The sequence below is a fragment of the Dama dama genome, unplaced genomic scaffold (genome assembly GCF_033118175.1).
Source record: "Dama dama isolate Ldn47 unplaced genomic scaffold, ASM3311817v1 ptg000123l, whole genome shotgun sequence".
NCBI lineage: Eukaryota > Metazoa > Chordata > Mammalia > Artiodactyla > Cervidae > Dama > Dama dama.
Genome location: NW_026870932.1, coordinates 1367703 through 1511881, shown reverse-complemented (window position 1 = coordinate 1511881; position 144179 = coordinate 1367703).

The following is a 144179-nucleotide window of genomic DNA, read 5'->3' as shown; positions in this document are numbered from 1 at the left end:
AACACCGCTTCATGCTCCTCCTATTTTTCAGACCGTTTAGTGCTCCTCATATTTTTGACACCTTTTGAAGCTTTCATATATTTCACACCTTTTCAGGCTCTTAATGTTTTTCAACACCACTTCATGCTTCTCCTATTTTTCAGACCGTTTCATGCTCATCTCATATTTGACAACTTTGTAAGCTTTTCATATTTTTCACACCTTTTGAATCTCTTCATATTTTTCACACCTTTTCATGCTCTTCATATTTTTCAACGCCGCTTCATGCTCCTCATACTTTTGACAGCTTTTGAAGTCTTCATGCTTTTCACACTTTTTCAGGCTCTTCAAGTTTTTCAACACCGCTTCATGCTCCTCCTATTTTTCAAACCGTTTCATGCTCATCTCATATTTGACAACTTTGGAAGCTTTTCATATTTTTCACACCTTTTGAAGCTCTTCATATTTTTCACACCTTTTCAGGCTCTTCATGTTTTTGAACACCGCTTCATGCTCCTCTTATTTTTCAGACCGTTTCATGCTCATCTCATTTTTGACAACTTTTGAAGCTCTTCATATTTTTCACACCTTTCAGGCTCATCATGTTTTTCAACACCGTTTTATGATCCTCCTATTTTTAAGACCTTTTCATGCTCATCTCATTTTTGACACCTTTTGAAGCTTTTCATGTTTTTAACAAATTTTCAGGCTCTTCATATTTTTGAACCACGCTTCATGCTCCTCTTATTTTTCAGAGAGTTTCATGCTCCTCATGTATTTCACACATTTTGAAGCTCTTCATATTTTTCACACCTTTTCAGGCTCTTCATGTTTTTGAACACTGGTTCATGCTCCTCCTATTTTTCAGAACGTTTCTTGATCCTCATATTTGTGACACTTTTTGAAGCTCTTCATATTTTTCACACCTTTTCAGGCTCTTCATGTTTTTCAACACCGCTTCATGATCCTCCTATTTTTCAGACCGTTTCATGCTCCTCATATTTTTGACACCTTTTGAAGCTCTTCATATTTTTCACACCTTTTCAGGTTTTTCATGTTTTTGAACACCGCTTCATGATCCTCCTATTTTTCAGACCGTTTCATGCTCCTCATATTTTTGACACCTTTTGAAGCTCTTCATATTTTTCACACCTTCAGGCTCTTCATGTTTTTCAACACCACTTCATGCTCCTCCTATTTTTCAGATCGATTCATGCTCCTCATATTTTTCACACCTTTAGAAGCTCTTCATATTTTTCACACCTTTTCAGGCTCTTCATGTTTTTCAACACTACTTCTTGCTCCTCCAATTTTTCAGACCATTTCATGCTCATCTAATTTTTGACACCTGTTGAAGCTCTTCATATTTTTCACACCTTCTGAAGCTCTTCATATTTTTCACACTTTTTCAGGCTCTTCATGTTTTTCAACACCACTTCATGCTTCTCCTATTTTTCAGCCCCTTTCATGCTCCTCATGTTTCTCACACCTGTTTAAGCTCGTCATATTTTTCACACCTTTTCTGGCTGTTCATGTTTTTGATCACCGTTTCTTGCTCCTCCTATGTTTCAGACCGTTTCATGCTCCTCCTCTTTTTCAACCGTTTCATGCCCCTTATATTTCTGACACCTATTGAAGCTCTTCATATTTTTCACACATTTTCAGGCTCTTCATGTTTTTCAACACCGCTTCAGGCTCCTCCTATTTTTCAGGCCATTACATGCTCCTCATATTTTTGACACCTTTTGAAGCTCTTCATATATTTCACACATTTTCAGGCTTTTCATGTTTTTCAATACCGCTATATGCTCCTCCTATTTTTCAGAACGTTTCATGCTCCTCATATTTTTCACTCCTTTTGAAGCTCTTCATATTTTCCACACCTATTCAGGCTCTTCATATTTTTGAACCCCATTTCATGGTCCTCCTATTTCTCAGACCGTTTCATGCTCCTCATATTTTTGACACCTTTTGAAGCTCTTCATATTTTTCACACCTTGTCATGCTCTTCATCTTTTTCAAAACAGTTTCATTCTCATTCTAATTATCAGACTGTTTCATGCTCCTCATATTTTTGATAAATTTTGAAGCCCTTCATATTTTTCACACCTTTTCAGGCTCTTAATATATTTGACGACCGCTTCATTCTGCTCCTATTTTTCAGACCGTTTCATGCTCCTCATATTTTTGACACCTTTTGAAGTTCTTCATATTTTTCACGCCTTTTCATTCTCTTAATATATTTGACGGCCGCTTCATGCTGCTCCTATTTTTCAGACAGTTTCATGCTCCTCATATTTTTGACAATTTTTGAAGCTCTTCATATCTTTCACACCTTTTCAGGCTCTTCATGTTTTTCAACACCACTTCATGTTCCTCCTATTTTTCAGACCGTATCATGCTCCTCATATTTTTGACACCTTTTGAAGCTCCTCATATTTTCACACCTTTTGAAGTTCTTCATATTTTTCACACCTTTTCAGGCTCTTCATGCTTTTCAACACCACTTCATGCTCCTCCTATTTTCAAGACCTCTTCATGATGATCTCATTTTTGACACCTTTGAAGCTCTTCATAATTTTCACACCTTTTGAAGCCCTTCATATTTTTCACACCTTTTGAAGCTCTTCATATTTTTCACACCTTTTCAGGCTTTTCTTGTGTTTGAACACCGTTTCATGCTCCTCCTATTTTTCAGACCGTTTCATGCTCCTCATATTGTTGACACTTTATGAAGCTCTTCATATTTTTCACACCTTTTCAGGCTCTTCATGTTTTTCAACACCGCTTCATGATCCTCTTATTTTTCAGACCGTTTCATGCTCCTCATATTTTTGACACCTTTTGAAGTCTTTATATTTTTCACACGTTTTCAGGCTCTTCATGTTTTTAAACACCACTTCATGCTCCTCCTATATTTCAGACCGTTTCATGCTCCCCTTATTTTTGACACATTTTGAAGCTCTTCATATATTTCACAGCTTCTCAGGCTCTTCATGTTTTTCAACACCGCTTCATGCTCCTCCTATTTTTCAGACCGTTTAGTGCTCCTCATATTTTTGACACCTTTTGAAGCTCTTCATATATTTCACACCTTTTCAGGCTCTTAATGTTTTTCAACACCACTTCATGCTCCTCCTATTTTTCAGACCGTTTCATGCTCATCTCATATTTGACAACTTTGTAAGCTTTTCATATTTTTCACACCTTTTGAATTTCTTCATATTTTTCACACCTTTTCATGCTCTTCATATTTTTCAACGCCGCTTCATGCTCCTCATACTTTTGACAGCTTTTGAAGTCTTCATGCTTTTCACACGTTTTCAGGCTCTTCAAGTTTTTCAACACCGCTTCATGCTCCTCCTATTTTTCAAACCGTTTCATGCTCATCTCATATTTGACAACTTTGGAAGCTTTTCATATTTTTCACACCTTTTGAAGCTCTTCATATATTTCACACCTTTTCAGGCACTTCATGTTTTTCAACACCACTTCATGCTCCTCCTTTTTTTCAGACCGTTTCATGGTCATCTCATTTTTGACTCCTTTGGAACCTCTTCATATTTTTCACACCTTTTGAAGCTCTTCATATTATTCACACCTTTTCAGGCTCTTCATGTTTTTGAACACCGTTTCATGCTCCTCCTATTTTTTCGAACTTTTCATGCTCCTCATATTTTTGACACCTTTTGAAGCTCTTCCTACTTTTGACGCCATTTCAGGCTCTTCATGTTTTTCAACACCGCTTCATGCTCCTCCTATTTTTCAGACCGTTTCATGCTCCTCATATTTTTCACACCTCTTGAAGCTCTTCATATTTTTCACACATTTTCAGGCTCTTCATGTTTTTGAGAACCGCTTCATGTTCCTCGTATTTTTCAGACGTTACATGCTCCTCATGTATTTCAGACCTTTTGAAGCTCTTCATATTTTTTACATATCTTCAGGCTCTATATGTTTTTTAACACCGTTTCATGCTCCTCCTATTTTTCAGACCGTTTCAGGCTCCTCATATTTTTGACACCTTTTGATGCTCCTCTTATTTTTCACACCTTTTGAAACTCTTCATATATTTCACACCTTTTCAGGCACTTTATGTTTTTCAACGCCACTTCATGCTCCTCCTATTTTTCAGACCGCTTCATGCTCATCTCATTTTTGACACCTTTTGAAGCTCTTCATATTTTTCACACCTTTTGAATCTCTTCATATTTTTCACACCTTTTCAGGCTCTTCATATTTTTCAACACCGCTTCATGCTCCTCCAATTTTTCAGACCCTTTCATGTTCCTCATATTTTTGACACGTTTTGATGCTCTTCATATTTTTCACACATTTTCAGGCTCTTCATGTTTTTCAACACCGTTTCATGTTCCTCCTATTTTTCAGACCGTTTCATGCTTCTCATATTTTGAAACCTTTTGAAGCTCTTCAAATTTTTCACACCTTTTCAGGCTCTTCATGTTTTGAACACCGCTTCATGCTCCTCCTATTTTTCACACCTTTTGAAGCTCCTCATATTTTTCACACCTTTTCAGGCTCTTCATGTTTTTGAACACCGTTTCATGCTCCTCCCATTTTTCAGACCTTTTCATGCTCCTCATATTTTTGACACCTTTTCAACCTCTTCATATTTTTCACAACTTTTCAGGCTCTTCAGGTTTTTGAACACCGGTTCATGCTCCACCTATTTTTCAGACTGTTTCATGCTGCTCATATTTTTGACACCTTTGAAGCTCTTCATATATTTCACACCGTTTCAGGCTCTTCATTTGTTTAAACACCGCTTCATGCTCCTCCTATTTTTCAGACTGTTTCATGCTCCTCATATTTTTGACACCTTTTGTAGCTCTTCATATTATTCACACCTTTTCATGCACTTCATTTTTTTGAACACCACTTCATGCTCCTCCTATTTTTCAGACCGTTTCATGGTCGTCATATTTTTGACACCTTTTCAAGTTCTTCATATTTTTCACACATTTTTGGGCTCTTCATGTTTTTGAACAACGTTTCATGCTCCTCCTATTTTTCAGATCGTTTCATGCTCCTCATATCTATGACACCTTTTGAAGATCTTGGTATTTTTCACACCTTTTCAGGCTCTTCATGTTTTTGAACACCCCTTCATGCTCCTCCTATTTTTCAGACCGTTTTATGCTCATGTCATATTTGACAACTTTGGAAGCTCTTCATATTATTCACATTTTTTGAAGCTCCTCATATTTTTCACACCTTTTCAGGCTCTTCATGTTTTTCAACACCGCTTCATGATCCTCTTATTTTTCAGACCGTTTCATGCTCCTCATATTTTTGACACCTTTTGAAGTCTTTATATTTTTCACACGTTTTCAGGCTCTTCATGTTTTTCAACACCACTTCATGCTCCTCCTATATTTCAGACCGTTTCATGCTCCCCTTATTTTTGACACATTTTAAGCTCTTCATATATTTCACAGCTTTACTGGCTCTTCACGTTTTTCAACACCGCTTCATGCTCCTCCTATTTTTCAGACCGTTTAGTGCTCCTCATATTTTTGACACCTTTTGAAGCTTTCATATATTTCACACCTTTTCAGGCTCTTAATGTTTTTGAACACCACTTCATGCTCCTCCTATTTTTCAGACCGTTTCATGCTCATCTCATATTTGACAACTTTGTAAGCTTTTCATATTTTTCACACCTTTTGAATCTCTTCATATTTTTCACACCTTTTCATGCTCTTCATATTTTTCAACGCCGCTTCATGCTCCTCATACTTTTGACAGCTTTTGAAGTCTTCATGCTTTTCACACTTTTTCAGGCTCTTCATGTTTTTCAACACCGCTTCATGCTCCTCCTATTTTTCAGACCGTTTCATGCTCATCTCATATTTGACAACTTTGGAAGCTTTTCATATTTTTCACACCTTTTGAAGCTCTTCATATTTTCACACCTTTTCATGCTCTTCATGTTTTTGAACACCGTTTCCATCTCCTCCTATTTTTCAGAACTTTTCATGCTCCTCATAGTTTTGACACCTTTTGAAGCTCTTCATATTTATCACACCTTTTCAGGCTCTTCATGTTTTCAACACCGCTTCATGCTCCTCCTATTTTTCAGACCGTTTCATGCTCCTCATATTTTTGACACCTTTTGAAGATCTTCATATTTTCCACACCTTTTCAGGCTCTTCATGTTTTTAATCACCGCTTCATTCTCCTCCTATATTACAAACTGTTTCATGCTCCTCATATTTTTGACACCTTTTGAAGCTCTTCATATTTTTCACACCTTTTCAGGCTCTTCATGTTTTTGAACACCACATCATGCTCCTCCTATTTTTCAGACCATTTCAAGCTCCTCATATTTTTGACACCTTTTGAAGCTCTTCATATTTTTCACACCTTTTCATTCGCTTCATTTGTTTCAGAACCGTTTCATGCTCTTCCAATCTCAAAGCTGTTTCATGCTCCTCATATTTTTGACACCTTTTGAAGCTCTTCATATTTTTCACACGTTTTAAGGCTCTTCATGTTTTCAACACCACTTCATGCTCCTCCTATTTTTCAGACTGTTTAATGCGCCTCATGTATTTCACATCTTTTGAAGCTCTTCATATTTTTCACACCTTTTGAAGCTCGTCATATTTTTAACTCTTTTTCAGGCTCTTCATGTTTCTGAACACTGTTTCAGGCTTCTCCTATTTTTCAGACCGTTTCATGCTCCTCATATTTTTGACACCTTTTGAAGCTCTTCATACTTTTGACAACTTTTCAGGCTCTTCATGTTTTTGAACACCACTTCATGTTCCTCCTATTTTTCAGACCGTTTATGCTCCTCATGCATTTCACACCTTTTGAAGCTCTTTATATTTTTCACAACTTTTCAGGCTCTTCAGGTTTTTGAACACCGTTTCATGCTCCTCCTATTTTTCAGACCGTTTCATGCTCCTCATATTTTTGACACATTTTGAAGCTCTTCATATATTTACACCTTTTCAGGCTCTTCATGTTTGTCAACACCACTTCATGCTTCTCCTAATTTTCAGACCGTTTCATGCTCCTCATGTATTTCACACCTTTTGAAGCTCTTCATATTTTTCACACCTTTTCAGCTCTTCATGTTTTTGAACACCATTTCATGCCATATCTATTTTTCAGACCGTTTCATGCTCCTCATATTTTTCACACCTTTTGGAGCTCTTCATATTTTTCACATCTTTTCAGGCTCTTCAAATTTTTGAACACCGCTTCTCGCTCCTCCTATTTTTCAGACCGTTTCATTCTCATCTCATTTTTGACACCTTTTGTAGCTCTTCATATTTTTCACACTTTTTCAGGCTCTTCATGTTTTTCAACACCGTTTCTTGATCCTCCTATTTTTCAGACCGCTTCATTCTCATCTCATTTTTGACACCTTTTGTAGCTCTTCATATTTTTCACACTTTTTCAGGCTCTTCATGTTTTTCAACACCGTTTCTTGATCCTCCTATTTTTCAGACCGTTTCATTCTCATCTCATTTTTAACACCTTTTGAAGCTTTTCATATTTTTCACAACTTTTCAGGCTCTTCATGTTTTTGAACACCGCTTCATGCTCCTCCTATTTTTCAGAGAGTTTCATGCTCCTCACGTATTTCACACATGTTGAAGGTCTTCATATTTTTCACACCTTTTCAGGCTCTTCATCTTTTTCCACACCACTTCATGCTTCTCCTATTTTTCAGCCCGTTTCATGCTCCTCATGTATTTCACACCTTTTGAAGCTCTTCATATTTTTCACACCTTTTCAGGCTCTTCATGTTTTTCAACACCGCTTCATGCTCCGCCTATTTTTCAGACCGTTTCATGCTTCTCATATTTTTGACACCTTTTGAAGCTCTTCATATTTTTCACACCTTTTCAGGCTCTTCATGTTTTTGAACACCGCTTCATGCTCCTCTTATTTTTCAGACCGTTTCATGCTCATCTCATTTTTGACACCTTTTGAAGCTCTTCATATTTTTCACACCTTTCAGGCTCATCATGTTTTTCAACACCGTTTTATGATCCTCCTATTTTTAAGACCTTTTCATGCTCATCTCATTTTTGACACCTTTTGAAGCTTTTCATGTTTTTAACAAATTTTCAGGCTCTTCATATTTTTGAACCACGCTTCATGCTCCTCTTATTTTTCAGAGAGTTTCATGCTCCTCATGTATTTCACACCTTTTGAAGCTCTTCATATTTTTCACACCTTTTCAGGCTCTTCATGTTTTTGAACACTGGTTCATGCTCCTCCTATTTTTCAGAACGTTTCTTGATCCTCATATTTTTGACACTTTTTGAAGCTCTTCATATTTTTCACACCTTTTCAGGCTCTTCATGTTTTTCAACACCGCTTCATGATCCTCCTATTTTTCAGACCGTTTCATGCTCCTCATATTTTTGACACCTTTTGAAGCTCTTCATATTTTTCACACCTTTTCACGTTTTTCATGTTTTTGAACACCGCTTCATGATCCTCCTATTTTTCAGACCGTTTCATGCTCCTCATATTTTTGACACCTTTTGAAGCTCTTCATATTTTTCACACCTTCAGGCTCTTCATGTTTTTCAACACCACTTCATGCTCCTCCTATTTTTCAGATCGATTCATGCTCCTCATATTTTTCACACCTTTAGAAGCTCTTCATATTTTTCACACCTTTTCAGGCTCTTCATGTTTTTCAACACTACTTCTTGCTCCTCCAATTTTTCAGACCGTTTCATGCTCATCTAATTTTTGACACCTGTTGAAGCTCTTCATATTTTTCACACCTTCTGAAGCTCTTCATATTTTTCACACTTTTTCAGGCTCTTCATGTTTTTCAACACCACTTCATGCTTCTCCTATTTTTCAGCCCCTTTCATGCTCCTCATGTTTCTCACACCTTTTTAAGCTCGTCATATTTTTCACACCTTTTCTGGCTGTTCATGTTTTTGATCACCGTTTCTTGCTCCTCCTATGTTTCAGACCGTTTCATGCTCCTCCTCTTTTTCAACCGTTTCATGCCCCTTATATTTCTGACACCTATTGAAGCTCTTCATATTTTTCACACATTTTCAGGCTCTTCATGTTTTTCAACACCGCTTCAGGCTCCTCCTATTTTTCAGGCCATTACATGCTCCTCATATTTTTGACACCTTTTGAAGCTCTTCATATTTTTCACACATTTTCAGGCTTTTCATGTTTTTCAATACCGCTATATGCGCCTCCTATTTTTCAGAACGTTTCATGCTCCTCATATTTTTCACTCCTTTTGAAGCTCTTCATATTTTCCACACCTATTCAGGCTCTTCATATTTTTGAACCCCATTTCATGGTCCTCCTATTTCTCAGACCGTTTCATGCTCCTCATATTTTTGACACCTTTTGAAGCTCTTCATATTTTTCACACCTTGTCATGCTCTTCATCTTTTTCAAAACAGTTTCATTCTCATTCTAATTATCAGACTGTTTCATGCTCCTCATATTTTTGATAAATTTTGAAGCCCTTCATATTTTTCACACCTTTTCAGGCTCTTAATATATTTGACGACCGCTTCATTCTGCTCCTATTTTTCAGACCGTTTCATGCTCCTCATATTTTTGACACCTTTTGAAGTTCTTCATATTTTTCACGCCTTTTCAGGCTCTTAATATATTTGACGGCCGCTTCATGCTGCTCCTATTTTTCAGACAGTTTCATGCTCCTCATATTTTTGACACCTTTTGAAACTCTTCATATATTTCACACCTTTCAGGCTCATCATGTTTTTCAACACCGTTTTATGATCCTCCTATTTTTAAGACCTTTTCATGCTCATCTCATTTTTGACACCTTTTGAAGCTTTTCATGTTTTTAACAAATTTTCAGGCTCTTCATATTTTTGAACCACGCTTCATGCTCCTCTTATTTTTCAGAGAGTTTCATGCTCCTCATGTATTTCACACCTTTTGAAGCTCTTCATATTTTTCACACCTTTTCAGGCTCTTCATGTTTTTGAACACTGGTTTATGCTCCTCCTATTTTTCAGAACGTTTCTTGATCCTCATATTTTTGACACTTTTTGAAGCTCTTCATATTTTTCACACCTTTTCAGGCTCTTCATGTTTTTCAACACCGCTTCATGATCCTCCTATTTTTCAGACCGTTTCATGCTCCTCATATTTTTGACACCTTTTGAAGCTCTTCATATTTTTCACACCTTTTCACGTTTTTCATGTTTTTGAACACCGCTTCATGATCCTCCTATTTTTCAGACCGTTTCATGCTCCTCATATTTTTGACACCTTTTGAAGCTCTTCATATTTTTCACACCTTCAGGCTCTTCATGTTTTTCAACACCACTTCATGCTCCTCCTATTTTTCAGATCGATTCATGCTCCTCATATTTTTCACACCTTTAGAAGCTCTTCATATTTTTCACACCTTTTCAGGCTCTTCATGTTTTTCAACACTACTTCTTGCTCCTCCAATTTTTCAGACCGTTTCATGCTCATCTAATTTTTGACACCTGTTGAAGCTCTTCATATTTTTCACACCTTCTGAAGCTCTTCATATTTTTCACACTTTTTCAGGCTCTTCATGTTTTTCAACACCACTTCATGCTTCTCCTATTTTTCAGCCCCTTTCATGCTCCTCATGTTTCTCACACCTTTTTAAGCTCGTCATATTTTTCACACCTTTTCTGGCTGTTCATGTTTTTGATCACCGTTTCTTGCTCCTCCTATGTTTCAGACCGTTTCATGCTCCTCCTCTTTTTCAACCGTTTCATGCCCCTTATATTTCTGACACCTATTGAAGCTCTTCATATTTTTCACACATTTTCAGGCTCTTCATGTTTTTCAACACCGCTTCAGGCTCCTCCTATTTTTCAGGCCATTACATGCTCCTCATATTTTTGACACCTTTTGAAGCTCTTCATATTTTTCACACATTTTCAGGCTTTTCATGTTTTTCAATACCGCTATATGCGCCTCCTATTTTTCAGAACGTTTCATGCTCCTCATATTTTTCACTCCTTTTGAAGCTCTTCATATTTTCCACACCTATTCAGGCTCTTCATATTTTTGAACCCCATTTCATGGTCCTCCTATTTCTCAGACCGTTTCATGCTCCTCATATTTTTGACACCTTTTGAAGCTCTTCATATTTTTCACACCTTGTCATGCTCTTCATCTTTTTCAAAACAGTTTCATTCTCATTCTAATTATCAGACTGTTTCATGCTCCTCATATTTTTGATAAATTTTGAAGCCCTTCATATTTTTCACACCTTTTCAGGCTCTTAATATATTTGACGACCGCTTCATTCTGCTCCTATTTTTCAGACCGTTTCATGCTCCTCATATTTTTGACACCTTTTGAAGTTCTTCATATTTTTCACGCCTTTTCAGGCTCTTAATATATTTGACGGCCGCTTCATGCTGCTCCTATTTTTCAGACAGTTTCATGCTCCTCATATTTTTGACACCTTTTGAAACTCTTCATATATTTCACACCTTTTCAGGCTCTTCATATTTTTGAACACCGCTTCATGCTCCTCTTATTTTTCAGACCGTTTCATGCTCATCTCATTTTTGACACCTTTTGAAGCTCTTCATATTTTTCACACCTTTCAGGCTCATCATGTTTTTCAACACCGTTTTATGATCCTCCTATTTTTAAGACCTTTTCATGCTCATCTCATTTTTGACACCTTTTGAAGCTTTTCATGTTTTTAACAAATTTTCAGGCTCTTCATATTTTTGAACCACGCTTCATGCTCCTCTTATTTTTCAGAGAGTTTCATGCTCCTCATGTATTTCACACCTTTTGAAGCTCTTCATATTTTTCACACCTTTTCAGGCTCTTCATGTTTTTGAACACTGGTTCATGCTCCTCCTATTTTTCAGAACGTTTCTTGATCCTCATATTTTTGACACTTTTTGAAGCTCTTCATATTTTTCACACCTTTTCAGGCTCTTCATGTTTTTCAACACCGCTTCATGATCCTCCTATTTTTCAGACCGTTTCATGCTCCTCATATTTTTGACACCTTTTGAAGCTCTTCATATTTTTCACACCTTTTCACGTTTTTCATGTTTTTGAACACCGCTTCATGATCCTCCTATTTTTCAGACCGTTTCATGCTCCTCATATTTTTGACACCTTTTGAAGCTCTTCATATTTTTCACACCTTCAGGCTCTTCATGTTTTTCAACACCACTTCATGCTCCTCCTATTTTTCAGATCGATTCATGCTCCTCATATTTTTCACACCTTTAGAAGCTCTTCATATTTTTCACACCTTTTCAGGCTCTTCATGTTTTTCAACACTACTTCTTGCTCCTCCAATTTTTCAGACCGTTTCATGCTCATCTAATTTTTGACACCTGTTGAAGCTCTTCATATTTTTCACACCTTCTGAAGCTCTTCATATTTTTCACACTTTTTCAGGCTCTTCATGTTTTTCAACACCACTTCATGCTTCTCCTATTTTTCAGCCCCTTTCATGCTCCTCATGTTTCTCACACCTTTTTAAGCTCGTCATATTTTTCACACCTTTTCAGGCTGTTCATGTTTTTGATCACCGTTTCTTGCTCCTCCTATGTTTCAGACCGTTTCATGCTCCTCCTCTTTTTCAACCGTTTCATGCCCCTTATATTTCTGACACCTATTGAAGCTCTTCATATTTTTCACACATTTTCAGGCTCTTCATGTTTTTCAACACCGCTTCAGGCTCCTCCTATTTTTCAGGCCATTACATGCTCCTCATATTTTTGACACCTTTTGAAGCTCTTCATATTTTTCACACATTTTCAGGCTTTTCATGTTTTTCAATACCGCTATATGCGCCTCCTATTTTTCAGAACGTTTCATGCTCCTCATATTTTTCACTCCTTTTGAAGCTCTTCATATTTTCCACACCTATTCAGGCTCTTCATATTTTTGAACCCCATTTCATGGTCCTCCTATTTCTCAGACCGTTTCATGCTCCTCATATTTTTGACACCTTTTGAAGCTCTTCATATTTTTCACACCTTGTCATGCTCTTCATCTTTTTCAAAACAGTTTCATTCTCATTCTAATTTTCAGACTGTTTCATGCTCCTCATATTTTTGATAAATTTTGAAGCCCTTCATATTTTTCACACCTTTTCAGGCTCTTAATATATTTGATGACCGCTTCATGCTGCTCCTATTTTTCAGACCGTTTCATGCTCCTCATATTTTTGACACCTTTTGAAGTTCTTCATATTTTTCACGCCTTTTCAGGCTCTTAATATATTTGACGGCCGCTTCATGCTGCTCCTATTTTTCAGACAGTTTCATGCTCCTCATATTTTTGACACCTTTTGAAACTCTTCATATATTTCACACATTTTCAGGCTCTTCATGTTTTTCATCACCATTTCATGCTCCTCGTATTTTTCAGACCCTTTCATGGTCCTCATATTTCTGACACCTTTTGAAGCTCTTCCTATTTTTCCACCTTTTCGACTCTTCATGTTTTTCAAAACCGTTTCATGCTTCTCCTATATTTCAGACCGTATCATGCTCCTCGTATTTTTCAGACCCTTTCATGCTACTCATATTTTTGACACCTTTTGAAGCTCTTCATATTTTTCACACCTTTTCATGCTCTTCATGTTTTTCAACACCGTTTCATTCTCCTCCTGTTTTTCAGACCGTTTCATGCTTATCATATTTTTGACACCTTTTGAAGCTCTTCATATTATTCACACCTTTCCGACTCTTCATGTTTTTCAACACCGTTTCATGCTCCTACTATTTTTCAGACCCTTTCATGCTCCTCATATTTTTCACACCTTTTTAAGATCTTCATATTTTTCACACCATTTCAGGCTCTTCATATTTTTCAACAGCGTTTCGTGCTCCTCCTAATTTTCAGACCGTTTCATGCTCCTCATATTTTTCAGACCGTTTCATGCTCCTCATATTTCTGACGCTTTTTGAAGCTTTTCATGTTTTACAACACCATTTAATTCTCCTCCTCATTTTCAGACATTTTAATGCTCCTCATATTTTTCAGACTGTCTCATGCTCTTCATGTTTTTGACACATTTTGAAGCTCCTCATATTTTTCACACCTTTTCAGGCTCTTCATGTTTTTCAACACTGCTTCATGCTCCTCCTATTTTTCAGACCGTTTCATGCTCTTCTACTTTATGACACCTTTTGAAGCTCTTCATATTTTTCACACCTTTTGAAGCTCTTCATATTTTTCACACCTTTTCAGTCTCTTCATGTTTTTGAACACCGTTTCATGCTCCTCGTATTTTTCAGGCCGTTTCATGCTCCTCATATTTTTGACAACTTTTGAAGCTCTTCATATTTTTCACACCTTTTCAGGCTCTTCATGTTTTTGAACACCACTTCATGTTCCTCCTATTTTTCCGAGAGTTTCATGCTCCTCATGTATTTCGCACCTTATGAAGCTCTTCATATTTTTCACACATTTTCAGTCTCTTCATGTTTTTCCACACCACTTCATGCTTCTCCTATTTTTCAGACCGTTTCATGCTCCTCATGTATTTCACACCTTTTGAAGATCTTCATATTTTTCACACCTTTTCAGGTATTCATGTTTTTGATCACCGTTTCATGCTCCTCCTATTTTTCAGACCGTTTCATGCTCCTCATATTTTTGACGCCTTTAGAAGCTTTTCATATTTTTCACACATTTTCAGGCTCTACATGGTTTTCAACACCGCTTCATGCTCCTCCTATTTTTCAGACCGTTTCATGCTCCTCATATTTTTCACACCTCTTGAAGCTCTTCATATTTTTCACACATTTTCAGGCACTTCATGTTTTTGAGAACCGCTTCATGTTCCTCGTATTTTTCAGACGTTACATGCTCCTCATGTATTTCAGTCCTTTTGAAGCTCTTCATATTTTTTACATATCTTCAGGCTCTATATGTTTTTTAACACCGTTTCATGCTCCTCCTATTTTTCAGACCGTTTCAGGCTCCTCATATTTTTGACACCTTTTGATGCTCCTCTTATTTTTCACACCTTTTGAAACTCTTCATATATTTCACACCTTTTCAGGCACTTTATGTTTTTCAACGCCACTTCATGCTCCTCCTATTTTTCAGACCGCTTCATGCTCATCTCATTTTTGACACCTTTTGAAGCTCTTCATATTTTTCACACCTTTTGAATCTCTTCATATTTTTCACACCTTTTCAGGCTCTTCATGTTTTTCAACACCGTTTCATGTTCCTCCTATTTTTCAGACCGTTTCATGCTTCTCATATTTTGAAACCTTTTGAAGCTCTTCAAATTTTTCACACCTTTTCAGGCTCTTCATGTTTTGAACACCGCTTCATGCTCCTCCTATTTTTCACACCTTTTGAAGCTCCTCATATTTTTCACACCTTTTCAGGCTCTTCATGTTTTTGAACACCGTTTCATGCTCCTCCCATTTTTCAGACCTTTTCATGCTCCTCATATTTTTGACACCTTTTCAACCTCTTCATATTTTTCACAACTTTTCAGGCTCTTCAGGTTTTTGAACACCGGTTCATGCTCCACCTATTTTTCAGACTGTTTCATGCTGCTCATATTTTTGACACCTTTGAAGCTCTTCATATATTTCACACCGTTTCAGGCTCTTCATTTGTTTAAACACCGCTTCATGCTCCTCCTATTTTTCAGACTGTTTCATGCTCCTCATATTTTTGACACCTTTTGTAGCTCTTCATATTATTCACACCTTTTCATGCACTTCATTTTTTTGAACACCACTTCATGCTCCTCCTATTTTTCAGACCGTTTCATGGTCGTCATATTTTTGACACCTTTTCAAGCTCTTCATATTTTTCACACATTTTTGGGCTCTTCATGTTTTTGAACAACGTTTCATGCTCCTCCTATTTTTCAGATCGTTTCATGCTCCTCATATCTATGACACCTTTTGAAGATCTTGGTATTTTTCACACCTTTTCAGGCTCTTCATGTTTTTGAACACCCCTTCATGCTCCTCCTATTTTTCAGACCGTTTTATGCTCATGTCATATTTGACAACTTTGGAAGCTCTTCATATTATTCACATTTTTTGAAGCTCCTCATATTTTTCACACCTTTTCAGGCTCTTCATGTTTTTCAACACCGCTTCATGATCCTCTTATTTTTCAGACCGTTTCATGCTCCTCATATTTTTGACACCTTTTGAAGTCTTTATATTTTTCACACGTTTTCAGGCTCTTCATGTTTTTCAACACCACTTCATGCTCCTCCTATATTTCAGACCGTTTCATGCTCCCCTTATTTTTGACACATTTTAAGCTCTTCATATATTTCACAGCTTTACTGGCTCTTCACGTTTTTCAACACCGCTTCATGCTCCTCCTATTTTTCAGACCGTTTAGTGCTCCTCATATTTTTGACACCTTTTGAAGCTTTCATATATTTCACACCTTTTCAGGCTCTTAATGTTTTTGAACACCACTTCATGCTCCTCCTATTTTTCAGACCGTTTCATGCTCATCTCATATTTGACAACTTTGTAAGCTTTTCATATTTTTCACACCTTTTGAATCTCTTCATATTTTTCACACCTTTTCATGCTCTTCATATTTTTCAACGCCGCTTCATGCTCCTCATACTTTTGACAGCTTTTGAAGTCTTCATGCTTTTCACACTTTTTCAGGCTCTTCATGTTTTTCAACACCGCTTCATGCTCCTCCTATTTTTCAGACCGTTTCATGCTCATCTCATATTTGACAACTTTGGAAGCTTTTCATATTTTTCACACCTTTTGAAGCTCTTCATATTTTCACACCTTTTCATGCTCTTCATGTTTTTGAACACCGTTTCCATCTCCTCCTATTTTTCAGAACTTTTCATGCTCCTCATAGTTTTGACACCTTTTGAAGCTCTTCATATTTATCACACCTTTTCAGGCTCTTCATGTTTTCAACACCGCTTCATGCTCCTCCTATTTTTCAGACCGTTTCATGCTCCTCATATTTTTGACACCTTTTGAAGATCTTCATATTTTCCACACCTTTTCAGGCTCTTCATGTTTTTAATCACCGCTTCATTCTCCTCCTATATTACAAACTGTTTCATGCTCCTCATATTTTTGACACCTTTTGAAGCTCTTCATATTTTTCACACCTTTTCAGGCTCTTCATGTTTTTGAACACCACATCATGCTCCTCCTATTTTTCAGACCATTTCATGCTCCTCATATTTTTGACACCTTTTGAAGCTCTTCATATTTTTCACACCTTTTCATTCGCTTCATTTGTTTCAGAACCGTTTCATGCTCTTCCAATCTCAAAGCTGTTTCATGCTCCTCATATTTTTGACACCTTTTGAAGCTCTTCATATTTTTCACACGTTTTAAGGCTCTTCATGTTTTCAACACCACTTCATGCTCCTCCTATTTTTCAGACTGTTTAATGCGCCTCATGTATTTCACATCTTTTGAAGCTCTTCATATTTTTCACACCTTTTGAAGCTCGTCATATTTTTAACTCTTTTTCAGGCTCTTCATGTTTCTGAACACTGTTTCAGGCTTCTCCTATTTTTCAGACCGTTTCATGCTCCTCATATTTTTGACACCTTTTGAAGCTCTTCATACTTTTGACAACTTTTCAGGCTCTTCATGTTTTTGAACACCACTTCATGTTCCTCCTATTTTTCAGACCGTTTATGCTCCTCATGCATTTCACACCTTTTGAAGCTCTTTATATTTTTCACAACTTTTCAGGCTCTTCAGGTTTTTGAACACCGTTTCATGCTCCTCCTATTTTTCAGACCGTTTCATGCTCCTCATATTTTTGACACATTTTGAAGCTCTTCATATATTTACACCTTTTCAGGCTCTTCATGTTTGTCAACACCACTTCATGCTTCTCCTAATTTTCAGACCGTTTCATGCTCCTCATGTATTTCACACCTTTTGAAGCTCTTCATATTTTTCACACCTTTTCAGCTCTTCATGTTTTTGAACACCATTTCATGCCATATCTATTTTTCAGACCGTTTCATGCTCCTCATATTTTTCACACCTTTTGAAGCTCTTCATATTTTTCACATCTTTTCAGGCTCTTCAAATTTTTGAACACCGCTTCTCGCTCCTCCTATTTTTCAGACCGTTTCATTCTCATCTCATTTTTGAAACCTTTTGTAGCTCTTCATATTTTTCACACTTTTTCAGGCTCTTCATGTTTTTCAACACCGTTTCTTGATCCTCCTATTTTTCAGACCGTTTCATTCTCATCTCATTTTTGACACCTTTTGTAGCTCTTCATATTTTTCACACTTTTTCAGGCTCTTCATGTTTTTCAACACCGTTTCTTGATCCTCCTATTTTTCAGACCGTTTCATTCTCATCTCATTTTTAACACCTTTTGAAGCTTTTCATATTTTTCACAACTTTTCAGGCTCTTCATGTTTTTGAACACCGCTTCATGCTCCTCCTATTTTTCAGAGAGTTTCATGCTCCTCACGTATTTCACACATTTTGAAGGTCTTCATATTTTTCACACCTTTTCAGGCTCTTCATCTTTTTCCACACCACTTCATGCTTCTCCTATTTTTCAGCCCGTTTCATGCTCCTCATGTATTTCACACCTTTTGAAGCTCTTCATATTTTTCACACCTTTTCAGGCTCTTCATGTTTTTCAACACCGCTTCATGCTCCGCCTATTTTTCAGACCGTTTCATGCTTCTCATATTTTTGACACCTTTTGAAGCTCTTCATATTTTTCACACCTTTTCAGGCTCTTCATGTTTTTGAACACCGCTTCATGCTCCTCTTATTTTTCAGACCGTTTCATGCTCATCTCATTTTTGACACCTTTTGAAGCTCTTCATATTTTTCACACCTTTCAGGCTCATCATGTTTTTCAACACCGTTTTATGATCCTCCTATTTTTAAGACCTTTTCATGCTCATCTCATTTTTGACACCTTTTGAAGCTTTTCATGTTTTTAACAAATTTTCAGGCTCTTCATATTTTTGAACCACGCTTCATGCTCCTCTTATTTTTCAGAGAGTTTCATGCTCCTCATGTATTTCACACCTTTTGAAGCTCTTCATATTTTTCACACCTTTTCAGGCTCTTCATGTTTTTGAACACTGGTTCATGCTCCTCCTATTTTTCAGAGAGTTTCTTGATCCTCATATTTTTGACACTTTTTGAAGCTCTTCATATTTTTCACACCTTTTCAGGCTCTTCATGTTTTTCAACACCGCTTCATGATCCTCCTATTTTTCAGACCGTTTCATGCTCCTCATATTTTTGACACCTTTTGAAGCTCTTCATATTTTTCACACCTTTTCAGGTTTTTCATGTTTTTGAACACCGCTTCATGATCCTCCTATTTTTCAGACCGTTTCATGCTCCTCATATTTTTGACACCTTTTGAAGCTCTTCATATTTTTCACACCTTTTCAGGTTTTTCATGTTTTTGAACACCGCTTCATGATCCTCCTATTTTTCAGACCGTTTCATGCTCCTCATATTTTTGACACCTTTTGAAGCTCTTCATATTTTTCACACCTTCAGGCTCTTCATGTTTTTCAACACCACTTCATGCTCCTCCTATTTTTCAGATCGATTCATGCTCCTCATATTTTTCACACCTTTAGAAGCTCTTCATATTTTTCACACCTTTTCAGGCTCTTCATGTTTTTCAACACTACTTCTTGCTCCTCCAATTTTTCAGACCGTTTCATGCTCATCTACTTTTTGACACCTGTTGAAGCTCTTCATATTTTTCACACCTTCTGAAGCTCTTCATATTTTTCACACTTTTTCAGGCTCTTCATGTTTTTCAACACCACTTCATGCTTCTCCTATTTTTCAGCCCCTTTCATGCTCCTCATGTTTCTCACACCTTTTTAAGCTCGTCATATTTTTCACACCTTTTCAGGCTGTTCATGTTTTTGATCACCGTTTCTTGCTCCTCCTATGTTTCAGACCGTTTCATGCTCCTCCTCTTTTTCAACCGTTTCATGCCCCTTATATTTCTGACACCTATTGAAGCTCTTCATATTTTTCACACATTTTCAGGCTCTTCATGTTTTTCAACACCGCTTCAGGCTCCTCCTATTTTTCAGGCCATTACATGCTCCTCATATTTTTGACACCTTTTGAAGCTCTTCATATTTTTCACACATTTTCAGGCTTTTCATGTTTTTCAATACCGCTATATGCGCCTCCTATTTTTCAGAACGTTTCATGCTCCTCATATTTTTCACTCCTTTTGAAGCTCTTCATATTTTCCACACCTATTCAGGCTCTTCATATTTTTGAACCCCATTTCATGGTCCTCCTATTTCTCAGACCGTTTCATGCTCCTCATATTTTTGACACCTTTTGAAGCTCTTCATATTTTTCACACCTTGTCATGCTCTTCATCTTTTTCAAAACAGTTTCATTCTCATTCTAATTTTCAGACTGTTTCATGCTCCTCATATTTTTGATAAATTTTGAAGCCCTTCATATTTTTCACACCTTTTCAGGCTCTTAATATATTTGACGACCGCTTCATGCTGCTCCTATTTTTCAGACCGTTTCATGCTCCTCATATTTTTGACACCTTTTGAAGTTCTTCATATTTTTCATGCCTTTTCAGGCTCTTAATATATTTGACGGCCGCTTCATGCTGCTCCTATTTTTCAGACAGTTTCATGCTCCTCATATTTTTGACACCTTTTGAAACTCTTCATATATTTCACACATTTTCAGGCTCTTCATGTTTTTCATCACCATTTCATGCTCCTCGTATTTTTCAGACCCTTTCATGGTCCTCATATTTCTGACACCTTTTGAAGCTCTTCCTATTTTTCCACCTTTTCGACTCTTCATGTTTTTCAAAACCGTTTCATGCTTCTCCTATATTTCAGACCGTATCATGCTCCTCGTATTTTTCAGACCCTTTCATGCTACTCATATTTTTGACACCTTTTGAAGCTCTTCATATTTTTCACACCTTTTCATGCTCTTCATGTTTTTCAACACCGTTTCATTCTCCTCCTGTTTTTCAGACCGTTTCATGCTTATCATATTTTTGACACCTTTTGAAGCTCTTCATATTATTCACACCTTTCCGACTCTTCATGTTTTTCAACACCGTTTCATGCTTCTCCTATATTTCAGACCGTATCATGCTCCTACTATTTTTCAGACCCTTTCATGCTCCTCATATTTTTCACACCTTTTTAAGATCTTCATATTTTTCACACCATTTCAGGCTCTTCATATTTTTCAACAGCGTTTCGTGCTCCTCCTAATTTTCAGACCGTTTCATGCTCCTCATATTTTTCAGACCGTTTCATGCTCCTCATATTTCTGACGCTTTTTGAAGCTTTTCATGTGTTACAACACCATTTAATTCTCCTCCTCATTTTCAGACATTTTAATGCTCCTCATATTTTTCAGACTGTCTCATGCTCTTCATGTTTTTGACACATTTTGAAGCTCCTCATATTTTTCACACCTTTTCAAGCTCTTCATGTTTTTCAACACTGCTTCATGCTCCTCCTATTTTTCAGACCGTTTCATGCTCTTCTACTTTATGACACCTTTTGAAGCTCTTCATATTTTTCACACCTTTTGAAGCTCTTCATATTTTTCACACCTTTTCAGTCTCTTCATGTTTTTGAACACCGTTTCATGCTCCTCGTATTTTTCAGGCCGTTTCATGCTCCTCATATTTTTGACAACTTTTGAAGCTCTTCATATTTTTCACACCTTTTCAGGCTCTTCATGTTTTTGAACACCACTTCATGTTCCTCCTATTTTTCCGAGAGTTTCATGCTCCTCATGTATTTCGCACCTTATGAAGCTCTTCATATTTTTCACACATTTTCAGTCTCTTCATGTTTTTCCACACCACTTCATGCTTCTCCTATTTTTCAGACCGTTTCATGCTCCTCATGTATTTCACACCTTTTGAAGCTCTTCATATTTTTCACACCTTTTCAGGTATTCATGTTTTTGATCACCGTTTCATGCTCCTCCTATTTTTCAGACCGTTTCATGCTCCTCATATTTTTGACGCCTTTAGAAGCTTTTCATATTTTTCACACATTTTCAGGCTCTACATGGTTTTCAACACCGCTTCATGCTCCTCCTATTTTTCAGACCTTTTCATGCTCCTCATATTTTTGACACCTTTTGAAGCTCTTCATATATTTCACACCTTTTCAGGCTCTTCTGTTTTTTCAACACCACTTCATGCTCCTCCTATTTTTCAGACCGTTTCATGCTCATCTCATTTTTGACACCTTTTGAAGCTCTTCATATTTTTCACACCTTTTGAAGCTCTTCATAATTTTCACGTGTTTTCATGCTCTTCATGTTTTTAACAACGCTTCATGCTCCTCCTATTTTTCAGACTGTTTCATGCTCATCATATTTTTGACACCTTTGGAAGCTCTTCATATTTTTCACACCTTTTCAGGCTTTTCATGTTTTTAAACACCGCTTCATGCTCCTCCTATTTTTCAGACCATTTCATGCTCCTCATATTTTTGACACCTTTTGAAGCTCTTCATATTTTTCACACCTTTTCAGGCTCTTCATGTTTTTCAACACCGCTTCATGTTCCTCCTATTTTTTAGACCGTTTCTTGAACCTCATATTTTTCACACCTTTTGAAGCTCTTCATATATTACACACCTTTTCGGTCTCCTCATGTTTTTCAATACCGCTTCATGCTCCTCCTATTTTTCAGACCGTTTCATGCTCCTCATATTCTTGACACCTTTTGAATCTCTTCATATTTTTCACACCTTTTGAAGCTCTTCTTATTTTTCACACCATTTCAGGATCTTCATGTTTTTCAACACCACTTCATGCTCCTCCTATTTTTCAGACCGTTTCATTCTCCTCATATTTTTGATACTTTTTGAAGCTCTTTATATATTTCACACCTTTTCAGGCTCTTCATGTTTTTAACACCACTTCATGCTCTCCTATTATTCAGACCATTTTCTGCTCATCGATTTTTGACACGTTTTGAAGCTCTTCATATATTTCACACCATTTCAGGCTCTTCACGTTTTTCAACACCGCTTCATGCTCCTCATATTTTTCAGACCGTTTCATGCTCCTCATATATTTGACACGTTTTGAAGCTTTTCATATTTTTCACAACTTTTCAGGCTCTTCATGTTTCTGAACACCGCTTCATCCTCCTCCTATTGTTCAGACCGTTTCATGCTCCTCATATTTTTGACACCTTATGAAGCTCTTCATATTTTTCACACTTGTCAGGCTCTTCATGTTTTTCAACACCACTTCATGCTCCTCCTATTTTTCAGACCTTTTCATGCTCCTCATATTTTTGACACCTTTAGAAGATCTTCACATTTTCACACCTTTTCAGGCTCTTCATTTTTTTCAACACCTCTTCATGCTCCTCGTATTTTTCAACACCGCTTCATGCTCCTCCTATTTTTCAGACCGTTTCATGCTCCTCATATTTTTGACACCTTATGATGCTCTTCATATTTTTCACACTTTTCAGGCTCTTCATGTTTTTCAACACCACTTCATGCTCCTCCTATTTTTCAGACCTTTTTATGCTCCTCATATTTTTGACACCTTTAGAAGATCTTCATATTTTTCACACCTTTTCAGGCTCTTCATTTTTTTCAACACCTCTTCAGGCTCCTCGTATTTTTCAACACCGCTTCATGCTCCTCCTATTTTTCAGACCGTTTCATGCTCCTCATAATTTTGACACTTTTTGAAGCTCCTCATATTTTTCACACGTTTTGAAGGTCTTCATATATTTCATACCATTTCAGGCTCTTCATGTTTGTCAACACCACTTCATGCACCTCCTATTTTTCAGACCATATCATGCTCATCGAATTTTTGACACCTTTTGAAGCTATGCATATTTTTCACAACTCTTCAGGCTCTTCATGTTTTTCAACACCACTGCATGCTCCTCCTATTTTTCAGACAGTATCATGCTATTCATATTTTTCACACCTTTTGAAGCTCTTCATATTTTTTAAATCTTTTCAGGCTCTTCATGTTTTTGAACACCACTTCATGCTCCTCCTATTTTTCAGAGAGTTTCATGCTCCTCATGTATTTCACACCTTTGGAAGCTCTTCATATTTTTCACACCTTTTCAGGCTCTTCATGTTTTTCACACCACTGAATGCTCCTCCTATTTTCAGAAAGTATCATGCTCTTCATATTTTTGACACCTTTTGAAGCTCTTCATTTTTTTCAAACGTTTTCAGGCTCTTCATGTTTTTCAACATCGCTTCATGCTCCTCTTATTTTTGAGACCGTTTCATGCTCCTCATATTTTTCACACGTTTTGAAGCTCTTTATATTTGTCACACCTTTTCAGGCTCTTCTTGTTTTTGAACACCGCTTCTTGCTCCTCCTATATTTCAGACCGTTTCATGCTTCTCCTATTTTTCCGACAGTTTCATGCACGTCTTATTATTGACACCTTTTGAAGTTTTTCATATTTTTCACACCTTTTCAGGCTCTTCATGTTTTTCAACACCGCTTCATGCTCCTCCTATTTTTCAGACCGTTTCATGCTCCTCATGTATTTCACACCTTTTGAAGCTCTTCATATTTTCCGTAACTTTTCAGGCTCTTCATGTTTTGCAAAACCGCTTCATGCTCCTCCTATTTTTCAGACCGTTTCATGCTCCTCATATTTTTGAAACCTTTTGAAGCTCTTCATATTTTTCACACCATTTCAGGCTCTTCATGTTTTTCAACACAGTTTTATGCCCTCATATTTTTCAGACTGTTCCATGCTCCTCCTATTTTTGAGACCGTATCATGCTCCTCATATTTTTGACACCTTTTGAAGCTCTTCATATTTTTCACACCTTTTCAGGCTCTCCATGTTTTTCATCAGGGATTCATGCTCCTCCTATATTTGAGGCCGTTTCATGCTCCTCATTTTTTGACACCTTTTGAAGCTCTTCATATTTTTCACACCTTTTCAGACTCTTCATGTTTTTGAACACCGTTTCATGCTCCTCCCATTTTTCAGATCGTTTCATGCTCCTAATATTTTTCACACCTTTTGAAGCTCTTCATATTTTTCACACTTTTTCAGTCTCAGCATGTTTTTGCACACCGCTTCATGTTCCTCATATTTTTCACACCGTTTCATGCTCCTCATATTTTTCACACCTTTTGATGCTCTTCATATATTTCACACCTTTTCAGGCTCTTTATGTTTTTGAACACCAATTCATGCTCCTCGTATTTTCAGACAGTTTCAGGCTCCTCATATTTTTGACACGTTTTGGGGCTCTAATAATTTTCACACCATTCCAGGCTCTTCATATTTTTGAACACCGTTTCATGCTCCTCCTATTTTTCAGAACGTTTCATGCTCCTCATATTTTTGACACGTTTTGGGCTCTTCAAATTTTTCACACCATTTCAGGCTCTTCATATTTTTGCACACCGTTTCATACTCCTCCTATTTTTCAGACCGTTTCATGTTCCTCATATTTTTGACACCTTTTGAAGCTCTTCATATTTTTCACACCTTTTCAGGCTCTCCATATTTTTGAACTCCGCTTCATGCTCCTCCTATTTTTGAGACCGTTTCATGCTCCTCATATTTTTGACACCTTTTGAAGCTCTTCATATTTGTCACACCTTTTCAGGCCCTTCATGTTTTTGAACAAAGCTTTATCCGCCTCCTATTGTTCAGACCGTTCCCTGCTCTTGATATTTTTCAAACCTTTTGAAGCTGTTCATATTTTTCACACCTTTTCAGGCTCCTCATGTTTTTGAACACCGCTTTATCCTCCTCCTATTTTTCAGACCGTTCCATGCTCTTCATATTTTTCAAACCTTTTGAAGCTCTTCATATTTTTCACACCTTTTCAGGCTCTTCATGTTTTTAAACACCGCTTCATGCTCTTCCTATTTTTCAGACCGTTTCATGCTCCTCATACTTTTCACACCTTTTGAAGCTCTTCATATTTTTCACACCTTTTCATGCTCTTCATGTTTTTCACACCGTTTCATGCTCCTCCTATTTTTCAGACCGTTTCATGCTCCTCATATTTTTCACACATCTTGAAGCTCTTTATATTTGTCACACCTTTTCAGGCTCTTCATGTTTTTTAACACCGCTTCATGCTCCTCCTATTTTGAGACCGTTTCATGCTCCTCATATTTTTCACACCTTTTGAAGCTCTTCATATTTTTCGCACCTTCTCAGGCGCTTCATGTATTTGAGCACAGATTCATGCTACTCCTATTTTTCAGACCGTTTCATGCTCCTCATGTACTTCACACTTTTTGAAGGTCTTCATATTTTTCACACCTTTTCAGGTTCTTCTTGTTTTTCAACACCGCTTCATGCTCCTCCTATTTTTCAGACCGTTTCATGCTCCTCATATATTTGACACCTTTTCAAGCTCTTCATATTTGTCACACCTTTTCAGGCTCTCCATTTTTTTCATCAGCGATTCATGCTCCTCCTATATTTGAGGCCGTTTCATGCTCCTCATATTTTTGACACCTTTTGAAGCTCTTCATATTTTTCACACCTTTTCAGGCTCTCCATTTTTTTCATCAGCGATTCATGCTCCTCCTATATTTGAGGCCGTTTCATGCTCCTCATATTTTTGACACCTTTTGAAGCTCTTCATATTTTTAACACCTTTTCAGGCTCTTCATGTTTTTCAACACCGTTTCATGCTCCTCCTATTTTTCAGACCGTTTCATGCTCCTCATATTTTTGACAACTTTTGAAGCTCTTCATATTTTTCACAATTTTTCAGGCTCTTCATGTTTTTGCACACCGCTTCATGATCTTCATATTTGGCACACCGTTTCATGCTCCTCATATTTTTGACACCTTTTGAAGCTCTTCATATTTTTCACACCTTTTCAGGCTCTCCATTTTTTTCATCAGCAATTCATGCTCCTCCTATATTTGAGGCCGTTTCATGCTCCTCATATTTTTGACACCTTTTGAAGCTCTTCATATTTTTCACACCTTTTCAGGCTCTTCATGTTTTTGAACACCGTTTCATGCTCCTCCTATTTTTCAGATCGTTTCATGCTCCTAATATTTTTCACACCATTTGAAGCTCTTCATATTTTTCACACCTTTTCAGGCTCATCATGTTTTTGCACACCGCTTCATGTACCTCATATTTTTCAGACCGTTTCATGCCCCTCATATTTTTCACACCTTTTGAAGATCTTCATATATTTCACACCTTTTCAGGCTCTTCATGTTTTTGAACAAAACTTCATGCTTCTCCTATTTTTCAGAGCATTTAATGCTCCTCATGTACTTCACACCTTTTGAAGGTCTTCATATTTTTCACACCTTTTCAGGCTCTTCTTGTTTTTCAACACCGCTTCATGCTCCTCCTATTTTTCAGACCATTCATTCTCCTCATAATTTTGAAACATTTTGAAGCTCTTCTTATTTTTCACACCTTTTCAGGCTCTTTATGGTTTTCAAGACCGCTTCAAGCTCCTTCTATTTTCCAGACCTTTCATGCTCCTCATAATTTTGACACCTTTTGAAGCTCTTCATATTTTTCACACCTTTTCAGGCTCTTCATGTTTTTCAACATCGCTTCATGCTCCTCCTATTTTTCAGACCGTTTCATGCTCCTCATATTTTTGACAACTTTTGAAGCTCTTCATATATTTCATGCTTTTTCAGGCTCATCATGTTTTTCAACACGACTTCTTGCTCCTCCTATTTTTCAGACCGTTTCATGCTCATCTCATTTTTGACACCTTTTGAAGCTCTTCATATTTTTCACACTTTTATAAGCTCTTCATATTTTTCACAACTTTTTAGGTTCTTCACGTTTTTCAACACCACTTCATGCTCCTCCTATTTTTCAGACAGTTTCATGCTCCTAATATTTTTGACACCTTATGAAGCTCTTCATATTTTTCACACCTTTTCAGACTCTTCATGCTTTTCAAAACCGCTTCATGCTCCTCCTATATTTCAGACCGGTTCATGCTCCTCATATTTTTCACATCTTTTGATGCTCTTCATATTTTTCACATCTTTTCAGGCTCTTCATGTTTTTAAACATAACTTCTTGCTCCTCCTATTTTTCAGACCGTTTCATGCTCCTCATATTTTTGACACATTTTGAAGATCTTCATATTTCTCACACCTTTTCAGGCTTTTCATGTTTTTCAACACCGCTTCATGCCCATCCTATCTTTCAGACCATTTCTTGCTCATCTCATTTTTGACACCTTTTGAAGCTCTTCATATATTTCACACCTTTTGAAGCTCTTCATAATTTTCACACGTCTTCATGCTCTTCATGTTTTTCAACAAGATTTCATGCTCCTCCTGTTTTTCAGACCGTTTCAAGCTTCTCATGTATTTCACACCATTTGAAGCTCTTCATATTTTTCACACCTTTTCAGGCTCTTCATGTTTTTCAACACCGCTTCATGCCCCTCCTATCTTTCAGACCATTTCATGCTCATCTCATTTTTGACACCTTTTGAAGCTCTTCATATATTTCACATCTTTTGAAGCTCTTCATAATTTTCACACGTTTTCAAGCTCTTCATATTTTTCAACACGGCTTCCTGATCCTCCTATTTTTCATACCGTTCATGCTTCTCATATTTTTGACACCTTTTGAAGTTCTTCGAATTTTTCACAACTCTTCATGCTCTTCATGTTTTTCAACACCGCTTCATGCTCCTCCTATTTTTCAGCCTGTTTCATGCTCCTCATATTTTTGAAACCTTTTGAAGCTCTTCATATTTTTCACACCTTTTCCCGCTCTTCATGTTTGTTAAAACCGTTTCTTGCTCCTCCTATTTTTCAGACCGTTTCATGCTCCTCATATTTTTGACACCTTATGAAGCTCTTCATATTTCCTACTCCTTTTCAGATCTTTTGTTTTTCAACACCACTTCATGCTCCTCCTATTTTTCTGACCATCATGCTCCTCATATTTTTGACACCTTTTGTAGCTGTTCATATTTTTCACACCTTTTCAGGCTCTTCATGTTTTTCAACACCGCTTCATGCTCCTCCTATTTTTCAGACATTTTCATGCTCCTCATATTTTAGACACCTTTTGAAGCTCTTCATATTTTTCACACATTTTCAGGCTCTTCATGTTTTCCAACACCACGTCAAGCTCCTCCTATTTTTCAGACCATTTCATGCTCCTCATATTTTTGACACCTTTTGAAGCTCTTCATATTTTTCACACCTTTTCAGGCTCTTCATGTTTTTCAACACCGCTTCATGCTCCTCCTATTTTTCAGACATTTTCATGCTCCTCATATTTTTGACACCTTTTGAAGCTCTTCATATATTTCACACCTTTTCAAGCTCTTCATGTTTTTCAACACCGATTCATGATCCTGCTACTTTTCAGACGTGTTCATGCTAATCTAATTTTTGACACCTTTTGAAGCTCTTCATATTTTTCACACCTTTTCAGGCTCTTCATGTTTTTGAACACCGCTTCATGCTCCTCCTAATTTTCAGACCGTTTCATGCTCCTCATATTTTTGACACCTTTTGAAGCTCTTCATATATTTCACACCTTTTCAGGCTCTTCATGGTTTTGAACACAGCTTCATGCTCCTGCTAATTTCCAGACCATTTCATACTCCTCATATTTTTGACACGTTTTGAGGCTCTTCATATTTTTCACAGCTTTTCAAGCTCGTCATGTTTTTGAACAACGTTTCATTATCTTAATATTTTTCAGAATGTTTCATGCTCCTCATATTTTTGACACCTTTTGAAGCTCTTCATAATTTTCACACCTTTTGAAGCTCTTCATATTTTTCACACGTTTTCAGACTCTTCATGTTTTTCAACACCGCTTCATGCTCCTGCTATTTTTCCGACCGTTTCATACTCCTCATATTTTTGACACCTTATGAAGCTCTTCATATTTTTCACACCTTTTCAGGCTGTGCATGTTTTTGAACATCGCTTGTGCTCGTCCTATTTTTCAGACCGTTTCATGCTCCTCATATTTTTGACACCTTTTGAAGCTCTTCATATTTTTCACACCTTTTCAGGCTCTTCATGGTTTTCAACACCACTTCATGCTCCTCGTATTTTTCAGACCGTTTCATGCTCCTCATATTTTTGACACCTTTTGAAGCTCTGCATATTTTTCACACCTTTTCAGGCTCTTCATGATTTTCAACACCACTTCATGCTCCTCCTATTTTTCAGACCGTTTCATGCTCATCTCATTTTTGACATCTTTTGAAGCTCTTCATATTTTTTACACCTTTTGAAACTCTTCATAATTTTCATATTTTTGAAGCTCTTCATATTTTTCACACTTTTTCAGGCTCTTCATGTTTTTCAACACCACTTCAGGCTCCTCCTATTTTTCAGACCCTTTCATGCTAATCTAATTTTTGACACTTTTTGAAGCTCTTCATATTTTTCACACCTTTTCAGTCTCTGCATGTTTTTGAACACCGTTTCATGCTCCTCATATATTTCACACCTTTTGAAGCTCTTCATGTTTTTCACACCTTTTCAGGTTCTTCATGTTTTTCAACACCGTTTCATGCTCCTCCTGTTTTTCAGACCGTTTCATGCTCATCTCATTTCTGACACCTTTTGAAGCTCTTCATATTTTTCACAACTTTTGAAGCTCTTCATATTTTTCACACCTTTTAAAGCTCTTCATATTTTTCACACCTTTTCAGACTCTTCATGTTTTTCAACATCGCTTCATGCTCCTTCTATTTTTCCGACCGTTTCATGCTCCTCATATTTTTGACTCATTTTGAGGCTCTTCATATTTTTCACACATTTTCAGCCTCTTCATGTTTTGAACACTGTTTCATGATCCTCCTATTTTTCAGAACGTTTCATGCTCCTCATATTTTTGACACCTTTTAAAGCTATGCATATTTTTCACACCTTTTCAGGCTCTTCATGTTTTTGACCACCGCTTCAGGCTCCTCCTATTTTTCAGAACGTTTCATGCTCCTCATATTTTTGACACCTTTTAAAGCTATTCATATTTTTCACACCTTTTCAGGCTCTTCATGTTTTTGAACACCGCTTCATGGTCCTCCTATTTTTCAGAACGTGTCATGCTCCTCATGTATTTCATATCTTTTGAAGCTCTTCATATTTTTCACACCTTTTGAAACTCTTCATATATTTCACACCTTTTCAAGCTCTTCATGTTTTTCAACACCGATTCATGATCCTGCTACTTTTCAGACCTGTTCATGCTAATCTAATTTTTGACACCTTTTGAAGTTCTTCATATTTTTCACACCTTTTCAGGTTCTTCATGTTTTTGAACACCGCTTCATGCTCCTCCTAATTTTCAGACCGTTTCATGCTCCTCATAATTTTGACACCTTTTGAAGCTCTTCATATATTTCACACCTTTTCAGGCTCTTCATGGTTTTTAACACAGCTTCATGCTCCTGCTAATTTCCAGACCATTTCATACTCCTCATATTTTTGACAAGTTTTGAGGCTCTTCATATTTTTCACAGCTTTTCAAGGTCGTCATGTTTTTGAACAACGTTTCATTATCTTAATATTTTTCAGAACGTTTCATGCTCCTCATATTTTTGACACCTTTTGAAGCTCTTCATATTTTTCACACCTTTTGAAGCTCTTCATATTTTTCACACGTTTTCAGGCTCTTCATGTTTTTCAACACCGCTTCATGCTCCTCCTATTTTTCAGACCGTTTCTTGCTACTCATATTTTTGACACCTTTTGAAGCTCTTCATATTTTTCACACCTTTTCAGGTTCTTCATGTTTTTCAACAACGCTTCATGCACCTCCTATTTTTCAGAACGTTTCATGCTCCTCATATTTTTGACACCTTTTGAAGCTCTTCATATTTTTCACACCTTTTCAGGCTCTTCATGTTTTTCAACAACGCTTAATTCTCCTCCTATTTTTCAGACCGTTTCTTGCACCTCATATATTTCACACCTTTTGAAGCTCTTCATATTTTTCACACCTTTTCAGGCTCTTCATGTTTTTCAACACCGCTTCATGCTCCTCGTATTTTTCAGAGCGTTTCATGTTCCTCATATTTTTGACACCTTTTGAAGCTCTTCATATTTTTCACACCTTTTCATCCTCTTCATGTTTTTGCACAGTGCTTCATTTTCCTCATATTTTTCAGACAGTTTCATGCTCATTTCATTTTTGATACCTTTTGAAGCTCTTCATATTTTTCACACCTTTTCATCCTCTTCATGTTTTTGCACAGTGCTTCATTTTCCTCATATTTTTCAGACAGTTTCATGCTCATTTCATTTTTGATACCTTTTGAAGCTCTTCATATTTTTGACACCTTTTGTCGCTCTTCATATTTTTCACATTTTTGAAGCTCTTCATATTTTTCACACTTTTTCAGGCTCTTCATGTTTTTCAACACCACTTCAGGCTCCTCCTATTTTTCAGACCCTTTCATGCTAATCTAATTTTTGACACTTTTTGAAGCTCTTCATATTTTTCACACCTTTTCAGTCTCTGCATGTTTTTGAACACCGTTTCATGCTCCTTATATATTTCACACCTTTTGAAGCTCTTCATATTTTGCACACCTTTTCAGGCTCTTCATGTTTTTGAACACCGCTTCTTGATCGTCCTATTTTTAAGAGTGTTTCATCCTCGTCATATTTTTGACATATTTTGAAGCTCTTCATAATTTTCACACCTTTTCATGCTCCTCATATTTTTGACACCTTTTGAAGCTTTTCATATTTTTCACAACTTTTCAGGCTCTTCATGTTTTTGAACACCGCTTCATACTACTCCTATTTTGAGACCGTTTCATTCTCCTCATATATTTGACACCTTTTGAGGCTCTTCATATTTTCCACACCTTTTCAGTCTCTTCTTTTTTTCAACACCACTTCATGCTCCTCCTATTTTTCAGACCGTTTCATGCTCATCTCATTTTTGACACCTTTTGAAGCTCTTCATATTTTTCACACCTTTTCAGACTCTTCATGTTTCTGATCACCGTTTCATGCTCCTCCTATTTTTGAGACCGTTTCATGCTCATCTCATTTTTGACACCTTTTGAAGCTCTTCATATATTTCACACCTTTTGAAGCTCTTCATATTTTTCACACGTTTGGAGGCTCTTCATGTTTTTCAACACCGTTTCATGCTGCTTCTGTTTTTCAGACGGTTTCATGCTCCTCATATTTTTCACAGCTTTTAGAGCTCTTCATATTTTTCACACCTTTTCAGGCTCTTCATGTTTTTGAACACCGCTTCATCCTCCTCCTATTTTTCAGACCGTTTCATGCTCCTCATATTTTTCACACATTTTGAAGCTGTTCATATTTTTCACACATTTTCAGGCTCTTCATGTTTTTGAACACCGCTTCATGCTCCTCCTATTTTTAAGACCGTTTCATGTTCCTCATGTATTTCACACCTTTTGAAGCTCTTCACATTTTTCACACCTTCTCAGGTTCTTCATGTTTTTCAACACCGCTTCATGCTCCTCCTTTTTTTCAGACCATTTCATGCTCCTCATATTTTTGACACATTTTGAAGCTCTTCATATTTGTCACACCTTTTCAGGCTCTTCATGTTTTTCAACACTGATTCATGATCCTCCTATTTTTCAAAAGGTTTCATGCTCCTCATATTTTTGACACCTTTTGAAGCTCTTCATATTTTTCACACTTTTCAGGCTCTTCATGTTTTTCAACACCACTTCATGCTCCTCCTATTTTTCAGACCGTGTCATGCTCCTCATATTTTTGACACCTTTAGAAGCTCTTCATATTTTTCACACTTTTCAGGCTCTTCATGTTTTTCAACACCGCTTCATGCTCTTCTTAATTTTCAGACCGTTTCAAGCTCTTCTCATTTTTGAAACCTTTTGAAGCTCTTCATATTTTTTGCATTTTTGAAGCTCTTCAAAATTTTCATATTTTTGAAGCTCTTCATATTTTCACACTTTTTCAGGTTCTTCATGTTTTTCAACACCACTCAGGCTCCTCCTATTTTTCAGACCCTTTCATGCTAATCTAATTTTTGACACTTTTTGAAGCTCTTCATAATTTTCACACCTTTTCAGGCTCTTCATGTTTTTGAACACCGCTTCATGCTCGTCCAATTTTTCAAACCGTTTCATGCTCCTCATATTTTTGACTCCTTTTGAAGCTCTTCATATTTTTCACACCTTTTCAGGCTCTTCATTTTTTTCAACACACTTCATGCTCCTTCTATTTTTCAGACCGTTTCATGCAGATCTCCTTTTTGACACCTTTTGAAGCTCTTCATATTTTTCACACCTTTTCAGGCTCTTCATGTTTTTCACACGTTTTCAGGCTCTTCATGTTTTTCAACACCGCTTCATGCTCCTCCTATTTTTCAGACCGTTTCATGCTCCTCATATTTTTGACACCTTTTGAAGCTCTATATATTTTTCACACCTTTTCAGGCTCTTCATGTTTTTCAACACCGCTTCATGCTCCTCCTATTTTTCAGAAAGTTTCATGCTCCTCATATATTTGACACCTTTTGAAGCTCTTCATATTTTTCACACCTTTTCAAGCTCTTCATGTTTTTCAACACCACTTCATGCTGCACCTAATTTTCAGTCCGTTTGATGTTCCTCATATTTTTGACACCATTTGAAGCTTTTCTTATTTCTCACTCATTTTCAGGCTCTTCATGTTTTTGAAAATCACTTCATGCTCCTCCTATTTTTCAGACCGTTTCATGCTCCTCTTGTATTTCCCACCTTTTGAAGCTCTTCATATTTTTCACACCTTTTCAGGCTCTTCATGTTTTTGAACCCCGGTTCAGGCTCCTCCTATATTTCAGACCGTTTCATGCTCCTCATATTTTTCACACCTTTTGAAACTCTTCATATATTTCACACCTTTTCAGGCTCTTCATGTTTTTGAACACCGCTTCATGATCCTCCTATTTTTCAGACCGTTTCATGCTCCTCATATTTTTACACCTTTTGAAGCTCTTCATATATTTCACGCCTTTTCAGGCGCTTCATTTTTTTCAACACCGCTTCATGCTCCTCCTATTATTCAGACCATTTCATGCTCATCTCATTTTTGACACCTTTTGAAGCTCTTCATATTTTTCACACCTTTTCAGGTTCTTCATGTTTTTGAACACCGCTTCATGGTCCTCCTATTTTTCAGAACATTTCATGCTCCTCATATAATTCACACCTTTTGAAGCTCTTCATATATTTCACACCTTTTCAGGCTCTTCATGTTTTTCAACACCGTTTCATGCTCCTCCTATTTTTCAGACCGTTTCATGCTCCACATATTTTTGACACCTTTTGAAGCTCTTCATATTTTTCACACCTTTTGAAGTTGTTCATATATTTCACACCTTTTCAGGCTCTTGATGTTTTTCAACACCACTTCATGCTCCTCCTATTGTTCACATTTTCAAGCTAATCTAATTTTTGACACCTTTTGAAGCTCTTCATATTATACACACCTTTTGAATGTCTTCATATTTTTCACACCTTTTCAGGCTGTTCATGTTTTTGAACACCGCTTATGCTCGTCCTATTTTTCGGACCATTTCATGCTCCTCATATTTTTGACACCTTTTGAAGCTCTTCATATTTTTCACACCTTTTGAAACTCTTCATATTTTTCACATCTTTTCAGGCTGTGCATGTTTTTGAACATCGCTTGTGCTCGTCCTATTTTTCGGACCGATTCATGCACCTCATATTTTTGACACCTTTTGAAGCTCTTCATATTTTTCACACCTTTTCAGACTCTTCATGGTTTTCAACACCACTTCATGCTCCTCGTATTTTTCAGACCATTTCATGCTCCTCATATTTTTGACACCTTTTGAAGCTCTGCATATTTTTCACACCTTTTCAGGCTCTTCATGATTTTCAACACCACTTCATGCTCCTCCTCTTTTTCAGACCGTTTCATGCTCATCTCATTTTTGACATCTTTTGAAGCTCTTCATATTTTTTACATTTTTGAAGCTCTTCATAATTTTCATATTTTTGAAGCTCTTCATATTTTTCACACTTTTTCAGGTTCTTCATATTTTTCAACACCACTCAGGCTCCTCCTATTTTTCAGACCCTTTCATGCTAATCTAATTTTTGACACCTTTTGAAGCTCTTCATAATTTTCACACCTTTTCAAGCTCTTCATGTTTTTCAACACCGCTTCATGCTCCTCCTATTTTTCAGACCGTTTCATGCTCCTCATATATTTGACACCTTTTGAAGCTCCATATATTTTTCACACCTTTTCAGTCTCTTCATGTTTTTCAACACCGCTTCATGAACCTCCTATTTTTCGGACCGATTCATGCACCTCATATTTTTGACACCTTTTGAAGCTCTTCATATTTTTCACACCTTTTCAGGCTCTTCATGGTTTTCAACACCACTTCATGCTCCTCGTATTTTTCAGACCATTTCATGCTCCTCATATTTTTGACACCTTTTGAAGCTCTGCATATTTTTCACACCTTTTCAGGCTCTTCATGATTTTCAACACCACTTCATACTCCTCCTCTTTTTCAGACCGTTTCATGCTCATCTCATTTTTGACATCTTTTGAAGCTCTTCATATTTTTTACATTTTTGAAGCTCTTCATAATTTTCATATTTTTGAAGCTCTTCATATTTTTCACACTTTTTCAGGTTCTTCATGTTTTTCAACACCACTCAGGCTCCTCCTATTTTTCAGACCCTTTCATGCTAATCTAATTTTTGACACCTTTTGAAGCTCTTCATAATTTTCACACCTTTTCAGGCTCTTCATGTTTTTCAACACCGCTTCATGATCCTCCTATTTTTCAGACCGTTTCATGCTCCTCATATTTTTGACACCTTTTGAAGCTCCATATATTTTTCACACCTTTTCAGTCTCTTCATGTTTTTCAACACCGTTTCATGATCCTCCTATTTTTCAGAATGTTTCATGCTCCTCATATTTTTGACATATTTTGAAGTTCTTCATATTTTTCACACATTTTCAGGCTCTTCATGTTTTTCAACACCGTTTCATGCTCCTCATAATTTTGACACCTTTTGAAGCTCTTCATATTTTTCACACCTTTTGAAGTTGTTCATATATTTCACACCTTTTCAGGCTCTTGATGTTTTTCAACACCACTTCATGCTCCTCCTATTTTTCAGACCCTTTCATGCTAATCTAATTTTTGACACCTTTTGAAGCTCTTCATATTTTTCACACCTTTTGAAGGTCTTCATATTTTTCACACCTTTTCAGGCTGTTCATGTTTTTGAACACCGCTTAAGCTCGTCCTATTTTACAGACCGTTTCATGCTCCTAATATTTTTGACACCTTTTGAAGCTCTTCATATTTTTCACACCTTTTCAGGCACTTCATGTTTTTCAACACCGCTTCATGATCCTCCTATATTTCGGACCGTTTCATGCTCCTCATATTTTTGACACCTTTTGAAGCTCTTCATATTTTTCACACCTTTTCAGGCTCTTCATGTTTTTCAACAACACTTCATGCTCCTCGTATTTTTCAGACGGTTTCATTCTCCTCATATTTTTGACAACTTTTGAAGCTCTGCATATATTTCACAACTTTTCAGGCTCTTCATGATTTTCAACAACACTTCATTCTCCTCCTATTTTTCAGACCGTTTCATGCTCATCTCATTTTTGACATCTTTTGAAGCTCTTCATATTTTTCACACCTTTTGAAGCTCTTCATAATTTTCATATTTTTTAAGCTCTTCACATTTTTCACACTTTTTCAGGCTCTTTCATGCTCCTCATGTATTTCACTCCTTTTGAAGCTCTTCATATTTTGCACACATTTTCAGGCTCTTCATGTTTTTGAACACCGCTTCATCCTCCTCCTATTTTTAAGAGGGTTTCATGCTCGTCATATTTTTGACACATTTTGAAGCTCTTCATATTTTTCACAACTATTCAGGCTCTTCATGTTTTTGAACACCGCTTCATCCTCCTCCTATTTTTAAGAGGGTTTCATGCTCGTCATATTTTTGACACATTTTGAAGCTCTTCATATTTTTCACACCTTTTCAGGCTCTTCATGTTTTTGAACACCATTTCATGCTCCTCCTTTTTTTCAGACCGTTTCATGCTCCTCATATTTTTGACACCTTTTGAAGCTTTCATATTTTTCACACCTTTTCAAGCTCTTCATGTTTTTCAACACCACTTCATGCTCCTCCTTTTTTGCAGACCGTTTCATGCTACTCATATATTTGACACCTTTTGAAGCTCTTCATATTTTTCACACCTTTTCAGGCTCTTCATGTTTTTCAACACCGCTTCATGCACCTCCGATTTTTCAGACCGTTTCATGCTCCTCATATTTTTGACACCTTTTGAAGCTCTTCATATTTCTCAAACCTTTTCAGGCTCTTCATGTTTTTCAACACCGCTTAATGCACCTCCTATTTTTCAGACCGTTTCATGCTCATCTCATTTTTGACACCTTTTGAAGCTTTTCATATTTTTCACATATTTTCAGGCTCTTCATGTTTTTGAACACCGCTTCATGCTAATCCTATTTTTCAAACCATATCATGCTCCTCATGTTTTTCACACCTTCTGAAGCTCTTCATATTTTTCACACCTTTTCAGGCTCTTCATGTTTTTCAACACCGCTTCATGCACCACAGATTTTTCAGACCGTTTCATGCTCCTCATATTTTTGACACCTTTTGAAGCTCTTCATATTTCTCAAACCTTTTCAGGTTCTTCATGTTTTTCAAACCGCTTAATGCACCTCCTATTTTTCAGACCGTTTCATGCTCATCTCATTTTTGACACCTTTTGAAGCTTTTCATATTTTTCACATATTTTCAGGCTCTTCATGTTTTTGAACACCGCTTCATGCTAATCCTATTTTTCAAACCATATCATGCTCCTCATGTTTTTCACACCTTTGAAGCTCTTCATATTTTTCACACCTTTTCAGGCTCTTCATGTTTTTGAACACCACTTCATGCTCCTGCTATTTTTCAGAGAGTTTCATGCTCCTCATGTATTTCACACCTTTTGAAGCTCTTCATATTTTTCACACCTTTTCAGGCTCTTCATGTTTTTCCACACCACTTCATGCTTCTCCTATTTTTCAGCCCGTTTCATCCTCCTCATGTATTTCACACCTTTAGAAGCTCTTCATATTTTTCACACCTTTTCAGGCTCTTCATGTTTTTGAACACCGTTTCATGCTCCTCCTAATTCTCAGACCGTTTCATGGTCCTCATATTTTTGACACCTTTTGAAGCTCTTCATATTTTTCACACCTTTTCAGGCTCTTCATGTTTTTCAACCCCGCTTCATGATCCTCCTATTTTTCGGACCGTTTCATGCTCCTCATATTTTTGACACCTTTTGAAGCTCTTCGTATAATTCACACCTTTCCAGGCTCTTCATTTTTTTCAACACCACTTCATGCTCCTCCTATTTTTCAGATCATTTCATGCAGATCTCTTTTTTGACACCTTTTGAAGCTCTTCTTATTTTTCAAAACTTTTGAAGCTCTTCATATTTTTCACACGTTTTCAGGCTCTTCATGTTTTTCAACACTGCTTCTTGCTCCTCCTATTTTTCCGACCGTTTCATGCTCCTCATATTTTTGACATCTTTTGAAGCTCTATATATTTTTCACACCTTTTCAGCCTCTTCATGTTTTTCAACACCGCTTCATGCTCCTCCTATTTTTCAGAATGTTTCATGCTCCTCATAATTTTGACACCTTTTGAAGCTCTTCATATTATTCACACCTTTTCAGGTTCTTCATGTTTTTCAACACCGCTTCATGCTCCTCCTATTTTTCAGACAGTTTCATACTCTTCTCATTTTTGACACCTTTTGAAGCTCTTCATATATTTCACACCTTTTCAGGCTCTTCATGTTTTTCAACAACACTTCATGCTCCTCGTATTTTTCAGTCCGTTTCATGCTCCTCATATTTTTGACACCTTTTGAAGCTCTTCATATTTCTCACACCTTTTCAGGTTCTTCATGTTTTTCAACACCGCTTCATGCTCCTCCTATTTTTCAGACGGTTTCATGCTCATCTCATTTTTGACACCTTTTGAAGCTCTTCATATTTTTCACATCTTTTGAAGCTGTTCATATTTTTCACACTTTTTCAGGCTCTGCATGTTTTTCAACAACCTTTTTTGCTCCTCCTATTTTTCAGACCGTTTCATGCTCCTCATATTTTTGACACCTTTTGATGCTCTTCATATTTTTCACACCTTTTCAGACTCTTCATGTTTCTCAACACCGTTTCATAATCCTCCTATTTTTCAGACCGTTTCATGCTCCTTGTAATTTTGACACCTTTTGAAGCTCTTCATATTTTTCACTCCTTTTCAGGCTCTTCATGTTTTTCAACACCGCTTCATGCTCCTCCTATTTTTCAGACCGTTTCATGCTCCTCATATTTTTGACACCTTTTGAAGCTTTCATATTTTTCACACCTTTTCAGGCTCTTCATGTTTTTCAACACCGCTTCATGCACCTCCTATTTTTCAGAACGTTTCATGCTCATCTCATTTTTGACACCTTTTGAAGCTTTTCATATTTTTCAAAACTTTTCAGGCTCTTCATGTTTTGAACACCGCTTCATGGTAAATCTATTTTTGAAACCATATCATGCTCCTCATATTTTTCACACATTTTGAAGCTCTTCATATTTTTCAAACCTTTTCAGACTCTTCATGTTTTTGAACACCACTTCATGCTCCTTCTATTTTTCAGAGAGTTTCATGCTCCTCATATTTTTCACACATTTTCAAACTCTTCATTTTTTTCACACCTTTTCAGGCTCTTCACATTTTTCACACCTTTTCAAGCTCTTCGTATTTTTCACACCTTTTCAGGCTCTTCATGTTTTTAACACCACTGCATGCTCCTCCTATTTTTCAGACCGTTTCATGCTCATCTAATTGTTGACACCTTTTGAAGCTCTTCATATATTTCACACCTTTGGAAGCTCTTCATATTTTTCACATTTTTGAACCTCTTCATATTTATCACACTTTTCAGGCTCTTCATGTTTTTCAACACCGCTTCATGCTCCTGCTATTTTTCACACCGTTTCATACTCCTCATATTTTTGACACGTTTTGAGGCTCTTCATATATTTCACACATTTTGAAGCTCTTCATATTTTTCACATTTTTGAACTTCTTCATATTTTTCACACCTTTTCAGGCTCTTCATTTTTTTTAACACCACTTCATGCTCCTCCTATTTTTCAGACCGTTTCATGCTCATCTAATTTTTGACTCCTTTTGAAGCTCTTCATATATTTCACACCTTTTGAAGCTCTTCAGATTTTTCACATTTTTGAAACTCTTCATATTTTTCACACTTTTTCAGGCTCTTCATGTTTTTCATCACCGCTTCATGCTCCTGCGATTTTTCACACCGCTTCATACTTCTCATATTTTTGACACGTTTTGAGGCTCTTCATATATTTCACACATTTTGAAGCTCCTCATATTTTTCCATTTTTGCAGCTCTTCATATTTTTCACACCTTTTCAGGCTCTTCATGTTTTTCAACACCACTTCATGCTCCTCCTATTTTTCAGACCGTTTCGTGCTCCTCATATTTTTCACACCTTTTGAAGCTCGTCATATTTTTCACACCTTTTCAGGCTATTCATGTTTTTCAACACCACTTCATGCTTCTCCTAATTTTAAGACCGTTTCATGCTCCTCATGTATTTCACACCTTTTGAAGCTCTTCATATTTTTCACACATTTTAATCCTCTTCATCTGTTTAAAAACCGTTTCATGCTCATCCTGTTTTTCAGGCTGTTTCATGCTCCTCATATTTTTGACACCTTTTTAAGCTCTTCATATATTTCAAACCTTTTCAGGCTCTTCAAGTTTTTCAACACGACTTCATGCTCCTCCTATTTTTCTTTCGTTTCATGCTTCTCATATTTTTGACTCCTTTTGAAGCTCTTCATATTTTTCACACCTTTTCAGGCTCTTTATGTTTTTCAACACTGCTTCATGCTCCTCTAATTTTTCAGTCCGTTCCATGCTCCTCATATTTTTGACACCTTTTGAAGTTCTTCATATTTTTCACACAGTTTCAGGCTCTTCATGTTTTTGCACACCGCTTCATGCTCCTCCTATTTTTCAGACCTTTTCATGCTCCTCATATTTTTGAAACATTTTGAAGCTCTTCATATTTTTCACACCTTTTCAGGCTCTTCATGTTTCTGAACACCGCTTCATGCTCCTCCTATTTTTCAGACCGGTTCATGCTCCTCATAATTTTGACACCTTTTGAAGCACTTCATATTTTTCACACCTTTTCAGGCTGTTCATGTTTTTCAACACCGCTTCATTCTCCTCCTATTTTTCAGACCGTTTCATGCTCCTCATATTTTTGACACCTTTTGAAGCTCTTCATATTTTTCACGACTTTTCAGGCTCTTCACGTTTTTCAACACTGCTTCATGCTCCTCCTAATTTTCAGACCGTTTCATGCACCTCATGTATTTCACAACTTTTGAAGCTCTTCATATTTTTCACACCTTTTCAGGCTCTTCATGTTTTTGAAAACTGCTTTATGCTTCTCCTTTTTTTCAGATCGTTTCATACTCCTCATATTTTTGACACCTTTTGAAGCTCTTCATATATATTACACCTTTTCAGACTCTTCATCTTTTTCAACACCAGTTCATGCTCCTCCTATTTTTCAAACTGTTTCATGCTCCTCATACTTTTGACACCTTTTGAAACTCTTCATATTTTTCACACTTTTTCAGGCTCTTCATGATTTTCAAAACCGCTTCATGCTCCTCCTATTTTTTCAGACCGTTTAATGCTCTTCCTATTTTTGACACGTTTTGAAGCTCTTCATAGTTTTCACACCTTTTCAGGCTCTTCATGTTTTCGAAAACCGCTTCATGCTCCTCCTATTTTTGAGACCGTTTTATGCTCCACATGTATTTCACAGCTTTTGAATCTCTTCATATTTTTCACACCTTTTCAGGCTCTTCATGTTTTTCAACACCACTGCATGATCCTACTATTTTTCAGACCGTTTCATGCTCATCTCAATTTTGACACCTTTTGAAGCTCTTCATATTTTTCACACCTTTTCAGTTTATTCATGTTTTTGAACACCTTTTCATGCTCCTCGTATTTTCCTGTCCGTTTCATGCTCCTCATATTTTTGACCCTTTTTGAAACTCCTCATATTTTTCGCACCTTTTGAACCTCTTCATATATTTCACATCATTTCAGGCTCTTCATGTTTTTCAAGAACACTTCATGCTCCTCCTATTTTTCAGACCGTTTCATGCTCCTCATAATTTTGACACGTTTTGAAGCTCTTCAAATTTTTCACACCTTTTCAGGCTCTTCATCTTTTTCAACACCACTTCATGCTCCTCCTGTTTTCCAGAGCGTTTCATTGTCCTCATATTTTTGACACCTTTAGAAGCTCTTTATATTTTTCACAACTTTTCAGGCTCTTCATGTTTTTCACAACCGCTTCATGCTCCTCCTATTTTTCACACAGTTTCATTCCTCTCATGTATTTCACACCTTTTGAAGCTCTTCATATTTTTCACACATTTTCAGGCTCTTCATGTTTTTGAACACCACTTCATGCTCCTCCTATTTTACACACAGTTTCATGCTCCTCATGTATTTCACACCTTTTGAAGCTCTTCTTATTTTTCACACCTTTTCAGGCTCTTCATTTGTTTGAACACCGTTTCATGCTGCTCCTAATTTTCAGACCGTTTCATTCTCATCTCATTTTGACAGCTTTTGAAGCTCTTCATATTTTCCTTCCTTTTGAAGCTCTTCATATATTTCACACCTTTTCAGGCTCTTCATTTTTTTCAACACCACTTCATGCTCCTCCTAATTTTCAGACCGTTTCATGATCATCTTATTTTGACAGCTTTTGAAGCTCTTCATATTTTCACACCTCTTGAAGCTCTACATATTATTCTCACCTTTTCAGGCTTTTAATGATTTTCAACACCGCTTCATACTCATCCTATTTTTCAGACTGTTTCATGCTCATCTCATTTTTGACACCTTTGGAAACTCTTCATATTTTTTCACACGTTTTCAGGCTCTTAAAGTTTTAGAACAACATTTCATGCTCCTCCTATTTTTCAGACCGTTTCATGCTCCTCATATTTTTGACACGTTTTGAGGCTCTTCATATTTTTCACACCTTTTCAGGCTCTTCATGTTTTTGATCAGCGTTTCATGCTCCTCCTATTTTTCAGACCGTTTAATGCTCCTCATATTTTTTACACCTTTTGAAGCTCTTCATATTTTTCACAACTTTTCAGCCTCTTCATCTTTTTCCACACCACTTCATGCTCCTCCTATTTTTCAGACCGTTTCATGCTCCTCATGTATTTGACTCCTTTTGAAGCTCTTCATATTTTTCACACCTTTTCAGGCTCTTCATGTTTTTCAACACCACTGCATCATCCTACTATTTTTCAGACCGTTTCATGCTCATCTCATTTTTGACACATTTTGAAGCTCTTCATAGTTTTCACACCTTTTGAAGCTCTTCATATTTTTCACACCTTTTCAGGCTCTTCATGTGTGTGAATACCGCTTCATGCTCCTCCTATTTTTCAGACCGTTACTTGCTCCTCATATTTTTGACACCTGTAAAACTCTTCATATATTTCTCACCTATCAGGCACTTCATGTTTTTGAACATCGCTTCATGCTCCTCCTATTTTTCAGACAGTTGAATAGTCCTCATATTTTTGACATCTTTAGAAACTCTTCATATATTTCACACCTTTCAGGCTCTTCATGTTTTTGAACACCGCTACATGCTCCTCCTATTTTTCATACCGTTACATGCTCCTCATATTTTTGACACCTTTAGAAAGTCTTCATATATTTCACACCTTTCAGGCTCTTCATGTTTTTGAACACCGTTTCAAGATCCTCCTATTTTTCAGACCGTTACATGCTCCTCATAATTTTGACACCTTTAGAAGCTCTTCATATTTTTCACACCTTTTCAGGCTCTTCATGTTTTTCAACACCGCTACATGCTCCTCCTCTTTTTCAGACCGTTTCATGATCCTCATATTTTTCACACCATTTGAAGATCTTCATATTTCTCCCACCTATTCAGGTTCTTCATGTTTTTCAACACCCTTTCTTGCTCCTCCTATTTTTCAGACCGTTAATAGCTCCTCATATTTTTGACACCATTAGAAACTCTTCTTATATTTCACACCTTTCAGGCTCTTCATGTTTTTGAACACCGCTTCATGGTCCTACAATTTTTCAGACCGTTACATGCTCCTCATATTTTTGACACCTTTAGAAGCTCTTCATATATTTCACACCTTTTCAGGCTCTTCATGATTTTAACACCACTTCATGCTCCTCCTATTTTTCAGACCATTTCCTGCTCATCGATTTTTGACTCCTTTTGAAGCTCTTCATATTTTTCACACCTTTTGAAGCTCTTAATATTTTTCACACGTTTTCAGGCTCTTCACGTTTTTCAACACCGCTTCATGCTCCTCCTATTTTTCAGACCATTTCCTGCTCATCGATTTTTGACACCTTTTGAAGCTCTTCATATTTTTCACACCTTTTGAAGCTCTTAATATTTTTCACACGTTTTCAGGCTCTTCACGTTTTTCAACACCGCTTCATGCTCCTCCTATTTTTCAGACCGTTACATGCTCCTCATATATTTGACACGTTTTGAAGCTCTTCATATTTTCCACACCTTTTCAGGATCTTCATGTTTTTCAACACCACTTCAGGTTCCTCCTATTTTTCAGATCGTTTCATGCTCCTCCTATTTTTGACACCTTTAGAAGCTCTTCATATTTTTCACACCTTTTCAGGCTCTTCATGTTTTTGAACACCGCTTCATGCTCCTCCTATTGTTCAGACCGTTTAATCCTCCTCATATTTTTGACACCTTTAGAAGCTCTTCATATTTTTCACACCTTTTCTGGCTCTTCAGGTTTTTCAACACCACTTCATGCTCCTCCTATTTTTCAGACCGTTTCATGCTCATCTAACTTTTGACACCTTTTGAAGCTCTTCATATATTTCACACCTTTTGAAGCTCTTCAAATTTTGCACATTTTTGAAGCTCTTCATATTTTTCACACCTTTTAGGCTCTTCATGATTTTCAACACCGTTTCATGATCTTCCTATTTTTCAGACCGTTTCATTCTCATCTCATTTTTGACACCTTTTGTAGCTCTTCATATTTTTCACACCTTCTCAGGCTCTTCATGTTTTTCCACACCACTTCATGCTTCTCCTAATTTTCAGACGGTTTCATGCTCCTCATGTATTTCACACCTTTTGAAGCTCTTCATATTTCTCACACCTTTTCAGGCTCTTCATGTTTTTCCACACCACTTCATGCTTCTCCTATGTTTCAGCCCGTTTCATGCTCCTCATGTATTTCACACCTTTTGAAGCTCTTCATATTTTTCACACCTTTTCAGGCTTTTCATTTTTTTCAACACCCCTTCATGCTCCTCTTATATTTCAGACCGTTCATGCTCATCTCATTTTGACACCTTTTGAAGCTCTTCATATTTTTCACATCTTTTGAAGCTCTTCATAGTTTTCACAACTTTTCAGGCTATTTATGATTTTCAACACCGCTTCATGCTCCTCCTAATTTTCAGAACTTTTCATGCTCATCTCATTTTGACACCTTTTGAAGCTCTTCATATTTTTCACACCTTTTGAAGCTCTTCATATTTTTCATATTTTTGAAGCTCTTCATATTTTTACACGTTTTCAGACTCTTCATGTTTTTCAACACCGCTTCATGCTCCTGCTATTTTTCAAACCGTTTCATGCTCCTCATATTTTTGACAGGTTTTGAAGCTTTTCATATTTTTCCCACCTTTTCATGCTCTTCATGTTTTTGATAACTGTTTCATGCTCATCCTATTTTTCAGACCGTTCATGCTCCTCAAATTTTTAACACCCTTTGAATCTCTTAATATTTTTACCACCTTTTCAGGCTCTTCATGTTTTTGATAACTGTTTCATGCTCCTCCTATTTTTCAGACCTTTTCATGCTCCTCATATTTTTGACACCTTTTGAAGCTCTTCATATTATTCACATCTTTTCGGGCTCTTCCTGTTTTTGACGACCACTTCATGCTCCTCATATTTTCAGATCGTTTCATGCTCCTCATATTTTTCACACCTTTAGAAGCTCTTCATATTTTTCACACCTTTTCAGGCTCTTCATGTTTTTGACGACCGCTCAATGCTCCTCATATTTTTCAGACCGTTTCCTGCTCTTCATATTTTTCAGACCTTTTGAAGCTCTTCATATTTTTCAAACCTTTTCAGGCTCTTCATGTTTTTGATCACCGTTTCATGCTCCTTCTATTTTTCAGACCGTTTCATTCTCCTCATATTTTTGACACTTTTTGAAGCTCTTCATATTTTTCACACCTTTTCAGGCTCTTCATGTTTTTCAACACCACTTCATGCTCCTCCTATTTTTCAGAACGTTTCATGGTCCTCATATATTTGACACATTTAGAAGCTCTTCATATTTTCACACCTTTTCAGGCTCTCATATTTTTCAACACCGCTTCATGCTCCTCCTATTTTTCAGACGGTTTCATGTTGATCTCATTTTTGACACCTTTTGAAGCTCTTCATATTTTTCACACCTTTTGAAACTCTTCATATTTTTCACACCTTTTCAGGCCCTTCATGATTTTCAACACCGCTTCATGCTCCTCCTATTTTTAAGACCGTTTCATGCTCCTCATATTTTTGACACCTTTAGAAGATCTTCATATTTTTCACACCTTTTCAGTCTCTTCATGTTTTTGACGACCGCTTCATGCTCCTCCTATTTTTCAGACCATTTGATGCTCCTCATATTTTTTGACACCTTTTGAAGCTGTGCATATTTTTCACACCTTTTAGGCTCTTCATGTTTTTCAACACCGTTTCATGATCTTCCTATTTTTCAGACCGTTTCATTCTCATCTCATTTTTGACACCTTTTGTAGCTCTTCATATTTTTCACACCTTCTCAGGCTCTTCATGTTTTTCCACACCACTTCATGCTTCTCCTAATTTTCAGACGGTTTCATGCTCCTCATGTATTTCACACCTTTTGAAGCTCTTCATATTTCTCACACCTTTTCAGGCTCTTCATGTTTTTCCACACCACTTCATGCTTCTCCTATTTTTCAGCCCGTTTCATGCTCCTCATGTATTTCACACCTTTTGAAGCTCTTCATATTTTTCACACCTTTTCAGGCTTTTCATTTTTTTCAACACCCCTTCATGCTCCTCTTATTTTTCAGACCGTTTCATGCTCATCTCATTTTGACACCTTTTGAAGCTCTTCATATTTTTCACATCTTTTGAAGCTCTTCATAGTTTTCACAACTTTTCAGGCTATTTATGATTTTCAACACCGCTTCATGCTCCTCCTAATTTTCAGAACTTTTCATGCTCATCTCATTTTGACACCTTTTGAAGCTCTTCATATTTTTCACACCTTTTGAAGCTCTTCATATTTTTCATATTTTTGAAGCTCTTCATATTTTTACACGTTTTCAGACTCTTCATGTTTTTCAACACCGCTTCATGCTCCTGCTATTTTTCAAACCGTTTCATGCTCCTCATATTTTTGACAGGTTTTGAAGCTTTTCATATTTTTCCCACCTTTTCATGCTCTTCATGTTTTTGATAACTGTTTCATGTTCCTCCTATTTTTCAGACCTTTTCATGCTCCTCATATTTTTGACACCTTTTGAAGCTCTTCATATTATTCACATGTTTTCGGGCTCTTCCTGTTTTTGACGACCACTTCATGCTCCTCATATTTTTCAGATCGTTTCATGCTCCTCATATTTTTCACACCTTTAGAAGCTCTTCATATTTTTCACACCTTTTCAGGCTCTTCATGTTTTTGACGACCGCTCGATGCTCCTCATATTTTTCAGACCGTTTCCTGCTCCTCATATTTTTCAAACCTTTTGAAGCTCTTCATATATTTCACACTTTTTCAGGCTCTTCATGTTTTTCAACAACACTTCATGTTCCTCCTATTCTATAGACCGTTTTATGCTTCTCATAACTTTGACAAATTTTGAAGCTCTAAATATTTTTCACATCTTTTCATGCTCTTCATCTTTAAAAACCGTTTCATGCTCATCCTATTTTTCAGACAGTTTCACGCTCCTCATATTTTTGACACCTTTTGAAGCTCTTCATATTTTTCACAACTTTTCAGGCTCTTCATGTTTACTAACACCGCTTCATGATCCTCCTATTTTTCAGACCGTTTCATGCTCCTCATATTTTTGACACTTTTTGAAGCTCTTCATATATTTCACACCTTTTCAGGCTCTTCATGTTTTTCAACACCACTTCGTGCTCCTCCTATGTTTCAGACCGATTCATGCTCCTCATATTTTTCACAACGTTTGAAGCTCTTCATATTTTTCACACCTTTTCAGGCTCTTCATGTTTTTGAACACCGTTTCATCCTTCTCCTATTTTTCAGACTGTTTCCTGCTCCTCATATTTTTGACACTTTTTGAAGCTCTTCCTATTTTTCACACCTTTTAGGCTCTTCATATTTTTCAACACCGCTTCATGCTCCTCCTATTTTTCAGACCGTTTCATGCTAATCAAGTATTTCACACCTTTTGAAGCTCTTCATATTCTTCACACCTTTTCAGGCTCTTCATGTTTTTGAACACCGTTTCATGCTCCTCATAATTTTCACACCGTTTCATGTTCATCTCATTTTTGAACCTTTTGAACCTCTTCATATTTTTCACACCTTTTCAGACTCTTCATGATTTTGAACACCGCTTCTTGCTCCTCCTATTTTTCAGACCATTTCATGCTTATCTCATTTTAGACACCTTTTGAAGCTCTTCATATTTTTTACAGATTTTGAAGCTGTTCATATTTTTCACACCTTTTCAGGCTCTTCATGTTTTTGAACACCGCTTCATGCTCCTCCTATTTTTCTGACTGTTTCATGCTCCTCATATTTCTGACACCTTTTGAAGCTCCTCCTATTTTTCACACGTTTTCAGGCTCTTCATGTTTTTCAACACCGTGTCATGCTCCTCCTATTTTTCCTACCGTTTCATGCTCCTCCTATTTTTCAGACCGTTTCATGCTCCTCATATTTTTGACAATTTTGGAAGCTCTTCATGTTTTTCACACCTTTTCAGGCTCTTCATGTTTTTCAACACCGCTATATGCTCCTCCAATTTTTCAGACCGTTTCATGCTCCTCATATCTTTGATACTTTTGAAGCTCTTCATATATTTCATACCTTTTCATGCTCTTCATGTTTTCAACACCGCTTCATGCTCCTCCTATTTTTCATACCGTTTCATACTCCTCATATTTTTGACACCTTTTGAAGCTCTACATATTTTTCACACATTTTCAAGCTCTTCTTGTTTTTGAATTCCGCTTCATGCTCCTCCTATTTTTGAGACAGTTTCATGCTCCTCATATTTTTGACACCTTTTGAAGCTTTTAATATTTTTCACAACTTTTCAGGCTCTTCATTTTTTTCAACACTACTTCATGCCCCTCTTTTTTTTCAGACCGTTTCATTTTCATCTAATTTTTCACACCTTTTGAAGCTCTTCATATTTTTCACACATTTTCAGGCTCTTCATGTTTTTGAACACCATTTCATGCTCCTCCTATTTTGCAGACCGTTTCATTCTCCTCATATTTTTGACACCTTTTGAAGCTCTTCATATTTCTCACAGCTTTTCAGGCTCTTCATATTTTGAACACCGTTTCTTGCTCCTCCTATTTTTCAGACCGTTTCATGCTCCTCAAGTATTTCAGACCGTTTGAAGCTCTTCATATTTTTCACACCTTTTCAGGCTCTTCATGTTTTTGAACACAATTTCATGTTCCTCCTATTTTTCAGACCGTTTAAGCCTCCTCATATTTTTGACACTTTTTGAAGCTCTTCATATTTTTCACACGTTCTGAGGCTCTTCATGTTTTTCAACACCGCTTCATGCTCCTCCTATTTTTCAGACCGTTTCTTGCTCCTCATGTATTTCACACATTTTGAAGCTCTTCATATTTTTCACACCTTTTCAGTCTCTTCATGTTTTTCAACACCGCATCATGCTCCTCCTGTTTGTCAGACCGTTTCATGCTCATCTCTTTTTTGACACCTTTTGAAGCTCTTCCTATTTTTCATACCTTTTGAAGCTCTTCATATTTTTCACACTTTTTCAGGGTCTTCATGTTTTTGAACACAGCTTCATGATCCTCTTATTTTTCAGACCGTTTCATGCTCATATCATTTTTGACACCTTTTGAAGCTCTTCATATTTTTCACACGTTTTCAGGCTCTTCATGTTTTTCAACACCGCATCATGCTCCTCCTGTTTGTCAGACCGTTTCATGCTCATCTCATTTTTGACACCTTTTGAAGCTCTTCATATTCTTCACTCCTTTTGAAGCTCTTCATATTTTTCACACCTTTTGAAGCTCTTCATATTTCTCACACCTTTTCAGGCTCTTCATGTTTTTGAACACCGTTTCATGCTGCTCCTATTTTTAAGACCGTTTCATGCTCCTCATATTTTTGACACCTTTTGAAGCTCTTCGTATTTTTCACATCTTTTCAGGCTCTTCATGTTTTTGAACTCCTTTTCAGGCTCCTCCTCTTGTTCAGACCGTTTCATGCTCCTCATATTTTTGACACATTTTGAAGCTCTTCATATTTTTCACACTTTTTCAGGCTCTTCATGTTTTTCAACACCACTTCATGCTCCTCCTATTTTTCAGACCGTTTCATCCTCCTCATATTTTTGACACCTTTAGAAGCTCTTCATTATTTCACAACTTTTCAGGCTCTTCATGTGTTTTAGCACCACTTCATGCTCGTCCTATTTTTCAGACCTTTCATGCTCCTCATATTTTTGACACCTTTTGAAGCTCTTCATATTTTTCACACCTTTCCGGGCTCTTCGTGTTTTTGAACAACTTTTCATTCTCCTCCTATTTTGCAGACCGTTTCATGCTCCTCATATTTTTCACACCATTTGAAGCTCTTCATAATATTCACACCTTGTCAGGCTCTTGATGTTTTTCAACACCGTTTCATGCTCCACCTATTTTTCAGCCCGTTTCATGCTCCTCATATTTTTGACACCATTGAATCTCTTAATATTTTTCACACCTTCTCAGGCTCTTCACGTTTTTGAACACCGCTTCATGCTACTCATATTTTTCAAAACGTTTCATGCTCTTCATATATTTGACACCTTTTGAAGCTCTTCATATTATTCACAAAATTTCAGGCTCTTCATGTTTTTCAAAACCGTTTCATGCTCCTCCTATTGTTCAGACCGTTTCATGCTCCTCATATTTTTTCCCCTTTGAATCTCTTCATATTTTTCACACCTATTCAGGCTCTTCATGCTTTTCAACACCGTTTCATGCTCCTCGTATTTTCAGACTGTTTCATGCTGCTATATTTTTGACACCTTTTGAAGCTCTCCATATTTTTCACACCTTTTCAGGCTCTTGATGTTTTTGAACACCGCTTCATGATCCTCCTATTTTTCAGACCGTTTCATTCTCCTCATATATTTGACACCTTTTGAAGCTTTTCATATTTTTCACACTTTTTCAGGCTCTTTATATTTTTGAACAACACTTCTTTCTCCTCATTTTTTGCAGTTCGTTTCATACTCCTCTTATTTTTGACACCTTTTGAAGCTCTTCATATTTCTCACAGCTTTTCAGGCTCTTCATATTTTGAACACCGTTTCTTGCTCCTCCTATTTTTCAGACCGTTTCATGCTCCTCAAGTATTTCAGACCGTTTGAAGCTCTTCATATTTTTCACACCTTTTCAGGCTCTTCATGTTTTTGAACACAATTTCATGTTCCTCCTATTTTTCAGACCGTTTAAGCCTCCTCATATTTTTGACACTTTTTGAAGCTCTTCATATTTTTCACACGTTCTGAGGCTCTTCATGTTTTTCAACACCGCTTCATGCTCCTCCTATTTTTCAGACCGTTTCTTGCTCCTCATGTATTTCACACATTTTGAAGCTCTTCATATTTTTCACATCTTTTCAGTCTCTTCATGTTTTTCAACACCGCATCATGCTCCTCCTGTTTGTCAGACCGTTTCATGCTCATCTCTTTTTTGACACCTTTTGAAGCTCTTCCTATTTTTCATACCTTTTGAAGCTCTTCATATTTTTCACACTTTTTCAGGGTCTTCATGTTTTTGAACACAGCTTCATGATCCTCTTATTTTTCAGACCGTTTCATGCTCATATCATTTTTGACACCTTTTGAAGCTCTTCATATTTTTCACACGTTTTCAGGCTCTTCATGTTTTTCAACACCGCATCATGCTCCTCCTGTTTGTCAGACCGTTTCATGCTCATCTCATTTTTGACACCTTTTGAAGCTCTTCATATTCTTCACTCCTTTTGAAGCTCTTCATATTTTTCACACCTTTTGAAGCTCTTCATATTTCTCACACCTTTTCAGGCTCTTCATGTTTTTGAACACCGTTTCATGCTGCTCCTATTTTTAAGACCGTTTCATGCTCCTCATATTTTTGACACCTTTTGAAGCTCTTCGTATTTTTCACATCTTTTCAGGCTCTTCATGTTTTTGAACTCCTTTTCAGGCTCCTCCTCTTGTTCAGACCGTTTCATGCTCCTCATATTTTTGACACATTTTGAAGCTCTTCATATTTTTCACACCTTTTCAGTCGCTTCCTGTTTTTCAACACTGCTTCATGCTCCTCCTACTTTTCAGACCGTTTCATGCTCCTCATATTTTTGACACCTTTTGAAGCTCTTCATGTTTTTCAACACCGTTTCATGCTCCTCCTATTTTTAAGACCTTTCCTGCTCCTCATATTTTTCACACCTTTTGAAGCTTTTCATATTTTTCACAGCTTTTCAGGTTCTTCATGTTTTTCAACACCGCTTAATGCTCCTCCTATTTTTCAGACCAATTCATGCTCCTCATATTTTTGACACCTTTTGAAGCTCTTCATATTTTTCACACATTTTCAGGCTCTTCTTGTTTTTCAACACCACTTCATGCTCCTCTTATTTTTCAGACCGTTTCATGCTCCTCATATTTTTGACACCTTTTGAAGCTCTTCATATTTTTCACACATTTTCAATCTCTTCATGTTTTTCAACACAGTTTCATGCTCCTCTTTTTTTTTCAGTCTGTTTCATGCTCCTCATATTTTTGACACCTTTTGAAGCTCTTCATATTTTTCACACCTTTTCAGGTTCTTCACGTTTTTAAACAACGATTCATGCTCCTCCTATTTTTCAAAACTTTTCATGCTCCTCATATTTTTGACAACTTTTGAAGCTCTTCATATTTTTAACACCTTTCATTCTCTTCATGTTTTTCCAAAGAGCTTCATGCTCCCCCTCTTTTACAGACCGTTTCATCCTCCTCATATTTTTGAAACATTTTGAAGCTCATCATATTTTTCACATCTTTTCATTCTCTTCATGTTTTTCAGCACAGCTTCATGCTCGTACTATTTTTGAGACCGTTTCATGCTCCTCATATTTTTGACACCTTTTGAAGCTCTTCATATATTTCACACCATTTCAACCTCTTCATGTTTCTCAACACCGCTTCATGCTCCTCATATTTTTAAGACCGTTTCCTGCTCCTCATATTTTTCACACCTTTTGAAGGTTTTCATATTTTTCACAGGTTTTCAGGTTCTTCATGTTTTTCAACACCGCTTAATGCTCCTCCTATTTTTCAGACCGATTCATGCTCCTCATATTTTTGACACCTTTTGAAGCTCTTCATATTTTTCACACCTTTTCAGGCTCTTCATGTTTTTCAACAACACTTCATGCTCCTCCTATTTTTCAGACCGTTTCATGCTCCTCATATTTTTGACACCTTCTGAAGATCTTCATATTTTTCACACCTTTCCAAGTCTTCATGTTTTTGAACACCATTTCATGCTCCTCCTACTTTTCTGACTGTTTCATGCTCCTCATATTTTTTACACCTTTTCATGCTCTTCATATTTTTCACACCTTTTCAGGTTCTTCATGTTTCTCAACACCGTTTTATGCTTCTCCTCTTTTTCAGACCGTTTCATGCTCCTCATATTTTTGACACCTTTTGAAGCTCTTCATATTTTCACACCTTTTCAGGCTCTTCATGTTAATCAACACCACTTCATTCTACTCCTATATTTCAGACCGTTTCATGCTCCTCATATTTTTGACACCTTTTGAAGCTCTTCATATATTTCGCACCTTTACACGCTCTTCATGTTTTTCAAAACGGCTACTTGCTCCTCTTTTTCAGACCGTTTCATGCTCCTCACATTTTTGACACCATTTGAAGCTCTTCATATTTTTTCACACCTTTTCATGCTCCTCACATTTTTCACACATTTTGAAGCTTTTCATATTTTTCACAGCTTTTCAGGCTCTTCGTGTTTTTCACACCTTTTCAGGCTCTTCATATTTTTTACACCTTTTCAGGCTCTTCATATTTTGAACACCGTTTCATGCTCCTCCTATTTTTCAGACCGTTTCATGCTCCTCATGTTTTTGAGACTTTTTGAAGCTCTACATATTTTTCGTACCTTTCAGGCTCTTCATATTTTTGAACACCGTTACATGCTCCTCCTATTTTTCATACCATTTAATGCTCCTCATATTGTTGACACCTTTTGAAGCTCTTCATATTTTTCACAACTTTTCAGGCTCTTCATGTTTTTGAACACAGTTTCATGCTCCGCATATTTTTCACACATTTTCATGCTCTTCATATTTTTCACACCTTTTCAGGCTCTTCATGTTTTTCAACACCTCTTCATGCTCCTTCTATATTTCAGACCGTTTCATGCTCCTCATATTTTGACACGTTTTGAAGCTCTTCATATTTTTCACACCTTTTCAGTCTCTTCATGTTTTTAAACACTGCTTCATGCTCCTCCTATTTTTCAGTCCGATTCATGCTCCTCATATATTTGACACGTTTTGAAGCTCTTCATATTTTTCACACCTTTTCAGGCTCTTCATGTTTTTGAACACCGCTTAATGCTCCTCCTATTTTTCAGATTGTTTCATGCTCCTCATATTTTTGACACCTTTGAAGATCTTCATATTTTTCACACCCTTTTCGGCTCTTCATGTTCTTCATCACCGTTTCATGCTCCTTCTATTTTTCAAACTGTTTCAGGCTCCTCATATTTTTCACACCTTTTGAAGCTCTTCATATTTTTCACACCTTTTCAGGCTCTTCATGTTTTTCAACACCGCTTCATGCTCCTCCTATATATCAGACCGTTTCATGCTCCTCATACATTTGACACGTTTTGAAGCTCTTCACATTTTTCACACATTTTCAGGCTCTTCATGCTTTTGAACACCGCTTCATACTTCTCCAATTTTTCAGACCGTTTCATGCTCCTCATATATTTTACACCTTTTGTAGCTCTTCATATTTTTCACAGCTTTTCAGGCTCTTCATGTTTTTCAACAACTTTTGATGCTCCTCCTATTTCAGACCGTTTCATGCTCCTCATATTTTTGACACCTTTTGAAGCTCTTCATATTTTTCACATCTTTTCAGTCTCTTCATGTTTTTCAACACCAATTCATTCTCCTTCTATTTTTCAGATCGTTTCATGCTCCACATATTTTTCACACCTTTTGAAGATAATCATATTTTTCACACCTTTTCAGGCTTTTCATGCTTTTGAACACCGATTCATGCTCCTCATATTTTTGACACATTTTGAAGCTCTTCATATTTTTCACAATTTTTCAGGCTCTTCATGTTTTTAAACAACGCTTCATGCTCCTCCTAATTTTCAGACCGTTTCATGATCCTCATATTTTTGACACCTTTTGAAGCTCTTCATATTTTTCACACCTTTTCAGGCTCTTCATGTTTTTGAACACCGTTTCATGCTCCTCCTATTTTTTAGACTGTTTCATGCTCCTCGTATTTTTGACACCTTTTGAAGCTCTTCATATTTTTCACACCTTTTCAGGCTCTTCATATTATTGAACACCGTTTCATGCTCCTCCTATATTTCAGACAGGTTCATGATCCTCATATTTTTGACACCTTTTGAAGCTCTTCATATTTTTCACACCTTTTCAGGCTCTTCATGTTTTTGAACACCGCTTCATGCTCCTTCTATTTTCAGACCGTTTCATGCTCCTGATGTTTTTGAGACATTTTGACGCTCTTCATATTTTTCACACCTTTTCACGCTCTTCATGTTTTTCAACACCGCTTCATGCTCCTCCTATTTTTCACACTGTTTCATACTCCTCATATTTTTGACACGATTTGAAGCTCTTCAAATTTTTCACACCTTTTCAGGCTCTTCATGTTTTTCAAGACTATTTCATGCTCCTCCTATTTTTCAGATCGTTTCATGCTCCTCCTATTTTTGACAACTTTTGAAGCTCTTCATATTTTTCACACCATTTCAGGCTCTTCATGTTTTTCACCACCGTTTCTTGCTCCTCCTATTTTTCAGACCGTTTCATTCTCCTCATATTTTTGACAGCTTTTGAAGCTCTTCATATTTTTCACACCTTTCCATGTCGTCATGTTTTTGAACACCACTCATGCTCCTCCTATTTTTCAGACCGTTTCATGCTTCTCATATGTTTGACACATTTTGAAGCTCTTCATATTTTTCACACCTTTCCTGGTTCTTCATGTTTTTGAACACCGCTTCATGCTCCTCCTATTTTTCAGACCGTTTCATGCTGCTCATATTTTGACACCTTTTGAAGCTCTTCATATTTTTCACACCTTTTGAAGCTCTTCATATTTTTCTCACTTTTCAGGCTCTTCATGTTTTTGAACACCGCTTCATGCTCCTGCTATTTTTGAGACCGTTTCATGCTCCTCATATTTTGAGAGGTTTTCAGGCTTTGCATATTTTTCACACCTTTTCAGGCTCTTCATGTTTTTCAACAACTTTTGATGCTCCTCCTATTTTTCAGACCGTTTCATGCTCCTCATATATTTGACACCTTTTGAAGCTCTTCATATTTTTCACATCTGTCCAGGCTCTTCATGTTTTTGAACACCGCTTCATGCTCCTTCTATTTTTCAGACAGTTTCATGCTCCTCGTATTTCTGAAAGCTTTTGAAGCTCTTCATATTTTTCACACGTTTTCAGGCTCTTCTTGGTTTTCAAGACCGCTTCATGCTCCTCCTATTTTTCAGACAGTTTCATGCTCCTCATATTTTTCAGGACGTTTCATGCACCTCTTATTATTGACACCTTTTGAAGCTCTTCATGTTTTTCAACAGCGTTTCCTGCTCCTCCTATTTTTCAGACCGTTTCATGCTCCTCATATTTTTGACACTGTTTGAAGCTCTTCATATTTTTTACAACTTTTCAGGATCTTCATGTTTTTGAACACAACTTCATGCTCCTCCTATTTTTTAGACCTTTTCATGCTCCTCATATTTTTCACATCTTTTGAATCTCTTCGTATTTTTCACACCTTTCCAGGCTCTTCATGTTTTTCAACACCGATTCATGCTCCTCCTATTTTAGAGACCGTTTCATTCTCCTCATGTATTTCACAGCTTTTGAAGCTCTTCCTATTTTTCACACCTTTTCAGGCTCTTCATGTTTTTGAACACCGCTTCATGCTCCTCCTATTTTTCAGACCGTTTCATGCTCCTCATATTTTTGAAACCTTTTGAAGCTCTTCATATTTTTCACACCTTTCCTGGCTCTTCATGTTTTTGAACACCGCTTCATGCTCCTTCTTTTTTTCAGATCATTTCATGCTCCCTCTATTTTTGAGACCGTTTCATGCTCCTCATATTTTGACACGTTTTGAAGCTCTTCATGTTTTTCCATCCTTTTCAGGCTCTTCATGTTTTTCAACACCGCTTCATGCTCCTCCTATTTTTCAAACCATTTCATGCTCCTCATATTTCTGAAACCTTTTGAAGCTCTTCATATTTATCACACGTTTTCAGGCTCTTCTTGGTTTTCAAGACTGCTTCATGCTCCTCCTATTTTTCAGACAGTTTCATGCTCCTCATATTTTTCTGGATGTTTCATGCACCACTTATTATTGACACCTTTTGAAACTCTTCATATTTTTCACACCCTTTCAGGCTCTTAATGTTTTTCAACACCACTTCATGTTCCTCCTGTTTTTCAGCTCGTTTCATGCTCCTCATGTATTTCACACCTTTTGAAGCTCTTCATATTTTTCACACGTTTTCAGGCTCTTCTTGGTTTTCAACACCACTTCATGCTCCTCCTATTTTTCAGACTTTTTCATGCTCCTCATATTTTTGACACCTTTAGAAACTCTCATATCTTTCACACCTTTTCAGGCTCTTCATGTTTTGCCAAACCGCTTCATGCTCCTCCTATTTTTCAGCCCGTTTCATGCTCCTCATGTATTTCACACCTTTTGAAGCTCTTCATATATTTCACACATTTTAAGGCTCTTCTTTTTTTTCAACACAACGTCATGCTCCTCCTATTTTTCAGACCGTTTCATTCTCACCACATTTTTGACACCTTTTTAAGCTCTTCATATATTTCACACGTTTTCAAGCTCTTCATATTTTTCACACCTTTTCAGGCTCTTCATGTTTTTCAACACCGCTTCATTCTCCTCCTATTTTTCAGATCGTTTCATGCTCATCTCATATTTGACACCTTTTGAAGCTCTTCATATTTTTCACACCTTTTCAGGCACTTCATGTTTTTCAACATCGTTTCATGATCCTCCTATTTTTCAGACCGTTTCATGCTCCTCATATATTTGACACCTTTTGAAGCTCTTCATATTTCTCACACCTTTTCAGGCTCTTCATGTTTTTGAACACCGGTTCATGCTCCTAGTATTTTTCAGACCGTTTCATGCTCATCTCATTTTAGACACCTTTTGAAGATTTTCATATATTTCACATCTTTTGAAACTCTTCATATATTTCACACCTTTTCAGGCTCTTCATGTTTTTGAACACCGCTTCATGCTCCTCTTACTTTTCAGACCGTATCATGCTCCTCATATTTTTCACACCTTTTGAAGCTCTTCATATTTTTCACAACTTTTCAGGCTCTTCATGATTTAGAACACCACTTCATGCTCCTCGTATTTTTCAGATAGTTTCATGCTCCTCATGTATTTCACACCTTTTGAAGCTCTTCATATTTTTCACACCTTTTCAGGCTCTTCATGTTTTTGATCACCGTTTCATGCTACTCGGATTTTCCAGACCGTTTCATGCTCCTCATATTTTTGACACCATTTGAAGCTCTTCATATTTCTCACACCTTTTCAGGCACTTCATTTTTTTCAACACCGCTTCAAGCTCCTCCTATTTTTCAGATCCTTTCATGCTCATCTCATTTTTGACACATTTAGAAGCTCTTCATATTTTTCACACCTTTTGAAGCTCTTCATATTTTTCAAATTTTTGAAGCTCTTCATATTTTTCACACCTTTTCAGGCTCTTCATGTTTTTCAACACTGCTTTATGCTCCTCCTATTTTTCAGATAGTTTCATGCTCCTCATGTATTTCACACCTTTTGAAGCTCTTCATATTTTTCACACTTTTTCAGGATCTTCATGTTTTTCAACACCACTTCATGATCCTCCTATTTTTCAGACTGTTTCATGCTCCTCATATTTTTGACACCTTTTGAAGCTCTTTATATTTTTCACAAATTTCAGGCTCTTCATGTTTTTCAAAACCGATTCATGCTCCTCCTATTTTTCAGACCGTTTCATGCTCCTCATATTTTTGACACCTTTTCAAACTCTTCATATTTTCACAACTTTTGAAGCTCTTCATATTTTCCACACCTTTTCAGGCTCTTCATGATTTTCAACACCGCTTCATGCTCCTCCTATGTTTCGGACCGTTTCATGTTCATCTCATTTTTGACACCTAATGAAGATCGTCGTATTTTTCACACCTTTTGTAGTTCTTCATATTTTTCAAATTTTTGAAGCTCTTCATATTTTTCACACCTTTTCAGGCTCTTCATGTTTTTCAACACTGCTTTATGCTCCTCCTATTTTTCAGACCATTTCCTGCTCATCGATTTTTGACACATTTTGAAGCTCTTCATATTTTTCACACCTTTTGAAGCTCTTCATATATTTCACACTTTTCAGGCTCTTCATGTTTTTGAACACCGCTTCATGCTCCTGCTATTTTTGAGACCGTTTCATGCTCCTCATATTTTGAGAGGTTTTTAGGCTTTGCATATTTTTCACACCTTTTCAGGCTCTTCATGTTTTTCAACAACTTTTGATGCTCCTCCTATTTTTCAGACCGTTTCATGCTCCTCATATATTTGACACCTTTTGAAGCTCTTCATATTTTTCACATCTGTCCAGGCTCTTCATGTTTTTGAACACCGCTTCATGCTCCTTCTATTTTTCAGACCGTTTCATGCTCCTCGTATTTCTGAAAGCTTTTGAAGCTCTTCATATTTTTCACACGTTTTCAGGCTCTTCTTGGTTTTCAAGACCGCTTCATGCTCCTCCTATTTTTCAGACAGTTTCATGCTCCTCATATTTTTCAGGACGTTTCATGCACCTCTTATTATTGACACCTTTTGAAGCTCTTCATGTTTTTCAACAGCGTTTCCTGCTCCTCCTATTTTTCAGACCATTTCATGCTCCTCATATTTTTGACACCGTTTGAAGCTCTTCATATTTTTTACAACTTTTCAGGATCTTCATGTTTTTGAACACAACTTCATGCTCCTCCTATTTTTTAGACCTTTTCATGCTCCTCATATTTTTCACATCTTTTGAATCTCTTCGTATTTTTCACACCTTTCCAGGCTCTTCATGTTTTTCAACACCGATTCATGCTCCTCCTATTTTAGAGACCGTTTCATTCTCCTCATGTATTTCACACCTTTTGAAGCTCTTCCTATTTTTCACACCTTTTCAGGCTCTTCATGTTTTTGAACACCGCTTCATGCTCCTCCTATTTTTCAGACCGTTTCATGCTCCTCATATTTTTGAAACCTTTTGAAGCTCTTCATATTTTTCACACCTTTCCTGGCTCTTCATGTTTTTGAACACCGCTTCATGCTCCTTCTTTTTTTCAGATCATTTCATGCTCCCTCTATTTTTGAGACCGTTTCATGCTCCTCATATTTTGACACGTTTTGAAGCTCTTCATGTTTTTCCATCCTTTTCAGGCTCTTCATGTTTTTCAACACCGCTTCATGCTCCTCCTATTTTTCAAACCGTTTCATGCTCCTCATATTTCTGAAACCTTTTGAAGCTCTTCATATTTATCACACGTTTTCAGGCTCTTCTTGGTTTTCAAGACTGCTTCATGCTCCTCCTATTTTTCAGACAGTTTCATGCTCCTCATATTTTTCAGGATGTTTCATGCACCACTTATTATTGACACCTTTTGAAACTCTTCATATTTTTCACACCCTTTCAGGCTCTTAATGTTTTTCAACACCACTTCATGTTCCTCCTGTTTTTCAGCCCGTTTCATGCTCCTCATGTATTTCACACCTTTTGAAGCTCGTCATATTTTTCACACGTTTTCAGGCTCTTCTTGGTTTTCAACACCACTTCATGCTCCTCCTATTTTTCAGACGTTTTCATGCTCCTCATATTTTTGACACCTTTAGAAACTCTCATATCTTTCACACCTTTTCAGGCTCTTCATGTTTTGCCAAACCGCTTCATGCTCCTCCTATTTTTCAGCCCGTTTCATGCTCCTCATGTATTTCACACCTTTTGAAGCTCTTCATATATTTCACACATTTTAAGGCTCTTCTTTTTTTTCAACACAACATCATGCTCCTCCTATTTTTCAGACCGTTTCATTCTCACCTCATTTTTGACACCTTTTTAAGCTCTTCATATATTTCACACGTTTTCAAGCTCTTCATATTTTTCACACCTTTTCAGGCTCTTCATGTTTTTCAACACCGCTTCATTCTCCTCCTATTTTTCAGATCGTTTCATGCTCATCTCATATTTGACACCTTTTGAAGCTCTTCATATTTTTCACACCTTTTCAGGCACTTCATGTTTTTCAACATCGTTTCATGATCCTCCTATTTTTCAGACCGTTTCATGCTCCTCATATATTTGACACCTTTTGAAGCTCTTCTTATATTTCACACCTTTTCAGGCTCTTCATGTTTTTCAACACCACTTCATGGTCCTCGTATTTTTAAGACCGTTTCATGCTCGACATATTTTTGACACCTTTAGAAGCTCTTCATATTTTTCACACCTTTTCAGGCTCTTCATGTTTTTCAACACCGCTTCATGATCCTCATATTTTTGACACATTTTTAAGCTCTTCATATTTTTCACACCTTTTCAGGCTCTTCATGATTTTGAACACCATTTCATGCTCCTCCTATTTTGCAGACCGTTTCATGCTGATCTCATTTTGACACCTTTTGAAGCTTTGCATATTTTTCACAACTTTTCAGGCTCTTCATGTTTTTGAACACCGCTTCATGCTCCTCCTATTTCTCAGACAATATCACGCTATTCATATTTTTCACCCCTTTTGAAGCTCTTCATATTTTTCACATTTTTTTCAGGCTCTTCATGTTTTTGAACTCCAATTCATGCTCTTCCTATTTTTCAGAGAGTTTCATGCTCCTCATGTATTTCACACCTTTTGAAGCTCTTCATATTTTTCACACCTTATCAGGCTCTTCATGTTTTTCCACACCACTTCATGCTTCTACTATTTTTCAGCCCGTTTCAGGCTCCTCATGTATTTCACATCTTTTGAAGCTCTTCATGTATTTCACACCTTTTCAGGCTCTTCATGTTTTTGAACACCGCTTCATACTCCTCCTATTTTTCAGACGGATTCATTCTCCTCATATTTTTGACACCTTTTGAAGCTCTTCATATTCTTCACACCTTTTCAGGCTGTTCATGTTTTGAACACCGCTTCATGCTCCTCCTATTTTTCAGATCGTTTAATCCTCCTGATGTATTTCACACCTTTTGAAGCTCTTAATATATTTCACACCTTTTCATGCTCTTCAAGTTTTTGAACACCATTTCATGCTCTTCCTATTTTGCAGACCGTTTCATTCTCCTCATATTTTCACACCTTTTGAAGCTCTTCATATATTTCACACCTTTTCAGGCTTTTCATTTTTGAACACCACTTCATGCTCCTCCTATTTTTCAGACCGTTTCATGCTCATCTCATTATGACACCTTTTGAAGCTCTTCAGATTTTTCACACCTTTTCAAGCTCTTCATATTTTTCATATTTTTGAAGTTCTTCATATTTTCACACGTTTTCAGACTCTTCATGTTTTTCAACACCGCTTCAATTTCCTGCTATTTTTCAGACCGTTTCATGCTCTTCATAATTTTGACATGTTTTTAGGCTTTTCATATTTTTCACACCTTTTCAGGCTCTTCATGTTTTTGAACACTGCTTCATGCTCCTCCTATTTTTCAAACCGTTTCATGCTCCTCATATTTTGACACATTTTGAAGCTCTTCATATATTTCACACATTTTCAGGCTCTTCCTGTTTTTCAACAGCACTTCATGCTCCTCCTATTTTTCAGACCGTTTCCTGCTCCTCATAATATTGACACCTTTTGAAGCTCTTCATATTTTTCACACCTTTTCAGGCTCTTCATGTGTTTGAGCCCAGCTTCATGCTCTTCCTATATTTCAAGCCGTTTCATGCTCCTCATATATTTCACATCCTTTGAAGCTCTTCATATTTTTCACACCTTTTCAGGCTCTTCATCTTTTTGAACAAATCTTCATGCTCCTCCTATTTTTCAGACCGTGTCATGCTCATCTCATTTTTGATACCTTTGAAGCTCTTCATATTTTTCACAGCTTTTGAAGCTCTTCATATTTCTCACAGCTTTTAAGGCACTTCATGATTTTGAACACCGCTTCATGCTCCTCCTATTTTTCAGACCGTTTCATGCTCATCTATTTTTGACACCTTTTGAAGCTCTTCATATTTTTCACACCTTTTCAGGCTCTTCAGGTTTTTGAACACCGCTTCATGCTTCTCCAAATTTTCAGACCGTTTCATGCTCCTCATATTTTTCACACTTTTTGAAGCTCTTCACATCATGTTCTTGACACCTTTTGAAGCTCTTCATATTTTGCACACCTTTTCAGGCTCTTCATGTTTTTCAGCTCAACTTCATGCTCCTCTTATTTTTCAGACCGTTTTATGCTGCTCTCATTTTTTACACCTTTTGAAGCTCTTCATATTTTGCACACCTTTTCAGGCTCTTCATGTTTTTCAGCACCAGTTCATGCTCCTCCTATTTTTCAGTCCGTTTCATGCTCATCTCAATTTTTACACCTTTTGAAGCTCTTCATATTTTGCACACCTTTTCATGCTCTTCATGTTTTTTAACACCGCTTCATGCTCCTCCTATTTCTCAGACAATATCATGCTATTCATATTTTTCACCCCTTTTGAAGCTCTTCATATTTTCACACCTTTTCTAGCTCTTCATATTTTTCATATTTTTGAAGTTCTTCATATTTTCACACGTTTTCAGACTCTTCATGTTTTTCAACACCGCTTCATTCTCCTGCTATTTTTCAGACCGTTTCATGCTCTTCATAATTTTGACAGGTTTTTAGGCTTTTCATATTTTTCACACCTTTTCAGGCTCTTCATGTTTTTGAACACCGCTTCATGCTCCTCCTATTTTTCAAACCGTTTCATGCGCCTCATATTTTGAAACATTTTGAAGCTCTTTATATATTTCACACCTTTTCAGGCTCTTCCGGTTTTTCAACACCACTTCATGCTACTCCTATTTTTCAGACCGTTTCCTGCTCCTCATAATATTGACACCTTTTGAAGCTCTTCATATTTTTCACACCTATTCAGGCTCTTCATGTGTTTGAGCCCAGCATCATGCTCTTCCTATTTTTCAAGCCATTTCATGCTCCTCATATATTTCACATCCTTTGAAGCTCTTCATATTTTTCACACCTTTTCAGGCTCTTCATCTTTTTGAACAAAGCTTCATGCTCCTCCTATTTTTCAGACCGTTTCATGCTCATCTCAATTTTGATACCTTTGAAGCTCTTCATATTTTTCACAGCTTTAGAAGCTCTTCATATTTCTCACACCTTTTCAGGCTCTTCATGTTTTTGAACACCGCTTCAGACTTCTCCTATTTTTCAGACCGTTTCATGGTCCTCATATTTTTCACACCTTTTGAAGCTCTTCATATTTTGCACAACTTTTCAGGCTCTTCAGGTTTTTCAGCTCCACTTCATGCTCCTCCTATTTTTCAGACCGTTTCATGCTCCTCATATTCTTGACACCTTTTGAAACTCTTCATATTTTGCACACCTTTTCAGGCTCTTCATGTTTTTCAGCTCCACTTCATGCTCCTCCTATTTTTCAGACCGTTTCATGCTGCTCTCATTTTTTACACCTTTTGAAGCTCTTCATATTTTGCACACCTTTTCAGGCTCTTCATGTTTTTCAGCACTAGTTCATGCTCCTCCTATTTTTCAGACCGTTTCATGCTCATCTCATTTTTTACACCTTTTGAAGCTCTTCATATTTTGCACACATTTTCAGGCTCTTCATGTGTTTCAGCTCCACTTCATGCTCCTCCTATTTTTCAGACCGTTTCATGCTCCTCATATTTTTCACACCTTTTGAAGTTCTTCATATTTTTCAAACCTTTTCAGGCTCTTCATGTTTTTCAGCACCAATTCATGCTCCTCCTATTTTTCAGACCGTTACATGCTCATCTCATTTTTTACACCTTTTGAAGCTCTTCATATTTTGCACACATTTTCAGGATCTTCATGTTTTTCAGCTCCACTTCATGCTCCTCCTATTTTTCAGACCGTTACTTGCTCCTCATATTTTTGACACTTTTTGAAGATCTTCATATTTTTCACACCTTTTCTGGCTCTTCATGTTTTTGAACACAGCTTCATGCTCCTCCTATTTTTCAGACCGTTTATTTCTCCTTATGTTTTTGACACCTGTTGAAGCTCTTCACATTTTTCACACCTTTTCAAGCTCTTCACGATTTTCAACACCGCTTCATGATCCTCCAATTTTACAGACCGTTTCAGGCTCCTCTCATTATTCACACCTTTTGAAGCTCTTCATATTTTTCACACCTTTTCAGGCTCTTCATGTTTTTCAACACCGCTTCATGCTCCTCCTATTTTACAGACCGTTTCATGCTCCTCTCATTATTCACACCTTTTGAAGCTCTTCATATTTTTCACACCTTTTCAGGCTCTTCACGATTTTCAAAACCGCTTCATGATCCTCCTATTTTTCAGACCCTTTCATGCTCTTCCTATTTTTCAGACCGTTTCATGCTCCTCCTATTTTTCAGACCGTTTCATTCTCCTAATATATTTGACACATTTTGAAGCTCTTCCTATTTTTCCACACCTTTTCAGGCTCTTCATGATTTTCAACACCGCTTAATGCTGCTCCTATTTTTCAGACCGTTTCATGCTCATGTCATTTTTGACACCTTTTGAAGCTCTTCATATTTTTCACACCTTTTCAGGCTCTTCATATTTTTCGCACCTTTACAGGCTCTTCATGTTGTTGAACACAGCTTCATGCTCCTCCTATTTTTCAGACCGTTTAATGCTCCTCATAATTTTGACACCTTTTTAAGCTCTTCATATTTTTCACCCCTTTTCAGGCTCTTCATGTTTTTGAACACCGCTTCATGCTCCTGCTATTTTTCAGACCGTTTCATGCTCATCTCATTTGACAGCTTTTGAAGCTCTTCATATTTTTCACACCTTTTGAAGCTCTTCATATTTTTCACACATTTTCAGGCTCTTCATGTTTTTCAACACCGCTTCTTGCTCCTCCTATTTTTCAGACCGTTTCATGCTCCTCATATTTTGACACGTTTTGAAGCTCTTCATATTTTTCACACCTTTTCAGGCTCTTCATGTTTTTGAACACCGTTTCATGCTCCGCCTATTTTTCAGACCGTTTCATTCTCCTCATATTTTTGACACCTTTTGAAGCTCTTCATATTTTTCACACCTTTTGAAGCTCTTCATATTTTTCACACCTTTTCAGGCTCTTCATGTTTTTCAACACCGCTTCATGCTCCTGCTATTTTTCAGACCGTTTCATACTCCTCATATTTTTGACATTTTTTAAGGCTCTTCATATTTTTCACACCTTTTCAGGCTCTTCATGTTTTTGAACACGGTTTCATGATCCTCCTATTTATCATAAAGTTTCATGCTCCTCATATTTTTGACACCTATTAAACCTCTTCATATTTTTCACACCTTTTCAGGCTCTTCATGTTTTTCAACACCGGTTCATGCTCCTCCTCTTTTTCAGAAAGTTTCATGCTCCTCATATTTTTGAAACCTTTTGAAGCTCTTCATATGTTTCTCAAATTTTCAGGCTCTTCCTGTTTTTCAACACCATTTCATGCTCCTCTTATTTTTCAGACCGTTTCATGTTGTTCCTATTTTTCAGACCGTTTCATGATCCTCATATTTTTGAAAACTTTTGAAGCTCTTCATATTTTTCAGACCTTTTCAAGCTCTTCAAGGTTTTCATGCTTCTCCTTTTTTTCAGACCGTTTCATGCTCATCTCATTTTTGACAGCTTTTGAAGCTCTTCATATTTTTCACACCTTTTCAGGCTCTTCATGTTTTTGAACACCGATTCATGCTCCTCCTTTTTTTCAGACCGTTTCTTTCTCCTCATATATTTCACACCTTTTAAAGCTCTTCATATTTTTCACACCTTTTCAGGCTCTTCATATTATTGAACACCGTTTCATGCTCCTCCTATATTTCAGACAGGTTCATGATCCTCATATTTTTGACACCTTTTGAAGCTCTTCATATTTTTCACACCTTTTCAGGCTCTTCATGTTTTTGAACACCGCTTCATGCTCCTTCTATTTTCAGACCGTTTCATGCTCCTGATGTTTTTGAGACATTTTGACGCTCTTCATATTTTTCACACCTTTTCACGCTCTTCATGTTTTTCAACACCGCTTCATGCTCCTCCTATTTTTCACACTGTTTCATACTCCTCATATTTTTGACACGATTTGAAGCTCTTCAAATTTTTCACACCTTTTCAGGCTCTTCATGTTTTTCAAGACTATTTCATGCTCCTCCTATTTTTCAGATCGTTTCATGCTCCTCCTATTTTTGACAACTTTTGAAGCTCTTCATATTTTTCACACCATTTCAGGCTCTTCATGTTTTTCACCACCGTTTCTTGCTCCTCCTATTTTTCAGACCGTTTCATTCTCCTCATATTTTTGACAGCTTTTGAAGCTCTTCATATTTTTCACACCTTTCCATGTCGTCATGTTTTTGAACACCACTCATGCTCCTCCTATTTTTCAGACCGTTTCATGCTTCTCATATGTTTGACACATTTTGAAGCTCTTCATATTTTTCACACCTTTCCTGGTTCTTCATGTTTTTGAACACCGCTTCATGCTCCTCCTATTTTTCAGACCGTTTCATGCTGCTCATATTTTGACACCTTTTGAAGCTCTTCATATTTTTCACACCTTTTGAAGCTCTTCATATTTTTCTCACTTTTCAGGCTCTTCATGTTTTTGAACACCGCTTCATGCTCCTGCTATTTTTGAGACCGTTTCATGCTCCTCATATTTTGAGAGGTTTTCAGGCTTTGCATATTTTTCACACCTTTTCAGGCTCTTCATGTTTTTCAACAACTTTTGATGCTCCTCCTATTTTTCAGACCGTTTCATGCTCCTCATATATTTGACACCTTTTGAAGCTCTTCATATTTTTCACATCTGTCCAGGCTCTTCATGTTTTTGAACACCGCTTCATGCTCCTTCTATTTTTCAGACCGTTTCATGCTCCTCGTATTTCTGAAAGCTTTTGAAGCTCTTCATATTTTTCACACGTTTTCAGGCTCTTCTTGGTTTTCAAGACCGCTTCATGCTCCTCCTATTTTTCAGACAGTTTCATGCTCCTCATATTTTTCAGGACGTTTCATGCACCTCTTATTATTGACACCTTTTGAAGCTCTTCATGTTTTTCAACAGCGTTTCCTGCTCCTCCTATTTTTCAGACCGTTTCATGCTCCTCATATTTTTGACACTGTTTGAAGCTCTTCATATTTTTTACAACTTTTCAGGATCTTCATGTTTTTGAACACAACTTCATGCTCCTCCTATTTTTTAGACCTTTTCATGCTCCTCATATTTTTCACATCTTTTGAATCTCTTCGTATTTTTCACACCTTTCCAGGCTCTTCATGTTTTTCAACACCGATTCATGCTCCTCCTATTTTAGAGACCGTTTCATTCTCCTCATGTATTTCACAGCTTTTGAAGCTCTTCCTATTTTTCACACCTTTTCAGGCTCTTCATGTTTTTGAACACCGCTTCATGCTCCTCCTATTTTTCAGACCGTTTCATGCTCCTCATATTTTTGAAACCTTTTGAAGCTCTTCATATTTTTCACACCTTTCCTGGCTCTTCATGTTTTTGAACACCGCTTCATGCTCCTTCTTTTTTTCAGATCATTTCATGCTCCCTCTATTTTTGAGACCGTTTCATGCTCCTCATATTTTGACACGTTTTGAAGCTCTTCATGTTTTTCCATCCTTTTCAGGCTCTTCATGTTTTTCAACACCGCTTCATGCTCCTCCTATTTTTCAAACCATTTCATGCTCCTCATATTTCTGAAACCTTTTGAAGCTCTTCATATTTATCACACGTTTTCAGGCTCTTCTTGGTTTTCAAGACTGCTTCATGCTCCTCCTATTTTTCAGACAGTTTCATGCTCCTCATATTTTTCAGGATGTTTCATGCACCACTTATTATTGACACCTTTTGAAACTCTTCATATTTTTCACACCCTTTCAGGCTCTTAATGTTTTTCAACACCACTTCATGTTCCTCCTGTTTTTCAGCTCGTTTCATGCTCCTCATGTATTTCACACCTTTTGAAGCTCTTCATATTTTTCACACGTTTTCAGGCTCTTCTTGGTTTTCAACACCACTTCATGCTCCTCCTATTTTTCAGACTTTTTCATGCTCCTCATATTTTTGACACCTTTAGAAACTCTCATATCTTTCACACCTTTTCAGGCTCTTCATGTTTTGCCAAACCGCTTCATGCTCCTCCTATTTTTCAGCCCGTTTCATGCTCCTCATGTATTTCACACCTTTTGAAGCTCTTCATATATTTCACACATTTTAAGGCTCTTCTTTTTTTTCAACACAACGTCATGCTCCTCCTATTTTTCAGACCGTTTCATTCTCACCACATTTTTGACACCTTTTTAAGCTCTTCATATATTTCACACGTTTTCAAGCTCTTCATATTTTTCACACCTTTTCAGGCTCTTCATGTTTTTCAACACCGCTTCATTCTCCTCCTATTTTTCAGATCGTTTCATGCTCATCTCATATTTGACACCTTTTGAAGCTCTTCATATTTTTCACACCTTTTCAGGCACTTCATGTTTTTCAACATCGTTTCATGATCCTCCTATTTTTCAGACCGTTTCATGCTCCTCATATATTTGACACCTTTTGAAGCTCTTCATATTTCTCACACCTTTTCAGGCTCTTCATGTTTTTGAACACCGGTTCATGCTCCTAGTATTTTTCAGACCGTTTCATGCTCATCTCATTTTAGACACCTTTTGAAGATTTTCATATATTTCACATCTTTTGAAACTCTTCATATATTTCACACCTTTTCAGGCTCTTCATGTTTTTGAACACCGCTTCATGCTCCTCTTACTTTTCAGACCGTATCATGCTCCTCATATTTTTCACACCTTTTGAAGCTCTTCATATTTTTCACAACTTTTCAGGCTCTTCATGATTTAGAACACCACTTCATGCTCCTCGTATTTTTCAGATAGTTTCATGCTCCTCATGTATTTCACACCTTTTGAAGCTCTTCATATTTTTCACACCTTTTCAGGCTCTTCATGTTTTTGATCACCGTTTCATGCTACTCGGATTTTCCAGACCGTTTCATGCTCCTCATATTTTTGACACCATTTGAAGCTCTTCATATTTCTCACACCTTTTCAGGCACTTCATGTTTTTCAACACCGCTTCAAGCTCCTCCTATTTTTCAGATCCTTTCATGCTCATCTCATTTTTGACACATTTAGAAGCTCTTCATATTTTTCACACCTTTTGAAGCTCTTCATATTTTGCACACTTTTTCAGGATCTTCATGTTTTTCAACACCACTTCATGATCCTCCTATTTTTCAGACTGTTTCATGCTCCTCATATTTTTGACACCTTTTGAAGCTCTTTATATTTTTCACAAATTTCAGGCTCTTCATGTTTTTCAAAACCAATTCATGCTCCTCCTATTTTTCAGACCGTTTCATGCTCCTCATATTTTTGACACCTTTTCAAACTCTTCATATTTTCACAACTTTTGAAGCTCTTCATATTTTCCACACCTTTTCAGGCTCTTCATGATTTTCAACACCGCTTCATGCTCCTCCTATGTTTCGGACCGTTTCATGTTCATCTCATTTTTGACACCTAATGAAGATCGTCGTATTTTTCACACCTTTTGTAGTTCTTCATATTTTTCAAATTTTTGAAGCTCTTCATATTTTTCACACCTTTTCAGGCTCTTCATGTTTTTCAACACTGCTTTATGCTCCTCCTATTTTTCAGACCATTTCCTGCTCATCGATTTTTGACACATTTTGAAGCTCTTCATATTTTTCACACCTTTTGAAGCTCTTCATATATTTCACACTTTTCAGGCTCTTCATGTTTTTGAACACCGCTTCATGCTCCTGCTATTTTTGAGACCGTTTCATGCTCCTCATATTTTGAGAGGTTTTTAGGCTTTGCATATTTTTCACACCTTTTCAGGCTCTTCATGTTTTTCAACAACTTTTGATGCTCCTCCTATTTTTCAGACCGTTTCATGCTCCTCATATATTTGACACCTTTTGAAGCTCTTCATATTTTTCACATCTGTCCAGGCTCTTCATGTTTTTGAACACCGCTTCATGCTCCTTCTATTTTTCAGACCGTTTCATGCTCCTCGTATTTCTGAAAGCTTTTGAAGCTCTTCATATTTTTCACACGTTTTCAGGCTCTTCTTGGTTTTCAAGACCGCTTCATGCTCCTCCTATTTTTCAGACAGTTTCATGCTCCTCATATTTTTCAGGACGTTTCATGCACCTCTTATTATTGACACCTTTTGAAGCTCTTCATGTTTTTCAACAGCGTTTCCTGCTCCTCCTATTTTTCAGACCGTTTCATGCTCCTCATATTTTTGACACCGTTTGAAGCTCTTCATATTTTTTACAACTTTTCAGGATCTTCATGTTTTTGAACACAACTTCATGCTCCTCCTATTTTTTAGACCTTTTCATGCTCCTCATATTTTTCACATCTTTTGAATCTCTTCGTATTTTTCACACCTTTCCAGGCTCTTCATGTTTTTCAACACCGATTCATGCTCCTCCTATTTTAGAGACCGTTTCATTCTCCTCATGTATTTCACACCTTTTGAAGCTCTTCCTATTTTTCACACCTTTTCAGGCTCTTCATGTTTTTGAACACCGCTTCATGCTCCTCCTATTTTTCAGACCGTTTCATGCTCCTCATATTTTTGAAACCTTTTGAAGCTCTTCATATTTTTCACACCTTTCCTGGCTCTTCATGTTTTTGAACACCGCTTCATGCTCCTTCTTTTTTTCAGATCATTTCATGCTCCCTCTATTTTTGAGACCGTTTCATGCTCCTCATATTTTGACACGTTTTGAAGCTCTTCATGTTTTTCCATCCTTTTCAGGCTCTTCATGTTTTTCAACACCGCTTCATGCTCCTCCTATTTTTCAAACCGTTTCATGCTCCTCATATTTCTGAAACCTTTTGAAGCTCTTCATATTTATCACACGTTTTCAGGCTCTTCTTGGTTTTCAAGACTGCTTCATGCTCCTCCTATTTTTCAGACAGTTTCATGCTCCTCATATTTTTCAGGATGTTTCATGCACCACTTATTATTGACACCTTTTGAAACTCTTCATATTTTTCACACCCTTTCAGGCTCTTAATGTTTTTCAACACCACTTCATGTTCCTCCTGTTTTTCAGCCCGTTTCATGCTCCTCATGTATTTCACACCTTTTGAAGCTCTTCATATTTTTCACACGTTTTCAGGCTCTTCTTGGTTTTCAACACCACTTCATGCTCCTCCTATTTTTCAGACGTTTTCATGCTCCTCATATTTTTGACACCTTTAGAAACTCTCATATCTTTCACACCTTTTCAGGCTCTTCATGTTTTGCCAAACCGCTTCATGCTCCTCCTATTTTTCAGCCCGTTTCATGCTCCTCATGTATTTCACACCTTTTGAAGCTCTTCATATATTTCACACATTTTAAGGCTCTTCTTTTTTTTCAACACAACATCATGCTCCTCCTATTTTTCAGACCGTTTCATTCTCACCTCATTTTTGACACCTTTTTAAGCTCTTCATATATTTCACACGTTTTCAAGCTCTTCATATTTTTCACACCTTTTCAGGCTCTTCATGTTTTTCAACACCGCTTCATTCTCCTCCTATTTTTCAGATCGTTTCATGCTCATCTCATATTTGACACCTTTTGAAGCTCTTCATATTTTTCACACCTTTTCAGGCACTTCATGTTTTTCAACATCGTTTCATGATCCTCCTATTTTTCAGACCGTTTCATGCTCCTCATATATTTGACACCTTTTGAAGCTCTTCTTATATTTCACACCTTTTCAGGCTCTTCATGTTTTTCAACACCACTTCATGGTCCTCGTATTTTTAAGACCGTTTCATGCTCGACATATTTTTGACACCTTTAGAAGCTCTTCATATTTTTCACACCTTTTCAGGCTCTTCATGTTTTTCAACACCGCTTCATGATCCTCATATTTTTGACACATTTTTAAGCTCTTCATATTTTTCACACCTTTTCAGGCTCTTCATGATTTTGAACACCATTTCATGCTCCTCCTATTTTGCAGACCGTTTCATGCTGATCTCATTTTGACACCTTTTGAAGCTTTGCATATTTTTCACAACTTTTCAGGCTCTTCATGTTTTTGAACACCGCTTCATGCTCCTCCTATTTCTCAGACAATATCACGCTATTCATATTTTTCACCCCTTTTGAAGCTCTTCATATTTTTCACATTTTTTTCAGGCTCTTCATGTTTTTGAACTCCAATTCATGCTCTTCCTATTTTTCAGAGAGTTTCATGCTCCTCATGTATTTCACACCTTTTGAAGCTCTTCATATTTTTCACACCTTATCAGGCTCTTCATGTTTTTCCACACCACTTCATGCTTCTACTATTTTTCAGCCCGTTTCAGGCTCCTCATGTATTTCACATCTTTTGAAGCTCTTCATGTATTTCACACCTTTTCAGGCTCTTCATGTTTTTGAACACCGCTTCATACTCCTCCTATTTTTCAGACGGATTCATTCTCCTCATATTTTTGACACCTTTTGAAGCTCTTCATATTCTTCACACCTTTTCAGGCTGTTCATGTTTTGAACACCGCTTCATGCTCCTCCTATTTTTCAGATCGTTTAATCCTCCTGATGTATTTCACACCTTTTGAAGCTCTTAATATATTTCACACCTTTTCATGCTCTTCAAGTTTTTGAACACCATTTCATGCTCTTCCTATTTTGCAGACCGTTTCATTCTCCTCATATTTTCACACCTTTTGAAGCTCTTCATATATTTCACACCTTTTCAGGCTTTTCATTTTTGAACACCACTTCATGCTCCTCCTATTTTTCAGACCGTTTCATGCTCATCTCATTATGACACCTTTTGAAGCTCTTCAGATTTTTCACACCTTTTCAAGCTCTTCATATTTTTCATATTTTTGAAGTTCTTCATATTTTCACACGTTTTCAGACTCTTCATGTTTTTCAACACCGCTTCAATTTCCTGCTATTTTTCAGACCGTTTCATGCTCTTCATAATTTTGACATGTTTTTAGGCTTTTCATATTTTTCACACCTTTTCAGGCTCTTCATGTTTTTGAACACTGCTTCATGCTCCTCCTATTTTTCAAACCGTTTCATGCTCCTCATATTTTGACACATTTTGAAGCTCTTCATATATTTCACACATTTTCAGGCTCTTCCTGTTTTTCAACAGCACTTCATGCTCCTCCTATTTTTCAGACCGTTTCCTGCTCCTCATAATATTGACACCTTTTGAAGCTCTTCATATTTTTCACACCTTTTCAGGCTCTTCATGTGTTTGAGCCCAGCTTCATGCTCTTCCTATATTTCAAGCCGTTTCATGCTCCTCATATATTTCACATCCTTTGAAGCTCTTCATATTTTTCACACCTTTTCAGGCTCTTCATCTTTTTGAACAAATCTTCATGCTCCTCCTATTTTTCAGACCGTGTCATGCTCATCTCATTTTTGATACCTTTGAAGCTCTTCATATTTTTCACAGCTTTTGAAGCTCTTCATATTTCTCACAGCTTTTAAGGCACTTCATGATTTTGAACACCGCTTCATGCTCCTCCTATTTTTCAGACCGTTTCATGCTCATCTATTTTTGACACCTTTTGAAGCTCTTCATATTTTTCACACCTTTTCAGGCTCTTCAGGTTTTTGAACACCGCTTCATGCTTCTCCAAATTTTCAGACCGTTTCATGCTCCTCATATTTTTCACACTTTTTGAAGCTCTTCACATTTTTCAAACCTTTTCAGGCTTTCATGTTTTTCAGCACCAGTTCATGCTCCTCCTATTTTTCAGTCCGTTTCATGCTCCTCATGTTCTTGACACCTTTTGAAGCTCTTCATATTTTGCACACCTTTTCAGGCTCTTCATGTTTTTCAGCTCAACTTCATGCTCCTCTTATTTTTCAGACCGTTTTATGCTGCTCTCATTTTTTACACCTTTTGAAGCTCTTCATATTTTGCACACCTTTTCAGGCTCTTCATGTTTTTCAGCACCAGTTCATGCTCCTCCTATTTTTCAGTCCGTTTCATGCTCATCTCAATTTTTACACCTTTTGAAGCTCTTCATATTTTGCACACCTTTTCATGCTCTTCATGTTTTTTAACACTGCTTCATGCTCCTCCTATTTCTCAGACAATATCATGCTATTCATATTTTTCACCCCTTTTGAAGCTCTTCATATTTTCACACCTTTTCTAGCTCTTCATATTTTTCATATTTTTGAAGTTCTTCATATTTTCACACGTTTTCAGACTCTTCATGTTTTTCAACACCGCTTCATTCTCCTGCTATTTTTCAGACCGTTTCATGCTCTTCATAATTTTGACAGGTTTTTAGGCTTTTCATATTTTTCACACCTTTTCAGGCTCTTCATGTTTTTGAACACCGCTTCATGCTCCTCCTATTTTTCAAACCGTTTCATGCGCCTCATATTTTGAAACATTTTGAAGCTCTTTATATATTTCACACCTTTTCAGGCTCTTCCGGTTTTTCAACACCACTTCATGCTACTCCTATTTTTCAGACCGTTTCCTGCTCCTCATAATATTGACACCTTTTGAAGCTCTTCATATTTTTCACACCTATTCAGGCTCTTCATGTGTTTGAGCCCAGCATCATGCTCTTCCTATTTTTCAAGCCATTTCATGCTCCTCATATATTTCACATCCTTTGAAGCTCTTCATATTTTTCACACCTTTTCAGGCTCTTCATCTTTTTGAACAAAGCTTCATGCTCCTCCTATTTTTCAGACCGTTTCATGCTCATCTCAATTTTGATACCTTTGAAGCTCTTCATATTTTTCACAGCTTTAGAAGCTCTTCATATTTCTCACACCTTTTCAGGCTCTTCATGTTTTTGAACACCGCTTCAGACTTCTCCTATTTTTCAGACCGTTTCATGGTCCTCATATTTTTCACACCTTTTGAAGCTCTTCATATTTTGCACAACTTTTCAGGCTCTTCAGGTTTTTCAGCTCCACTTCATGCTCCTCCTATTTTTCAGACCGTTTCATGCTCCTCATATTCTTGACACCTTTTGAAACTCTTCATATTTTGCACACCTTTTCAGGCTCTTCATGTTTTTCAGCTCCACTTCATGCTCCTCCTATTTTTCAGACCGTTTCATGCTGCTCTCATTTTTTACACCTTTTGAAGCTCTTCATATTTTGCACACCTTTTCAGGCTCTTCATGTTTTTCAGCACTAGTTCATGCTCCTCCTATTTTTCAGACCGTTTCATGCTCATCTCATTTTTTACACCTTTTGAAGCTCTTCATATTTTGCACACATTTTCAGGCTCTTCATGTGTTTCAGCTCCACTTCATGCTCCTCCTATTTTTCAGACCGTTTCATGCTCCTCATATTTTTCACACCTTTTGAAGTTCTTCATATTTTTCAAACCTTTTCAGGCTCTTCATGTTTTTCAGCACCAATTCATGCTCCTCCTATTTTTCAGACCGTTACATGCTCATCTCATTTTTTACACCTTTTGAAGCTCTTCATATTTTGCACACATTTTCAGGATCTTCATGTTTTTCAGCTCCACTTCATGCTCCTCCTATTTTTCAGACCGTTACTTGCTCCTCATATTTTTGACACTTTTTGAAGATCTTCATATTTTTCACACCTTTTCTGGCTCTTCATGTTTTTGAACACAGCTTCATGCTCCTCCTATTTTTCAGACCGTTTATTTCTCCTTATGTTTTTGACACCTGTTGAAGCTCTTCACATTTTTCACACCTTTTCAAGCTCTTCACGATTTTCAACACCGCTTCATGATCCTCCAATTTTACAGACCGTTTCAGGCTCCTCTCATTATTCACACCTTTTGAAGCTCTTCATATTTTTCACACCTTTTCAGGCTCTTCATGTTTTTCAACACCGCTTCATGCTCCTCCTATTTTACAGACCGTTTCATGCTCCTCTCATTATTCACACCTTTTGAAGCTCTTCATATTTTTCACACCTTTTCAGGCTCTTCACGATTTTCAACACCGCTTCATGATCCTCCTATTTTTCAGACCCTTTCATGCTCTTCCTATTTTTCAGACCGTTTCATGCTCCTCCTATTTTTCAGACCGTTTCATTCTCCTAATATATTTGACACATTTTGAAGCTCTTCCTATTTTTCCACACCTTTTCAGGCTCTTCATGATTTTCAACACCGCTTAATGCTGCTCCTATTTTTCAGACCGTTTAATGCTCCTCATAATTTTGACACCTTTTTAAGCTCTTCATATTTTTCACCCCTTTTCAGGCTCTTCATGTTTTTGAACACCGCTTCATGCTCCTGCTATTTTTCAGACCGTTTCATGCTCATCTCATTTGACAGCTTTTGAAGCTCTTCATATTTTTCACACCTTTTGAAGCTCTTCATATTTTTCACACATTTTCAGGCTCTTCATGTTTTTCAACACCGCTTCTTGCTCCTCCTATTTTTCAGACAGTTTCATGCTCCTCATATTTTGACACGTTTTGAAGCTCTTCATATTTTTCACACCTTTTCAGGCTCTTCATGTTTTTGAACACCGTTTCATGCTCCGCCTATTTTTCAGACCGTTTCATTCTCCTCATATTTTTGACACCTTTTGAAGCTCTTCATATTTTTCACACCTTTTGAAGCTCTTCATATTTTTCACACCTTTTCAGGCTCTTCATGTTTTTCAACACCGCTTCATGCTCCTGCTATTTTTCAGACCGTTTCATACTCCTCATATTTTTGACATTTTTTAAGGCTCTTCATATTTTTCACACCTTTTCAGGCTCTTCATGTTTTTGAACACGGTTTCATGATCCTCCTATTTATCATAAAGTTTCATGCTCCTCATATTTTTGACACCTATTAAACCTCTTCATATTTTTCACACCTTTTCAGGCTCTTCATGTTTTTCAACACCGGTTCATGCTCCTCCTCTTTTTCAGAAAGTTTCATGCTCCTCATATTTTTGAAACCTTTTGAAGCTCTTCATATGTTTCTCAAATTTTCAGGCTCTTCCTGTTTTTCAACACCATTTCATGCTCCTCTTATTTTTCAGACCGTTTCATGTTGTTCCTATTTTTCAGACCGTTTCATGATCCTCATATTTTTGAAAACTTTTGAAGCTCTTCATATTTTTCAGACCTTTTCAAGCTCTTCAAGGTTTTCATGCTTCTCCTTTTTTTCAGACCGTTTCATGCTCATCTCATTTTTGACAGCTTTTGAAGCTCTTCATATTTTTCACACCTTTTCAGGCTCTTCATGTTTTTGAACACCGCTTCATGCTCCTCCTTTTTTTCAGACCGTTTCTTTCTCCTCATATATTTCACACCTTTTAAAGCTCTTCATATTTTTCACACCTTTTCAGGCTCTTCATGTTTTTCAGCACCAGTTCATGCTCCTCCTATTTTTCAGACCGATTCATGCTCATCTCATTTTTTACACCTTTTAAAGCTCTTCATATTTTTCACACCTTTTCAGGCTCTTCATGTTTTTCAGCACCAGTTCATGCTCCTCCTATTTTTCAGACCGTTTCATGCTCATCTCATTTTTTACACCTTTTGAAACTCTTCATATTTTCACACCTTTTCAGGCTCTTCATGTTTTTCAACACAGCTTCATGCTCCTCCTATTTTTCAGACCATTTCATTCTCCTCAAGTTTTTGACACCTGTTGAAGCTCTTCACATTTTTCACACCTTTTCAGGCTCTTCACGATTTTCTACACCGCTTCATGATCCTCCTATTTTTCAGACCGTTTCATGCTCTTCCTATTTTTCAGACCGTTTCATGCTCCTCCTATTTTTCAGACCGTTTCATTCTCCTCATATATTTGACACATTTTGAAGCTCTTCCTATTTTTCCACACCTTTTCAGGCTCTTCATGATTTTCAACACCGCTTAATGCTCCTCCTATTTTTCAGACCGTTTCATGCTCATCTCATTTTTGACACCTTTTGAAGCTCTTCATATTTTTCACACCTTTTCAGGCTCTTCATATTTTTCGCACCTTTTCAGGCTCTTCATGTTGTTGAACACAGCTTCATGCTCCTCCTATTTTTCAGACCGTTTCATACTCCTCATATTTTTGACATTTTTAAGGCTCTTCATATTTTTCACACCGTTTCAGGATCTTCATGTTTTTGAACACGGTTTCATGATCCTCCTATTTTTCAGAAAGTTTCATGCTCCTCATATTTTTGACACCTTTTGAAGCTCTTCGTATTTTTCACATTTTTGAAGCTCTTCATATTTTTCACATTTTTTCAGGCTCTTCATGATTTTCAACACCGCTTAATGCTCCTCCTATTTTTCAGACCGTTTCATGCTCATCTCATTTTTGACACCTTTTGAAGCTCTTCATAATTTTCACACCTTTTCAGGCTCTTCATATTTTTCGCACCTTTTCAGTCTCTTCATGTTGTTGAACACAGCTTCATGCTTCTCCTATTTTTCAGACCGTTTAATGCTCCTCATAATTTTGACACCTTTTTAAGCTCTTCATATTTTTCACCCCTTTTCAGGCTCTTCATGTTTTTGAACACCGCTTCATGCTCCTGCTATTTTTCAGACCGTTTCATGCTCATCTCATTTGACAGCTTTTGAAGCTCTTCATATTTTTCACACCTTTTGAAGCTCTTCATATTTTTCACACATTTTCAGGCTCTTCATGTTTTTCAACACCGCTTCTTGCTCCTCCTATTTTTCAGACCGTTTCATGCTCCTCATATTTTGACACGTTTTGAAGCTCTTCATATTTTTCACACATTTTCAGGCTCTTCATGCTTTTGAACTCCGTTTCATGCTCCGCCTATTTTTCAGACCGTTTCATTCTCCTCATATTTCTGACACCTTTTAAACCTCTTCATATTTTTCACACCTTTTGAAGCTCTTCATAGTTTTCACACCTTTTCAGCCTCTTCATGTTTTTCAACATCGCTTCATGCTCCTGCTATTTTACAGACCATTTCATACTCCTCATATTTTTGACATTTTTTAAGGCTCTTCATATTTTTCACACCTTTTCAGGATCTTCATGTTTTTGAACACGGTTTCATGATCCTCCTATTTTTCAGAAAGTTTCATGCTCCTCATATTTTTGACACCTTTTAAACCTCTTCATATTTTTTACACCTTTTCAGGCTCTTCATGTTTTTCAACACCGGTTCATGCTCCTCCTCTTTTTCAGAAAGTTTCATGCTCCTCATATTTTTGAAACCTTTTGAAGCTCTTCATATTTTTCACACCTTTTCAGGCTCTTCATGTTTTTCAGCACCAGTTCATGCTCCTCCTATTTTTCAGACCGTTTCATGCTCATCTCATTTTTTACACCTTTTGAAGCTCTTCATATTTTGCACACCTTTTCACGCTCTTCATGTTTTTCAACACAGCTTCATGCTCCTCCTATTTTTCAGATCGTTTCATGCTACTCCTATTTTTCAGACCGTTTCCTGCTCCTCATATTTTTGACACTTTTTGAAGCTCTTCATATTTTTCACACCTTTTCTGGCTTTTCATGTTTTTGAACACAGCTTCATGCTCCTCCTATTTTTCAGACCGTTTCATTCTCCTCAAGTTTTTGACACCTGTTGAAGCTCTTCACATTTTTCACACCATTTCAGGCTCTTCACGATTTTCAACACCGCTTCATGATCCTCCTATTTTTCAGACTGTTTCATGCTCTTCCTATTTTTCAGACCGTTTCATGCTCCTCCTATTTTTCAGACCGTTTTATTCTCCTCATATATTTGACACATTTTGAAGCTCTTCCTATTTTCCACACCTTTTCAGGCTCTTCATGTTTTTCCTCACCGTTTAATGCTCCTCCTATTTTTCAGACCGTTTCATGCTCATCTAATTTTTGAGACCTTTTGAAGCTCTTCGTATTTTTCACATTTTTGAAGCTCTTCATAATTTTCACAACTTTTCAGGCTCTTCATGAATTTCAACACCGCTTAATGCTCCTCCTATTTATCAGACCGTTTCATGCTCATCTCATTTTTGACACCTTTTGAAGCTCTTCATAATTTTCACACCTTTTCAGGCTCTTCATATTTTTCGCACCGTTTCAGTCTCTTCATGTTGTTGAACACAGCTTCATGCTCCTCCTATTTTTCAGACCGTTTAATGCTCCTCATAATTTTGACACCTTTTTAAGGTCTTCATATTTTTCACCCCTTTTCAGGCTCTTCATGTTTTTGAACACCACTTCATGCTCCTGCTATTATTCAGACCGTTTCATGCTCATCTCATTTGACAGCTTTTGAAGCTCTTCATAATTTTCACACCTTTTGAAGCTCTTCATATTTTTCACACATTTTCAGGCTCTTCATGTTTTTCAACACCGCTTCTTGCTCCTCCTATTTTTCAGACCGTTTCATGCTCCTCATATTTTGATACCTTTTGAAGCTCTTCATATTTTTCACACCTTTTCAGGCTCTTCATGTTTTTGAACACCGTTTCATGCTCCGCCTATTTTTCAGACCGCTTCATTCTCCTCATATTTTTGACACCTTTTGAAGCTCTTCATATTTTTCACACCTTTTGAAGCTCTTCATATTTTTCACACCTTTTCAGGCTCTTCATGTTTTTCAACACCGCTTCATGCTCCTGCTATTTTACAGACCATTTCACACTCCTCATTTTTTTGACATTTTTAAGGCTCTTCATATTTTTCACACCTTTTCAGGATCTTCATGTTTTTGAACACGGTTTCATGATCCTCCTATTTTTCAGAAAGTTTCATGCTCCTCATATTTTTGACACCTTTTAAACCTCTTCATATTTTTCACACCTTTTCAGGCTCTTCATGCTTTTCAACACCGGTTCATGCTCCTCCTCTTTTTCAGAAAGTTTCATGCTCCTCATATTTTTGAAACCTTTTGAAGCTGTTCATATTTTTCTCACATTTTCAGGCTCTTCCTGTTTTTCAACACCATTTCATGCTCCTCTTATTTTTCAGACCGTTTCATGTTGCTCCTATTTTTCAGACCGTTTCATGATCCTCATATTTTTGAAACCTTTTGAAGCTCTTCATATTTTTCACACCTTTTCAAGCTCTTCAAGATTTTCAACAACGCTTCATGCTCCTCCTTTTTTTCAGACTGTTTCATGCTCATCTCATTTTTGACAGCTTTTGAAGCTCTTCATATATTTCACACCTTTTCAGGCCCTTCATGTTTTTGAACACCGATCCATGCTCCTCCTATTTTTCAGACCGTTTCATGCTCCTCATATTTTTCACACCTTTTGAAGCTCTTCATATTTTTAACACCTTTTCAGGCTCTTCAGGTTTTTCAGCACCAGTTCATGCTCCTCCTATTTTTCAGACCGTTTCATGCTGCTCAAATTTTTTACACCTTTTGAAGCTCTTCATATTTTGCACACCTTTTCAGGCTCTTCATGTTTTTGAACACAGCTTCATGCTCCTCCTATTTTTCAGACCGTTTCATGCCCGTCATATTTTTGACACCTTTTGAAGCTCTTCATATATTTCACACCTTTTCAGGTTCCTCATGTTCTTTAACACCGCTTCATGCTCCTACTATTTTTCAGACCGTTTCCTGCTCCTCATATTTTTCACATCTTTTGAAGCTTGACATAATTTCACAGCTTTTCAGGCTCTTCATGTTTTTGAATACCGCTTCATGCTCCTCCTATTTTTCAGACCGTTTCATGCTCCTTATATTTTTGACACCTTTTGAAGCTCTTCATATTTATCACACCTTTTCAGGCTCTTCATGTTTTTGAACACCGCTTCATGCTCCTCCCTTTTTTCAGACCGTTTCATGCTCCTTATATTTTTGACACCTTTTGAAGCTCTTCATATTTTTCACACCTTTTCAGGCTCTTCATGTTTTTGAACACCGCTTCATGCTCCTCCTATTTTTCAGACCATTCATGCTCCTCATATTTTTGACAACCTTTGAAGCTCTTCATATTTTTCACACCTTTTCTGGCTCTTCATGTTTCTGAACTCCGTTTCTTGCTCCTCCAATATTTCAGACCGTTTCATTCTCCTCATATTTTTGACACCTTTTGAAGCTGTTCATATTTTTCACACATTTTCAGGCTCTTCAATATTTTCAACACCGCTTCATGCTCCTCCTATTTTTCAGACAGTTTCATGCTCCTCATAGTTTTCACACCTTTTGAAGCTTGACATAATTGCACAGCTTTTCAGGCTCTTCATGTTTTTGAATACCGCTTCATGCTCCTCCTATTTTTCAGACCGTTTCATGCTCCTTATATTTTTGACACCTTTTGAAGCTCTTCATATTTTTCACACCTTTTCAGGCACTTCATGTTTTTCAACAACACTTCATTCTTCTCCTATTTTTCACACCGTTTCATGCTCCTCATATTTTTGACACCTTTTGAAGCTCTTGATATATTTCCCACTTTTTCAGGCTCATCATATTTTTCAACACCACTTCATGCTCCTCCTATTTTTCCTGCCGTTTCATGCTCATCTCATTTTTGACACCTTTTGAAGCTCTTCATATTTTTCACATCTTTAGAAGCTCTTCATATTTTTCACACGTTCTCAGGCTCTTCATGTTTTTCAACACTGCTTCATGCACCTCCTTTTTTTCAGACCGTTTCATGCTCATCTCTTTTTTGACACGTTTTGAAGGTCTTCATATTTTTCACAAATTTTCATGCTCTTCATGTTTTCAAACACCGTTTCATGCTCCTCCTATTTTTCAGACCGTTTCATGCTCCTCATATTTTTCACACCTTTTGAACCTCTTCATATTTTTCACACATTTTTAGGCTCTTCACGTTTTTCAACACAACTTCATGCTCCTCCTATTTTTCAGACAGTTTCATGCTCCTAATATTTTTGACACCTTATGAAGCTCTTAATATTTTCCACAACTTTTCAGACTCTTCATGCTTTTCAAAACCGCTTCATGCTCCTCCTGTTTTTCAGACAGGTTCATGTTCCTCATATTTTTCACATCTTTTGATGCTCTTCATATTTTTCACACATTTTCAGGCTCTTCATGTTTTTAAACATCACTTCTTGCTCCTCCTATTTTTCAGACCATTTCATGCTCCTCATATTTTTGACACATTTTGAAGATCTTCATATTTCTCACACCTTTTCAGGCTCTTCATGTTTTTCAACACCGCTTCATGCCCCTCCTATCTTTCAGACCATTTCATGCTCATCTCATTTTTGACACCTTTTGAAGCTCTTCATATATTTCACACCTTTTGAAGCTCTTCATAATTTTCACACGTTTTCAGGCTCTTCATGTTTTTCAACAAGATTTCATGCTCCTCCTATTTTTCAGACCGTTTCAAGCTCCTCATGTATTTCGCACCATTTGAAGCTCTTCATATTTTTCACACCTTTTCAGGCTCTTCATGTTTTTCAACACCGCTTCATGCTCCTCCTATCTTTCAGACCATTTCATGCTCATCTCATTTTTGACACCTTTTGAAGCTCTTCATATATTTCACACCTTTTGAAGCTCTTCAGAATTTTCACACGTTTTCAGGCTCTTCATGTTTTTCAACACGGCTTCATGCTCCTCCTATTTTTCTGATCGTTTCCCGCTTCTCATATGTTTCACACCTTTTGAAGCTCTTCATATGTTTCACACCTTTTGAAGCTCTTCATGTTTTTTAACACCGTTTCATGCTCCTCCTATTTTTCATACCGTTTCATGCTCCTCATATTTTTGACACCTTTTGAAGCTCTTCATATGTTTCACACCTTTTGAAGCTCTTCATGTTTTTTAACACCGTTTCATGCTCCTCCTATTTTTCTGATCGTTTCCCGCTCCTCATATGTTTCACACCTTTTGAAGGTCTTCATGTTTTTTAACACCTTTTCATGCTGCTCCTATATTTCAGACAGTTTCATGCTCCTCATATTTTTGACACCTTTTGAAGCTCTTCATATGTTTCACACCTTTTGAAGCTCTTCATGTTTTTTAACACCGTTTCATGCTCCTCCTATTTTTCTGATCATTTCCCGCTCCTCATATGTTTCACACCTTTTGAAGCTCTTCATGTTTTTTAACACCATTTCATGCTCCTCCTATTTTTCAGACCGTTTCATGCCCCTCATATTTTTGACACCTTTTGAAGCTCTTCATATTTTTCACACCTTTTGAAGCTCTTCATATTTTTCACAACTTTTGAAGCTCTTCATATTTTTCACACCTTTTGAAGCTCTTCATATTTTTCACACCTTTTCAGGTTCTTCATGTTTTTCAACACCGCTTCATGCTCCTCCTATCTTTCAGACCATTTCATGCTCATCTCATTTTTGACACCTTTTGAAGCTCTTCATATATTTCACACCTTTTGAAGCTCTTCAGAATTTTCACACGTTTTCTGGCTCTTCATGTTTTTCAACACGGCTTCATGCTCCTCCTATTTTTCTGATCGTTTCCCGCTTCTCATATGTTTCACACCTTTTGAAGCTCTTCATGTTTTTTAACACCTTTTCATGCTCCTCCTATATTTCAGACAGTTTCATGCTCCTCATATTTTGACACCTTTTGAAGCTCTTCATATTTTTCACACCTTTTCAGGTTCTTCATGTTTTTCAACACAAATTCATGCTCCTCCTATTTTTCAGACCGTTTCATGCTCCTCATATTTTTGAAACCTTTTGAAGCTCTTCATATATTTCACACCTCTTCAGGCTCTTCATGTATTTCAACACCGTTTCATGCTACTCCTATTTTTCAGACCGTTTCATGCTCCTCATATTTTTGCCACCTTTTGAAGCTCTTCATATTTTTCACACCTTTTCAGGCTCTTCTTGTTTTTCAAAACCGCTTCATGCTCCTCCTATTTTTCAGACCGTTTCATGCTCCTCATATTTTTGACACCTTTTGAAGCTCTTCATATGTTTCACACCTTTTGAAGCTCTTCATGTTTTTTAACACCGTTTCATGCTCCTCCTATTTTTCTGATCGTTTCCCGCTCCTCATATGTTTCACACCTTTTGAAGGTCTTCATGTTTTTTAACACCTTTTCATGCTGCTCCTATATTTCAGACAGTTTCATGCTCCTCATATTTTTGACACCTTTTGAAGCTCTTCATATGTTTCACACCTTTTGAAGCTCTTCATGTTTTTTAACACCGTTTCATGCTCCTCCTATTTTTCTGATCGTTTCCCGCTCCTCATATGTTTCACACCTTTTGAAGCTCTTCATGTTTTTTAACACCATTTCATGCTCCTCCTATTTTTCAGACCGTTTCATGCCCCTCATATTTTTGACACCTTTTGAAGCTCTTCATATATTTCACACCTTTTCAGGCTCTTCATGTTCTTTAACACCGCTTCATGCTCCTACTATTTTTCAGACCGTTTCCTGCTCCTCATATTTTTCACATCTTTTGAAGCTTGACATAATTTCACAGCTTTTCAGGCTCTTCATGTTTTTGAATACCGCTTCATGCTCCTCCTATTTTTCAGACCGTTTCATGCTCCTCATATATATGACACCTTTTGATGCTCTTCATATTTTTCACACCTTTTCAGGCTCTTCATGTTTTTGAACACCGCTTCATGCTCCTCCTATTTTTCAGACCATTCATGCTCCTCATATTTTTGACAACATTTGAAGCTCTTCATATTTTTCACACCTTTTCTGGCTCTTCATGTTTCTGAACTCCGTTTCTTGCTCCTCCAATATTTCAGACCGTTTCATTCTCCTCATATTTTTGACACCTTTTGAAGCTCTTTATATTTTTCACACCTTTTCAGGCTCTTCATGTTTTTGAATACCGCTTCATGCTGGTCCTACTTTCCAGACCGTTTCATGCTCATCTCATTTTTGACATCTTTTGAAGCTCTTCATATTTTTCACACCTTTTGAATCTTTTCATATTTTTCATATTTTTGAAGCTCTTCATATTTTTCACACTTTTTCAGGCTCTTCATGTTTTTCAACATCACTTCATGCTCCCCCTGTTTTTCAGACCGTTACATGCTCCTCATATTTTTGACAACTTTTCAAGCTCTTCATATTTTTCACCCCTTTTCAGGCTCTTCCTGTTTTTGAACACCACTTCATGTTCTTCCTAATTTTCAGACAGTTTCATGCTCGTCATATTTTTGACACCTTTGGAGCTCTTCTTATTTTTCACTCCTTTTCAGGCTCTTCATGTTTTTCAACAGCGCTTCATGCTCCTCCTATTTTTCAGAACGTTTCATGCTCCTTATATTTTTCACACCTTTTGAAGCTCTTCATATTTTTCAGAACTTTTCAGGCTCTTCATGTTTTTGAACACCGTTTCATGCTCCTCCTATTTTTCAGACCGTTTCATGCTCTCCATATATTTGACACCTTTTGACGCTCTTCATATTTTTCACACCTTTTAAGGCTCTTCATGTTTTGAACACTGCTTCATGCTCCTCCTATTTTTCAGACCGTTTCATGCTCCTCAAATTTCTGACACCTTTTGAAGCTCTTCATATGTTTCACACCTTTTCAGGCTCTTCATGTTTTTGAACATCGTTTCATGCTCCTCATATTTTTCAGAACTTTTAATGCTCCTCATGTATTTCACATCTTTTGAAACTCTTCTTATGTTTCACACATTGTGAAGCTCTTCCTTTTTTTTAACACCGCTTCATGCTCCTCGTATTTTTCAGACCTTTTCATGCTCCTCATATTTTTCACACCTTTTGAAGCTTGTCTTAATTTCACAGATTTTCAGGCACTTCATGTTTTTGAACACCGCTTAATGCTCCTCCTATTTTTCAGACCGTTTCATGCTCCTCATATTTTTGACACCTTTTGAAGCTCTTCATATTTTTCACACCTTTTCAGGTTCTTCATGTTTTTCAACACCGCTTCATGCTCCTCCTATCTTTCAGACCATTTCATGCTCATCTCATTTTTGACACCTTTTGAAGCTCTTCATATATTTCACACCTTTTGAAGCTCTTCAGAATTTTCACACGTTTTCAGGCTCTTCATGTTTTTCAACACGGCTTCATGCTCCTCCTATTTTTCTGATCGTTTCCCGCTTCTCATATGTTTCACACCTTTTGAAGCTCTTCATGTTTTTTAACACCTTTTCATGCTCCTCCTATATTTCAGACAGTTTCATGCTCCTCATATTTTGACACCTTTTGAAGCTCTTCATATTTTTCACACCTTTTCAGGTTCTTCATGTTTTTCAACACAAATTCATGCTCCTCCTATTTTTCAGACCGTTTCATGCTCCTCATATTTTTGAAACCTTTTGAAGCTCTTCATATATTTCACACCTCTTCAGGCTCTTCATGTATTTCAACACCGTTTCATGCTACTCCTATTTTTCAGACCGTTTCATGCTCCTCATATTTTTGCCACCTTTTGAAGCTCTTCATATTTTTCACACCTTTTCAGGCTCTTCTTGTTTTTCAAAACCGCTTCATGCTCCTCCTATTTTTCATACCGTTTCATGCTCCTCATATTTTTGACACCTTTTGAAGCTCTTCATATTTTTCACACCTTTTGAAGCTCTTCATATTTTTCACACCTTTTCAGGTTCTTCATGTTTTTCAACACCGCTTCATGCTCCTCCTATCGTTCAGACCATTTCATGCTCATCTCATTTTTGACACCTTTTGAAGCTCTTCATATATTTCACACCTTTTGAAGCTCTTCAGAATTTTCACACGTTTTCAGGCTCTTCATGTTTTTCAACACGGCTTCATGCTCCTCCTATTTTTCTGATCGTTTCCCGCTTCTCATATGTTTCACACCTTTTGAAGCTCTTCATGTTTTTTAACACCTTTTCATGCTCCTCCTATATTTCAGACAGTTTCATGCTCCTCATATTTTGACACCTTTTGAAGCTCTTCATATTTTTCACACCTTTTCAGGTTCTTCATGTTTTTCAACACAAATTCATGCTCCTCCTATTTTTCAGACCGTTTCATGCTCCTCATATTTTTGAAACCTTTTGAAGCTCTTCATATATTTCACACCTCTTCAGGCTCTTCATGTATTTCAACACCGTTTCATGCTACTCCTATTTTTCAGACCGTTTCATGCTCCTCATATTTTTGCCACCTTTTGAAGCTCTTCATATTTTTCACACCTTTTCAGGCTCTTCTTGTTTTTCAAAACCGCTTCATGCTCCTCCTATTTTTCATACCGTTTCATGCTCCTCATATTTTTGACACCTTTTGAAGCTCTTCATATGTTTCACACCTTTTGAAGCTCTTCAAGTTTTTTAACACCGTTTCATGCTCCTCCTATTTTTCTGATCGTTTCCCGCTCCTCATATGTTTCACACCTTTTGAAGGTCTTCATGTTTTTTAACACCTTTTCATGCTGCTCCTATATTTCAGACAGTTTCATGCTCCTCATATTTTTGACACCTTTTGAAGCTCTTCATATGTTTCACACCTTTTGAAGCTCTTCATGTTTTTTAACACCGTTTCATGCTCCTCCTATTTTTCTGATCGTTTCCCGCTCCTCATATGTTTCACACCTTTTGAAGCTCTTCATGTTTTTTAACACCATTTCATGCTCCTCCTATTTTTCAGACCGTTTCATGCCCCTCATATTTTTGACACCTTTTGAAGCTCTTCATATATTTCACACCTTTTCAGGCTCTTCATGTTCTTTAACACCGCTTCATGCTCCTACTATTTTTCAGACCGTTTCCTGCTCCTCATATTTTTCACATCTTTTGAAGCTTGACATAATTTCACAGCTTTTCAGGCTCTTCATGTTTTTGAATACCGCTTCATGCTCCTCCTATTTTTCAGACCGTTTCATGCTCCTCATATATATGACACCTTTTGATGCTCTTCATATTTTTCACACCTTTTCAGGCTCTTCATGTTTTTGAACACCGCTTCATGCTCCTCCTATTTTTCAGACCATTCATGCTCCTCATATTTTTGACAACATTTGAAGCTCTTCATATTTTTCACACCTTTTCTGGCTCTTCATGTTTCTGAACTCCGTTTCTTGCTCCTCCAATATTTCAGACCGTTTCATTCTCCTCATATTTTTGACACCTTTTGAAGCTCTTTATATTTTTCACACCTTTTCAGGCTCTTCATGTTTTTGAATACCGCTTCATGCTGGTCCTACTTTCCAGACCGTTTCATGCTCATCTCATTTTTGACATCTTTTGAAGCTCTTCATATTTTTCACACCTTTTGAATCTTTTCATATTTTTCATATTTTTGAAGCTCTTCATATTTTTCACACTTTTTCAGGCTCTTCATGTTTTTCAACATCACTTCATGCTCCCCCTGTTTTTCAGACCGTTACATGTTCCTCATATTTTTGACAACTTTTCAAGCTCTTCATATTTTTCACCCCTTTTCAGGCTCTTCCTGTTTTTGAACACCACTTCATGCTCTTCCTAATTTTCAGACTGTTTCATGCTCGTCATATTTTTGACACCTTTGGAGCTCTTCTTATTTTTCACTCCTTTTCAGGCTCTTCATGTTTTTCAACAGCGCTTCATGCTCCTCCTATTTTTCAGAACGTTTCATGCTCCTTATATTTTTCACACCTTTTGAAGCTCTTCATATTTTTCAGAACTTTTCAGGCTCTTCATGTTTTTGAACACCGTTTCATGCTCCTCCTATTTTTCAGACCGTTTCATGCTCTCCATATATTTGACACCTTTTGACGCTCTTCATATTTTTCACACCTTTTAAGGCTCTTCGTGTTTTGAACACTGCTACATGCTCCTCCTATTTTTCAGACCGTTTCATGCTCCTCAAATTTCTGACACCTTTTGAAGCTCTTCATATTTTTCACACCTTTTCAGGCTCTTCATGTTTTTGAACATCGTTTCATGCTCCTCATATTTTTCAGAACTTTTAATGCTCCTCATGTATTTCACATCTTTTGAAACTCTTCTTATGTTTCACACATTGTGAAGCTCTTCCTTTTTTTTAACACCGCTTCATGCTCCTCGTATTTTTCAGACCTTTTCATGCTCCTCATATTTTTCACACCTTTTGAAGCTTGTCTTAATTTCACAGATTTTCAGGCACTTCATGTTTTTGAACACCGCTTAATGCTCCTCCTATTTTTCAGACCGTTTCATGCTCCTCATAATTTTGACACCTTTTGAAGCTCTTCATATTTTTCACACCTTTTCAGGTTCTTCATGTTTTTCAACACCGCTTCATGCTCCTCCTATCTTTCAGACCATTTCATGCTCATCTCATTTTTGACACCTTTTGAAGCTCTTCATATATTTCACACCTTTTGAAGCTCTTCAGAATTTTCACACGTTTTCAGGCTCTTCATGTTTTTCAACACGGCTTCATGCTCCTTCTATTTTTCTGATCGTTACCCGCTTCTCATATGTTTCACACCTTTTGAAGCTCTTCATGTTTTTTAACACCTGTTCATGCTCCTCCTATATTTCAGACAGTTTCATGCTCCTCATATTTTGACACCTTTTGAAGCTCTTCATATTTTTCACACCTTTTCAGGTTCTTCATGTTTTTCAACACAAATTCATGCTCCTCCTATTTTTCAGACCGTTTCATGCTCCTCATATTTTTGAAACCTTTTGAAGCTCTTCATATATTTCACACCTCTTCAGGCTCTTCATGTATTTCAACACCGTTTCATGCTACTCCTATTTTTCAGACCGTTTCATGCTCCTCATATTTTTGCCACCTTTTGAAGCTCTTCATATTTTTCACACCTTTTCAGGCTCTTCTTGTTTTTCAAAACCGCTTCATGCTCCTCCTATTTTTCAGACCGTTTCATGCTCCTCATATTTTTGACACCTTTTGAAGCTCTTCATAATTTTCACACCTTTTCAGGTTCTTCATGTTTTTCAACACCGCTTCATGCTCCTCCTATCTTTCAGACCATTTCATGCTCATCTCATTTTTGACACCTTTTGAAGCTCTTCATATATTTCACACCTTTTGAAGCTCTTCAGAATTTTCACACGTTTTCTGGCTCTTCATGTTTTTCAACACGGCTTCATGCTCCTCCTATTTTTCTGATCGTTTCCCGCTTCTCATATGTTTCACACCTTTTGAAGCTCTTCATGTTTTTTAACACCTTTTCATGCTCCTCCTATATTTCAGACAGTTTCATGCTCCTCATATTTTGACACCTTTTGAAGCTCTTCATATTTTTCACACCTTTTCAGGTTCTTCATGTTTTTCAACACAAATTCATGCTCCTCCTATTTTTCAGACCGTTTCATGCTCCTCATATTTTTGAAACCTTTTGAAGCTCTTCATATATTTCACACCTCTTCAGGCTCTTCATGTATTTCAACACCGTTTCATGCTACTCCTATTTTTCAGACCGTTTCATGCTCCTCATATTTTTGCCACCTTTTGAAGCTCTTCATAATTTTCACACCTTTTCAGGCTCTTCTTGTTTTTCAAAACCGCTTCATGCTCCTCCTATTTTTCAGACCGTTTCATGCTCCTCATATATATGACACCTTTTGATGCTCTTCATATTTTTCACACCTTTTCAGGCTCTTCATGTTTTTGAACACCGCTTCATGCTCCTCCTATTTTTCAGACCATTCATGCTCCTCATATTTTTGACAACATTTGAAGCTCTTCATATTTTTCACACCTTTTCTGGCTCTTCATGTTTCTGAACTCCGTTTCTTGCTCCTCCAATATTTCAGACCGTTTCATTCTCCTCATATTTTTGACACATTTTGAAGCTCTTTATATTTTTCACACCTTTTCAGGCTCTTCATGTTTTTGAATACCGCTTCATGCTGGTCCTACTTTCCAGACCGTTTCATGCTCATCTCATTTTTGACATCTTTTGAAGCTCTTCATATTTTTCACACCTTTTGAATCTTTTCATATTTTTCATATTTTTGAAGCTCTTCATATTTTTCACACTTTTTCAGGCTCTTCATGTTTTTCAACATCACTTCATGCTCCCCCTGTTTTTCAGACCGTTACATGCTCCTCATATTTTTGACAACTTTTCAAGCTCTTCATATTTTTCACCCCTTTTCAGGCTCTTCCTGTTTTTGAACACCACTACATGCTCTTCCTAATTTTCAGATTGTTTCATGCTCGTCATATTTTTGACACCTTTGGAGCTCTTCATATTTTTCACTCCTTTTCAGGCTCTTCATGTTTTTCAACAGCGCTTCATGCTCCTCCTATTTTTCAGAACGTTTCATGCTCCTTATATTTTTCACACCTTTTGAAGCTCTTCATATTTTTCAGAACTTTTCAGGCTCTTCATGTTTTTGAACACCGTTTCATGCTCCTCCTATTTTTCAGACCGTTTCATGCTCTCCATATATTTGACACCTTTTGACGCTCTTCATATTTTTCACACCTTTTAAGGGTCTTCATGTTTTGAACACTGCTTCATGCTCCTCCTATTTTTCAGACCGTTTCATGCTCCTCAAATTTCTGACACCTTTTGAAGCTCTTCATATTTTTCACACCTTTTCAGGCTTTTCATGTTTTTGTACATCGTTTCATGCTCCTCATATTTTTCAGAACTTTTAATGCTCCTCATGTATTTCACATCTTTTGAAACTCTTCTTATGTTTCACACATTGTGAAGCTCTTCCTTTTTTTTAACACCGCTTCATGCTCCTCGTATTTTTCAGACCTTTTCATGCTCCTCATATTTTTCACACCTTTTGAAGCTTCTCTTAATTTCACAGATTTTCAGGCACTTCATGTTTTTGAACACCGCTTAATGCTCCTCCTATTTTTCAGACCGTTTCATGCTCCTCATATTTTTGACACCTTTTGAAGCTCTTCATATTTTTCACAACTTTTCAGGTTCTTCATGTTTTTCAACACCGCTTCATGCTCCTCCTATTTTTCATACCGTTTCATGCTCCTCATATGTTTCACACCTTTTGAAGCTCTTCATGTTTTTTAACACCTTTTCATGCTCCTCCTATATTTCAGACAGTTTCATGCTCCTCATATTTTGATACCTTTTGAAGCTCTTCATATTTCTCACACATTTTCTGGCTCTTTATGTTTTTGAACACCATTTCTTGCTCCTCCTATTTTTCAGACCGTTTCATGCTCCTCATATTTTTGACACCTTTTGAAGCTCATCATATTTTTCACACCTTTTCAGGCTCTTCATGTTTTTCAACACCGCTTCATGCTCCTCCTATTTTTCAGACCGTTCATGCTCCTCATATATTTGACAACTTTTGTAGCTCTTCATATTTTTCACACCTTTTCTGGCTCTTCAAGTTTTTGAACTCCGTTTCTTGCTCCTCCAATTTTTCAGACCGTTTCATGCCCCTCATATTTTTGACACCTTTTGAAGCTCTTCATATTTGTCACACATTTTCAGTCTCTTCATGTTTTTCAACACCGCTTCATGCTCCTCCTATTTTTCAGACCGTGTCATGCTCCTCATATTTTTGACACCTTTTGAAGCTCTTCATATGTTTCACATCTTTTGAAGCTCTTCATGTTTTTTAACACCGTCTCATGCTCCTCCTATTTTTCTGATCGTTTCCCACTCCTCATATGTTTCTCACCTTTTGAAGCTCTTCATGTTTTTTAACACATTTTCATGCTCCTCCTACATTTCAGACAGTTTCATGCTCCTCATATTTTGACACCTTTTGAAGCTCTTCATATTTTTCACACCTTTTCAGGGTCTTCATGTTTTTCTACACCACTTCATTCTCCTCCTATTTTTCAGACCGTTTCCTGCTCCTCATATTCTTGACACTTTTTGAAGCTCTTTATATTTTTCACACCTTTTGAATCTCTTCATGTTTTTAAACACCGTTTCATGCTCCTCCTATTTTTCAGACCGTTTCATGCCCCTCATATTTTTGACACCTTTTGAAGCTCTTCATATATTTTACACCTTTTCAGGCTCTTCATATTCTTTAACACCGCTTCATGCTCCTCCTATTTTTCAGACCGTTTCCTGCTCCTCATATTTTTCACACCTTTTGAAGCTTGACATAATTTCACAGCTTTTCAGGCTATTCATGTTTTTGAACACCACTTGTGGTCCTCCTATTTTTCAGACCGTTTCCTGCTCCTCATATTTTTCACACCTTTTGAAGCTTGACATTATTTCACAGCTTTTCAGGCTATTCATGTTTTTGAACACCACTTGTGGTCCTCCTATTTTTCACACCGTTTCATGCTCTTCATATTTTTGACACCTTTTGAAGCTCTTCATATTTTTCACACCATTTCACGCTCTTCATGTTTTTGAACACCGCTTCATGCTCCTCCTGGATTTCAGACCGTTTCATGCTCCTCCTATTTTTGACACCTTTTGAAGCTCTTCATATTTTTCACACCATTTCAGGCTCTTCATGTTTTTGAACACCGTTTAATGCTCCTAATATTTTTCAGACCGTTTCATGCTCCTCATATTTTTGACACCTTTTGAAGCTCTTCATAGTTTACCCACCTTTTCAGGCTGTTCATGTTTACAACACCGCTTCATGCTCCTCTTATTTTTCAGACCGTTTCATGCTCCTCCTGTATTTCCAACCTTTTGAAGCTCTTCATATTTTTCACACCATTTCAGGCTCTTCATGTTTTTGAACACCGTTTAATGCTCCTCCTATTTTTCAGACCGTTTCATGCTCCTCATATTTTTTACAACTTTTGAAGCTCTTCATATATTTCACACCTTTTGAAGCTCTTCATATTTTTCACACCTTTTCGGGCTCTTCCTGTTTTTCAACATCACTTCATGCTCCTCCTATTTTTCAGACCGTTTCATGCCATCTAATTTTTGACACCTTTTGAAGCTCTTCATATATTTCACACCTTTTGAAGCTCTTCATATTTTTCACATTTTTGAAGCTCTTCAAATTTTTCACACGTTTTCAGGCTCTTCATGTTTTTGAACACCGCTTCATGCTCCTCATATATTTCAGACCGTTTCATGCTCCTCTTATTTGTGACACCTTTTGAAGCTCTTCGTATTTTTCACACATTTTCAGGCTCTTCCTGTTTTTCAACATGACTTCATGCTCTTCCTATTTTTCAGACCGTTTCATGCTCCTCATATTTTTGACACCTTTTGAAATCTTCATATATTTCCCACCTTTTCAGGCTCTTCATTGTTTAAAAACAACTTCATGGTCCTATTTTTCAGACCGTTTCATGGTCATCTCATTTTTAACACCTTTTGAAGCTCTTCATATTTTTCATACGTTTTGAAGCTCTTCATATTTTTCAAACCTTTTTAGGCTCTTCATGGTTTTCAACACTGTTTCATGTTCCTCCTATTTTTCAGACCGTTTCATGCTCCTCATAATTTTGACACCCTTTGAAGCTCTTCTTATATTTCACACCTTTTCAGACTATTCATGTTTTCGAACACCACTTCAAGTTCCTCCTATTTTTGCGATCGTTTCATGCTCTTCATATTTTTGACACCTTTTGAAGCTCTTCATATATTTCACACCTTTTGAAGCTCTTCATATTTTTCACATTTTTGAAGCTATTCAAATTTTTCACACGCTTTCAGGCTCTTCAGGCTTTTGAACACCGCTTCATGCTCCTGCTATTTTTCACAAAGTTTCACACTCCCCATATTTTTGACACCTTTTGAGGCTACTCATATTTTTCACACCTTTTCAGGCTCTTCATGTTTTTGAACACCGTTTCATGATCCTCCTATTTTTCAGAACGTTTCATGCTCCTCATATTCTTGACACCTTTTAAAGTTCTTCATATTTTTCACACCTTTTAAGGCTCTTCATGTTTTGAACACCGTTTCATGCTCCTCCTATTTTCAGACCGTTTCATGCTCTTCATTTTTTTGACACCTTTTGAAGCTCCTCATATATTTCACACCTTTTGAAGCTCTTCATATTTTTCACAACTTTTGAAGCTCTTCATATTTTTCATATTTTTGAAGCTCTTCATATTTTTCACACCTTTTCAGGCTCTTCATGTTTTTGAACACCACTTCATGCACCTCCTATTTTTCAGATCGTTTCATGATCCTCATGAATTTCACACCTTTTGAAGCTCTTCATATTTTTCACACCTTTTCAGGCTCTTCATGTTTTTCAACACCGCTTCATGCTCCACCTATTTTTCAGACAGTTTCATGCTCATCTCATTTTTGACACCTTTTGAAGCTCTTCATATTTTTCACACCTTTTGAAGCTCTTCATATTTTTCACAAGTTTTCAGATCTTCATGTTTTTCAACACCGCTTCTTGATCCTCCTATTTTTCAGACCGTTTCATGCCCCTCATATTTTTGACACCTTTTGAATCTCTTCATATATTTCACACGTTTTCAGGCTCTTCATTTATTGGAACACCGCTTCATGCTCCTCCTATTTTTCAGACCGTTTCATGCTCCTCATGTACTTCACACCTTTTGAAGCTCTTCATATATTTCACACTTTTTCAGGCTCTTCATGTTTTTCAACACCACTTCATGCTCCTCCTATTTTTCAGACCGTTTCATGCTCATCTCATTTTTGACACCTTCTGAAGCTCTTCATATTTGTTACACCCTTTCAGGCTCTTCATGTTTTTCAACACGGCTTCATGCTCCTCCTATTTTTCAGATCGTTTCATTCTCCTCATATTTTTCACACCTTTTGAATCTCTTCATATATTTTACACCTTTTCAGGCTCTTCATGTTTTTCAACACCACTTCATGCTCCTCCTTTTTCAGACCATTTCATGCTCATCTCATTTGTCACACTTTTTAAGCTCTTTATATTTTTGACACCCTTTGAGCTCTTCATATTTTTCACACCTTTTGAGGCTCTTCATGTTTTTCAACACCGTTTCATGGTCCTCCTATAATTCAGACGGTTTCATGCTCCTCAAGTCTTTCACTCCTTTTGAAGCTCTTCATATTTTACACACCTTTTCAGGCTCTTCATGATTTTCAACCCCACTTCATGCTCCTCCGATTTTTCAGACCGTTTCATGCTCATCTCATTTTTGACACCTTTTGAAGCTCTTCATATTTTTCACACCTTTTGAAGCTGTTCATATTTTTCACACCTTTTCAGGCTCTTCATGTTTTTGAACACCGCTTCATGCTCCTCCTAATTTTCATACCGTTTCATGCTCCTCATGTATTTAACACCTTTTGAAGCTCTTCATATTTTTCTCACCTTTTCAGGCTTTCATGTTTTTGAACACCTTTTCATGCTCCTCCTATTTTTCAGACCGTTTCATGCTCCGCATGTATTTCACAGCTTTTGAAGCTCTTTATATTTTTCACACCTTTTCAGGCTCTTCATGTTTTTGAACACCATTTCATGCTGCTCCTATTTTTCAGACCGTTTCATGCTCATCTCATTTTTGACCCCATTTTAAGCTCTTCATATTTTTCACACCTTTTGAACCTCTTCATATTTTTCACACATTTTCACGCTCTTCATGTTTTTCAACACCGCTTCTTGATCCTCCTATTTTTCAGACCGTTTCATGCTCCTCATATTTTTGACACGTTTTGAAGCTCTTCATATTTTACACACATTTTCAGGCTCTTCATGTTTTTGAACACCGCTTCATGCTCCTCCTATTTTTAACACCTATTGAAGCTCTTCATATATTTTACACTTTTTCAGGCTCTTCATGTTTTTCAACACCACTTCATGCTCGTCCTATTTTTCCGACCGTTTCATGCTAATCTAATTTTTGACATCTTTTGAAGCTCTTCATATTTTTCACACCTTTTCAGGCTCTTCATGTTTTTGAACACCGTTTCATGCTGCTCCTATTTTCAGACCGTTTCATACTCCTCATAGTTTTGACACGTTTTGAAGCTCTTCATATTTTTCACAATTTTTCAGGCTCTTCATGTTTTTGACACGGTTTCATGCTCCTCCTATTTTTCAGACCGTTTCATGCTCCTCACATTTTTGACACCTTTTGAAGCTCTTCATATTTTTCACAACTTTTCAGACTCTTCTTGTTTTTCAACACCGCTTCATGATCCTCCAATTTTTCAGACCGTTTCATGCTCCTCATATTTGTGACATCTTTTGAAGCTTTTCTTATTTTTCACACGTTTTAGGCTCTTCATGTTTTTAAGCACCACTTCATGCTCCTCCTATTTCTTAGACAGTTTCATGCTCCTCATATTGTGGACACCTTTTGAAGCTCTTCATATTTTTCACATCTTTTCAGGCTCTTCATGTTTTTCAACACCACTTCATGCTCGTCCTATTTTCCAAACCGTTACATGCTCCTCATATTTTTGACACCTTTTGAATCTCTTCATATATTTCACACCTTTTCAGGCTCTTCATGTTTTTGACACGGTTTCATGCTCCTCCTATTTTTCAGACCGTTTCATGTTCCTCACATTTTTGACACCTTTTGAAGCTCTTCATATTTTTCACAACTTTTCAGACTCTTCATGTTTTTCAACACCGCTTCATGATCCTCCAATTTTTCAGACCGTTTCATTCTCCTCCTATTTGTGACATCTTTTGAAGCTTTTCTTATTTTTCACACCTTTTAGGCTCTTCATGTTTTTCAGCACCACTTCATGCTCCTCCTATTTCTCAGACAGTTTCTTGCTCCTCATATTGTGGACACCTTTTGAAGCTCTTCATATTTTTCACATCTTTTCAGGCTCTTCATGTTTTTCAGCACCACTTCATGCTCCTCCTATTTCTCAGACAGTTTCTTGCTCCTCATATTTTTGACACCTTTTGAATCTCTTCATATATTTCACACCTTTTCAGGCTCTTCATGTTTTTCAAGACCGCTTCATGCTCCTCCTATTTTTCAGACCGTTTCATGCTCCTCATATTTTTGACACTTTTTGAAGCTCTTCATATTTTTCACACGTTTTCAGGCTCTTCATGTTTTTGAACACCGCTTCATGTTCCTCCTAATTTTCAGACAGTTTCATGCTCCTCATATTTTTGACACCTTTAGAAGCTCTTCATATTTTTCACACGTTTTCAGGCTTTTCATGTTTTTCAAGACCGCTTCATGCTCCTCCTATTTTTCAGACCGTTTCATGCTCCTCATATTTTTGACACTTTTTGAAGCTCTTCATATTTTTCACACCTTTTCAGACTCTTCATGTTTTTGAAAACCGCTTCATGCTCCTCCTTTTTTTCAGACCGTTTAATGCTCCTCATGTATTTCACACCTTTTGAAGCTCTTCATATTTTTCACACCTTTTCAGGCTCTTGATGATTTTCAACACCGCTTCATTCTCCTCCTGTTTTTCAGACCGTTTCATGCTCCTCAAATTTCTGACAACTGTTGAAGCTTTTCATATTTTTCACACCTTTTGAAGCTCTTCATATTTTTCACAACTTTTGAAGCTCTTCATATTTTTCATATTTTTGAAGCTCTTCATATTTTTCACACCTTTTCAGGCTCTTCATGTTTTTGAACACCACTTCATGCACCTCCTATTTTTCAGATCGTTTCATGATCCTCATGAATTTCACACCTTTTGAAGCTCTTCATATTTTTCACACCTTTTCAGGCTCTTCATGTTTTTCAACACCGCTTCATGCTCCACCTATTTTTCAGACAGTTTCATGCTCATCTCATTTTTGACACCTTTTGAAGCTCTTCATATTTTTCACACCTTTTGAAGCTCTTCATATTTTTCACAAGTTTTCAGATCTTCATGTTTTTCAACACCGCTTCTTGATCCTCCTATTTTTCAGACCGTTTCATGCCCCTCATATTTTTGACACCTTTTGAATCTCTTCATATATTTCACACGTTTTCAGGCTCTTCATTTATTGGAACACCGCTTCATGCTCCTCCTATTTTTCAGACCGTTTCATGCTCCTCATGTACTTCACACCTTTTGAAGCTCTTCATATATTTCACACTTTTTCAGGCTCTTCATGTTTTTCAACACCACTTCATGCTCCTCCTATTTTTCAGACCGTTTCATGCTCATCTCATTTTTGACACCTTCTGAAGCTCTTCATATTTGTTACACCCTTTCAGGCTCTTAATGTTTTTCAACACGGCTTCATGCTCCTCCTATTTTTCAGATCGTTTCATTCTCCTCATATTTTTCACACCTTTTGAATCTCTTCATATATTTTACACCTTTTCAGGCTCTTCATGTTTTTCAACACCACTTCATGCTCCTCCTTTTTCAGACCATTTCATGCTCATCTCATTTGTCACACTTTTTAAGCTCTTTATATTTTTGACACCCTTTGAGCTCTTCATATTTTTCACACCTTTTGAGGCTCTTCATGTTTTTCAACACCGTTTCATGGTCCTCCTATAATTCAGACGGTTTCATGCTCCTCAAGTCTTTCACTCCTTTTGAAGCTCTTCATATTTTACACACCTTTTCAGGCTCTTCATGATTTTCAACCCCACTTCATGCTCCTCCGATTTTTCAGACCGTTTCATGCTCATCTCATTTTTGACACCTTTTGAAGCTCTTCATATTTTTCACACCTTTTGAAGCTGTTCATATTTTTCACACCTTTTCAGGCTCTTCATGTTTTTGAACACCGCTTCATGCTCCTCCTAATTTTCATACCGTTTCATGCTCCTCATGTATTTAACACCTTTTGAAGCTCTTCATATTTTTCTCACCTTTTCAGGCTTTCATGTTTTTGAACACCTTTTCATGCTCCTCCTATTTTTCAGACCGTTTCATGCTCCGCATGTATTTCACAGCTTTTGAAGCTCTTTATATTTTTCACACCTTTTCAGGCTCTTCATGTTTTTGAACACCATTTCATGCTGCTCCTATTTTTCAGACCGTTTCATGCTCATCTCATTTTTGACCCCATTTTAAGCTCTTCATATTTTTCACACCTTTTGAACCTCTTCATATTTTTCACACATTTTCACGCTCTTCATGTTTTTCAACACCGCTTCTTGATCCTCCTATTTTTCAGACCGTTTCATGCTCCTCATATTTTTGACACGTTTTGAAGCTCTTCATATTTTACACACATTTTCAGGCTCTTCATGTTTTTGAACACCGCTTCATGCTCCTCCTATTTTTAACACCTATTGAAGCTCTTCATATATTTTACACTTTTTCAGGCTCTTCATGTTTTTCAACACCACTTCATGCTCGTCCTATTTTTCCGACCGTTTCATGCTAATCTAATTTTTGACATCTTTTGAAGCTCTTCATATTTTTCACACCTTTTCAGGCTCTTCATGTTTTTGAACACCGTTTCATGCTGCTCCTATTTTCAGACCGTTTCATACTCCTCATAGTTTTGACACGTTTTGAAGCTCTTCATATTTTTCACAATTTTTCAGGCTCTTCATGTTTTTGACACGGTTTCATGCTCCTCCTATTTTTCAGACCGTTTCATGCTCCTCACATTTTTGACACCTTTTGAAGCTCTTCATATTTTTCACAACTTTTCAGACTCTTCTTGTTTTTCAACACCGCTTCATGATCCTCCAATTTTTCAGACCGTTTCATGCTCCTCATATTTGTGACATCTTTTGAAGCTTTTCTTATTTTTCACACGTTTTAGGCTCTTCATGTTTTTAAGCACCACTTCATGCTCCTCCTATTTCTTAGACAGTTTCATGCTCCTCATATTGTGGACACCTTTTGAAGCTCTTCATATTTTTCACATCTTTTCAGGCTCTTCATGTTTTTCAACACCACTTCATGCTCGTCCTATTTTCCAAACCGTTACATGCTCCTCATATTTTTGACACCTTTTGAATCTCTTCATATATTTCACACCTTTTCAGGCTCTTCATGTTTTTGACACGGTTTCATGCTCCTCCTATTTTTCAGACCGTTTCATGTTCCTCACATTTTTGACACCTTTTGAAGCTCTTCATATTTTTCACAACTTTTCAGACTCTTCATGTTTTTCAACACCGCTTCATGATCCTCCAATTTTTCAGACCGTTTCATTCTCCTCCTATTTGTGACATCTTTTGAAGCTTTTCTTATTTTTCACACCTTTTAGGCTCTTCATGTTTTTCAGCACCACTTCATGCTCCTCCTATTTCTCAGACAGTTTCTTGCTCCTCATATTGTGGACACCTTTTGAAGCTCTTCATATTTTTCACATCTTTTCAGGCTCTTCATGTTTTTCAGCACCACTTCATGCTCCTCCTATTTCTCAGACAGTTTCTTGCTCCTCATATTTTTGACACCTTTTGAATCTCTTCATATATTTCACACCTTTTCAGGCTCTTCATGTTTTTCAAGACCGCTTCATGCTCCTCCTATTTTTCAGACCGTTTCATGCTCCTCATATTTTTGACACTTTTTGAAGCTCTTCATATTTTTCACACGTTTTCAGGCTCTTCATGTTTTTGAACACCGCTTCATGTTCCTCCTAATTTTCAGACAGTTTCATGCTCCTCATATTTTTGACACCTTTAGAAGCTCTTCATATTTTTCACACGTTTTCAGGCTTTTCATGTTTTTCAAGACCGCTTCATGCTCCTCCTATTTTTCAGACCGTTTCATGCTCCTCATATTTTTGACACTTTTTGAAGCTCTTCATATTTTTCACACCTTTTCAGACTCTTCATGTTTTTGAAAACCGCTTCATGCTCCTCCTTTTTTTCAGACCGTTTAATGCTCCTCATGTATTTCACACCTTTTGAAGCTCTTCATATTTTTCACACCTTTTCAGGCTCTTGATGATTTTCAACACCGCTTCATTCTCCTCCTGTTTTTCAGACCGTTTCATGCTCCTCAAATTTCTGACAACTGTTGAAGCTTTTCATATTTTTCACACCTTTTGAAGCTCTTCATATTTTTCACAACTTTTGAAGCTCTTCATATTTTTCATATTTTTGAAGCTCTTCATATTTTTCACACCTTTTCAGGCTCTTCATGTTTTTGAACACCACTTCATGCACCTCCTATTTTTCAGATCGTTTCATGATCCTCATGAATTTCACACCTTTTGAAGCTCTTCATATTTTTCACACCTTTTCAGGCTCTTCATGTTTTTCAACACCGCTTCATGCTCCACCTATTTTTCAGACAGTTTCATGCTCATCTCATTTTTGACACCTTTTGAAGCTCTTCATATTTTTCACACCTTTTGAAGCTCTTCATATTTTTCACAAGTTTTCAGATCTTCATGTTTTTCAACACCGCTTCTTGATCCTCCTATTTTTCAGACCGTTTCATGCCCCTCATATTTTTGACACCTTTTGAATCTCTTCATATATTTCACACGTTTTCAGGCTCTTCATTTATTGGAACACCGCTTCATGCTCCTCCTATTTTTCAGACCGTTTCATGCTCCTCATGTACTTCACACCTTTTGAAGCTCTTCATATATTTCACACTTTTTCAGGCTCTTCATGTTTTTCAACACCACTTCATGCTCCTCCTATTTTTCAGACCGTTTCATGCTCATCTCATTTTTGACACCTTCTGAAGCTCTTCATATTTGTTACACCCTTTCAGGCTCTTCATGTTTTTCAACACGGCTTCATGCTCCTCCTATTTTTCAGATCGTTTCATTCTCCTCATATTTTTCACACCTTTTGAATCTCTTCATATATTTTACACCTTTTCAGGCTCTTCATGTTTTTCAACACCACTTCATGCTCCTCCTTTTTCAGACCATTTCATGCTCATCTCATTTGTCACACTTTTTAAGCTCTTTATATTTTTGACACCCTTTGAGCTCTTCATATTTTTCACACCTTTTGAGGCTCTTCATGTTTTTCAACACCGTTTCATGGTCCTCCTATAATTCAGACGGTTTCATGCTCCTCAAGTCTTTCACTCCTTTTGAAGCTCTTCATATTTTACACACCTTTTCAGGCTCTTCATGATTTTCAACCCCACTTCATGCTCCTCCGATTTTTCAGACCGTTTCATGCTCATCTCATTTTTGACACCTTTTGAAGCTCTTCATATTTTTCACACCTTTTGAAGCTGTTCATATTTTTCACACCTTTTCAGGCTCTTCATGTTTTTGAACACCGCTTCATGCTCCTCCTAATTTTCATACCGTTTCATGCTCCTCATGTATTTAACACCTTTTGAAGCTCTTCATATTTTTCTCACCTTTTCAGGCTTTCATGTTTTTGAACACCTTTTCATGCTCCTCCTATTTTTCAGACCGTTTCATGCTCCGCATGTATTTCACAGCTTTTGAAGCTCTTTATATTTTTCACACCTTTTCAGGCTCTTCATGTTTTTGAACACCATTTCATGCTGCTCCTATTTTTCAGACCGTTTCATGCTCATCTCATTTTTGACCCCATTTTAAGCTCTTCATATTTTTCACACCTTTTGAACCTCTTCATATTTTTCACACATTTTCACGCTCTTCATGTTTTTCAACACCGCTTCTTGATCCTCCTATTTTTCAGACCGTTTCATGCTCCTCATATTTTTGACACGTTTTGAAGCTCTTCATATTTTACACACATTTTCAGGCTCTTCATGTTTTTGAACACCGCTTCATGCTCCTCCTATTTTTAACACCTATTGAAGCTCTTCATATATTTTACACTTTTTCAGGCTCTTCATGTTTTTCAACACCACTTCATGCTCGTCCTATTTTTCCGACCGTTTCATGCTAATCTAATTTTTGACATCTTTTGAAGCTCTTCATATTTTTCACACCTTTTCAGGCTCTTCATGTTTTTGAACACCGTTTCATGCTGCTCCTATTTTCAGACCGTTTCATACTCCTCATAGTTTTGACACGTTTTGAAGCTCTTCATATTTTTCACAATTTTTCAGGCTCTTCATGTTTTTGACACGGTTTCATGCTCCTCCTATTTTTCAGACCGTTTCATGCTCCTCACATTTTTGACACCTTTTGAAGCTCTTCATATTTTTCACAACTTTTCAGACTCTTCTTGTTTTTCAACACCGCTTCATGATCCTCCAATTTTTCAGACCGTTTCATGCTCCTCATATTTGTGACATCTTTTGAAGCTTTTCTTATTTTTCACACGTTTTAGGCTCTTCATGTTTTTAAGCACCACTTCATGCTCCTCCTATTTCTTAGACAGTTTCATGCTCCTCATATTGTGGACACCTTTTGAAGCTCTTCATATTTTTCACATCTTTTCAGGCTCTTCATGTTTTTCAACACCACTTCATGCTCGTCCTATTTTCCAAACCGTTACATGCTCCTCATATTTTTGACACCTTTTGAATCTCTTCATATATTTCACACCTTTTCAGGCTCTTCATGTTTTTGACACGGTTTCATGCTCCTCCTATTTTTCAGACCGTTTCATGTTCCTCACATTTTTGACACCTTTTGAAGCTCTTCATATTTTTCACAACTTTTCAGACTCTTCATGTTTTTCAACACCGCTTCATGATCCTCCAATTTTTCAGACCGTTTCATTCTCCTCCTATTTGTGACATCTTTTGAAGCTTTTCTTATTTTTCACACCTTTTAGGCTCTTCATGTTTTTCAGCACCACTTCATGCTCCTCCTATTTCTCAGACAGTTTCTTGCTCCTCATATTGTGGACACCTTTTGAAGCTCTTCATATTTTTCACATCTTTTCAGGCTCTTCATGTTTTTCAGCACCACTTCATGCTCCTCCTATTTCTCAGACAGTTTCTTGCTCCTCATATTTTTGACACCTTTTGAATCTCTTCATATATTTCACACCTTTTCAGGCTCTTCATGTTTTTCAAGACCGCTTCATGCTCCTCCTATTTTTCAGACCGTTTCATGCTCCTCATATTTTTGACACTTTTTGAAGCTCTTCATATTTTTCACACGTTTTCAGGCTCTTCATGTTTTTGAACACCGCTTCATGTTCCTCCTAATTTTCAGACAGTTTCATGCTCCTCATATTTTTGACACCTTTAGAAGCTCTTCATATTTTTCACACGTTTTCAGGCTTTTCATGTTTTTCAAGACCGCTTCATGCTCCTCCTATTTTTCAGACCGTTTCATGCTCCTCATATTTTTGACACTTTTTGAAGCTCTTCATATTTTTCACACCTTTTCAGACTCTTCATGTTTTTGAAAACCGCTTCATGCTCCTCCTTTTTTTCAGACCGTTTAATGCTCCTCATGTATTTCACACCTTTTGAAGCTCTTCATATTTTTCACACCTTTTCAGGCTCTTGATGATTTTCAACACCGCTTCATTCTCCTCCTGTTTTTCAGACCGTTTCATGCTCCTCAAATTTCTGACAACTGTTGAAGCTCTTCATATTTTTCATATTTTTGAAGCTCTTCATATTTTTCACACCTTTTCAGGCTCTTCATGTTTTTGAACACCACTTCATGCTCCTCCTCTTTTTCAGACCGTTTCATGCTCCTCCTATTTTTCAGACCGTTTCATGCTCCTCATATTTTTGACAACTTTTTAAGCTCTTCATATTTTTCACACTTTTTCAGGCTCTTCGTGTTTTTCAACACCACTTCATGCTCCTCCTATTTTTCAGACCGTTTCATGCTCCTCATTATTTTGACACCTTTTGAAGCTTTTCATATTTTTCACACCTTTTCAGGCTCTTCATGTTTTTCCACACCACTTCATGCTTCTCCTATTTTTCAGCCCGTTTCATGCTCCTCATGTATTTCACACCTTTTGAAGCTCTTCATATTTTTCACACATTTTGAAGCTCTTCATATTTTTCACACCTTTTCAGGCTCTTCATGTTTTTCAACACCAGTTCATGCTCCTCATATTTTTGACACCTTTAGAAAGTCTTCATATTTTTCACACCTTTTGAAGCTCTTCATATTTGTCACACCTTTTCATGCTCTTCATATTTTTCATATTTTTGAATCTCTTCATATTTTCACACCTTTTCAGGCTCTTCATGTTTTTCAACACCGCTTCATGCTCCTCCTATTTTTCAGACCGTATCATGGTCCTCATAGTTTTCACACCTTTTGAAGCTCTTCATATTTTTCATATTTTTGAATCTCTTCATATTTTCACACCTTTTCAGGCTCTTCATGATTTCCAACACCACTTCATGCTTCTCCTATTTTTCAGATCATTTCATGCTCAACTCATTTTTGACATCTTTTGAAGCTCTTCATATTTCTCACACCTTTTCAGGCTCTTCATGTTTTTCAACACCGCTTCATGCTCCTTCTATTTTTCAGAGAGTTTCATGCTCCTCATGTATTTCACACCTTTTGAAGCTCTTCATATTTTTCACACCTTTTCAGGCTCTTCATGTTTTTGAACACCGTTTCATGCTCCTCCTATTTTTCAGGCCGTTTCATGCTCCTCATATTGTTGACACCTTTTGTTTGTTTTTTTTTTTTTTTTTGGTAATAAATTTTTTTTTTCTTTTTTAATTTTTATTATTATTTTTTTTTTCCCAGTGGGTTTTGTCATACATTGATATGAATCAGCCATGGATTTACATGTATTCCCAATCCCGATCCCCCCTCCCACCTCCCTCTCCACCCGATTCCTCTGGGTCTTCCCAGTGCACCAGGCCCGAGCACTTGTCTCGTGAATCCCACCTGGGCTGGTGATCTGTTTCACCATAGATAGTATACATGCTGTTCTTTTCAAATATCCCACCCTCACATTCTCCCACAAAGTTCAAAAGTCTGTTCTGTGTTTCTGTGTCTCTTTTTCTGTTCTGCATATAGGGTTATCGTTATCACCTTTCTAAATTCCATATACATGTGTCAGTATGCTGTAATGTTCTTTATCTTTCTGGCTTACTTCACTCTGTATAATGGGCTCCAGCTTCATCCATCTCATTAGGACTGGTTCAAATGAATTCTTTTTAATGGCTGAGTAATATTCCATGGTGTATATGTACCACAGCTTCCTTATCCATTCATCTGCTGATGGGCATCTAGGTTGCTTCCATGTCCTGGCTATTATAAACAGTGCTGCGATGAACATTGGGGTGCACGTGTCTCTTTCAGATCTGGTTTCCTCAGTGTGTATGCCCAGAAGTGGGATTGCTGGGTCATATGGCAGTTCTATTTCCAGTTTTTTAAGAAATCTCCACACTGTTTTCCATAGCAGCTGTACTAGTTTGCATTCCCACCAACAGTGTAAGAGGGTTCCCTTTTCTCCACACCCTCTCCAGCATTTATTGCTTGTAGACTTTTGGATAGCAGCCATCCTGACTGGCGTGTAATGGTACCTCATTGTGGTTTTGATTTGCATTTCTCTGATAATGAGTGATGTTGAGCATCTTTTCATGTGTTTGTTAGCCATCTGTATGTCTTCTTTGGAGAAATGTCTGTTTAGTTCTTTGGCCCATTTTTTGATTGGGTCATTTATTTTTCTGGAATTGAGCTGCAGGATTTGCTTGTATATTTTTGAGATTAATCCTTTGTCTGCTTCTTCATTTGCTATTATTTTCTCCCAATTTGAGGGCTGTCTTTTCACCTTACTTATAGTTTCCTTTGTAGTGCAAAAGCTTTTAAGTTTCATTAGGTCCCATTTGTTTAGTTTTGCTTTTATTTCCAATATTCTGGGAGGTGGGTCATAGAGGATCTTGCTTTGATTTATGTCGGAGAGTGTTTTGCCTATGTTCTCCTCTAGGAGTTTTAAATATATATGCACCCAACATAGGAGCACCGCAATATGTACGGCAAACGCTAACAAGTATGAAAGAGGAAATTAATAGTAACACAATAATAGTGGGAGACTTTAATACCCCACTCACAACTATGGATAGATCAACTAAACAGAAAATTAACAAGGAAACACAAACCTTAAATGACACAATGGACCAGCTAGACCTAATTGATATCTATAGGACATTTCACCCCAAAACAATCAACTTCACCTTTTTCTCAAGTGCACACGGAACATTCTCCAGAATAGATCACATCCTGGGCCATAAATCTGGTCTTGGAAAATTCAAAAAAATTGAAATCATTCCAGTCATCTTTTCTGACCACAGTGCAGTAAGATTAGATCTCAATTACAGGGAAAAAATTGTTAAAACTTCAAACATATGGAGGCTAAATAACACGCTTCTGAATAACCAACAAATCATAGAAGAAATCAAAAAAGAAATCAAAATATGTATAGAAATGAATGAAAATGAAAACACAACAACCCAAAACCTATGGGACACTGTAAAAGCAGTGCTAAGGGGAAGGTTCATAGCATTACAGGCTTACATCAAGAAACAGGAAAAAAACCAATTAAATAACCTAACTCTACACCTAAAGCAATTAGAGAAGGAAGAAATGAAGAACCCCAGAGTTAGCAGAAGGAAAGAAATCTTAAAAATCAGGGCAGAAATAAATGCAAAAGAAACTAAAGAGACCATAGCAAAAATCAACAAAGCTAAAAGCTGGTTTTTTGAAAAAATAAACAAAATTGACAAACCATTAGCAAGACTCATTAAGAAACAAAGAGAGAAGAACCAAATTGACAAAATTAGAAATGAAAATGGAGAGATCACAACAGACAACACTGAAATACAAAGGATCATAAGAGACTACTACCAGCAGCTCTATGCCAATAAAATGGACAACTTGGATGAAATGGACAAATTCTTAGAAAAGTATAACTTTCCAAAACTGAACCAGGAAGAAATAGAAGATCTTAACAGACCCATCACAAGCAAGGAAATCGAAACTGTCATCAAAAATCTTCCAGCAAACAAAAGCCCAGGACCAGATGGCTTCACAGCTGAATTCTACCAAAAATTTAGAGAAGAGCTAACACCTATCTTACTCAAACTCTTCCAGAAAATTGCAGAAGAAGGTAAGCTTCCAAACTCATTCTATGAGGCCACCATCACCCTAATTCCAAAACCAGACAAAGATGCCACAAAAAAAGAAAACTACAGGCCAATATCACTGATGAACATAGATGCAAAAATCCTTAACAAAATTCTAGCAAACAGAATCCAACAACATATTAAAAAAATCATACACCATGACCAAGTGGGCTTTATCCCAGGAATGCAAGGATTCTTTAATATCCGCAAATCAATCAAAGTAATACACCACATTAACAAATTGAAAGATAAAAACCATATGATTATCTCAATAGATGCAGAGAAAGCCTTTGACAAAATTCAACACTCATTTATGATTAAAACTCTCCAAAAAGCAGGAATAGAAGGAACATACCTCAACATAATAAAAGCTATATATGACAAACCCCCAGCAAGCATCACCCTCAATGGTGAAAAATTGAAGGCATTTCCCCTGAAATCAGGAACAAGACAAGGGTGCCCACTCTCACCACTACTATTCAACATAGTGTTGGAAGTGCTGGCCACAGCAATCAGAGCAGAAAAAGAAGTAAAAGGAATCCAGATAGGAAAAGAAGAAGTGAAACTCTCACTGTTTGCAGATGACATGATCCTCTACATAGAAAACCCTAAAGACTCTACCAGAAAATTACTAGAGCTAATCAATGAATATAGTAAAGTTGCAGGATATAAAATTAACACACAGAAATCCCTTGCATTCCTATATACTAACAATGAAAAAACAGACAGAGAAATTAAGGAAACAATACCATTCACCATTGCAACAAAAAGAATAAAATACTTAGGAGTATATCTACCTAAAGAAACAAAGGACCTATACATAGAAAACTATAAAACACTGATGAAAGAAATCAAAGAGGACACAAACAGATGGAGAAACATACCGTGTTCATGGATTGGAAGAATTAATATTGTCAAAATGGCTATTCTACCCAAAGCAGTCTATAGATTCAATGCAAGCCCTATCAAGCTACCAACGGTATTTTTCACAGAACTAGACCAAAGAATTTCACAATTTGTATGGAAATACAAAAAACCTCGAATAGCCAAAGTAATCTTGAGAAAGAAGAATGGAACTGGAGGAATCAACCTGCCTGACTTCAGACTCTACTACAAAGCCACAGTCATCAAGACAGTATGGTACTGGCACAAAGACAGAAATATAGATCAATGGAACAGAATAGAAAGCCCAGAGATAAATCCACGAACCTATGGACACCTTATTTTTGACAAAGGAGGAAAGGATATACAATGGAAAAAAGACAACCTCTTTAACAAGTGGTGCTGGGAAAACTGGTCAACCACTTGTAAAAGAATGAAACTAGAACACTTTCTAACACCATACACAAAAATAAACTCAAAATGGATTAAAGATCTAAATGTTGACACCTTTTGAAGCTCTTCATATGTCTCACACCTTTTCAGTCTCTTCATATTTTTCAACATCGCTTCATGCTCCTCCTAATTTTCAGACCGTTTCATGCTCATCTCATTTTTGACACCTTTTGAAGGTCTTCATATTTTTCACAAATTTTCATGCTCTTCATGTTTTCAAACACCGTTTCATGCTCCTCCTATTTTTCAGACCGTTTCATGCTCCTCATATTTTTCACACCTTTTGAACCTCTTCATATTTTTCACACATTTTTAGGCTCTTCACGTTTTTCAACACAACTTCATGCTCCTCCTATTTTTCAGACAGTTTCATGCTCCTAATATTTTTGACACCTTATGAAGCTCTTAATATTTTCCACAACTTTTCAGACTCTTCATGCTTTTCAAAACCGCTTCATGCTCCTCCTGTTTTTCAGACAGGTTCATGTTCCTCATATTTTTCACATCTTTTGATGCTCTTCATATTTTTCACACATTTTCAGGCTCTTCATGTTTTTAAACATCACTTCTTGCTCCTCCTATTTTTCAGACCATTTCATGCTCCTCATATTTTTGACACATTTTGAAGATCTTCATATTTCTCACACCTTTTCAGGCTCTTCATGTTTTTCAACACCGCTTCATGCCCCTCCTATCTTTCAGACCATTTCATGCTCATCTCATTTTTGACACCTTTTGAAGCTCTTCATATATTTCACACCTTTTGAAGCTCTTCATAATTTTCACACGTTTTCAGGCTCTTCATGTTTTTCAACAAGATTTCATGCTCCTCCTATTTTTCAGACCGTTTCAAGCTCCTCATGTATTTCGCACCATTTGAAGCTCTTCATATTTTTCACACCTTTTCAGGCTCTTCATGTTTTTCAACACCGCTTCATGCTCCTCCTATCTTTCAGACCATTTCATGCTCATCTCATTTTTGACACCTTTTGAAGCTCTTCATATATTTCACACCTTTTGAAGCTCTTCAGAATTTTCACACGTTTTCAGGCTCTTCATGTTTTTCAACACGGCTTCATGCTCCTCCTATTTTTCTGATCGTTTCCCGCTTCTCATATGTTTCACACCTTTTGAAGCTCTTCATATGTTTCACACCTTTTGAAGCTCTTCATGTTTTTTAACACCGTTTCATGCTCCTCCTATTTTTCATACCGTTTCATGCTCCTCATATTTTTGACACCTTTTGAAGCTCTTCATATGTTTCACACCTTTTGAAGCTCTTCATGTTTTTTAACACCGTTTCATGCTCCTCCTATTTTTCTGATCGTTTCCCGCTCCTCATATGTTTCACACCTTTTGAAGGTCTTCATGTTTTTTAACACCTTTTCATGCTGCTCCTATATTTCAGACAGTTTCATGCTCCTCATATTTTTGACACCTTTTGAAGCTCTTCATATGTTTCACACCTTTTGAAGCTCTTCATGTTTTTTAACACCGTTTCATGCTCCTCCTATTTTTCTGATCATTTCCCGCTCCTCATATGTTTCACACCTTTTGAAGCTCTTCATGTTTTTTAACACCATTTCATGCTCCTCCTATTTTTCAGACCGTTTCATGCCCCTCATATTTTTGACACCTTTTGAAGCTCTTCATATTTTTCACACCTTTTGAAGCTCTTCATATTTTTCACAACTTTTGAAGCTCTTCATATTTTTCACACCTTTTGAAGCTCTTCATATTTTTCACACCTTTTCAGGTTCTTCATGTTTTTCAACACCGCTTCATGCTCCTCCTATCTTTCAGACCATTTCATGCTCATCTCATTTTTGACACCTTTTGAAGCTCTTCATATATTTCACACCTTTTGAAGCTCTTCAGAATTTTCACACGTTTTCTGGCTCTTCATGTTTTTCAACACGGCTTCATGCTCCTCCTATTTTTCTGATCGTTTCCCGCTTCTCATATGTTTCACACCTTTTGAAGCTCTTCATGTTTTTTAACACCTTTTCATGCTCCTCCTATATTTCAGACAGTTTCATGCTCCTCATATTTTGACACCTTTTGAAGCTCTTCATATTTTTCACACCTTTTCAGGTTCTTCATGTTTTTCAACACAAATTCATGCTCCTCCTATTTTTCAGACCGTTTCATGCTCCTCATATTTTTGAAACCTTTTGAAGCTCTTCATATATTTCACACCTCTTCAGGCTCTTCATGTATTTCAACACCGTTTCATGCTACTCCTATTTTTCAGACCGTTTCATGCTCCTCATATTTTTGCCACCTTTTGAAGCTCTTCATATTTTTCACACCTTTTCAGGCTCTTCTTGTTTTTCAAAACCGCTTCATGCTCCTCCTATTTTTCAGACCGTTTCATGCTCCTCATATTTTTGACACCTTTTGAAGCTCTTCATATGTTTCACACCTTTTGAAGCTCTTCATGTTTTTTAACACCGTTTCATGCTCCTCCTATTTTTCTGATCGTTTCCCGCTCCTCATATGTTTCACACCTTTTGAAGGTCTTCATGTTTTTTAACACCTTTTCATGCTGCTCCTATATTTCAGACAGTTTCATGCTCCTCATATTTTTGACACCTTTTGAAGCTCTTCATATGTTTCACACCTTTTGAAGCTCTTCATGTTTTTTAACACCGTTTCATGCTCCTCCTATTTTTCTGATCGTTTCCCGCTCCTCATATGTTTCACACCTTTTGAAGCTCTTCATGTTTTTTAACACCATTTCATGCTCCTCCTATTTTTCAGACCGTTTCATGCCCCTCATATTTTTGACACCTTTTGAAGCTCTTCATATATTTCACACCTTTTCAGGCTCTTCATGTTCTTTAACACCGCTTCATGCTCCTACTATTTTTCAGACCGTTTCCTGCTCCTCATATTTTTCACATCTTTTGAAGCTTGACATAATTTCACAGCTTTTCAGGCTCTTCATGTTTTTGAATACCGCTTCATGCTCCTCCTATTTTTCAGACCGTTTCATGCTCCTCATATATATGACACCTTTTGATGCTCTTCATATTTTTCACACCTTTTCAGGCTCTTCATGTTTTTGAACACCGCTTCATGCTCCTCCTATTTTTCAGACCATTCATGCTCCTCATATTTTTGACAACATTTGAAGCTCTTCATATTTTTCACACCTTTTCTGGCTCTTCATGTTTCTGAACTCCGTTTCTTGCTCCTCCAATATTTCAGACCGTTTCATTCTCCTCATATTTTTGACACCTTTTGAAGCTCTTTATATTTTTCACACCTTTTCAGGCTCTTCATGTTTTTGAATACCGCTTCATGCTGGTCCTACTTTCCAGACCGTTTCATGCTCATCTCATTTTTGACATCTTTTGAAGCTCTTCATATTTTTCACACCTTTTGAATCTTTTCATATTTTTCATATTTTTGAAGCTCTTCATATTTTTCACACTTTTTCAGGCTCTTCATGTTTTTCAACATCACTTCATGCTCCCCCTGTTTTTCAGACCGTTACATGCTCCTCATATTTTTGACAACTTTTCAAGCTCTTCATATTTTTCACCCCTTTTCAGGCTCTTCCTGTTTTTGAACACCACTTCATGTTCTTCCTAATTTTCAGACAGTTTCATGCTCGTCATATTTTTGACACCTTTGGAGCTCTTCTTATTTTTCACTCCTTTTCAGGCTCTTCATGTTTTTCAACAGCGCTTCATGCTCCTCCTATTTTTCAGAACGTTTCATGCTCCTTATATTTTTCACACCTTTTGAAGCTCTTCATATTTTTCAGAACTTTTCAGGCTCTTCATGTTTTTGAACACCGTTTCATGCTCCTCCTATTTTTCAGACCGTTTCATGCTCTCCATATATTTGACACCTTTTGACGCTCTTCATATTTTTCACACCTTTTAAGGCTCTTCATGTTTTGAACACTGCTTCATGCTCCTCCTATTTTTCAGACCGTTTCATGCTCCTCAAATTTCTGACACCTTTTGAAGCTCTTCATATGTTTCACACCTTTTCAGGCTCTTCATGTTTTTGAACATCGTTTCATGCTCCTCATATTTTTCAGAACTTTTAATGCTCCTCATGTATTTCACATCTTTTGAAACTCTTCTTATGTTTCACACATTGTGAAGCTCTTCCTTTTTTTTAACACCGCTTCATGCTCCTCGTATTTTTCAGACCTTTTCATGCTCCTCATATTTTTCACACCTTTTGAAGCTTGTCTTAATTTCACAGATTTTCAGGCACTTCATGTTTTTGAACACCGCTTAATGCTCCTCCTATTTTTCAGACCGTTTCATGCTCCTCATATTTTTGACACCTTTTGAAGCTCTTCATATTTTTCACACCTTTTCAGGTTCTTCATGTTTTTCAACACCGCTTCATGCTCCTCCTATCTTTCAGACCATTTCATGCTCATCTCATTTTTGACACCTTTTGAAGCTCTTCATATATTTCACACCTTTTGAAGCTCTTCAGAATTTTCACACGTTTTCAGGCTCTTCATGTTTTTCAACACGGCTTCATGCTCCTCCTATTTTTCTGATCGTTTCCCGCTTCTCATATGTTTCACACCTTTTGAAGCTCTTCATGTTTTTTAACACCTTTTCATGCTCCTCCTATATTTCAGACAGTTTCATGCTCCTCATATTTTGACACCTTTTGAAGCTCTTCATATTTTTCACACCTTTTCAGGTTCTTCATGTTTTTCAACACAAATTCATGCTCCTCCTATTTTTCAGACCGTTTCATGCTCCTCATATTTTTGAAACCTTTTGAAGCTCTTCATATATTTCACACCTCTTCAGGCTCTTCATGTATTTCAACACCGTTTCATGCTACTCCTATTTTTCAGACCGTTTCATGCTCCTCATATTTTTGCCACCTTTTGAAGCTCTTCATATTTTTCACACCTTTTCAGGCTCTTCTTGTTTTTCAAAACCGCTTCATGCTCCTCCTATTTTTCATACCGTTTCATGCTCCTCATATTTTTGACACCTTTTGAAGCTCTTCATATTTTTCACACCTTTTGAAGCTCTTCATATTTTTCACACCTTTTCAGGTTCTTCATGTTTTTCAACACCGCTTCATGCTCCTCCTATCGTTCAGACCATTTCATGCTCATCTCATTTTTGACACCTTTTGAAGCTCTTCATATATTTCACACCTTTTGAAGCTCTTCAGAATTTTCACACGTTTTCAGGCTCTTCATGTTTTTCAACACGGCTTCATGCTCCTCCTATTTTTCTGATCGTTTCCCGCTTCTCATATGTTTCACACCTTTTGAAGCTCTTCATGTTTTTTAACACCTTTTCATGCTCCTCCTATATTTCAGACAGTTTCATGCTCCTCATATTTTGACACCTTTTGAAGCTCTTCATATTTTTCACACCTTTTCAGGTTCTTCATGTTTTTCAACACAAATTCATGCTCCTCCTATTTTTCAGACCGTTTCATGCTCCTCATATTTTTGAAACCTTTTGAAGCTCTTCATATATTTCACACCTCTTCAGGCTCTTCATGTATTTCAACACCGTTTCATGCTACTCCTATTTTTCAGACCGTTTCATGCTCCTCATATTTTTGCCACCTTTTGAAGCTCTTCATATTTTTCACACCTTTTCAGGCTCTTCTTGTTTTTCAAAACCGCTTCATGCTCCTCCTATTTTTCATACCGTTTCATGCTCCTCATATTTTTGACACCTTTTGAAGCTCTTCATATGTTTCACACCTTTTGAAGCTCTTCAAGTTTTTTAACACCGTTTCATGCTCCTCCTATTTTTCTGATCGTTTCCCGCTCCTCATATGTTTCACACCTTTTGAAGGTCTTCATGTTTTTTAACACCTTTTCATGCTGCTCCTATATTTCAGACAGTTTCATGCTCCTCATATTTTTGACACCTTTTGAAGCTCTTCATATGTTTCACACCTTTTGAAGCTCTTCATGTTTTTTAACACCGTTTCATGCTCCTCCTATTTTTCTGATCGTTTCCCGCTCCTCATATGTTTCACACCTTTTGAAGCTCTTCATGTTTTTTAACACCATTTCATGCTCCTCCTATTTTTCAGACCGTTTCATGCCCCTCATATTTTTGACACCTTTTGAAGCTCTTCATATATTTCACACCTTTTCAGGCTCTTCATGTTCTTTAACACCGCTTCATGCTCCTACTATTTTTCAGACCGTTTCCTGCTCCTCATATTTTTCACATCTTTTGAAGCTTGACATAATTTCACAGCTTTTCAGGCTCTTCATGTTTTTGAATACCGCTTCATGCTCCTCCTATTTTTCAGACCGTTTCATGCTCCTCATATATATGACACCTTTTGATGCTCTTCATATTTTTCACACCTTTTCAGGCTCTTCATGTTTTTGAACACCGCTTCATGCTCCTCCTATTTTTCAGACCATTCATGCTCCTCATATTTTTGACAACATTTGAAGCTCTTCATATTTTTCACACCTTTTCTGGCTCTTCATGTTTCTGAACTCCGTTTCTTGCTGGTCCTACTTTCCAGACCGTTTCATGCTCATCTCATTTTTGACATCTTTTGAAGCTCTTCATATTTTTCACACCTTTTGAATCTTTTCATATTTTTCATATTTTTGAAGCTCTTCATATTTTTCACACTTTTTCAGGCTCTTCATGTTTTTCAACATCACTTCATGCTCCCCCTGTTTTTCAGACCGTTACATGTTCCTCATATTTTTGACAACTTTTCAAGCTCTTCATATTTTTCACCCCTTTTCAGGCTCTTCCTGTTTTTGAACACCACTTCATGCTCTTCCTAATTTTCAGACTGTTTCATGCTCGTCATATTTTTGACACCTTTGGAGCTCTTCTTATTTTTCACTCCTTTTCAGGCTCTTCATGTTTTTCAACAGCGCTTCATGCTCCTCCTATTTTTCAGAACGTTTCATGCTCCTTATATTTTTCACACCTTTTGAAGCTCTTCATATTTTTCAGAACTTTTCAGGCTCTTCATGTTTTTGAACACCGTTTCATGCTCCTCCTATTTTTCAGACCGTTTCATGCTCTCCATATATTTGACACCTTTTGACGCTCTTCATATTTTTCACACCTTTTAAGGCTCTTCGTGTTTTGAACACTGCTACATGCTCCTCCTATTTTTCAGACCGTTTCATGCTCCTCAAATTTCTGACACCTTTTGAAGCTCTTCATATTTTTCACACCTTTTCAGGCTCTTCATGTTTTTGAACATCGTTTCATGCTCCTCATATTTTTCAGAACTTTTAATGCTCCTCATGTATTTCACATCTTTTGAAACTCTTCTTATGTTTCACACATTGTGAAGCTCTTCCTTTTTTTTAACACCGCTTCATGCTCCTCGTATTTTTCAGACCTTTTCATGCTCCTCATATTTTTCACACCTTTTGAAGCTTGTCTTAATTTCACAGATTTTCAGGCACTTCATGTTTTTGAACACCGCTTAATGCTCCTCCTATTTTTCAGACCGTTTCATGCTCCTCATATTTTTGACACCTTTTGAAGCTCTTCATATTTTTCACACCTTTTCAGGTTCTTCATGTTTTTCAACACCGCTTCATGCTCCTCCTATCTTTCAGACCATTTCATGCTCATCTCATTTTTGACACCTTTTGAAGCTCTTCATATTTTTCACACCATTTCACGCTCTTCATGTTTTTGAACACCGCTTCATGCTCCTCCTGGATTTCAGACCGTTTCATGCTCCTCCTATTTTTGACACCTTTTGAAGCTCTTCATATTTTTCACACCATTTCAGGCTCTTCATGTTTTTGAACACCGTTTAATGCTCCTAATATTTTTCAGACCGTTTCATGCTCCTCATATTTTTGACACCTTTTGAAGCTCTTCATAGTTTACCCACCTTTTCAGGCTGTTCATGTTTACAACACCGCTTCATGCTCCTCTTATTTTTCAGACCGTTTCATGCTCCTCCTGTATTTCCAACCTTTTGAAGCTCTTCATATTTTTCACACCATTTCAGGCTCTTCATGTTTTTGAACACCGTTTAATGCTCCTCCTATTTTTCAGACCGTTTCATGCTCCTCATATTTTTTACAACTTTTGAAGCTCTTCATATATTTCACACCTTTTGAAGCTCTTCATATTTTTCACACCTTTTCGGGCTCTTCCTGTTTTTCAACATCACTTCATGCTCCTCCTATTTTTCAGACCGTTTCATGCCATCTAATTTTTGACACCTTTTGAAGCTCTTCATATATTTCACACCTTTTGAAGCTCTTCATATTTTTCACATTTTTGAAGCTCTTCAAATTTTTCACACGTTTTCAGGCTCTTCATGTTTTTGAACACCGCTTCATGCTCCTCATATATTTCAGACCGTTTCATGCTCCTCTTATTTGTGACACCTTTTGAAGCTCTTCGTATTTTTCACACATTTTCAGGCTCTTCCTGTTTTTCAACATGACTTCATGCTCTTCCTATTTTTCAGACCGTTTCATGCTCCTCATATTTTTGACACCTTTTGAAATCTTCATATATTTCCCACCTTTTCAGGCTCTTCATTGTTTAAAAACAACTTCATGGTCCTATTTTTCAGACCGTTTCATGGTCATCTCATTTTTAACACCTTTTGAAGCTCTTCATATTTTTCATACGTTTTGAAGCTCTTCATATTTTTCAAACCTTTTTAGGCTCTTCATGGTTTTCAACACTGTTTCATGTTCCTCCTATTTTTCAGACCGTTTCATGCTCCTCATAATTTTGACACCCTTTGAAGCTCTTCTTATATTTCACACCTTTTCAGACTATTCATGTTTTCGAACACCACTTCAAGTTCCTCCTATTTTTGCGATCGTTTCATGCTCTTCATATTTTTGACACCTTTTGAAGCTCTTCATATATTTCACACCTTTTGAAGCTCTTCATATTTTTCACATTTTTGAAGCTATTCAAATTTTTCACACGCTTTCAGGCTCTTCAGGCTTTTGAACACCGCTTCATGCTCCTGCTATTTTTCACAAAGTTTCACACTCCCCATATTTTTGACACCTTTTGAGGCTACTCATATTTTTCACACCTTTTCAGGCTCTTCATGTTTTTGAACACCGTTTCATGATCCTCCTATTTTTCAGAACGTTTCATGCTCCTCATATTCTTGACACCTTTTAAAGTTCTTCATATTTTTCACACCTTTTAAGGCTCTTCATGTTTTGAACACCGTTTCATGCTCCTCCTATTTTCAGACCGTTTCATGCTCTTCATTTTTTTGACACCTTTTGAAGCTCCTCATATATTTCACACCTTTTGAAGCTCTTCATATTTTTCACAACTTTTGAAGCTCTTCATATTTTTCATATTTTTGAAGCTCTTCATATTTTTCACACCTTTTCAGGCTCTTCATGTTTTTGAACACCACTTCATGCACCTCCTATTTTTCAGATCGTTTCATGATCCTCATGAATTTCACACCTTTTGAAGCTCTTCATATTTTTCACACCTTTTCAGGCTCTTCATGTTTTTCAACACCGCTTCATGCTCCACCTATTTTTCAGACAGTTTCATGCTCATCTCATTTTTGACACCTTTTGAAGCTCTTCATATTTTTCACACCTTTTGAAGCTCTTCATATTTTTCACAAGTTTTCAGATCTTCATGTTTTTCAACACCGCTTCTTGATCCTCCTATTTTTCAGACCGTTTCATGCCCCTCATATTTTTGACACCTTTTGAATCTCTTCATATATTTCACACGTTTTCAGGCTCTTCATTTATTGGAACACCGCTTCATGCTCCTCCTATTTTTCAGACCGTTTCATGCTCCTCATGTACTTCACACCTTTTGAAGCTCTTCATATATTTCACACTTTTTCAGGCTCTTCATGTTTTTCAACACCACTTCATGCTCCTCCTATTTTTCAGACCGTTTCATGCTCATCTCATTTTTGACACCTTCTGAAGCTCTTCATATTTGTTACACCCTTTCAGGCTCTTCATGTTTTTCAACACGGCTTCATGCTCCTCCTATTTTTCAGATCGTTTCATTCTCCTCATATTTTTCACACCTTTTGAATCTCTTCATATATTTTACACCTTTTCAGGCTCTTCATGTTTTTCAACACCACTTCATGCTCCTCCTTTTTCAGACCATTTCATGCTCATCTCATTTGTCACACTTTTTAAGCTCTTTATATTTTTGACACCCTTTGAGCTCTTCATATTTTTCACACCTTTTGAGGCTCTTCATGTTTTTCAACACCGTTTCATGGTCCTCCTATAATTCAGACGGTTTCATGCTCCTCAAGTCTTTCACTCCTTTTGAAGCTCTTCATATTTTACACACCTTTTCAGGCTCTTCATGATTTTCAACCCCACTTCATGCTCCTCCGATTTTTCAGACCGTTTCATGCTCATCTCATTTTTGACACCTTTTGAAGCTCTTCATATTTTTCACACCTTTTGAAGCTGTTCATATTTTTCACACCTTTTCAGGCTCTTCATGTTTTTGAACACCGCTTCATGCTCCTCCTAATTTTCATACCGTTTCATGCTCCTCATGTATTTAACACCTTTTGAAGCTCTTCATATTTTTCTCACCTTTTCAGGCTTTCATGTTTTTGAACACCTTTTCATGCTCCTCCTATTTTTCAGACCGTTTCATGCTCCGCATGTATTTCACAGCTTTTGAAGCTCTTTATATTTTTCACACCTTTTCAGGCTCTTCATGTTTTTGAACACCATTTCATGCTGCTCCTATTTTTCAGACCGTTTCATGCTCATCTCATTTTTGACCCCATTTTAAGCTCTTCATATTTTTCACACCTTTTGAACCTCTTCATATTTTTCACACATTTTCACGCTCTTCATGTTTTTCAACACCGCTTCTTGATCCTCCTATTTTTCAGACCGTTTCATGCTCCTCATATTTTTGACACGTTTTGAAGCTCTTCATATTTTACACACATTTTCAGGCTCTTCATGTTTTTGAACACCGCTTCATGCTCCTCCTATTTTTAACACCTATTGAAGCTCTTCATATATTTTACACTTTTTCAGGCTCTTCATGTTTTTCAACACCACTTCATGCTCGTCCTATTTTTCCGACCGTTTCATGCTAATCTAATTTTTGACATCTTTTGAAGCTCTTCATATTTTTCACACCTTTTCAGGCTCTTCATGTTTTTGAACACCGTTTCATGCTGCTCCTATTTTCAGACCGTTTCATACTCCTCATAGTTTTGACACGTTTTGAAGCTCTTCATATTTTTCACAATTTTTCAGGCTCTTCATGTTTTTGACACGGTTTCATGCTCCTCCTATTTTTCAGACCGTTTCATGCTCCTCACATTTTTGACACCTTTTGAAGCTCTTCATATTTTTCACAACTTTTCAGACTCTTCTTGTTTTTCAACACCGCTTCATGATCCTCCAATTTTTCAGACCGTTTCATGCTCCTCATATTTGTGACATCTTTTGAAGCTTTTCTTATTTTTCACACGTTTTAGGCTCTTCATGTTTTTAAGCACCACTTCATGCTCCTCCTATTTCTTAGACAGTTTCATGCTCCTCATATTGTGGACACCTTTTGAAGCTCTTCATATTTTTCACATCTTTTCAGGCTCTTCATGTTTTTCAACACCACTTCATGCTCGTCCTATTTTCCAAACCGTTACATGCTCCTCATATTTTTGACACCTTTTGAATCTCTTCATATATTTCACACCTTTTCAGGCTCTTCATGTTTTTGACACGGTTTCATGCTCCTCCTATTTTTCAGACCGTTTCATGTTCCTCACATTTTTGACACCTTTTGAAGCTCTTCATATTTTTCACAACTTTTCAGACTCTTCATGTTTTTCAACACCGCTTCATGATCCTCCAATTTTTCAGACCGTTTCATTCTCCTCCTATTTGTGACATCTTTTGAAGCTTTTCTTATTTTTCACACCTTTTAGGCTCTTCATGTTTTTCAGCACCACTTCATGCTCCTCCTATTTCTCAGACAGTTTCTTGCTCCTCATATTGTGGACACCTTTTGAAGCTCTTCATATTTTTCACATCTTTTCAGGCTCTTCATGTTTTTCAGCACCACTTCATGCTCCTCCTATTTCTCAGACAGTTTCTTGCTCCTCATATTTTTGACACCTTTTGAATCTCTTCATATATTTCACACCTTTTCAGGCTCTTCATGTTTTTCAAGACCGCTTCATGCTCCTCCTATTTTTCAGACCGTTTCATGCTCCTCATATTTTTGACACTTTTTGAAGCTCTTCATATTTTTCACACGTTTTCAGGCTCTTCATGTTTTTGAACACCGCTTCATGTTCCTCCTAATTTTCAGACAGTTTCATGCTCCTCATATTTTTGACACCTTTAGAAGCTCTTCATATTTTTCACACGTTTTCAGGCTTTTCATGTTTTTCAAGACCGCTTCATGCTCCTCCTATTTTTCAGACCGTTTCATGCTCCTCATATTTTTGACACTTTTTGAAGCTCTTCATATTTTTCACACCTTTTCAGACTCTTCATGTTTTTGAAAACCGCTTCATGCTCCTCCTTTTTTTCAGACCGTTTAATGCTCCTCATGTATTTCACACCTTTTGAAGCTCTTCATATTTTTCACACCTTTTCAGGCTCTTGATGATTTTCAACACCGCTTCATTCTCCTCCTGTTTTTCAGACCGTTTCATGCTCCTCAAATTTCTGACAACTGTTGAAGCTTTTCATATTTTTCACACCTTTTGAAGCTCTTCATATTTTTCACAACTTTTGAAGCTCTTCATATTTTTCATATTTTTGAAGCTCTTCATATTTTTCACACCTTTTCAGGCTCTTCATGTTTTTGAACACCACTTCATGCACCTCCTATTTTTCAGATCGTTTCATGATCCTCATGAATTTCACACCTTTTGAAGCTCTTCATATTTTTCACACCTTTTCAGGCTCTTCATGTTTTTCAACACCGCTTCATGCTCCACCTATTTTTCAGACAGTTTCATGCTCATCTCATTTTTGACACCTTTTGAAGCTCTTCATATTTTTCACACCTTTTGAAGCTCTTCATATTTTTCACAAGTTTTCAGATCTTCATGTTTTTCAACACCGCTTCTTGATCCTCCTATTTTTCAGACCGTTTCATGCCCCTCATATTTTTGACACCTTTTGAATCTCTTCATATATTTCACACGTTTTCAGGCTCTTCATTTATTGGAACACCGCTTCATGCTCCTCCTATTTTTCAGACCGTTTCATGCTCCTCATGTACTTCACACCTTTTGAAGCTCTTCATATATTTCACACTTTTTCAGGCTCTTCATGTTTTTCAACACCACTTCATGCTCCTCCTATTTTTCAGACCGTTTCATGCTCATCTCATTTTTGACACCTTCTGAAGCTCTTCATATTTGTTACACCCTTTCAGGCTCTTCATGTTTTTCAACACGGCTTCATGCTCCTCCTATTTTTCAGATCGTTTCATTCTCCTCATATTTTTCACACCTTTTGAATCTCTTCATATATTTTACACCTTTTCAGGCTCTTCATGTTTTTCAACACCACTTCATGCTCCTCCTTTTTCAGACCATTTCATGCTCATCTCATTTGTCACACTTTTTAAGCTCTTTATATTTTTGACACCCTTTGAGCTCTTCATATTTTTCACACCTTTTGAGGCTCTTCATGTTTTTCAACACCGTTTCATGGTCCTCCTATAATTCAGACGGTTTCATGCTCCTCAAGTCTTTCACTCCTTTTGAAGCTCTTCATATTTTACACACCTTTTCAGGCTCTTCATGATTTTCAACCCCACTTCATGCTCCTCCGATTTTTCAGACCGTTTCATGCTCATCTCATTTTTGACACCTTTTGAAGCTCTTCATATTTTTCACACCTTTTGAAGCTGTTCATATTTTTCACACCTTTTCAGGCTCTTCATGTTTTTGAACACCGCTTCATGCTCCTCCTAATTTTCATACCGTTTCATGCTCCTCATGTATTTAACACCTTTTGAAGCTCTTCATATTTTTCTCACCTTTTCAGGCTTTCATGTTTTTGAACACCTTTTCATGCTCCTCCTATTTTTCAGACCGTTTCATGCTCCGCATGTATTTCACAGCTTTTGAAGCTCTTTATATTTTTCACACCTTTTCAGGCTCTTCATGTTTTTGAACACCATTTCATGCTGCTCCTATTTTTCAGACCGTTTCATGCTCATCTCATTTTTGACCCCATTTTAAGCTCTTCATATTTTTCACACCTTTTGAACCTCTTCATATTTTTCACACATTTTCACGCTCTTCATGTTTTTCAACACCGCTTCTTGATCCTCCTATTTTTCAGACCGTTTCATGCTCCTCATATTTTTGACACGTTTTGAAGCTCTTCATATTTTACACACATTTTCAGGCTCTTCATGTTTTTGAACACCGCTTCATGCTCCTCCTATTTTTAACACCTATTGAAGCTCTTCATATATTTTACACTTTTTCAGGCTCTTCATGTTTTTCAACACCACTTCATGCTCGTCCTATTTTTCCGACCGTTTCATGCTAATCTAATTTTTGACATCTTTTGAAGCTCTTCATATTTTTCACACCTTTTCAGGCTCTTCATGTTTTTGAACACCGTTTCATGCTGCTCCTATTTTCAGACCGTTTCATACTCCTCATAGTTTTGACACGTTTTGAAGCTCTTCATATTTTTCACAATTTTTCAGGCTCTTCATGTTTTTGACACGGTTTCATGCTCCTCCTATTTTTCAGACCGTTTCATGCTCCTCACATTTTTGACACCTTTTGAAGCTCTTCATATTTTTCACAACTTTTCAGACTCTTCTTGTTTTTCAACACCGCTTCATGATCCTCCAATTTTTCAGACCGTTTCATGCTCCTCATATTTGTGACATCTTTTGAAGCTTTTCTTATTTTTCACACGTTTTAGGCTCTTCATGTTTTTAAGCACCACTTCATGCTCCTCCTATTTCTTAGACAGTTTCATGCTCCTCATATTGTGGACACCTTTTGAAGCTCTTCATATTTTTCACATCTTTTCAGGCTCTTCATGTTTTTCAACACCACTTCATGCTCGTCCTATTTTCCAAACCGTTACATGCTCCTCATATTTTTGACACCTTTTGAATCTCTTCATATATTTCACACCTTTTCAGGCTCTTCATGTTTTTGACACGGTTTCATGCTCCTCCTATTTTTCAGACCGTTTCATGTTCCTCACATTTTTGACACCTTTTGAAGCTCTTCATATTTTTCACAACTTTTCAGACTCTTCATGTTTTTCAACACCGCTTCATGATCCTCCAATTTTTCAGACCGTTTCATTCTCCTCCTATTTGTGACATCTTTTGAAGCTTTTCTTATTTTTCACACCTTTTAGGCTCTTCATGTTTTTCAGCACCACTTCATGCTCCTCCTATTTCTCAGACAGTTTCTTGCTCCTCATATTGTGGACACCTTTTGAAGCTCTTCATATTTTTCACATCTTTTCAGGCTCTTCATGTTTTTCAGCACCACTTCATGCTCCTCCTATTTCTCAGACAGTTTCTTGCTCCTCATATTTTTGACACCTTTTGAATCTCTTCATATATTTCACACCTTTTCAGGCTCTTCATGTTTTTCAAGACCGCTTCATGCTCCTCCTATTTTTCAGACCGTTTCATGCTCCTCATATTTTTGACACTTTTTGAAGCTCTTCATATTTTTCACACGTTTTCAGGCTCTTCATGTTTTTGAACACCGCTTCATGTTCCTCCTAATTTTCAGACAGTTTCATGCTCCTCATATTTTTGACACCTTTAGAAGCTCTTCATATTTTTCACACGTTTTCAGGCTTTTCATGTTTTTCAAGACCGCTTCATGCTCCTCCTATTTTTCAGACCGTTTCATGCTCCTCATATTTTTGACACTTTTTGAAGCTCTTCATATTTTTCACACCTTTTCAGACTCTTCATGTTTTTGAAAACCGCTTCATGCTCCTCCTTTTTTTCAGACCGTTTAATGCTCCTCATGTATTTCACACCTTTTGAAGCTCTTCATATTTTTCACACCTTTTCAGGCTCTTGATGATTTTCAACACCGCTTCATTCTCCTCCTGTTTTTCAGACCGTTTCATGCTCCTCAAATTTCTGACAACTGTTGAAGCTTTTCATATTTTTCACACCTTTTGAAGCTCTTCATATTTTTCACAACTTTTGAAGCTCTTCATATTTTTCATATTTTTGAAGCTCTTCATATTTTTCACACCTTTTCAGGCTCTTCATGTTTTTGAACACCACTTCATGCACCTCCTATTTTTCAGATCGTTTCATGATCCTCATGAATTTCACACCTTTTGAAGCTCTTCATATTTTTCACACCTTTTCAGGCTCTTCATGTTTTTCAACACCGCTTCATGCTCCACCTATTTTTCAGACAGTTTCATGCTCATCTCATTTTTGACACCTTTTGAAGCTCTTCATATTTTTCACACCTTTTGAAGCTCTTCATATTTTTCACAAGTTTTCAGATCTTCATGTTTTTCAACACCGCTTCTTGATCCTCCTATTTTTCAGACCGTTTCATGCCCCTCATATTTTTGACACCTTTTGAATCTCTTCATATATTTCACACGTTTTCAGGCTCTTCATTTATTGGAACACCGCTTCATGCTCCTCCTATTTTTCAGACCGTTTCATGCTCCTCATGTACTTCACACCTTTTGAAGCTCTTCATATATTTCACACTTTTTCAGGCTCTTCATGTTTTTCAACACCACTTCATGCTCCTCCTATTTTTCAGACCGTTTCATGCTCATCTCATTTTTGACACCTTCTGAAGCTCTTCATATTTGTTACACCCTTTCAGGCTCTTCATGTTTTTCAACACGGCTTCATGCTCCTCCTATTTTTCAGATCGTTTCATTCTCCTCATATTTTTCACACCTTTTGAATCTCTTCATATATTTTACACCTTTTCAGGCTCTTCATGTTTTTCAACACCACTTCATGCTCCTCCTTTTTCAGACCATTTCATGCTCATCTCATTTGTCACACTTTTTAAGCTCTTTATATTTTTGACACCCTTTGAGCTCTTCATATTTTTCACACCTTTTGAGGCTCTTCATGTTTTTCAACACCGTTTCATGGTCCTCCTATAATTCAGACGGTTTCATGCTCCTCAAGTCTTTCACTCCTTTTGAAGCTCTTCATATTTTACACACCTTTTCAGGCTCTTCATGATTTTCAACCCCACTTCATGCTCCTCCGATTTTTCAGACCGTTTCATGCTCATCTCATTTTTGACACCTTTTGAAGCTCTTCATATTTTTCACACCTTTTGAAGCTGTTCATATTTTTCACACCTTTTCAGGCTCTTCATGTTTTTGAACACCGCTTCATGCTCCTCCTAATTTTCATACCGTTTCATGCTCCTCATGTATTTAACACCTTTTGAAGCTCTTCATATTTTTCTCACCTTTTCAGGCTTTCATGTTTTTGAACACCTTTTCATGCTCCTCCTATTTTTCAGACCGTTTCATGCTCCGCATGTATTTCACAGCTTTTGAAGCTCTTTATATTTTTCACACCTTTTCAGGCTCTTCATGTTTTTGAACACCATTTCATGCTGCTCCTATTTTTCAGACCGTTTCATGCTCATCTCATTTTTGACCCCATTTTAAGCTCTTCATATTTTTCACACCTTTTGAACCTCTTCATATTTTTCACACATTTTCACGCTCTTCATGTTTTTCAACACCGCTTCTTGATCCTCCTATTTTTCAGACCGTTTCATGCTCCTCATATTTTTGACACGTTTTGAAGCTCTTCATATTTTACACACATTTTCAGGCTCTTCATGTTTTTGAACACCGCTTCATGCTCCTCCTATTTTTAACACCTATTGAAGCTCTTCATATATTTTACACTTTTTCAGGCTCTTCATGTTTTTCAACACCACTTCATGCTCGTCCTATTTTTCCGACCGTTTCATGCTAATCTAATTTTTGACATCTTTTGAAGCTCTTCATATTTTTCACACCTTTTCAGGCTCTTCATGTTTTTGAACACCGTTTCATGCTGCTCCTATTTTCAGACCGTTTCATACTCCTCATAGTTTTGACACGTTTTGAAGCTCTTCATATTTTTCACAATTTTTCAGGCTCTTCATGTTTTTGACACGGTTTCATGCTCCTCCTATTTTTCAGACCGTTTCATGCTCCTCACATTTTTGACACCTTTTGAAGCTCTTCATATTTTTCACAACTTTTCAGACTCTTCTTGTTTTTCAACACCGCTTCATGATCCTCCAATTTTTCAGACCGTTTCATGCTCCTCATATTTGTGACATCTTTTGAAGCTTTTCTTATTTTTCACACGTTTTAGGCTCTTCATGTTTTTAAGCACCACTTCATGCTCCTCCTATTTCTTAGACAGTTTCATGCTCCTCATATTGTGGACACCTTTTGAAGCTCTTCATATTTTTCACATCTTTTCAGGCTCTTCATGTTTTTCAACACCACTTCATGCTCGTCCTATTTTCCAAACCGTTACATGCTCCTCATATTTTTGACACCTTTTGAATCTCTTCATATATTTCACACCTTTTCAGGCTCTTCATGTTTTTGACACGGTTTCATGCTCCTCCTATTTTTCAGACCGTTTCATGTTCCTCACATTTTTGACACCTTTTGAAGCTCTTCATATTTTTCACAACTTTTCAGACTCTTCATGTTTTTCAACACCGCTTCATGATCCTCCAATTTTTCAGACCGTTTCATTCTCCTCCTATTTGTGACATCTTTTGAAGCTTTTCTTATTTTTCACACCTTTTAGGCTCTTCATGTTTTTCAGCACCACTTCATGCTCCTCCTATTTCTCAGACAGTTTCTTGCTCCTCATATTGTGGACACCTTTTGAAGCTCTTCATATTTTTCACATCTTTTCAGGCTCTTCATGTTTTTCAGCACCACTTCATGCTCCTCCTATTTCTCAGACAGTTTCTTGCTCCTCATATTTTTGACACCTTTTGAATCTCTTCATATATTTCACACCTTTTCAGGCTCTTCATGTTTTTCAAGACCGCTTCATGCTCCTCCTATTTTTCAGACCGTTTCATGCTCCTCATATTTTTGACACTTTTTGAAGCTCTTCATATTTTTCACACGTTTTCAGGCTCTTCATGTTTTTGAACACCGCTTCATGTTCCTCCTAATTTTCAGACAGTTTCATGCTCCTCATATTTTTGACACCTTTAGAAGCTCTTCATATTTTTCACACGTTTTCAGGCTTTTCATGTTTTTCAAGACCGCTTCATGCTCCTCCTATTTTTCAGACCGTTTCATGCTCCTCATATTTTTGACACTTTTTGAAGCTCTTCATATTTTTCACACCTTTTCAGACTCTTCATGTTTTTGAAAACCGCTTCATGCTCCTCCTTTTTTTCAGACCGTTTAATGCTCCTCATGTATTTCACACCTTTTGAAGCTCTTCATATTTTTCACACCTTTTCAGGCTCTTGATGATTTTCAACACCGCTTCATTCTCCTCCTGTTTTTCAGACCGTTTCATGCTCCTCAAATTTCTGACAACTGTTGAAGCTCTTCATATTTTTCATATTTTTGAAGCTCTTCATATTTTTCACACCTTTTCAGGCTCTTCATGTTTTTGAACACCACTTCATGCTCCTCCTCTTTTTCAGACCGTTTCATGCTCCTCCTATTTTTCAGACCGTTTCATGCTCCTCATATTTTTGACAACTTTTTAAGCTCTTCATATTTTTCACACTTTTTCAGGCTCTTCGTGTTTTTCAACACCACTTCATGCTCCTCCTATTTTTCAGACCGTTTCATGCTCCTCATTATTTTGACACCTTTTGAAGCTTTTCATATTTTTCACACCTTTTCAGGCTCTTCATGTTTTTCCACACCACTTCATGCTTCTCCTATTTTTCAGCCCGTTTCATGCTCCTCATGTATTTCACACCTTTTGAAGCTCTTCATATTTTTCACACATTTTGAAGCTCTTCATATTTTTCACACCTTTTCAGGCTCTTCATGTTTTTCAACACCAGTTCATGCTCCTCATATTTTTGACACCTTTAGAAAGTCTTCATATTTTTCACACCTTTTGAAGCTCTTCATATTTGTCACACCTTTTCATGCTCTTCATATTTTTCATATTTTTGAATCTCTTCATATTTTCACACCTTTTCAGGCTCTTCATGTTTTTCAACACCGCTTCATGCTCCTCCTATTTTTCAGACCGTATCATGGTCCTCATAGTTTTCACACCTTTTGAAGCTCTTCATATTTTTCATATTTTTGAATCTCTTCATATTTTCACACCTTTTCAGGCTCTTCATGATTTCCAACACCACTTCATGCTTCTCCTATTTTTCAGATCATTTCATGCTCAACTCATTTTTGACATCTTTTGAAGCTCTTCATATTTCTCACACCTTTTCAGGCTCTTCATGTTTTTCAACACCGCTTCATGCTCCTTCTATTTTTCAGAGAGTTTCATGCTCCTCATGTATTTCACACCTTTTGAAGCTCTTCATATTTTTCACACCTTTTCAGGCTCTTCATGTTTTTGAACACCGTTTCATGCTCCTCCTATTTTTCAGGCCGTTTCATGCTCCTCATATTGTTGACACCTTTTGTTTGTTTTTTTTTTTTTTTTTGGTAATAAATTTTTTTTTTCTTTTTTAATTTTTATTATTATTTTTTTTTTCCCAGTGGGTTTTGTCATACATTGATATGAATCAGCCATGGATTTACATGTATTCCCAATCCCGATCCCCCCTCCCACCTCCCTCTCCACCCGATTCCTCTGGGTCTTCCCAGTGCACCAGGCCCGAGCACTTGTCTCGTGAATCCCACCTGGGCTGGTGATCTGTTTCACCATAGATAGTATACATGCTGTTCTTTTCAAATATCCCACCCTCACATTCTCCCACAAAGTTCAAAAGTCTGTTCTGTGTTTCTGTGTCTCTTTTTCTGTTCTGCATATAGGGTTATCGTTATCACCTTTCTAAATTCCATATACATGTGTCAGTATGCTGTAATGTTCTTTATCTTTCTGGCTTACTTCACTCTGTATAATGGGCTCCAGCTTCATCCATCTCATTAGGACTGGTTCAAATGAATTCTTTTTAATGGCTGAGTAATATTCCATGGTGTATATGTACCACAGCTTCCTTATCCATTCATCTGCTGATGGGCATCTAGGTTGCTTCCATGTCCTGGCTATTATAAACAGTGCTGCGATGAACATTGGGGTGCACGTGTCTCTTTCAGATCTGGTTTCCTCAGTGTGTATGCCCAGAAGTGGGATTGCTGGGTCATATGGCAGTTCTATTTCCAGTTTTTTAAGAAATCTCCACACTGTTTTCCATAGCAGCTGTACTAGTTTGCATTCCCACCAACAGTGTAAGAGGGTTCCCTTTTCTCCACACCCTCTCCAGCATTTATTGCTTGTAGACTTTTGGATAGCAGCCATCCTGACTGGCGTGTAATGGTACCTCATTGTGGTTTTGATTTGCATTTCTCTGATAATGAGTGATGTTGAGCATCTTTTCATGTGTTTGTTAGCCATCTGTATGTCTTCTTTGGAGAAATGTCTGTTTAGTTCTTTGGCCCATTTTTTGATTGGGTCATTTATTTTTCTGGAATTGAGCTGCAGGATTTGCTTGTATATTTTTGAGATTAATCCTTTGTCTGCTTCTTCATTTGCTATTATTTTCTCCCAATTTGAGGGCTGTCTTTTCACCTTACTTATAGTTTCCTTTGTAGTGCAAAAGCTTTTAAGTTTCATTAGGTCCCATTTGTTTAGTTTTGCTTTTATTTCCAATATTCTGGGAGGTGGGTCATAGAGGATCTTGCTTTGATTTATGTCGGAGAGTGTTTTGCCTATGTTCTCCTCTAGGAGTTTTAAATATATATGCACCCAACATAGGAGCACCGCAATATGTACGGCAAACGCTAACAAGTATGAAAGAGGAAATTAATAGTAACACAATAATAGTGGGAGACTTTAATACCCCACTCACAACTATGGATAGATCAACTAAACAGAAAATTAACAAGGAAACACAAACCTTAAATGACACAATGGACCAGCTAGACCTAATTGATATCTATAGGACATTTCACCCCAAAACAATCAACTTCACCTTTTTCTCAAGTGCACACGGAACATTCTCCAGAATAGATCACATCCTGGGCCATAAATCTGGTCTTGGAAAATTCAAAAAAATTGAAATCATTCCAGTCATCTTTTCTGACCACAGTGCAGTAAGATTAGATCTCAATTACAGGGAAAAAATTGTTAAAACTTCAAACATATGGAGGCTAAATAACACGCTTCTGAATAACCAACAAATCATAGAAGAAATCAAAAAAGAAATCAAAATATGTATAGAAATGAATGAAAATGAAAACACAACAACCCAAAACCTATGGGACACTGTAAAAGCAGTGCTAAGGGGAAGGTTCATAGCATTACAGGCTTACATCAAGAAACAGGAAAAAAACCAATTAAATAACCTAACTCTACACCTAAAGCAATTAGAGAAGGAAGAAATGAAGAACCCCAGAGTTAGCAGAAGGAAAGAAATCTTAAAAATCAGGGCAGAAATAAATGCAAAAGAAACTAAAGAGACCATAGCAAAAATCAACAAAGCTAAAAGCTGGTTTTTTGAAAAAATAAACAAAATTGACAAACCATTAGCAAGACTCATTAAGAAACAAAGAGAGAAGAACCAAATTGACAAAATTAGAAATGAAAATGGAGAGATCACAACAGACAACACTGAAATACAAAGGATCATAAGAGACTACTACCAGCAGCTCTATGCCAATAAAATGGACAACTTGGATGAAATGGACAAATTCTTAGAAAAGTATAACTTTCCAAAACTGAACCAGGAAGAAATAGAAGATCTTAACAGACCCATCACAAGCAAGGAAATCGAAACTGTCATCAAAAATCTTCCAGCAAACAAAAGCCCAGGACCAGATGGCTTCACAGCTGAATTCTACCAAAAATTTAGAGAAGAGCTAACACCTATCTTACTCAAACTCTTCCAGAAAATTGCAGAAGAAGGTAAGCTTCCAAACTCATTCTATGAGGCCACCATCACCCTAATTCCAAAACCAGACAAAGATGCCACAAAAAAAGAAAACTACAGGCCAATATCACTGATGAACATAGATGCAAAAATCCTTAACAAAATTCTAGCAAACAGAATCCAACAACATATTAAAAAAATCATACACCATGACCAAGTGGGCTTTATCCCAGGAATGCAAGGATTCTTTAATATCCGCAAATCAATCAAAGTAATACACCACATTAACAAATTGAAAGATAAAAACCATATGATTATCTCAATAGATGCAGAGAAAGCCTTTGACAAAATTCAACACTCATTTATGATTAAAACTCTCCAAAAAGCAGGAATAGAAGGAACATACCTCAACATAATAAAAGCTATATATGACAAACCCCCAGCAAGCATCACCCTCAATGGTGAAAAATTGAAGGCATTTCCCCTGAAATCAGGAACAAGACAAGGGTGCCCACTCTCACCACTACTATTCAACATAGTGTTGGAAGTGCTGGCCACAGCAATCAGAGCAGAAAAAGAAGTAAAAGGAATCCAGATAGGAAAAGAAGAAGTGAAACTCTCACTGTTTGCAGATGACATGATCCTCTACATAGAAAACCCTAAAGACTCTACCAGAAAATTACTAGAGCTAATCAATGAATATAGTAAAGTTGCAGGATATAAAATTAACACACAGAAATCCCTTGCATTCCTATATACTAACAATGAAAAAACAGACAGAGAAATTAAGGAAACAATACCATTCACCATTGCAACAAAAAGAATAAAATACTTAGGAGTATATCTACCTAAAGAAACAAAGGACCTATACATAGAAAACTATAAAACACTGATGAAAGAAATCAAAGAGGACACAAACAGATGGAGAAACATACCGTGTTCATGGATTGGAAGAATTAATATTGTCAAAATGGCTATTCTACCCAAAGCAGTCTATAGATTCAATGCAAGCCCTATCAAGCTACCAACGGTATTTTTCACAGAACTAGACCAAAGAATTTCACAATTTGTATGGAAATACAAAAAACCTCGAATAGCCAAAGTAATCTTGAGAAAGAAGAATGGAACTGGAGGAATCAACCTGCCTGACTTCAGACTCTACTACAAAGCCACAGTCATCAAGACAGTATGGTACTGGCACAAAGACAGAAATATAGATCAATGGAACAGAATAGAAAGCCCAGAGATAAATCCACGAACCTATGGACACCTTATTTTTGACAAAGGAGGAAAGGATATACAATGGAAAAAAGACAACCTCTTTAACAAGTGGTGCTGGGAAAACTGGTCAACCACTTGTAAAAGAATGAAACTAGAACACTTTCTAACACCATACACAAAAATAAACTCAAAATGGATTAAAGATCTAAATGTTGACACCTTTTGAAGCTCTTCATATGTCTCACACCTTTTCAGTCTCTTCATATTTTTCAACATCGCTTCATGCTCCTCCTAATTTTCAGACCGTTTCATGCTCTTCTCATTTTTGACACCTTTTGAAGCTTTTCATATTATTCACACCTTTTCAGGCTCTTCATGTTTTTGAACTCCGCTTCATGCTCCTCCTATTTTTTCGACCGTATCATGCTCCTCATATTTTTCACCCCTTTTGAAGCTCTTCATATTTTTCTCACCTTTTCAGGCTCTTCATGTTTTTGTACAGCACTTCATGCTCCTCCTATTTTTCAGAGAGTTTCATGCTCGTCATGTATTTCACACCTTTTGAAGCTCTTCATGCATTTCACACCTTTTCAGGCTCTTCATGTTTTTCCACACCACTTCATGCTCCTCCTATTTTTCAGAGAGTTTCATGCTCGTCATGTATTTCACACCTTTTGAAGCTCTTCATACTTTTCACACCTTTTCAGGCTCTTCATGTTTTTAAACACCGCTTCATGCTACGCCTATGTTTCAGACCGTTTAATCCTCCTCATGTATTCCACACCTTTTGAATCTCTTCATATTTTTCACACCTTTTCAGGCTCTTCATGTTTTTGAACACCATTTCATGCTCCTCCTATTTTGCAGACCGTTTCATGCTCATCTCTGTTTTGACACCTTTTGAAGCTTTGCATATTTTTCACAGCTTTTCAGGCTCTTCATGTTTTTGAACACCTCTTCATGCTCCTCCTATTTTACAGACCGTTTCAGACTCCTCATAATTTTCACACCTTTTGAATCTCTTCATATTTCTCACACCTTTTCAGGCTCTTCATGTTTTTGAACACCGTTTCATAATCCTCCTATTTTTCAGACCGTTTCATGCTCCTCATATTTTTGACACCTTTTAAAGCTCTTCATATTTTTCACACCTTTTCATCCTCTTCAAGTTTTTGAACACCGCTTCATCCTCCTCCTATTTTTAAGACCGTTTCATGCTCCTCATATTGTTGACACCTTTTGAAGCTCTTCATATATCTCACACATTTTCAGTCTCTTCATATTTTTCAACATCGCTTCATGCTCCTCCTATTTTTAAGACCGTTTCATGCTCATCTCATTTTTGACACCTTTTGAAGCTTTTCATATTTTCACAACTCTTTAGGCTCTTCAGGTTTTTGAACAGCGCTTCATGCTCCTCATATTTTTCAGAGAGTTTCATGCTCCTAATGTATTTCACTCCTTTTGAAGCTCTTCATATTTTTCACACCTTTTCAGGCTCTTCATGTTTTTCCACACCACTTCATGCTTCTTTTTTTCAGCTCATTTCATGCTCCTCATGTATTTCACACGTTTTGAAGCTCTACATATTTTTCACACGTTTTCACTCTCTTCATGTTTTTCAACACCGTTTCATGCCGCATCTATTTTTCAGACCGTTTCATGCTCTTCATATTTTTGACACCTTTTGAAGCTTTTCATATTTTTCACACCTTTTCAGGCTCTTCATGTTTTTCCACACCACTTCATGCTTCTCCTATTTTTCAGACCGTTTCATGCTCCTCATGAATTTCACACCATTTGAAGCTCTTCATATTTTTCACACCTTTTCAGGCTCCTCATGTTTTTGATCACTGTTTCATGCTCCTTCTATTTTTCAGAACGTTACATGGTCCTCATATTTTTGACACCATTTGAAGCTCTTCATATTTTTCACACCTTTTCAGGCTCTTCATGTTTTTCCACAGCACTTCATGCTTCTCTTTTTTTTCAGACCGTTTCATGCTCCTTATGTATTTCACAACTTTTGAAGCTCTTCATATTTTTCACATCTTTTCAGGCTCCTCATGTTTTGATCACCGCTCATGATCCTCCAAATTTTCAGACAGTTTCATGCTCTTCATATTTTTGACCCCTTTTGAAGCTCTTCATATTTTTCACACCTTTTCAGGCTCTTCATGTTTTTGAACACCGCTCATGATCCTCCAAATTTTCAGACCGTTTCATGCTCTTCATATTTTTGACACCTTTTGAAGCTCTTCATATTTTTCACACCTTTTCAGGCTCTTCATGTTTTTGAACACCACTTCATGCTTCTCCTATTTTTCAGACCGTTTCATGCTCCTCATGAATTTCACACCATTTGAAGCTCTTCATATTTTTCACACCTTTTCAGGCTCCTCATGTTTTTGATCACCGTTTTATGCTCCTTCTATTTTTCAGAACGTTACATGGTCCTCATATTTTTGACACCATTTGAAGCTCTTCATATTTTTCAAACCTTTTCAGGCTCTTCATGTTTTTGAACACCGCTTCATGCTCCTCCTATCTTTCAGACCGTTTCATGCTTCTCATATTTTTGACACCTTTTGAAGCTCTTCATATTGTTCACACCTTTTCAGGCTCTTCATGTTTTTGAACACCGCTCATGATCCTCCAAATTTTCAGACCGTTTCATGCTCATCATATTTTTAACACCTTTTGAAGCTCATCATATTTTTCACACCTTTTCAGGCTCTTCATGTTTTTCCACACCACTTCATGCTTCTCAATTTTTCAGACCGTTTCATGCTCCTCATGAATTTCACACCTTTTGAAGCTCTTCATATTTTTCACACCTTTTCAGGCTTCTCATGTTTTTGATCCCCGTTTCATGCTCCTCCTATTTTTCAGACCGTTTCATGCTCTTCATATTTTTGACGCCTTTTGAAGATCTTCATATTTTTCACACCTTTTCAGGCTCTTCATGTTTTCCACACCGTTTCATGCTGCTTCTATTTTTCAGGCCGTTTCATGCTCCTCATAATTTTCACACCTTTTGAAGCTCTTTATATTTTTCAAACCTTTTCAGGCTCTTCATGTTTTTGAACACCGTTTCATGCTCCCCCTATTTTTCAGACCGTTTCATCCTCATCTCATTTTTGATACCTTTTGAAGCTCTTCATATTTTCCACACGTTTTGAAGCTCTTCATATTTTTCACACCTTTTCAGGCTCTTCATGTTTTTGAACACCGCTTCATGGTCCTCCTATTTTTCAGAACGTTTCATGCTCCTCCTGTATTTCAAACCTTTTGAAGCTCTTTATATTTTTCAAACCTTTTCAGGCTCTTCATGTTTTTGAACACCATTTCATGCTCCCCCTATTTTTCAGACCGTTTCATGCTCTTCATATTTTTGACACTTTTTGAAGCTCTTCATATTTTTGACACCTTTTGAAGCTCTTCATATATTTCACACCTTTTCATGCTCTTCATGTTTTTCAACACCACTTCATGCTCCTCCAACTTCAGACCGTTTCATGCTCATCTAATTTTTGACACCTTTTGAAGCTCTTCATATATTTCACACCTTTTGAAGCTCTTCATATTTTTCACATTTTTGCAACTCTTCATATTTTTCACACCTTTTCAGGCTCTTCATTTTTTTCAACACCGCTCATGCTCATCCTATTTTTCACACCGTTTCATACTCCTCATATTTTTGACACGTTTTGAGGCTCTTAATATATTTCACACCTTTTGAAGCTCTGCATATTTTTCACATTTTTGCAGCTCTTCATATTTTTCACACCTTTTCAGGCTCTTCTTTTTTTTCAACACCACTTCATGCTCGTCCTATTTTTCAGACCGTTTCATGCTCATCTCATTTTTGACAACTTTTGAAGCTCTTCGTATTTTTTACACCTTTTCAGGCTCTTCAGGTTCTCTAACACCGCTTCATGCTCCTCCTATTTTTCAGATCGTTTCGTGCTCCTCCTATTCTTGACAGCTTTTGAAGCTCTTCATATTTTCACACCTTTTCAGGCTCTTCATGTTTTTCAACACCGCTTCATGCTCCTCCTATTTTTCAGACCGTTTCATGCTCCTCATATTTTTGACACCTTTTGAAGCTTTTCATATTTTTCACACTTTTCAGGCTCCTCATGTTTTTCAACACCATTTCATGCTCCTCCTATTTTTCAGACCGTTTCATGCTCCTCATATTTCTGACACTTTTTGAAGCTCCTCATATTTTTCACACATTGTGAAGCTCTTCATATATTTCACACCATTTCAGGATCTTCATGCTTTTCAACACCACTTCATGCTCTTCCTATTTTTCAGACCGTTTCATTCTCCTCATATTTTTGACACCTTTTGAAGCTCTTCATATATTTCAACCTTTTCAGGCTCTTCATGTTTTTAACACCACTTCATGCTCCTCCTATTTTTCAGACCATTTCCTGCTCATCGATTTTTGACACCTTTTGAAGCTCTTCATATTTTTCACACCTTTTGAAGCTCTTAATATTTTTCACACCTTTTCAGGCTCTTCATGTTTTTGAACACCGCTTCATGCTCCTCCTATTTTTCAGACCCTTTCATGCTAATCTAATTTTTGACACCTTTTGAAGGTCTTCATATTTTTCACACCTTTTGAAGCTCTTCATATTTTTCACACCTTTTCAGGCTCTTCATGTTTTTGAACACCGCTTCATGCTCCTCCCTTTTTTCAGACCATTTCATGCTCCTCATATTTTTGACACCTTTTGAAGCTCTTCATATTTTTCAAACCTTTTCAGGCTCTTCCTGTTTTTGAACACCACTTCATGCTCCTCCTATTTTTCATACCGTTCCATGATCCTCATAATTTTGACACCTTTTGAAGCTTTTCATATTTTTCAGAACTTTTCAGGCTCTTCATGTTTTTGAACACCGCTTCATGCTCCTCCTATTTTTCAGACCGTATCATGCTCCTCATAGGTTTCACACCTTTTGAACCTCCTCATATTTTTCACACCTTTTCAGGCTCTTCATGTTTTTCAACACAACTTCATGCTCCTCCTATTTTTCAGACCGTTTCATGCTCATCTGATTTTTGACACCTTTTGACGCACTTCATATTTTTCACAGCTTTTGAAGCTCTTCATATTTCTCACACGTTTTCAGGCTGTTCATGTTTTTCAACACCACTTCTTGCCCCTCCTAATTTTCAGACCGTTTCATGCTCCTCATGTATTTCACACGTTTTGAAGCTCTTCATATTTTTAACACCTTTTCAGGCTCTTCATGATGTTGAACACCGCTTCATGATGCTCCTATTTTTTCAGAATGTTTCATGCTCCTCATATTTTTGACAACTTTTGAAGCTTTTCATATTTTTCATAACTTTTCAGGCTCTTCATGTTTTTGAACAGAGCTTCATGCTCCTCTTATTTTTCACACCATATCATACTCGTCATATTTTTCACACCTTTTGAACCTCTTCATATTTTTCACACCTTTTCAGTCTCTTCATGTTTTTCAACACAACTTCATGCTCATCCTATTTTCCAGACCGTTTCATGTTCCTCATGAATTTTACACCTTTTGAAGCTCTTCATATTTTTCACACCTTTTCAGGCTCTTCTTGCATTTGAACACCTTTTCATGCTCCTCCTATTTTGCAGACCGTTTCATGCTCCTCATATTTTTGACACCTTTTGAAGCTCTTAATATATTTCACACCTTTTCAGACTCTTCATGATTTCCAACACCGCTTCATGCTCCTCATATTTTTCAGACCGTTTCATGCTCATCTCATTTTTATCACCTTTTGAAGCTCTTCATATTTTTCACACCTTTTGAAGCTCTTCATATTTTTCACACGTTTTCAGGCTCTTCATGTTTTTCAACACCACTTCCTGCTTCTCCTATTTTTCAGACCGTTTCATGATCCTCATATTTTTGACACATTTTGAAGCTCTTCATATTTTTCACACCTTTTCAGGCTCTTCATGTTTTTCAACACCGCTTCATGCTCCTCCTCTTTTTCAGACCGTTTCATGCTCCTCATATTTTTGACAC